The 144,179-nt window shown below is 31.6% G+C and overlaps 4 protein-coding genes across 6 annotated transcripts in view; 1 reads left to right on the forward strand and 3 right to left on the reverse strand.

Moving 5' to 3' along the window:
- Positions 1–6,831: 6,831 nt before the first annotated feature.
- LOC145333416 (uncharacterized) lies at positions 6,832–16,734 on the forward strand. Its single transcript, XM_080178534.1, has 17 exons — positions 6,832–6,960; positions 7,357–7,436; positions 7,802–7,881; positions 8,659–8,768; positions 9,088–9,181; positions 9,989–10,041; positions 10,692–10,770; positions 11,001–11,029; positions 11,223–11,302; positions 11,882–11,938; positions 12,359–12,427; positions 12,751–12,843; positions 13,175–13,249; positions 13,595–13,669; positions 14,066–14,170; positions 14,971–15,058; positions 16,376–16,734. Exons 1-17 carry the CDS (start codon positions 6,839–6,841, stop codon positions 16,458–16,460), a joined length of 1,374 nt encoding a protein of 457 aa, XP_080034660.1. The 5' UTR covers positions 6,832–6,838; the 3' UTR covers positions 16,461–16,734.
- Positions 16,735–17,601: 867 nt separating this feature from the next.
- On the reverse strand, positions 17,602–91,542 carry LOC145334686 (sodium- and chloride-dependent glycine transporter 1-like). Of its 3 annotated transcripts, XM_080180255.1 has the most exons (31): positions 91,441–91,542; positions 89,907–89,926; positions 88,826–88,917; positions 88,233–88,340; positions 78,498–78,608; positions 57,673–57,744; positions 56,851–56,920; positions 56,565–56,648; positions 55,819–55,950; positions 50,422–50,460; positions 46,377–46,481; positions 45,890–45,963; positions 44,723–44,805; positions 44,036–44,086; positions 43,359–43,440; positions 42,552–42,686; positions 41,157–41,260; positions 40,181–40,305; positions 27,294–27,336; positions 26,517–26,622; positions 26,134–26,168; positions 25,086–25,147; positions 24,587–24,660; positions 24,174–24,305; positions 22,993–23,026; positions 22,861–22,908; positions 22,045–22,130; positions 19,673–19,731; positions 19,121–19,227; positions 18,568–18,665; positions 17,602–18,162 (listed from the first exon to the last, which is right to left on the reverse strand). In XM_080180255.1, the coding sequence occupies exons 3-31, from the start codon at positions 88,865–88,867 to the stop codon at positions 18,082–18,084; spliced, it is 2,382 nt and encodes a 793-aa protein (XP_080036381.1). In that variant the 5' UTR covers positions 88,868–88,917; positions 89,907–89,926; positions 91,441–91,542; the 3' UTR covers positions 17,602–18,081. The 3 variants fall into 3 exon arrangements, with proteins under 3 accessions (XP_080036381.1, XP_080036382.1, XP_080036380.1); XM_080180256.1 differs by lacking the exon at positions 78,498–78,608; XM_080180254.1 differs by lacking the exons at positions 88,233–88,340; positions 88,826–88,917; positions 89,907–89,926; positions 91,441–91,542 and having other exon boundaries at positions 78,498–79,175.
- Positions 91,543–100,720: 9,178 nt separating this feature from the next.
- Positions 100,721–110,084, reverse strand: LOC145333293 (uncharacterized). The gene is made up of 7 exons (XM_080178421.1): positions 110,018–110,084; positions 104,474–104,530; positions 102,889–102,972; positions 102,059–102,113; positions 101,533–101,615; positions 101,156–101,219; positions 100,721–100,750 (listed from the first exon to the last, which is right to left on the reverse strand). The coding sequence occupies exons 2-7, from the start codon at positions 104,506–104,508 to the stop codon at positions 100,721–100,723; spliced, it is 351 nt and encodes a 116-aa protein (XP_080034547.1). The 5' UTR covers positions 104,509–104,530; positions 110,018–110,084.
- Positions 110,085–136,249: 26,165 nt separating this feature from the next.
- The window catches only part of LOC145333910 (uncharacterized), a 14,091-nt gene continuing 6,161 nt past the window's right edge, over positions 136,250–144,179 (reverse strand). The window contains exons 4-7 of the mRNA XM_080179173.1: positions 138,891–138,921; positions 138,360–138,467; positions 136,906–136,990; positions 136,250–136,410 (exon numbers count right to left, since the gene is read on the reverse strand). Of these exons, the coding sequence (XP_080035299.1) occupies positions 136,303–136,410; positions 136,906–136,990; positions 138,360–138,467; positions 138,891–138,921 (332 nt within the window). The 3' untranslated portion in view covers positions 136,250–136,302. The remainder of the gene's footprint in view (positions 136,411–136,905; positions 136,991–138,359; positions 138,468–138,890; positions 138,922–144,179) is intronic.

A 144,179-nucleotide genomic window follows, 5' to 3' on the forward strand; every position in this document is an offset into this window, starting at 1 on the left:
TATAAAATAGTATTAATCAATGGCATACAATAATCTTTATATAAAAGTAACATAATGTGTTTATGTCTATTTGTGATATAATCTGATAACATTTCCCTCCCCCCCCCCCTTAAAAAGATTTTCTATATATTTTCTTTAGATTAAAATCTAAGGTGGTTATAACTCCCCACCTCATCCCTTTGATTTTTAAAATATGCTATTTTTTGTTTTCTTTATTTTATAAATATATATGACTTTTTAATAAAAGCTAACATAAAAATAAGAAAAATGTCATATGGCTTACGGTGGCTTCGTATTAGTGAGACTGACGGGGGCTAGGACTGCGGCTGCGGCTAGGATGGCTTAGGCTAGGCGTGGTTTAAAGAGCAGCTGAATATGTGGTTATTTCTATCCAGGATCGAATCTAAAGTGATAAGACAATATCCGATAAATTGATGAACATCCCCTATATTGATGCGCAAAATTGATTTAAATTAGAGTCAAATTTGATAACCAAATCTATTATTTTAGATTTTTTTAAAAAGAATAAAAAAAAAATTTTGCCCCCCCCCCCTCATTTTTATTTTAGGTTCAAATTTTTTTTAGGGGAGTTATTTTTTTCTAGGAGCGATTTCTTTAGGGAGGGTGGTGGTACCCTCCTCCAAAATAGTTATAAACCTTCCCAGGACCTATGAGAAGCTATCCTGTGAAGGAGAGCCCGATCGGTTCAGCAGTTTGGTACACACAGACAAACAGACATCATGTTACTTTATTATAAGGATAGACATACATACAGACAAAGTTACTCTTAGAGGACATAAATACCAACATAAAGCAGAAACAATTATGCCTATTTAAACTAGCAACAGCATATGTAGCAAAATAGTTTGCTTTATCAAGTTCAAAATAAACACAACTATTTTGTTGGGAGCGTAGCTACTTTTTAATCCATTATAACATTAACAAGATTTTCGTCTTTTTGAATCAAAAATCACGTTAACCGCTGGACGTTTACGATGAAAATTCTTATCAGTCCCGTAACATTTATATCTATTTATTAAGGAGGGAACCTAAAACAATATTTTTTTCTTTCCATTTTAAACTTATAGTTAGATATCTTTTTTAAATTTTAAAATCCTTATAAAAATAAAAGGCTCCATTATTCAAACTTAATTATAAGATAGCTTCGCATATAAAATAGCTTCACATATAAAATTATTTAGAGTTAATCTAAATGAAAAATAGGTTTTTTAGTCTAGAAAAAATGCTATTAGCATATGTTATAAAAACTCACATACACCATAGTAAAAAGTTAATTTTATTCAGACACTCATATATATAAAACAAGGATTATACAATCCATAAAAGCGAAGCTCTAAATCGGCACAAACGAACATCAACACTCCTAGAGTGTCAGAACTGAAAATTTAGAATGTAAATGTATAAAAGGCAAAACAAATATGTAAGTAACGTTAAAACACATAAGAATGTTTAGGGACATACTTACATCTTTAGTGCTTGATTATAGAGATGCTTCGCTTATAAAATTAAACTTTGTTTTCCTAGGAAACAATATCAAAATATGATTCTTATTGATTTGAAAATTTTGTTTTAGTTAACCAATTTCAAACTATTGCAATAATTAGATGTTTTCTTGAGTTGCATAACCGAAAAGAGGCAAATTATTCTATTGATATAGTTCAACAGCTAACAAAAATAGTTGTTGAACCTATAAAGATATTTATGGATTAAATACACTGAATAAAGTTGTTGCATATTTTACAATTTCATGTTATAAAACAATAAACTTCTAAGGTTAATGAGTTTGAAATATTTCTAGCTTATTTAAAGTTATACGTATATATACTATACTGGTTTCATAATAGGTGTTTTAATGAACCTTGATTGGGTTGTACAAAATAGCAATGTTCAAGCATTTCTACTAATAGATTTGATATATATGATTCTAGTTTTGTTAATCATATCTCAATTTGTCATTAACTGTCTTATCCCTTTTGATCCCTGTATTAACATAATTTTTAATTCGCCCTAGCCTGAGAAACCTTTGAAAATCTCTATAAAGAATCTTTATTATACAATTCTAAATTCATATTCTACAACTGACTTTGGTTAAATTTCTTTTATACGACTTTAATTACGTTCATAAAACACAAGATATTTATTTAATTGGATTCATTTTCTAGCTAATATATAAAAAAATACGTTGAAGAAAAATTTTTTGTTGTTGACTTTGTTTTTACAAAATAGAAAGAAGTAACCTAAAATGATTGAAAACAAACAAACAAACGTTTACATAATTTTAATCTGTTGTGGGGATAATTTTGTTTATCATAATTGGGGTTGAGCATAAATCTGACGTCCATAAACCCCATAAAATCCCTACCGTAAATAAAATGATTTTAATAGTTTAATATAAACTGTTTATTATGCTTCATATTTAAGCAGTCATTCTTGTTTAATTGCCACTCCAAGGCAATAAAACGGTTATTTTATTTACATAAAAGGTTTTTTTAATGATTCAGACATAAAGAATTTATTTTTATTGCCATATAGACGGTCCTTTTATATACCTTCCTTATTATCATTGTGGCTTTTAACTCTATTTAAAGTTTTATATTATCACGTGAGACAGAGGGCCGCGATAATAGTTATAGCCGCATCGTATTATAAACAGCTTTCCGTGGATATAAAATGTACAATTATAAGATTAAAACCATTTTTTTTCCCGAGATGCCAAAGGCACGGACTAAAAAATCTGGTTGTAATCTTATGATTGTACATTTTTATATTCGTAGAAAACTGGATGTAATACGATGCTAGACATAGTTTTTTCGTATTGATGAGAACCGGTTCTAATCCACCAGTTTCGAATGAATACGAGAAAAATCATTCTTGGATTAAAGATTAGTAGTTTGATTTCAAGTACAATTTGGTTAAGCATAAATTTACTCCCGAATTATAATAAACAAAACTACCATTTTTATTGATTGAATTATTGGAGGAAAAGTTTAAACCATGTTACTTGCTTGTACAACCCAATCATGATGTAACTTAAATGTTGTTTAAATTCTGAATTACATAATTATTACCATAATTGTCCTTTCCCTCCATACAATAATATGTATACACCACAAATTTATAATAAATCAATTTTAAATACTGTTATGATAAGAATATGCTTTCTCTTCTACCCGTTAATTACTTAATTGTTTTTTAATCTTTCATAAGTAGAATGTAACAAGAAGGTAGCGAAGCACCAAAAAAATCATCGATGGACGAACAGACAAAGGGAGTTATAGAGCAGATATTCAATTTACAAAAAAAAGGAAAAAGAAATCGAATGAATATGCAAAAATATACAGGGAAAATCACGAAACCTTTATAACAAAATAAGTATTTATGTATTTTGAAGCATTAACGACAGGCAGACGGACAAAACAATGTATAGACTAATTGAGACAAGGTTACAAGAATCTTCACTGAAAAAAAAATATGATAATTAAGAACTAAGATAGACAGCTGAGAAAATCTGTCCATAGCGTTATGGACTGACTGACGGACAGACAAAGTGAATTAAATAGTATCTTCGCTATATATTTGAATGTTAAAGTTTTATAAACTCGGTCATTCATACGTTGGTATGGCTTTCTGTAGAGACATTTATTAAATCGGGCGTGTTCTATTTCTTCCACCAAGAATTATAATTCAACTGGGGGTGATTATTAATTTATCATCCGTTGTCTTATCCCTGCGCGCATAATTGACAACAAACACGCGAATTGTTATAAACTTGAAAAGGAGGCAAACAAATCTGAAAATTTCAACTGTTAATACAATATATACCATTTAATATACTAGAACCGACTGACGGATGAATACACTTTAGTTATATAGAAAAGCTGCGCTACAAAATATGTATGTATTCTAAATAAACATTGAAAACCAATGATGCTTGCAAAAAATGTAAACATATCTACAACCACAACTTTTTATAAACATCATTCTTATTTTTGCAATAAATTGACAACAAAAATTGCATATGTATTTTAGTGACGTAGCAATGACATAACTAGAGTATGTCCGTCCGTTATTTAGTCCTGGTAATTCAAAGGCATTTACTTTGTCTTGTACTAGTGGCTATGCCCCTAGAGGTAGGAATAGGGAGGTGGGGGGGGGGGGGGTTGATCCTTTTAATTTTAGTTTTAAATGAAAAAAATAAAAAAATATCTTTCTCTGGAGTTTATAGGAGAACCAGTTTATCAGTTTGTGAGATCCTTTCCAATGAAAGTGACAAACACACAGACAGACTGCCGGATACTTTTACATGAGTATGATTTTTTTTACTGACTTTAAAGATTTATAAATTGCTTTGTATAAGCTAGTTCGAATGTTGATTTGAGCGATACATTTTGAGATTTTACTGATTTACTTTTTAAAAATTTTAAATTACTAATTGTCCAATGTTTTCATACTCTTACAAATCTTATGGACATAATAGTCCTAGTTAAAACAAAAGTTAAGGAGATGGCGCAAAAAAGTTTGTTTTATCAATAATGATGTTATTAAGTTCTTAGAATAAATAGTGAAACAAGGATGAAAATTGCAAATAAAGTACCAGATTTTTGCACATTGTTACACTATTATTTGCATTTTTTCGCAGATGTTAAAATGAAAAATTGTAGGATTTAAAACAGTTGTCTGTGATACGATGCTATACATGATTTTCAGTATGTCTGACAACCGGCGGATTTCAAGTCATTTTGGATATAAATTAATATGTCATTTGAAAGCTTTTAAGTTAAGCTTGAAATAAATCAAATTGGAACAAAGCACATACAAAATACTAAGGAGAAGTTTTGATATTAAAATATTCAAAATAAAAAAAGAAAATTCTTATTTTTCAAATAATGATATCAACCCTAGTTGCATAGAAGGCGATGAACTAAAGAAATAATCATGAAATTATATAAAAATAAGAAGAGAAAATTTATCAGATGTTAATACAATTTAGTAAAATTGTTAGATATTCTAAATCCAACAAGAATATTTTTGCGCAGCAATAACAAGCTATTTTAATTGTATATATTTAGATTCAGAACAGCAAACTGTTAGAATATGTATAAAATGATTTTAAAAATATTCATGCAAGCCAAATTCATACAAATATCATTATCATATCTTTCAAAAGCCCAGATTTAAGGCTATTTTTCTGTCAACATCCATCCATCCAACAATGCAACAAATATTGGGCGCTTGTGATTTGTATTTTTGTTGACATACAATCCCAAATGTACTTTGATACAAGATAGAAACACTTAAATTTCCACTTGAAGTGCGCTATGCAAACAAAATATGTAAAGGATTTAGGGATTAAGGGATCAAAGATACAGACAATTTAAGTTTGTATTGCTATTTTTGTTTTCTATTCAAATAATTATATTTAGTTTCCTTCAAAGTGTCTGTTGAACAATGTACTCCCTTGCCTTATTAAAATAAATTAAAATTACGAAGGGGGGAGGGGGGGGAGGTGTAGTTTTACGTTTGTTTGTTTATTACATCCAAAAAATATTTTCCCTAAAAATAACATATTATTGTGCTATTTAAAAAAAACAGCAAATTTTGTCACGGAAGCTTTCATACAATTAAATAAGTAGCAAAAAACTTTAAGGAGTTGGGGATATATGCATAGACGTCCAAGCTTTTTTTTTGGGGGGGGGGTAATTCGTATTAAGGGGGGGGGGTTAAATTTAGTTTACCCCCGGGGTAAAATTTTTGGTGGGGTACATCCATTTCGGCACCCCCAGGGTAGGGGTAGATTTTAAATGGGGGGGGGGGGGTAATCGCCCCATTACCTCCCCCTAAGTGTAAATTCATAAATCCCTCTGTCCCTGACCTAAAATACTATAATAGTAAAACATATAAATATTTGAATTGTTCCAAACAATTAGCCACCAAGTTCATGGCAACACAACTTAAAGAAAGATTTTTTTTTGTTTTTCATTAACAAATAAAGTTTTGAATAATTGTTCAGGCAATCCTATTATATAAAGTAGTAAGCGTTTTTTGTCTGTCCCGAGGGATCTCACTAACCGCTGAACCGATATTGTTCTCCTTTACAGGGAAGCTTCTTATAGGTTCTGGGAAGGTTTTAAACTATTTTTTGAGAGGGTGTCTTCACCCCCCTCCCCCCAAAAAATATTTTTTTTTATTCTTTTGAAACTCAAATTTAATATGGGATGAAGCCGACTTTTCCCCCTCCTAAATTAAGTGCCCCTAGAGGCTTCTAGGGGCGTAGCCGCTAGTGATGAATAAAGGAAGGGTTATTTAAGGTTATGCAATGTTTACTTTATATTACAACTAGCGGATGCGCCATAGCATTTAGAGGCTCTGTATTCGTAGAGGTAGAGACAGGGGAGAAAATAGTCTGAAACCATCCTAAAGCTTATATGAAGCTTTCCTTAAAAGGGAAAACTCAGAGACAGCTTAAAGTGGAACCAAAAAACGACGTCATACAATAAAGTTGACCAATGAGAGGCCTGTTTACACTGTAACTGACCAATTGAAAATATATACTTGCCTGCCTCTCATTGGTTATTTCAACGTATGACGTCATTTTTTTGGTGCCACTTTGTCTCAAAATGTCATCGGTTCAGCAGTGATTGAAATCTTAAGCTTCAAACAAAAAAAAATCTTACTACTTTATATAAGAGGATAGGATTACGTTTTTCTTCGATAGAATAAAGACCACATACCGTTACTTTTTTATGCTTGTTTTTGGCTAGGTGTTGGGAGTCTAATGGCTATTTTGATAATAATTTTATTTTCAGATAATGACATAATGTTCCAGCAATCTTTCCTCACCTTTTCCTTGACCTTCCTGGCCACTCCGGTCATCCTGGCCACCCTCCTACCATCCTCCCTCGCCATCAACAACAATATCTACAATGACAGAGTTCTGAAGTATAACATTATTCATAAATTCTTTCAGTTAAAGAAAAATTGTCTTCAATTTTATTTGCTATTTCACCAGTCATTTATTAGTCAATTTATTATCCAGTAGGAATAAAGGGGATAGTGTAAAGGGGGGGGGGGAATCTCTTTTCAGGTGTCTAAAAAAATCAGCCATGTGACGTCATAAAGATGAGGGATGAGAGTAGAAGCGGGAAAGAAAACCCATAAAAGATGAATTATACCTCATTTTTATGACGATACATGGCTAATTTTTTAGACAATTTGTAAAGCTTCCTTTTCAGCCCGCTACAACTTTCATGTTATTGGAGAACATGAAAGTCTCTTGTAAGATCCAAGTAATAATAAATCAATTGTACACAGATTACATTATCATTTTTGTTTTAGATACAGATCCCTTTTGACTGGAGAAAATGTGATACTGAAGAAGCCCATCTTTAGAGAACTAGTTGATACTTCATGTTTAGGTAACGCTTTTGTTTGTGAGTCTTAAATACAATGGTTTGAGGTTTTTAGATTCTCTATCTTGTTTAGATACAAATAGTTTTCTTTTAAATATGGAGATTTTTAATTTCCCTGACACAAAATAGAAAGGTTTCGTGATTATATTTTGGCCATAGGGTTGTATTTCATAAGGCCTTCCTAATTCCAATTTAAAGGAAGGTGATGTAAGCCCTTGTCCCCCCCCCCCACTCTTCAAATTCTTTACGCTTAGGAGGCCGGTTAATACAACTAATGTTAAAACTGAAGAATGAACAATGTAGCAGATAAAAATCAAAATCAAAAGTTATTCTATTGTATTTGTAAAACTGTAATCTGATATTCTATTTAGCTGATGATGTTCACTGTGTACTTGAAAATGGAAACATCATCGATGCTTTCTTCTCAGTTATGTCTGCAGTAGATTGTCAGGTATGAAATAGAAGATGAAACAACTGTAGCTTGTCATATAGATTATTGGGAGGTGATACATGAGAATAAATAAATATTTGTGATGCTTTCTTCTAAGTTATGTATTCTGTAGATTGTCACGTGTTTTGTATATGTAGATAAGGTAAAATGTGAGAAGAAGAATAGTTATTTATCATATGACACATCGTATTATAGACAGCTTTCCATGGATGGTAAAAATTGAAAATTATAGAATTAAAACCAGTTTTGTTAACCCCGAGTGACCGAAGGTCCGGGCTAACAAAACTGATATTGATTTTATAATTTTTACTAAAATATTCGTGGAAAATTGTCAGTAATAGGATGCTATACATTTTTTATCTGTACGGCTAAGAACCGTTTCTAATCCAGCGGATATTTATCGGTTTCGAAGCCATACTAGCCAAAATATTATTTTCTTCTGTTATTTTCACTTTCTGTAAAGGATGTTAAAAAAAAATCTTAGGATCTATTATTTTTCTCGTATTCATTCGAAACCGATTCTAATTCGGTGGATTAGGACCGGTTATCATCAATACGAAAAAACTATGTCTAGCATTGTATTATATCCAGTTTTCTATGAATATAAAACCTAAAAAACTAGTTTTAATCTTATGATTGTACATTTTTATATCCGCGGAAAGCCGTTTATAATACGATGCAAGAAATAACTAGTATTGCCCTTTTTCTAGTGTAGATTGATAGGGAGCCATGAAATATTGCCCATTCAGATCCTTTTTGCCAAGCGCTCTTATTTAGTACACATGTGCGAACACAGTGCAGAATTGTCGGGCTTTCACATGGTTTGGAGACCAACATCCCATTTTCCCTAACTCATGCTTCCTGTTTACTGGATGCTCTAAAGTCAGGTATACATATTTTGTAATTCTTATGACGGCTACGCCCCTAGAGGTCTTTAGTGGCATTTTATCGATTGGTGATATCAAATTGTCAAAAATATAAGTTTATGAATAAAAAGTAAAATTAGTACAGCGGCTAGCGAAATTTTATATAGAAACAAATAGACATTCTACCTTATATGTAGGGAAATATTAATATACAAAATCTAGTAAATCTTTTTAAGGGGTTTCCTTTCCCATTTCTCCTCTCATCCGTCCCTTTAATACGTATTTTTATAACGTCACACATGACAATTCCGCATATCCAATATCAAATCTTTTTTTCAAGAAAATCTGAAGGCACAGTATCAGGACCTGTGACATGTAACTGTGGCTCCAAGTCAGCCTGTCAAGGTGTTAAAGGAAACTTTGTCAAATTTATGGTAAACTATTATCATTTTTACATAAATTAATTTATTTGGCCCTTAGCGTCAAAGTGCCTAATCAAGCACAAAATTTTGTTAAAAATTTAAATTAGGGGATAGTTTTCCTTTTGTTTCTTTTTTGTTTTTGTAGGAAATATAAAATATGCGAGAAAAAAATCATTTAAGTAGCAAAACTACTCTATGTAATATATTCTTTGTTGGACTTTAATCTGGTCTTCTTTTCATTTTTTTCCATAGTGCCTTCATCGATTTTAATAACTTTTCTCGTATTCATTTGAATCCGGTGGATAGGAACCGGTTCTCATGAATACGAAAAAACTATGTCTAGCATCGTATTATATCCAGTTTTCTACGAATATAGAAATGTACAATCATAAGATTAAAACTAGTTTATTTAGCCGGTGCCTTCGGCACCACGGGGCTAAAAAAAACTAGTTTTAATCTTATAATTGTACATTCTATATCCGCGGAAAGCCGTTTATAATACGATACGAGAAATAACTATTCAGTGTTTTCCCTTCAAATTTCCTTGTGAGCATAGAAATCCCTAAACCCTTAATTTTAAAACCCAATATAACCTAACTTAACCTTACCTGAATATAAACACAAACACATGGAAAACTACATCCTCTAATTTTACACTTTGAGGAAAACCTTCCACTTCTCACATTTAGCTTACTTTTCCCATAATTTAATGTTTCACAATGCTAATGTTTTACTTTGAATCATCCTTGTTAAAGTAGAAAATATGAAATAATATTTATATATATTTTTATCTAATTGCAAACCATTCTTTATATTTAGGAAAATGTAGGAGAGGAAGACACATGCAGAATGTCATGCAAAGATAGTACAAAGTAATTAGAGTTATTTATCGCTTTGTATTATAGACAGATTTCTGCAGATATTAAAATAAAAACAAATATTAGATTAAAACCAGTCTTAATAGCCTCGAAGGGTTAAAGGCCCGGGCTAACAAAACTGTTATAAATTTATTATTTTAATTTTAATATTCGTGGCAAATTGTCTATAATACGATATATAATTTTTCAGTAATGCAGAGAACCGGTTCTAATCCAGCGAATAGTAATCGGTTTTGAAGCCATACTGGAAAATACCATATTTTTATTACCAAACTAGGACAATAAATGTCCATATAAAGCACAGCTAATGTAATGGGAAAAATAATTAAAGTTTGGGGAGCAGAGCTAATAAAGAAAATAGGATATAATGATACACAACTGTCAATGGTAAAAAGGTCAATTTATCTAAAACTTTTTTTTGCAAAAAACTCTTTGCAAAAACAAGTTTCGGTAATATCCTCCGACAGAACTATAAACTCTGGCTGCAGCGCTCGGCTCCCTAGCCTATAACCTAACCTTACCTAAAATAGTTGTTCTCTGTCGGGAGGGGGGGGGGGGGGATGTTATTCAAATTTTAAAAATTGAAAAATAAATTTCTGAGAGGATAACGCCCAAATTTTAAAATAATTCTTATGAAATTTTAGATGTAAGTTTTACACCTGGTTTGGACCTGATAATAGAATATTTGCTGGTTACTGTTTCTTATTCAGCTCCTGTGATAAGGTAGGCAATTCCATAGTCCTTATATAAAAGTGGCAGGATGTGTGTGTTTGTCTGTTAGTTTGCTTCTATTTACTGGTGATCTTCTTATATGCCTAATGAAGGTTTTAAACCTAAAAAAAATCTCCACTCAAAATCTCATTTACTTTATCTTTTATTATTAACACTTTTTGGTGCTTTTGCTTTCATATAAAATAGTATTTTATATCATTTATATTAATAAATACTTTCAGAGTTCTTGTAACTGTAAAGACTGTCATAGGTAAGACTATTTTAACATTCTATTACAATTTTCATTTCCTTATTTTAAACTTTAGATGCTTTGTTCCAAGCCTCAAATGGCATCTCTCCTAAAGAAGTTTTAAAAGTTCTTTTAAAATATTTTGTAAATTACAAACATTTTAAAATACATTTATTTACATATCACAAATAATTTCAATCATTAATATTTTCAGTGGTCCTCCATCCTGTTTTGAATATGAGCTAATAGAAGATCCTGTAACAACCTCTGAAATACAAGAGGATGATATTCCAGGTATAAACTATATTAATACTAATAGAAGATCCTGTAACAACCTCTGAAATACAAGAGGATGATACTCCAGGTATAAACTATAGTAATAATAATAGAAAATCATGTAACAACCTCTGAAATACAAGAGGATGATATTCCAGGTATAAACTATAGTAATAATAATAGAAAATCCTGTAACAACCTCTGAAATACAAGAGGATGATATTCCAGGTATAAACTATATTAACACTAATAGAAGATCCTGTAGCAACCTCTGAAATACAAGAGGATGATACTTCAGGTATTAAGTAGTCATAATATGATAAATCTGACTATGAAAACCTTTTCCAATGGTGGGGGGGGGGAGTAAAAGGCTAAGAAAAGGTCTTCACCTTCCTTGGTTTTTTTGTTATTAAATTAGATGCCTGCACAAATATGTAAATTTTGATGAGAAAAAAATGGTTTTATTAATCCTGTACGTTTTTCAGCTATAATATATCCCTTGTCCAGTGAGGGGAGCTTCCCCTGCCCCATTATAAAGTGTGCTTATTAAATTGGCTAGAGTTCAATTACAAACATTGTATGACATTTTTATTTTAGGCGATAACTTGATTGATCCTGTTGATCCCTTGTTCCCCAATTTATCACCAACTCCAGGTATCAACTTATTATATGAAGCGGGTCAAGTGCTATTTATGGTGAAATATTGCTGGTGACAAATGCTTCCGGGTTCCTGGAGCCAGCAGCACAAATATTCCCTTAAATCCTAGGTTCCGGTATTAGTTCTTGTAATGCTAGATCCAGGAACATTGTAATAATCCTAAGAATCAGGAAGCAATATTTCACAATGAACTGCACATGATCAAGTTAAACTTCTCTATATGTAACATTGAGGCAACTTTAAGAATTTTTATTCAGAAGGTCTTAATTACAATGTAAATATCAGAATAATTTACATTTATAGAAACATATTGTTTTAAAGTAAAAACTTTGAATCAAATAATTTTATCATTTAGATTCAAAGAAAAATGGCAGATTCCAATTCATTGAAACCAATTTCATTATTTGATTTTGTAGGACCAGCCCCAGTTCTAATAGGTGGTTCTATACCAGAGATACCAGAAAGCATGCCAAGTGGAGACTTATCAGGGATGTTGCTCAAATATTTTAAACTAACGACTATGCCTTTAGAGGTCTCTAGGGGAACTTGAGGTGGAGTAGTAGAAGTCAACATTCCCCCATTTTTTAATTTTAGTTTTAAAATTAAAGTAAACAAAATTTGGGTGGGGGTTATTTTTTCTCCCGGGAGAGTGGTGGTACTCTTCCCTAAATTTCCCAGGACTTATGAATAGCTACCATGTAAAGGAGAACAATATAGGTTCAGCGGTTAGTGACCTCAATGGGTCAATTAAAGTAAATGGAAATGCTAATTTGTTAATTTTATTTTGTAAATTTGAGCTGGAACTTACCAGGAGGAGTTGATGCCATATCTGCTTCTTTAGAGGGTGGAAACAAGGATGAACTTATGCTTAACGTGGAGAGCTCACCTGTTGATGGCTCAGGTAAGAATACTTAAAGAAAAAATTTTTTATAAAAGAAATAATTTTCTATTTATTCCTTTTAAAATCTAGGTTTTTGTTAAACCTATTTTTTTTATAAATGTTTTTTTTTCAAAAGATGATTAAAATACTAATCCAAAAAATAACCTTAAAACATTTTAGAACATATAACATCTACTGTTTGTCTGTCTAGCGTTTGTGGCATCTACTGTTTGACGTTTCTAGGGTTTGACGTAGTACCAAGAAAACATTTAGTCCATTCAATCATATATCTTGATTGATTTATTGATTTTAAAAATGTCTCTGGCATAAAACTTTAAGTGATTTTATACAGGAAGCCTTCTAGGAGAAACAGGTATTCTGGGAGGAGGGGCCACAATCTCTGGGGGAGACAATAACATCCTTTCAGGTAATCTTTCATGTCCGCCAAAAAATTAAAACTACAAATAAATGTTTGGTGCTTTCCCTCAAACCCTTAAGGGAAAATTATACAATTCTTTCCCCAAGGGTCTTAACTGAAAAAAATAGACAGGGTCTTTTTTCACTGTCTATTTATTTACTTTAATTTTATGTGCACGAAACATTAAATTTACAGACAAATTGGTTTTTAGAGAAGCTTTGTTTCTGAATAGTTTTAAAGAGAGTTCCTTGTTATAATATACACTTTTTTCTTAATTTGTCAAACTTCTTACCTGATATTTAAAACATACAAAAACAAATCCTGCGGACATGATTGAAAATTTTTTTATTGAAGGCGGAACAAGTATCAGTGGTGATAGTACGCATGACATGATGCAAATGCTTGAAAATAATCTTGATGGGCTATCAGGTAAAATTCAGATTATTTATTAATTACATCGTATTATAGACAGCTTTTAGCGGATATTTAAAGGAAATATAATAAGATAAAAATCGAAGGCCCAGTCCAAAACAATTATTACTATTAATATTAATCTTATGGTTTTATTTTATTTTTGGAAAATTGTCTCTTATACGATGCTATACATAAGTTTTTAGTATGTCTAACAAGTTCTAATCCAGCGGATATTGATCGATTTTAAAGCCATACTTAAAAATCCCTTATGCTTTTAAAAGTAAATCTACATTTTTATTGATGTTTTCTTGGAAATAAACCTATATATGTATTCTTTTTATTTTTTTTCGGCTCACCGTGTATATGAACATCTACTTTTTATTTATCAAATCACTTATTATATCATCTTAGGTCAACTCTCCATTTTGCAACCTGGGGATGGGCTAACTTCGTCTATCAGCAGTTTATCACCAGATTTAAGTGAAATGGCTGGTGCTATTCTGGCTTTAAATCCAGGTATTTAATATTTTTTTTCTTGAAATATTTCCCACAAATAAAAAGCATCCAAAAAAAATAGTTTTATCTAAAGTTTATTTTATGACTTAATGTATGGATTTCTAAATGGGATTATTTCTTATGCTAAATGATTAATTAAGATGTAAGATTTACTTGTGAAGATTCACCTAACCATTAAGAATCTACTAAGACAGCTTTAAGTGCCTAATAAAAAATGACGTCATACAATAAAAATGACCAATGGCAGGCCAGTATACGTTTATATTGACCAATGGTAAAAATGTATACTACCAAAAAATTGGCCAATTGTATTGAATGACGACATTTCTTATTTGGCACTATGAGCTGCTTTGCATCTACTGTATCTACAGATGACCGTCAACCTGTTTTTTCCCTCTTTTGATAACGCTACTGTAAAAAAGCATCTATAATAATACATTCAAATGTAACATTACCCATCAAATTTTGTTTGTTTTCCAACTTTATACTTTACTGATATCCTTAAAATAAAGTAACAGGATCTCTGTCTGATTGTCTGTCTATCTGTGTGTACCGTAGAATTTCGCTATCCGCTGAATCGATATGGTTCTCTTTTAGCAGTGTAGCTTTTCATAGGTCCTGGAAAGGTTATAGCTATTATGGAGAAGGGTACCACCACCCTCCCAAGAGATATCGCAAAAAATATCTAATCCCATCTAACGGCGAAAAGTATTTTTGGTTAACATTTTACTTACCCTTAGAGGCCTCTAGGGCCGTAGCCGCTAGGGTAAAGATATTGTAATAATCTTTATTTTTTTTAGATGGAACATCAATGGATAAGTACCAAAGCGCTGTGGTGAACTACATGCCTGCTCTAAAATGGTTACTCGTTGTTATGGACCATCAAAGGCAGGACTATAAAGAATAACAATAACCCGCAACCGTGGCCTAACATATAGCGCATCCGCTCGTCGTCGGGGAGGTAATAGGTTCGAATATCGGCTTAACACCGCGTCATAACTAAAGACGTTAAAAATGGTTGCTATGTCAGGGGCACGACATTAATAGTTAGAGTAGAAGTGCCTTGGCCAATAAACAGGTGCAACTCATTACCATGCACAGTTAGAATTTCTCAGACAAAGGTCGTGCAATCAAAGGATTCGTTGCCCGTTGGATAATACTTTACCTAATATTATGTTATAATACTAAAGATCCTAAATTGGACCCTCAATAGATGCAGAAAATTTAGATGATCAACCCCTTAAAAGGATTCCAGGACAAAGGTAGGAGTCCCAAACGTCGGAGTGGACAAACACAGGAATGTCAAAATATTGATTTATTTAAGTATTTTTATAAAGGTTAGGTTAGGTTAAGATATGAATATACAAATAAGCCCCCCGCAGGGGTTAGGCATTTAAAAACCTATAAGATAGTTTCAAATAGGTTAGGTTAGGTTAAGTTTCTACTCCGACGTCTGCCCACTCCGACGTTTGGGACTCCTGCGTTTGTCCTAGGACCTTTAAAAGGACCAATAGGAACACAGTGTAGGAATAATCCTAACTAATTATTGGTACAAAACTTCAGTTATTTTTAATTGTATCCATTAAATTAGTCACCTTCAATTAGTTTAATTTACAGGATAAAGATTTGCTGAGGGTGTCCTATTCATCATCTAGGGTAACAAATCTAATGAACCCACTTAATGTATTGATAGCCACTAAAGTAGGGGTACATCAAAGGTCTTCTTTAGGTGTTCAAAATACATCTTGTTTTAACGTCTTACAGACAACTAAGCCTTCTAATGGGGGATTCACTATATTGAAATTAGACAAGCTAAAGTTTTTTTTCCAATATGACTTCCAAGCCAGACTTAAAAATTACCTGTCTTATCATAGTATAAATATTATTCCACGAAAAAAAATGAAAATCATAGAAATAATACCTGTTTTATTGGCCCGGGGCCGATGCTGTGAGTATTGGTGCAAAAAATGGGGACATGATTCCAGTGACGTCATACTTTTCTTTCCCGAAAAAGGGAAGGGGGGAAGAAAATCTCTTCAAAAGAGATGGGGAAAACCCCCTTTTCTCTCATCTCAATTTTTCTTCCCCCCTTCCCTTTTTCGGGAAAGAAAAATATGACGTCACTGGAATCATGTCCCCATTTTTTGCACCAATACTCACAGCATCCCCGGGGCCTACTAAATTATTCTTTATTCCTGTATAAAGAAAATTGGAAGAACAAGAACATACTGTGTCCAGATACAGAACTCCATTTAGACAAAACAAACATAATATCATCAAAAGGCATTAGTTAGATATTCTTTGTTGTATGTAACATAGTAAAATCTAAAATTAAGAATAAGATGAGTTTTAAGATATTTTTTTTATTAGCGGTTAAATGAAAGTAATTTAATCTTACTTCCAATACTTTTTTATTTTTCATTTTGAGGGAAGATAAATGTTTTTAACCAATTTTTTTGAAAATGCAATCAATCGAAAACTATACATACAGTATTTTAAAGTTAATGTTATTGTTATTTTTATTGTTAAATTTATATTTGTTAATAAATAAATTATATATTTTTCTTTGCTTTTGATTCTTTAACTAATGCTTTTTATTTTGGGTATGTCAGAATCATTTGCAAATTTTGTAAAAAAAAATTTGATTTAAAAGCTACTTCTGAATGCTGTCATCATTATTTTTTATTACAGAATTTTTTCAACATTTATTTGTATAATAATATATGAACATTAATGCAATATATAATAAAAGTAATATTTATGGATATAATATAGAATAATAATAAGTATACTCTTACAATATTTAAATAAATTTAAACAAAAAACTGTTTCAATAAACAAAATTAAAATTTTCTGCCATTCCACCCAATATTATGTCCCTATAATAGCGGAATAAAAATAGTCTGAAGTATAAATAAGAAAACTTTTATTGTCTGGAAAAAACTATTGAAATTAGGCCAAATCTTTACCCCTGAACAAAGTATTTATATAAAATTAAAGCCCTATAGTTTTATAAATCCATTAATTAGCGGGCTATTTGTAATTTTCCATGCTGTCATGTCATATCAACATAACTCGACTGGAATGTTCTATGACTTATTCAAAAAAAAATTCAACGTTATTTTTCATAAATTTTTTTTTATTAAATAATTCTATATTTAGGGTCTTTTGAAGCCAAATATTAAGTAGATTTCATCAAAAAAATATAAAATGCATAGTTAAATATTTATTTTTTGTATGGATTCTATTGCTTTTCGTGCATTATGAAAATAAGTGGAACTATTTAAATGTATACCTATGTGATCTTTGATAAGATAAGCATATTTTAAAGGAATCCAGCTGATATTAGTTTATACAACAGTATAAACTGGGTTCAAAAGTATTTTTTTTTAAATCAAAATACATCTTAAGCTCCTTATTTCCATTATTCCTTTTTGAGTATATCATTTGTGTTTATGTATAAGCAGCTAGAACCGTGAATGTACAAGAGAAGATATTATGCTCTACTAATCAACCAATATCCATTCACGTATCTAACTGTTTAAGTGTAAATAACATTTATAACTATACACTAAAAAACAGTATGTATATAACATTTAGTAAGAATTTCATCTACTTAAGAAGGTACTAGTCTTTTATTAATTTTCTATTGGAAAAATTCTACGTTTAATGAAAAATTTACTTGAGATTTATTAATTTTTAATAGCCAAAATATTAAAGGTTTGTATATAATTTGTATGTGATTTTTTTCCATTTAAATAAGCATTACCAAATGTGATTAAATATGTAATACAATCATGGTTCAAACCTAGTTAAAAATCAAAATTCTATTTCAACGGTAAAGGGCCTCAAAACCAAGAAGTATGTCCTTATTTTGTTGCACATTACCCTTCATTTAAAATAAAAGAAAATTAAAGTTTGTTTGATTTGTTAGATTTATTGGATTTTTTGCTTGGTTGTCTTCCAATTGCCTTTCCATCTTTCTTTTGGGTCTGAAATAAAATTATGTAAAGAATCTACTGCTAGCTCATGCGCATGTCAATCTTAAATGAGGGGCGAAATGTTTGGAGTTTGGAGATGTAAAAAATATGCTTCATCTACAAATATACCTTTAAATCCTGCATTTTTTCAATTTTGCAATGGCATTTAGAGATAATTTTGAACATTAAACTCCAACAAATTTACTATAAACAAAAACATTCTTTGTATTTTCAAAGAATTTTAACTACTGCAGCTATTGTAAAATCATAGATAGTGTTTATTTTTTGATACATCAATTAATTAGTATATACATACTAATAGAAATGTAATACTCCTATATCATCTAAAAAAACGTTAGTCTACTCTTACGCTGTCCTTCTTATGGAAATAATTGTCCTTGTATTAATGGTTCTTACCATCATATGAAGTCCATCATCATCAGAATTTTCAATATTCTCTTCTTCTTCCTCAAATACTTCGTTCAGTGGTTCAAGTTGACATGCTCCTTCGCGCTCTAGTAAATACATATATTATTCCTGCTCCCCTAATTAATAATTCCAATTGGACATTGTATTTCATTTTAAGAAGGGCAAATTAAAAGCTTCTCTTAAAAGATCATTATTACATTAACAGATCTATAGAATATACAGATAACTACACCCCCCTCCCCCACTTTTTCAATTACCTTTTTCGTCTGCTAGCAAATTATTTTCTGCTACATGGCTCTGTTAATATTCCCGTTACCATTGATTGATTTTCGAAGACCCAATTGAGAGTCGGCACAAGGTCATTGCGATAGGGAAATACATTTATTTCTGAATCTAGTGTTTTGCTCTAACAACAATTGCAATAGTAAAATGTGCATAAACAAAAAGTTTAAACAAATTTAATATAACATTTCACCAAGATAGTTTTTCTTGGAGTTCATTATCCCTGCTGATATTATAAACTTTGCACTTCGAAATTTACCTTGTAGTAGTGATGTAGTATTTGGAACAGATCCTACAGTGACAAGAGTCATGTTAGATCCATCTACACGAGTCAGGGGCATGTTGTAGGCCTCTCCGTTCAAACGTCTAAATAATATGCAAATCTTTAGATGACAGTACCAGAATGTATATGTCTTTGTGTATCAAAAATCTTAATAATAGGTGAACTGATATGATCCCCGTATTTCCCAGTAAAGCTTCTTACAGGTCTATAAAAGGTTATAATCATTAAGAGGGAAAGGTAACTTAAGCCTTTTTCTTTTAAAAACTAAAATTGAAAGTAAATTATCAACTTTTCAGCTAACTCAGCAGGGATCTACCGAACAAACACAGACAAAACTTTAGAAGACTGTTGTTTTGGAAGTCCAAAGGGGAATACAAATGGCGTTACAGAATTAATCTTTTAATTAATAGAAGAAGTACAAACTATATGTCTTTTTTTTTAAAAAAAAGGCATTTAAATGGATTTATAAATTAAAAGTTTTTTTTTTTTTTTTTTTTTTTTGGGGGGGGGGGGTAGATATATATTTACCTGTGAAGGGGTGATGCTGGTCCCCAGTCAAAGCTTGGTTGAGTCAACTTTCTGATTCTCTAAATAAATATACATAAATTTTTAGTCAAAAATTTGCATAATTATAAAAAAAAGATGTATCAATATGACAAAATAAACGCAAAGCTAGAAGTTGGTTAGGAAAACTTGTGTTACAAATGGATAAATTATTACTTGGATCTGATACCAGATAAAAGAAAAATGCATTCATATTTTAGATCTGGTTTAATCAAAAGATATTAAGTAACTAATTAGGAAAGGTGATATTAGGTGATTTATATTCAGCCAAATTAATTTTTCAACATATTTCAATAATCACAATAAACAACTTGGCTTTTATTTATTTGCAGTTTTGGTGGACAGTAAATTTGTACATAAAAAGAAGAATTTAAGGAAAAAAATAACAATTTCTTTGAAGAACCTCGTTTCATGTGAAAAATAGTTGTGAGATAGTTTCTATAATTGATACACTGTACATTGGTACAATACACCACACATATATTTGTTACTTTCCTTTTAGAAAAAGACAAGTACAAATAAAATCAAAAGTGACGAGTTCTTCTTTAAAATTCGATACCCAATCTTTGATTAGTAAATATATTTACAAAGAGGGAGGTAGGTTGTGCTAAAAATCCGTAAATGTGTGAGTTTTAAGGCTTAAAACAGTAGTAGAACAATAATATTCACTAAATATAAATATATAAAAAATTTTGTCTATGGTTCTATTCAATAAGGAATACACATATTCAGTAAATATTATCGTTCTACTACTGTTTTAAGCCTTAAAACTCACACCTTTACGGAATTTTAGCACAACCTACCTCCCCCTTTTTATTGTTTTGATTTGTTTGTAGCATTATTTAACAATGAATATCTATGCAAATTTATAAATTTGTAATTTTAAACTTTCAGATTTTTTTTTTAAATTCGTTCAGCTATGCATTAAATTTTATTTTGCTATTTGTTTTTGAGGAGTCTCCTTTGAATTGGGTAAGAGAACATACTGATATATAAACTACTAGAGTTGGCTCGATATAATTATCTCCCTATTGGCTAGTTTTCTATATGCATATCTATTTCTCAATAAATCTATTTTCCTCACCCGGCATTACTATCTAAAAGAAAATAAATATTTAATAATCTAAATGATTTTAAAAAGATTTTTTAAATTATATTTTTTTCTTTACATTACCATCACCAAAGGGTTAATGATGATGATTACAATTTTAGTTTAATATTTGAACACACAAAGTGTCGCCACAATCAAATTCTTTTAAAATAGAGTTTTCTTAAATTTATTATATTATAAATCTAAATTTTCTTTTTTATGATTAGAAATTAAATACATTGATATAAGGTAAATAGCAACATGAAATTAAAAAAAGGAATTTATTTTTAATAAAGTAGAATAATGGGTCTTATCGTTCTGGGCAATGAGAGTTTATTATGGATTATTGGAGCACTATGAGTTTTAAACAAATATTCCTTGGAAAACTTGAGCTCGTTTATAGACATTTATTTCCTATACAGATCTGACATGGATCTTGAAGCAATTAAGCAGGCCGTTTTGTACATGTTAAAAATTGGAAGATTTCATTAAATAAAAGTTATCGCAAATATACTTAGTAAATAATGTAGATGTGCTATCAAACAACATTATTTTCCTCAATATATGTAGATGCACAGTTCTAGAGGACAAGAGATTTTTTTTATTTTTCAAAATGCCCAGTCTTTTATCTCAGACATATTGCGATAGGTAAGTGACGGATAAATAAATTCTTAGTGCCTTTCTTCAAATTTATTGTATTGATTCTAAATATATTGACATAAAAATAGTCATTGTGGACATATAAGCAGCAAAAAAATTATTAATGTCTAACATCTTTATCACAACAATACTTTCATATTGCTATAATAAACACAAAAAGATTTACGTGGAATTCTATAAAGTTTCCATGCCACATTTTGAACTACTTAAATTTGGGTGTTTGTAAAGTTTTCTCCATTAACCCATCTGTTTATCCAAGATAGGATGTATTGTACAATAGAAAAATAACGAGGTAGCAATTAATCTAATTGGAGGATTTTGTCTATTTTTACCAAACACAAAAAAACTACGTGTTAATATTAAACACTTAGATTTCCTAAGTAAGTTTGAGCACTTACTATAACTTATTTCATAATAAAGTTTAAGTTATATTGGGCAAACGGTAGTCCCGAAGGGTTAGAGAACTACAGGTATAGACCCCGCCGAATTTTATGTTATGAAAAAGTAATTAAAGGGAATAAGTTTGATTACATGAAATAAATTTCTATAAAAGAAAGATTCTTTAAAAGGCATATTAAAAACTCACCGTCATCAAGGATCCTTTCTCCTGGGCAATCTTGAAGAAGGCGACAATAGGGATAAACATGACAGAGGAAAATGTAATCATCCATCCTAAAGAAAACAGTAATTATTGAATCTTTATTAAAAACTAGCGGATGCGCCTCCAGCTTCTAGGTGCTCTATATTCTAAGGGCATAAAAATAACCTAAGAACATACCATTATTTATCTATAAAAAATAACATAGCCTTAAACCATCTCAAGGCCTATAAGAAGCTTCCCTCTAGGGGAGAACCGTATCGGTTCAGCGGTAAGCGAGATTCTTCGCAACAGACAAAACGTACTTTATATAATAGGATACAATATAAAGGAATAGTTATTTGTTGCAACGTATAAAAAATTTGCCCCACTGATCGCTTAGTGGGGCAAAATCTTATGTTAATAACCCTTCTATGATTTTGTTTAATTTTTTGTAGATTTTTAATGTGATTTTGGTGGATTATTCACGAAAACAAGTTTGCCCCAATAAGCGATTAGTGGGGCAAATTTTTTTAAGAATCTACCTCTGGTATCAATTCTATGATTTTTAGTTTGATATTCGGGAAAATTGACTGTAATACGGTGATTTTCAGTATGATTGAGAACCGGTTCTAATCCAGAGGATATTAATCGGTTTCAAAGCCATACTGGAAAAAGAATTATCGCTAAATACCTAATTACCAGTTTTAAATTTATTAAAGTTACACTTTTTAAAAATTTTTCTATCATTATTTGAGATAAAGATACACAATAAACTGTTGTAAAGTATTTTAATTTGGTTTAATTTTCATAAACAAAACTTACCAATAGCATTAGCCCAAGTTGGGAATTTGTAGGTGCCATAGCTGTTTCCTAAAAAAATATATTTTTAAGATTCATATCTTTCAGTTAAAATTTTTTTGGAAAATAATTATACATATTAAAAAATTAAGTTACCTTCGTAGTTCAAAGCAGTCATACACAGAATGCACTAAAAAAAAAGGAAAAATGTTTATTTTATAAATTATATTTTTTTGTTAAAATCACTAAACCTTTCAAATTATTTCAGCGTCTAACCTTTGTATACATATAAAAAATTTTCAGCACTATCATTATACCAAAGTTATACATTACACTTAGAAACCAATATCTTCCTTTTTATAATAATACCATTTAGTCTTTATGCTTGATAAGGTCTCATATTGAAGAAGCTAAAACATATATCAGAAAAAAAATAAAAGAATCTAGCCGTCTCAACTTTTTCTTCTGCATTGTATATATTTTATTTAGCATATTACTTTCTTAAATATTTAGGAGGTGTCATCACTTCCACATAAAGTCTTTCAAATAGTCAAAGTTTACCAAAGTCTAAAATTTTATCTGCAAATAATTAGCTTGAAAAATTTGTTGGATAATATTTATTCTTCATTAAAAAAATCACAGTATAAGTATCCAACTTATTATAATTTTATCAAAAAAAGGGGTATTTAGTTTATCTTGATTGAGGGCAGCTAAGATTAATTTATCATCATCTGCTATTGGTAAATATCTTTAACTCCATGATTAGTCTAAACTATTACTAAAGCACAAACTTCCTATCCACTCTTGGCCTTGCTCTATTAAAAAATATCCCCATAAAATCATTTTATGAAGCACTTTCGCGGAAACTATGACACACCAATATTTTATCATTTGATGCAGATATCTTCAATCATTCAAGAATTCAAAACAATTCTAACTTTTTATGATTTTACCCTGTAAGACTATAGTTTTGTTATTATATCGACAAAAGTTAATGATTATAACTGCTTGTTGACAACTAATATTAATACCACATTGTTGACATAAACCATTGAAATGCCTTAAATGCTTTCAGTTTAAACAGTTTAAAAAAGCTACTTTTAATTCATCAATGGTTTATAAACCTTTTTCACCAAAACAATTCTCTTTTACAAAATTATTGAAATGTAGAAAAAAGTATGATAAATAGAAAACTTAAAACCATAATAAATGGAAACCTAAAACCATTTATTGAAAACAAACACTGCAAAATAAATATTTTATCTGAAAGTAAAGATAACAAGTACGTTTTATTGCATTTAAGCACAAAATTATTAAAATACCCCAAAAATACTTACAGTGACAATGGCAGGTGAGACAAGTTTCCAAGCCCATTTCCAGAAAATTCTTGGCCAGGGGTAGAACCCAAGCATATGTTTTAAATCCTCCAGATATCTATCCACTCCGTAACACCATGCCATAACGCTGATCTAATAAAAACAACATATTAAATAATTTTTTTTTATAAATGCGGTAATTAAATTTATAGAAATGTTCTAAACTATACTTTTAAAAATCTATTTAAACCTATATTTTTGACTTGCATTAAAAATTCCTCAGATTATTTTTTAAATTTTCTTTTCAATCTAAGTATTAAAGTTATAATGCGATCAATACCATACGCTTAATATACCATTAAAAGTTTAACATAAGGTAAATATAGGTGAAATATTATTTTGAAAGCTTTATAAGCTTAGTATGAATGTTTTACCTCCATGCAACCAAGAATAAGGGCAGAGTAAGTAGCAGAATGATTGTCGATCAATTGAAGCACATACACACCACCTATAAGCAAATAAAAAGTAAAAAGTTGGTTACAGACAGATATACATACATACAGGGAGAAATTATAGAATTGTTGTTCTCTAAAAGTTACTCCGCTAGAAGGCTTTATGGGCACTTGAGGGAGAGATACTGGTAAGTTTCAAGGGGATTCTTCTTGGTAGGGTGGTTGCTCCCTCCCCCAAAATAGTCATAAGCCTTCCTTAGACCGAAAAGAAACTTTTCTGTAAAGTAGAACCTTATCAGTCTAGCTGTCACAAGAAATCTCGTCGCTATACTTGCTTTATGAACGGATTAAAGAATTTCCACACAAAAAATTAAGTCATCTATCTTTCTTAGAAGCTGTGAAAGTGTCATTATTGAATACTATTTCCAGACAGTCGAATTAAAGGGTGCTTAGAATTATATAGAGAGTCAAACTTAATTACCTTCAGTAATCATCAATAAACCAGCAAAGAACATAAATCCACAAACTCCCAACAGCAACCATCTAAAATAATTGGATTGTATCAAACGCCTGCCTTAAGTCTAAACTACATTAGGTAATTAAATTGGATAGCTATAAAAAAATGAGGTAAAATTTTTTTTAGAAAAATATGAATAAATCAAAAAAGTTGACGACGTTTTTAATGCAGTAAAAGTCGTAACAAATTGTCAGACAAAATTGTTTGTTATCATATTCCCCAACTTTCAAACCCTGATGACTCTTTATAAAATTATTCCGCTACAAAAATTATATTGCATTGGAAAATTCCTACTTAGTTCTTTAATAATTTGATTTTCTAATTTTCATCAAATTGTACTAGAAGGAATATTGAAAAATTATTAGCAGTGTAGCGTCAATATAGTTATGGTACGGTATGTGCGTTAGTCCGTCATTAACTCAAGATATTTAATCGAGGATGAGTTTTAAATCTAAACATTCATTTTAAAAAAAAAACATCCATCGAAGATATCATAATTATTTGACTACTAACAACACATGCAAAACGTCTTATAAACGCTTCAGTAACTTTAAAAATTTATTGATTTTGTAATAGCTACGCTACTTATGGCCATAATTGTAAATGATATATTTATATTCCATATATATTTCAGAAACTTCAAATACGAAAAACGTGGAGTAATTTTATTTTTGATTACTTTTCAATTTATATTTATTGAATTTTGATAAAGAATATTTCCAAAATAATATTCCTTGTAGTAAAACAAGTACAATGAAGTAATTAGGTATCGCAACATTAATAAACTGACACTTTTATGATTGAGTTTTTGATAGTAGATACCTAAATATAATATTTTCATGAGAGAGGACATTTAGTTTCAAGCAGCTTAGGTTTTTTAAATTTTAAGATACGCCAATAAAAATCTAATTATAGATGGATATACACTAATTGTATGGTAGCTTCACTATTGATAAAATCTGAGCTAAAAGTCATCAACAAGTTTAATTAATTAAATTAATATTATAATTACCTCCGATTTTTTCCTCTAAGGTCGGGAAATTCATCCTAAAAATATAATAAAGTTACATTTTTTGTCCAGACTTTAAGGTTATTTGTCTGTGAAAAAAGGATGAATAAAAATGATAGCTATAATTTGGTTATTTATAGTTATTTTCGGTTTTGAAGCAACTAATTAGATCTGCCTCTCATTTATCTTATACTTATTTGAAAAACAAATTTGCCTCTAAAATGTAATTATTATAAAGTATTTCAGAAATTCTGTAGTAGCATCCATTATCTTACTATGTTTGTATGTAAACAGCGCTTCTTGGGCTAAGTTTGTACGTCTTTTGTTATGGCACAGTTTAGTCTTAGACAACTAACGAACGAACACAAAAGCTAAATCACAATAACCTGCAGAATAGTGACAACAGTTTCGGTGGTAGAAAATTGAGTTCCAAAACCCAGGGAAACCAACATCAAGAAGAACAGGATGGACCAGAGCGGTGAAATTGGCATTCTAAAATATAATATTTTCAGTCAATTGTTAAAAACTAATTGTATTCTATTTTATTTCTAATTATTTACCACCCCTCTGCTGAATTGCTATTCAAGCCACTAGTTCCAATGATTAAATTGACCATTGTAGACCAAACTGGCTACAGAAAAACGGATAGATGCAAGGACTGGTCCAAATTGTAATATAGCGACGCAATTAATGAAACAAAGGATGATTTGTTAAACTTTTGACAGGGCAATCCAGTGTTGTCAAAGACAGTAAAAAAACGCAGTGTAAAGTTTAGCAATTTCTTTAACAAATGAAATAGAGTTTGACAATGTTTCTTTAGTATTGCAGGCGGATGACGTTACTAGATTGAGGCGCTATTGAAACTTAGGGAATATCTTAAGTTGACAATATACTCTATAAGTCACAATTGTGTGTTGGTCCATTAGAGTAAAACACTAGAGGGGGATGGGGATAAATACTTGTATGTCACCATCCCAAGGACCTTGTGCCGACTATCAACGGGGTCTTTAAAAATCAACCAATAGTGTCGGGTATATTACCACAGCCAAGTAGCAGAAAACAATTTACTAGCAGACGAAAAAGGTCCTTTTCAGCGAAATCTTCTTGAACATGACAGAGAGACATCTTGCCTATTTTATCTAAATAAGAATAAGAAAAACTACCTAGAAACAGCTTCAGGATATGCGATGAAGGCCAAACCAGCACCTAGAAATAATAAGAAGGATTAATGAAGACTTATTTTTCTCGTATTCATTCGAATCCGGTGGATAGGAACCGGTTCTCATCCATACGAAAAAACTATGTATAGCATCGTATTATATCCAGCTTTCTACGAATATAAAAATGTACAATCATAAGATTAAAACAATTTTTTAGCCCATGCTTTCGGCACCTCGGGGCTAAAAAAACTTGTTTTAATCTTATAACTGTACATTATATATCCGCAGAAACCGGTTTATAATACGATGAAAGAAATAACTATTACCCACTTCATTTCTATAACATTATGAGTATAAGAGAGTTTTTTTTCTAAAGAAATTACAAAGTTTTGGGAATAAGAGGCCTAACAACTTCTACTTAATAATAATCCAATCATTAGGTGGAAAAATACAAATGAAGAAAATATGTTTTGTAACTAATTATATTTAATATAAGGTTCTTGGAGAAAATAGTTATTAGGTTTTCAAGGATATCCAAATGTAAAAAAGAACATTTCATTAAATCTAATTTTTTTAAAATCAGAGATTGTTTCAGAAAGTAGGCTAAGATTTTCACGACCACGATAGGTTGTGGAGAGCAGAGGGTGGGTTTTGGCCTGGCAATAAGAAGCAATATGGAAGCAATTCAAACAAACCGAACCACAGTCTTCAAGCTTTAAAAATTCATTAAATTCTATATATATTGAGACTGCTACCCTATCCACAGGTTCTGTAAATGAAAGGGAATGGAATAGCATAAAACTATCCAAAAAATTGAAATTAAAACTGCTTTAAATCATCCTTGGACCTAAGTAAAGCTTTTTAATGTGAACAGCTTAATCGGATAAGAGCAAACAAACAAAACTACTTTGATGAAGAATAGGATAAGATTTAATGTTTTATAACAAATATTTACTTAATTACTTAAATTATGATCAAGATTTACTAAGAGAAAGTAATTAATTATATAACTTTATTTGCATTTAATATTTAGTAATTAGTGGAAGTTTGTTTTAGTTGAAATACCAGATTTTACTTGGTTTTTTGGTTTTAAATATTTACATGATATTCAAATATGATCATAATGTGTCCTAAAAATAAAGTAACAGGATGTCTAATCTCATTAACCACTGAAAAGACACTGTTCTTCGTTACAGGGTACCATCTCATAGGTTCTGGGAAGGTTTGTAACTATTTTTGTGGAGGGAAGGTACTTCCATTTACACATTTACAACTTTAATCATAAATATTGCCTTCTAATATAGTTACAATTAATTAAGTGATCAGTTTACCCATTTGAATAATAGGTACGAATATTTTGATACTAAGTACACTTGTTTGGAGAATAGGTATATAGCAGAAATCTTAAAGGTTATGCCATTGGCTGATAAATTTATGTACATGCCCAATGATAATACACAAAATTACCTTTTCCGTAGATTATAATTAGTGTTTGAAACGTTTGGACACTCAACTTAAACAATCTAAATTAAAAAAAAGTCCCCAAAGTTGTAGATCCAATTAATAAGAAAACGTTTTTAAGTAAGTTTGGGGACTGATGTAATAAACAGCCCCTTTTCCCCTTTCTGCCTGGGTATATAGTGTATACACAACTCATATTATCCTAAACCTTAAATGGGGCCATGATAGAAATTAAAGTAGTTTTCCCTTGTTATATCAATAAATATAATTATAATTGCAAATATTTTATACTAACTCAGGGATGGATATGACAAATGATATAAAACTAATCTTTAATCCATTCTATACCCCAAATTTATAGACAACCAAATGCATAATCATATTGACTAGGTGTTGGTAAGATTATGCAATCTTCCATTTATATATCACTGTATCCCTGATTATAAATTGTCGGCAATTTTATGATAATAGAGGCCACTTTCACTATTAACTTTTTCTTTACTAGACTTTGCAAATTGTTTATTAACAAGAATGAAACAATCCAGAAAAGCAAAATAAAAATTCTATTGTTTGTGATATCATTATAGGGATGATATTTGTACAAACATGGAAGGGACAAAAAAGTCCACATTTTTTTCTATTATTCTATAAATCCTAATATACAGTGTGTTTTTTTTATAAGAACTTTTTGAAAACAATTTCACCCCACTTATAGTTATCAGAATTTAATGATTATTTGCTTATTTTCTTTGCTTTTTATAACCATTTATAGAACATCAAAAAAATATTTCAGTTTTTATTTAAAAAGTACAGTAAAATCAAAAATTCCAAACTTAGGTGTCAATATCTAAAAATGGTTTTAGCGCATTTTTCTCATGCTTAAATCTTCTACCCTATGCAAGAATGGCTGCAAAACGCTTCAAAGTTGAGATACAGAGTTAAAAATTTATACATATACTTTTGGGGACATGTGCTAGAACATTTCAAAGTTTGAAGGCCATATCTCAACCAGGGAGGGAGTACTGGCCCCCCAAAGTAGACTACTGAAAATCTTGCAAAGGGTAGAAGATTTGAGCTTAAGAAAAATGCGCTAAAACCTTTTTTTAGATGTTGACACCTAAGTTTGGAATTTTTGATTTTACTGTACCTTTTTAATAAAAACTGAAATATTTTTTTGATGTTTTATAAATGGTTATAAAAAACGAAGAAAATAAGCCATTAATCATTAAATTCTGATAACTATAAGTGGGGTAAAATTGCTTTCAAAAAGATTCTCATAAAAAAAACACACTGTATAAAGAAGTAAGCTATTTTTGTCTGTAGTGAAGGATCTTGAAAACTGCTAATTCGATATGGTTCTTTTTTTACAGTAAAACTTCTTATAGGTACAGGGAAGGTTTATAAGGTTTTGGGCGAGGGTATCTCCACCCTTTAAAGTTAAATCAACCATAGAAATAATATAAAAAAAGTATTTTTTACCCCACCACCTTCAATTTCTCTAGAGGTTTCTAGGGGCGTAGCCGCTAATGATAGAAATATATATCATCTAAACACTATAATACATACTTTTAATATGAATATCAAATTCATAAAATAAAATAATTTCATAAAAAGTCTTCCATATTAATTTGATGTATAGAGTTTTGACACAAGTATAGCTGCCCAATTACCTAATCGTACAGTTGACTTGAAAAATTTCGTGCCTGAAAAAAATTCAATGTCACAGAAATTAATCCATTTTCTTTGCTAATATTTGCATTTGTATGCCTTATATAAATGTTCTGTGGCGAAGCTCCTCTTTAACTATCCTATGTCCGTACTTCCATAAGTGACAGATTGATGTTACATTCTCGTATTTATTCGAACCGGTTCTCATCCATACGAAAAAGCTATGTCTAGCATCGTATTATATCCAGCTTTCTACGAATATAAAAATGTACAATCATAAGATTAAAACCAGTTTTCTAGCCCGTGCCTTCGGCACCTCGGGGCTAAGAAAACTGGTTTAAATCTCATAATTGTACATTCTAAAGGGTGTTAAAATAAAAACCAATCGCTTCACTTTTTTCAATATAAACCTTAGAGTTTTGGTCCAAATCTAATAAAAAATACTACAATTCATACCCAAGCAATGACAATGAGAAAACATATTGAATTTTGAATCTACTCACCCTTCCAGAGCCCTAGAGCTTAAGACCTAGCCCTTGAAGAGAAATTTGCCTTACGCCGAAAGTTCATATTTTATTACAAACTTGTCTTTTTAAAAACCAATCGCTCACAATTTGAACCACCATAAATACTTAAAATCTTGGAGATAGACCCCATAATGTTTGGAGTTTTAGATGGGGCATGTAAAAACCTTTCTCTAGACACCTTAATAAGGTTTCTAACACAATCTTAGCCAATTTGGCATCAAAAAGAAAGACCTGGCAATCATCAAGAACTAGACAGAGCCGTCATCCCTCAAAGTTGGATGGGAATGTCTTTTTTATGTCAAATTGGCATAGATTGAGTTAGAAACTTTGTTAAGGTGTCTAAAGAAAGGTCTTTACATGCCCCATCAAAAACTCTAAACATTATGGGGTCTATCTCCAAGATTTGAAGTACTTATGGTGGTTCAAATTGTGAGCGATCGGTTATTTTTTTAACACCATTTGTATCCGCAGAAAGCTGTTTATAATACGATGCGAGAAATAACTATTTTTGTATTCAATTAAACTTCCCATTGCACTAAGATATTATTTTTCGTCTTGCTAACCACAACACCGAATGGGTCCTCCATTTTTCGAAGCTTTGCATAGCTCTCGGGGGGGGGGGGGGGGATGGCTTCCTCAATCTTCTAGTACAGAGCCCCTAGAATCTAGGGGCAAAGCCAGTTCTAAATATTCAAATATATCATAAGATATTTCTTTAGTTTTTCTAACCATATTATTACTGTATATGAGAAAACTAGTTATTTAAAAATTGTTTGTTACATAAATGTCCTTGTGTATTTAATTTTTAGAAAATATTTGAAAGAGAAAGTAAAGATAAAAATGTATCCTATAAATTTTTTATTTGATACACTCAAAAAAGAAATTTTATACAGGAACAAATATATTTTACATGAAAAGTACTGTAAAATTTGCTTCTTTTAATAGTATTAGATCCCATTATATACCCCAAAAGTTTAAAGTTTTTTTCTCCTAAGGGGTTGCTGTATCTCTACTACAAATAGACCAATAATAAACTTTCCAGATGATAGTAAAACAATCGGTGCAGTCGTTTGAGAGATCTTAGCAGAAATACATACATCCTGTTACTTTAGTATATAAAATATCATGTATACTTTTATGCCGTAATAGATGGAAGTTAGATAATCCTTTATTTACTGTTCCTCTGCGTTTTTAAAAGTAAAGCTTTTCTATAATTAGGGTCGGTTCGTCCGTTCTAGACGGATAGCTTTTTAAGCGAAGCAACTCTGTAATCAAGTCCTAAAAATGTAAGTATGTCCATAAACATTATCCTGTATCAAGCAGTTTTCAACAAATTTACTTACAATTTTGCTTCGACTCTTATACATTTCTATTCTAATTATTCAGTTCTGACTCTATACAAGTGTTAATGTCCATTTGTCCTACCGTTTCAGTGCTTCGCTTTTGTGGATGTTGTCATCCTTGTTATTGTTTATTTAAAATAAATATTTGGACAAAACATTCTTTTCTTCTCCGTTTCAAAATGCCTAGGAAGTTGGGAACTTGATCAAATTAGTGTAAACTAAAGCGGCAAAAGCATGAAGAGAGGGGAACATGGGCTGTTTATTACACAATACACTAGTCCCCGAAGTTTTATGACAACGTTTCCTTTTTCGTTAGCTTAACAACTTTGGGAACTAAATTTTCATTGGTTGGTTAATTAAATTGAGTGTTCAAACGTTTCAACCAATAATTGTATCTACAGACGTGTAATATAGTGTATCGTCATTGGGAATATACATTAATTCATCAGCCATTGTCTCTCTAGATCCCTGGGCAGAAGAAATCCTACTTAAATTAACAATAAACAATCTAAATTAAATGTTGTAAACTCAAAGTACAATTTGAAAATTTTAGAGAAAAAAACACTTTAATATAAAGTAATGCATTATAATGCTTTACTATTAAACTTGAAATACAATGTAATTATGTAACTTTACAAAATATTTAAGAGTGTAACTTAATATGTAATAAAAACTAATAAGAATCTTATACAAAAAATTACTCCTAATATAATAAATAAGTAAAAGAGAAAAATTTCCTATCTTTAATAAAATTATCAAATCATCAGAACCTGAATTATTATAACAACACAAACAACAGTATGATGTTTATGCATTATATACTATAATGTCCGAGAATTGATGCTTTCCTTGATCCAGTATATAATTTCTTTAAAAGTCAACATACCAAAAAGGTCCAAAATAATCATTCTTATTCATTTATTATTTTTTACAAGCGAAGTTTTTCTATGATTAGTGTCGGTCCGTCCTTACGTCACGGACAGTTAGCTCTTTTCATTAATCTAAACAGGTTAGAATTGTCCTATCGATTCCAAATTTTAATAGTTACGATTAAGAAATCGTAACATCTCTGTAATCGTTAATAGAATGTCAGTGCGTCCATTTTAAACATGTTGATTTTTAACTTTTTTAACAAAAAAAATTTTATGTGATAAGATTATCCGATTGATCTGATTTTTAAAATACTGATTCCTAGGACAACAAAGTTGTCTCAACCATGACACTTTGGTTGAGCTTGGACTTCCGAATTAGCGGGAGGTTCACGAGATCAGTTGGCGAACATACAAACCCCCAATACCAGGAACCATCAAGTTTCAACAGCAGGTTTGAATATAGATTTATTGATGAAATTATTTCAAAGACCTGAAATTACAAGATCAATTAATAAACAGAATAAAATATTATTCGTTATCTTAAAACTTTGAGCACTAAAAAAAATCTTTTTCTTTTCTTATGGTTAAAGAATCTTTGGAAACTTTGGCTTTAAAGGAAAATTATTTGGTTTAATAAATCATTGTTAAATGCAACAATAAGGCACATAAAAATTACTAAAACATATATTAAACATAATTAAGTTTCATGCTTAGCTGGCTAAAGCCTTTTTTTAAAACTACATATAATCGTCCTATACACCATTCTTCTTAGTCAAATTAACAAATTCTACCTGAAGCTCTTATGGTTTCAAATCCCTGATATACTAGGGTCGTTCACACTCAATGAGACCAATGATAGGCCCAATTTTGTTCTCCGAAATCTTCACACTCTCATATCTCATTCAAAAGTGAAAAACGTGGGCGCATATAAACAATCCATGCTGCGTCACTTTATGAAGGAAAGTCAAAAAAGACGACATTTGCGCTTAATTCTTGGTTAATGGTAAGGAATTAATTTTGCACTTGATAAACACAAAGCTTCCTCGAAAAGAGGTTAAGACACACCCCCCGTTTGAAAGTCAAATTAACTTCCTTAACGAGATTCAAGGTTTTTTTTGCGCTGAGCACTAGCAACATTTCTCACTAAACTCAACTCACCATAATCACATGAGAATGGCCACATCCCGAAAACGTGACAATTTTGCTCCTAACTAAATGAAACCCCGTGAAATGCATACACAATATTATACTCCTCACTAGGACTCATAATACCTCACATTTTAGGATAGAAGGATGGGGATTGGTTTGTACCATACAACATTCCATGCACATGACAATCACAATATCACATACACAATCCTAAAATGGATAATCCTATTAATCATGATGTTGTAAATATAACAACTTATACTAAATAATAATCATTTCATAATCAATAGGTAATAAATCATTATTAATAAATCAATAAGTACCTACGAAATCAGGTTGAAATGTAAATGTAAACAATAATGGTAAAAAATAAAACGAAATAAATCTTAGACAAGAAAATTAAGATTTATAGGTACTTAAAACTAAATTTGTTAAGCATCAAAAAGAGTAGTAAGAAAAAATGTTTCAAAATCCTTGGGCAGAAAGTTTTTCAAACTTAATGAATAAGAACTGTAATATCTTAATCAACAATAAAACTTTTTAATACTTAAAGAATAGCAAAATAATAATATCTTCGTTAGAATTTTCATTGAAATTATGAAAAAAAATACCAATTTTTCTTTGTAAAAGAATATGAGACTTTAAATATGAATTTTCAATCATTCCTTGATCTGAATAAAAATGTTTTACTTGATTGAAATTCATATATAATTCAAAAAAAATCTGCTAAAAAATACTTGATTTTTTTTCTTAGAATAAATATCGAATCACGCAACCTCGACACATTTATTCCTTTTTGGTAAACTTTTCAGGTAAGTTTTTAATGAATGGTACTTTTGAAAAGAAATTAAACTCAATAAAATTAAATTTGAGTATATGAAATAGAATAAAAATTAGTCGCATTTCATTTGATTCTTATTTTAGGCATAAAAATAGGCATATGAAAAATGTGGCTTTTTACTAAAAAAAAATCAATTTCCATAAAATAAGAATCAATTATTAATCATAATTTTTAATAACCGCTTTTATTTTAATATCTGCGATAAAAATGAAGGAAAGGTTAATTTAAAATATGCATAGTTTATCTTAAATTAATTCTGTGATATTCATATAAATAATAATCAATATTTTAATAATATCATACATCGTGTTCATTATTATAAATGCTTATCTCATAGAAATAGAGTTTATGTTTAAACATGAACGAAAATATATGTACCTAGGAAAATAATTGCTATAAAATACTTCTCAAGGTTTAAAATTGCCCTGTCCGAAATTGCTAGGTACATATATTACTACGAATCTCTGCTCTCGGAATGAAGAAAAATCTTTACGCGTGGATTATTAGGAATCCTTGCCTCCGGAGTGAAAGAAAAAACTTTATTTGCTTACAAATTAAAACAAATATCTTGATTTTTTGCGATAATCTTTTTAAAATAATAATAAGAAATATTTTAAACATTATCATAATAATTTTACATGTTGTGTTCTTTACTTTAATGCATTATCTCATACGAGAATCTGAGAAATAACATTTTTTAAGCAACCGTGAACCATGAAAAAAATACCTCGAAAAATAATTCTTAAAATCTATTTTTCTCAATCTAAAAAAAATCTGCAAAATCATTTGGTAGTTAATACACACAAACTTTTGCTTTTCAAATCATACTTAAAGAAACGAAATCTTTTAAAATCTGCTTTAAAAGTCTAAACAATTTTGTAGAATTTTTGTGCTTAAATATGAACAATAAAATTAGTTGAATAATGAATACTTTCTTTGCAGAACCTTTTTAGGTTCCCTTCACAAGCTTAATATATAACTTGTAATATTTTTTCTTTAAAGATCATTTTCACATAAATAGTTTATGTTGTAGATTAGATATGTGTGTTGGTAGACTTTCAATAACTTTCTGGCGGCAACACCCGCCATATTGCAGGCCCTTTACCCTGTGTCGGGCGGCCAGCTTGGCAGCAGCCAGGTCGATTCTTGATTCATGACAGCACCAGGGCAAGTAATAAAAGTGTGACTGTCACAAAACTTAGAATCATCTACCGGCTTTTGTCCGGCCGGAACCGAAACTCCCGTCGGCTCTTGTCCGGCCAGAACCGAATTTCCTATTGGCTCTTGCCCAGCTGGAACCGAAACTCCCGTCGGCTCTTGTCCAGCTGGAACCAAAACTCTGATCGGCTCTTGTCCAGCCGGAACCAAAACTCTGATCGGCTCTTGTCCAGCCGGAACCGAAACTCCCGTCGGCTCTTGTCCGGCTGGAACCGAATCATTCAGCGGCTCAATACCCGCCGTAACAATATCCTCAACGGCTACAGTAACGTTACCAATATCATCAGGAATAACTGCAGCACAACTAACATCATTATCAATAGCAGCTACGGCAGACCCAACCGGCTCATTATCAACAGCTACGGCAGTACCAACCGGCTCATTATCAATAACTACGGCAGTACCAACCGGTTCATTATCAACAGCTACGGTAGTACCAACCGGTTCATTATCCACCGCTACGGCAGCTTTATATGCAGATTTCTGCTGACCAGCTCCATAGTCAGCACTTGTACAGATAAAACCGCTACCAAAAATGGTTCGCCACAACATAGACTGGCCCACTTTCTGGTAGGTTGATGGAAACACGTCAGGATGTGTATTTCCAATGATGATATCTAAGCCTCCACTAATATATGTAAATCTTTCTGGCGGCATCTTAAATATTTTGGCGGCGGTTTCCGGATGGACCGAGCGCATCTCGTTGCCACCTCCGAGGTTAGGCATAACAGCTGCCTCAAATTCTCTCAAGTTACCATCCCTGTCCTTCAGATAGAACACCACATTGCGGCAGGATGATTCACTACCGTCAGCAACAGAAATGTTTGTATAACTGCCGGTAGATTTCAGCTTCAACTTGTGGGACATCTTCTCAGATATAAGTGGTAGACTCGCACCAGTATCAAACATGACGGCGGCATGGCAGGCGCCGCCGCCAGGTGCTACAACTGGAACTATTTGCAGCAGGAAGGTACAGGTGCTAGGCGCAGAACTTGATTTGTAGACTGTATTCACACTAGCACTAGCCTCATGCAACATACGACTATGATAACCGTCGCAATTATTGGTGCCACAGACACCAAGCTTATCCGATTTATTACAATTGTCAGCAGCATGACCATCACACAAGCAGAGTTCACACAACTTATTCTGCTGGACAACTTTTTTTCGGTCAACAACATCCATCTTCTTAAATGTGGGACAACGGAAAATAGGATGTTTATCCTCGCAATTTTCAACAGGACATGCACTGTTCCACTTGGAAGCCTTGTCCTTTCCAGCCTTTCCATTCTCATTGTCACTGCGGCCAGACACTTGCGCGGCGGCAGCTCTATCACGATTTCTCTTGCCGGCGCCATTGTCGTAGGACATATCACCGGCCAACATGGCACCCCTGGTCCTCTCCAGCAGTTCTACAATCTTCTGGATGTTTGGTTGGTTCATGCTACCTAGCTCCATCATAATTTTGTCTCTCAAATTTTCAGGGCACTTGTCTTTAAAAATATGAATAAGAGTTAGGTGATTGTAATCCTTAGCTGCAGAACCAACGATGGCTTCTACCTCCTGCATCATGCTCTTGAAGGTAGCAATTGCGCTAACCACGTCCACAGGTTTATCCACAGGTTTCATCTTGTTCAACTTAGTTAAAATCCTCATGAACCGGCGAGTGTTTGATAAAAACATCTGATCAAGAAACGCCCATTGTTCATTATGATCTCTAATCGCTGACACTTGCTTGCGTAGTTCCGGGTTGGTTATCACCTTCTCCATACACAACATCAGACTTAACCTCTGGTCAGCAAATCCATAACCAGAGCATAGATCCTTAAAGACCTGTTTAAAGTTTGGGTAATCCGTGTCAGTACCGTCGAACGACGGCAACAAACTGTTGTCCCAGCGCCCATACTGCGGGTTGGAACTCCGAATATCCACGGCAGACATACTTCTGGAGAGCATGGCAGGTGTCCCACTCTCATCCAGGTTAGATGAACGACGTTCCATCTCTCTAAGCCTTCGGTACATATCACGTACTTCTTGGCGCAACTCCATGGAAATTTTAAGCACTCCCATGTCCATCTTCACCTTCTCAATGACGTCGAGGTTCCTGGCGACAGTGCTTGACCTCGCGTCGTCTGAATCATTGTCAAGCCAGTACAGAATTTTTGTACACTGCTCCAACGACGCATAAACTTTATCTGCAACAGTTTTCTGCTCACTAGCTTCATCCAAATCACGCTTGAACTCGCGCAGCTCACTAGTATCCACGGCAGGTTTTAGACTTTTTATTAGGTCAGATTGGTCCTTGACCTCACTAAAAATGTCACGAATTGATTTTAAATTCACATTTTCACATGCACTAAAACTTTGGCAGGCTTTTAGATTTTCATAAAACACTTTTATCTGTTCGTCAAACACTTCTAGCCTTTCATTGCCAATAGCGATAGCTCGCTCAATTTTCTGCTTTTTAGTGAGCACCATATTGATTCACTAGGTAATTATTTCACAGAAAAATTGTCAATGTCTATTCTTCAGAACCATTTGAAATTGCTTGTGCAGCGCCTTCAACCATCAGGTTATTTGAAATTTGCTAATGCCTAAACTTCAACCTTCACTTCTTTGAAATTCGCTTGTGCAGCTCCTTCAAACTCCAATCATTTGAAATTGCTTGTGCAGCTCCTCCAAACTTCAACACTTTGAAATTGCTTGTGCAGCTCTTTCTTTTTTGCATCAATAATCTAGATGCTATTGATCTCTTGATGAATGCTAACGCCTATTCATCAGATACTTTGAAATTTGCTAACGCCTAAACTTCAAGTCCTTTGAAATTGTCTCAACCATGACACTTTGGTTGAGCTTGGACTTCCGAATTAGCGGGAGGTTCACGAGATCAGTTGGCGAACATACAAACCCCCAATACCAGGAACCATCAAGTTTCAACAGCAGGTTTGAATATAGATTTATTGATGAAATTATTTCAAAGACCTGAAATTACAAGATCAATTAATAAACAGAATAAAATATTATTCGTTATCTTAAAACTTTGAGCACTAAAAAAAATCTTTTTCTTTTCTTATGGTTAAAGAATCTTTGGAAACTTTGGCTTTAAAGGAAAATTATTTGGTTTAATAAATCATTGTTAAATGCAACAATAAGGCACATAAAAATTACTAAAACATATATTAAACATAATTAAGTTTCATGCTTAGCTGGCTAAAGCCTTTTTTTAAAACTACATATAATCGTCCTATACACCATTCTTCTTAGTCAAATTAACAAATTCTACCTGAAGCTCTTATGGTTTCAAATCCCTGATATACTAGGGTCGTTCACACTCAATGAGACCAATGATAGGCCCAATTTTGTTCTCCGAAATCTTCACACTCTCATATCTCATTCAAAAGTGAAAAACGTGGGCGCATATAAACAATCCATGCTGCGTCACTTTATGAAGGAAAGTCAAAAAAGACGACATTTGCGCTTAATTCTTGGTTAATGGTAAGGAATTAATTTTGCACTTGATAAACACAAAGCTTCCTCGAAAAGAGGTTAAGACAAAAGTACACTGTTATAAGCGAAGCATCTCTATAATCAAGATCTAAAAATGTATGTCCGTAAACAGTATCCTGTATTTAAGCAGTTTTTCATCAAATTTACTTACAATTTGTTTCAACTGATATACATTTATATTCTGGTAATTCAGTTCTGACACTATACAAGTATTGTCTTACCGTTTCAGAGGTAAGCTTGTTTTGATGTTGTCATCCTTGTTAATAAATTACCTCTAGAACCATCAAATCATTTGTTTACATACCTTCGTCAGCAACTTCTTCCACCTTGACTCCAAGTTCATGTGCCATGAATCCAATAATGCCAAAGATGACAAAACCCGCGAAAAAGCTGGTCAAGCAGTTGCCAACACCGACTAGTACAGCGTCCCTAAAAAATTACAATTTGAAAGATAAAATGCCGCGTTTTTTCGACATTTTTAGACATTGATTGGTTGAACGAAGACGATAGAATTTCAACTTAAGAATTCAAAATTTTAAAATTATTATTTAAGCCATTTGTATAATGTCTAATACAGCTCTAAAATGATGCATTAATTAATATGCAGCAAAAATGGATTGAAGGTAATTTGTTTTTCTTCTACGAGGGCCGTACTAACAAAAGCGAAATAATTAAATAAATAGTTGTATACTCTGCTTAAATTTGGCGAATTAAAAAAACGTGGCATTCATCTTTCAAAAACCCATCTCAGGGAAGACGGGGGCAATGGTTTGTAAATTAAAATTGTACAAAAAGTTTTAGTTTAGTTTCCTTATTCATGATCATTTGCTTTAAACTTTGGGTACTTTTATTTGCTGTTTTAAACCAAAAGTATCCATACTTTCCAACCAATACTTTCAATATTAAGAAGTTTTAATTTTGTTTATCGTAAATAATTTTAAATTGAATTGATTGGCAGGGATTCGGTTTCAAAAAGAATATACGGATTGCTGGTTGTCGGAAGGGTTTAAGGTAGGCTTAAATCACAGTATAACTAATCAAGCTAACTACATTTATACTGTTGCTGGTATGGCAGGTACGTGTCATTAGTAGTAATTAAAGAGGTATTGTATCGGCGATTAACAAACACAACCTTTTACTAGGACTTCTGGATCATGGTCGCATAATCAAAGAGTCAGCTATCTGTAATCAGATCTATAAATTTCAAATTAACTAAGAATTTATGATATTTAGTGTATTTTGGATCGAGTGGGATAGAGGTGTAGATTAATGAAAGTTACCTGTAGACATTATTCCTGAACTTGTTATAGCTCGCCAGTGTCACCATACCACCCCATGTCACGCCCAGAGAAAAGAAAATCTGGATACTAGCATCGGCCCAAACCTTAAATATTTTTTATATGTTAACAAACAATAGTTCGATTCAAAAAAGCAATATTTTAACAAAGTTTATAGAGAATGAAATTATTATACAAATTTAAAATTCTGCGAACTTTATATATTATTCTAAGATAATTTGGGGTTAAACATTTTACATGCTTCATGAAGGCAGGTATCTAAAGTTCAACTACGTGAACAAATCAATCGTTATTATAAGACTTTGGGGACTAGTGTATTAAAATGTTTCCTTTCTCCCTGTCAAGGAGGACTAATAAATTAGTTTATTAAAAATTATGTAACCTTATAAAATCTAATGTACTTTATTGAATTAAATTTTGTTTAAATATGTTAATGAAAAAGTATCAACATTATGAATATTTACAGTAAGAAGAAATATTTGCAAATGTACTTTTAATATATTGACAACAAATTTCTTGTGAAATTTTATGATGCAAAAAATGCTTCTAATACATTTTTAAGATTTACTGAAGGATAAATATTGTATATTAGCAGTGTAGCTATTATATAACTAGGGTTTTTTTGTCCGCATGTCATACTCTTCTGAGAAACGAAGGGAACATCGGACCACGAATTTCAGGCACCCAAAGTTTTATAACCTTTTTTTTCTTAATTGTTGGCTCAAATTATTTAGATATTTGTCAAGAATTTGAATTAGTTGGTTCAAAACTTTTCAATCAATTTAAACTACACAAGAGGAAACTTTGTTTATGGTCATTGGGGGTTGTAAACTAAATTACATTACAGTCCATTGTCTAATACCTTAAGAACCCTGCATTCTTCTGCATTGTTCTTGTTATTTATGAGCAAGGTGTGAAAGAACGTTGATGTTGTTAATAAAATATGTATTTTTATCAAAAACAAAAGTTGAAATTTTTAAATTTTCTCATTTGCGTCATAAGGAAAGTCCAAAATACAAAATATATTGTTTTAAAAGAAAAAATAGTCGGGCATTTTTAAATAGGATATTTTTCTTAAATTCAATTTTGTTTAAAATAAGACTTTTGGTAAAGGTGAAGAAAAGGTAACACATCATTTTTAAGGGGAAAAGTACCCAAGGAAAATAATTTGCTTTTTACTTTTTTTCATTAACCAAAACTACTTGTTTTTAGAGATATACTTTAATGATTTTCCTTGGTAATAGTAGAAGGATGTAAATGTAAATTTCTATACCTCCAAAAAAAGAATTTCCTATGAATAAAGATTTTTTCTCAGATTAAGAAAAATCAATGATTTGTCAATTGTTTGTTTTTTTTCAATTTTGAAACATTTTTTACCTGAATATCCTTTAGTCTCTCCCACTTTGGTGTGAGGTAGAACTGGATACCATCCATGTATCCAGGTAGAGTGACAGCTCTGGCCAGCAGAATTATCAGGATCAGGTACGGGAACAGGGCGGTGAAGTACACCAGCTAATAAAAAAGAAATGAATCGTCAGAAAAATCTTCCAAAACTTTTTTTAAAATCTTCTAAATTAAAAATGAAAGCATTTTTCAAGTATGCACCTTAAAAAAATGGTTTATAACCTATCCTAATAAAAGATTTAACACTTAACCCCCTCCCCCCCCCCCAACCCCTTTATTTTTAAGTTATCTTATAATAGGGATAGGTATTATCTTATCTATTTTCGCTAACCAATTTGAGGAAAACAACCATAAAACCTTCTTTTTCGTGTTTAAATGAAAATTATTGCATGATTTTAAAGTAGATTCAAGTGTTATAAGTTCAACTAGATATCTACAACATTTGGCATTTAAAGGTTATCTAAAATATTTTCCATCAGATTTTGTTCATAAAAATTTTTCTTGAATTATCAATTTTGAACGTAACGCCGTATGGATAGACAATATAATGATTATGATCACTTTGTGAAGACAATATAGTTTCAAAATATAGCACCGCCAACATGTAAAACATTAGAAGAAAAGATTAAAGTTTTTTGTACTTTCAGTTACATGTAATTAGTTTAAATCCCTATTTAATTCTTCAAATTAGCAAAAGAAAAGAGAAAAAACATTAGTTTTTTGAATCTGATAGTTTTTTTTGTGTTGGTATAATAACACAAAAGTTTAACAAGGATGTACCTTTCCAAAAGATTTGATTCCTTTCCAGAGAGCAGAGTAGACAATAAACCAAGCAAGAAACAGGCACAGAGCTAATTCCCACCTATAAACAAAAAAGTTTTAAAAGACACAGCCCAAATTGTGTTAAAATTGTGTCAAAAATGATCCATGTGACGTAATAAAAATGAGGGATTATCCATCTCTTTTTTAGGGGGTTTTCTTTCCCACTTCTTCTCTCATCTCCCTCATTTTATTACGTCACGTGGATAATTTTTGACACAATTTTAACACAATTTGGGCTTTGTCGTTTTAAAATATTTTCCAGGTTCGGTTGAAAAAAAAAGTAGGACCTGTAAAGCAAATGGGTGTTAACCCCTCAAAACATCCCCAAACAATTTTAGAAATATTCCCCAAAGGAAAATTAGATAACAACTTTTCTCAGAAGATTTGTTTTGTGGAGGGTTTTCTAAGATCTTAGTATTTATGTCGTATTTTTAAGAATAAGTAAATAAGTATCTTAATTAGACTTCTTAATACCAGTTTCTTGGAAGCTACATATGAATTTTTAATCATCTGTACACTAAATATGATAAGGTGCTAGTCGTATATTTTCTCTTCATGCCTTTAATAGTTGACTGGTCGAAAAGTAGAGTGAAAAAACATTTCTTCAAGTATCATTACTTTAAAAAGCATCTTACCTGATATAGCCAATGCTATGGATACCATCTGATATTTGAAGCATGTTGTTACTAAAATTAAAACATCAATTAGTCGATGAATGAAATTGAAAATTGGTATGCTAAAACTAATTTAAATTTGAATTAGATGGCGTGCCATCAGAGCTGCAAATTTTAATTACATCATTACAATTTCTCTCCATATGGATGTCTCTAATCATCTACTAGCGGCTTCACCCCCTAGAGGCCTCTAGTGGCACTTGAGGTGGAGGGGGGTGGAAAGGAGAACCATATTGGTTCAGCGGTTTGCGAGATCCTTCGGTACAGACAGACACACACAGACCCCGTTACTTTTATATGATGATAGAACTTATTTACCATTGTTTTTCTTTCGCGAATATAAAATATATTTTACAGAAATGACAATATGTAAATGTGATGACTAACTATTAGATTTTCATTTTATATATATAAAATAGATGTATATTTTTTTTGGGAATCAAATACAGTATTCGTCAAAGCGAAGCTACACAATAAAAAAGGTTCCGTCTGTCCGTACGTCTGGTACGTACGTCTGCTACACTTGTTCATTTATAAAGTAAAAAAACATAAGTTAAATAATTGCAATTCCAATCAATGTTATTTTTTCTCACGTTAGCAGACGACGAAAATTTAAAGTGTCAAAATGTTGTCAATTTAAAAACTTACTGGAAAAATTCATCGGATGGCATTTTGGAGAAGTTTGAATAATGTTTGAGACTTGACCATTCATCTGTACTTACATCTGTCTCCTAAAATAAATTAGTTTTAGAGTAGCTACGCTAGTGAAAAAGAATAGAAGACGTTGCTTTTCCTCAAAGTGCCTGTCGAGCACTGAACTCCCTCATATTTTTTCAAATAATGTGAAAATAGGGGTTGATTATTTTTTTGTTTGCATAACCCCTATGAGAGGCCCTAACCCTGCGGGGCCTGTAGCTACGATTTCCAAACAATGCGGGGCTTCCCAGTACCCAATTAAACCTAAGCTAACCTAAGGAAGAGGATTACAGGCTTTTTGCTCGCTAGGTAGAGAGGGAAAGGGTTAAATAACTGTATCTCCCCATCCATCGCAACCACCTTGTGCAACCTTTCTATTGGGTCATTGAAAATCAACCAATAGTATCGCTTATATTAACACAGCTAAGTATCTGAAAATAATTTTGAAGCTGGCGAATAAGAGAGGTAAGGAAGAGAGGTAGTTGACTGTATATACATCTATTGAAATTATTATTTTATATCTTATATATAAATATTGAATAATAAATATCAATGTACTTTTTGTGTCAAAGACCCTGCCAATTTATTTGAAAATCAATTGAGACGAAATATTACACCTTCTTATATATAGTGTGTCAATAACCTATTCTGAAACACAATCTTATTTAAATTTAATAAATGATGTGGAAAATTAATCCATAAAAATCTCGAAGAGAAGGCTGGACAGCTTATGAAAAAAAGGGTACTCCCCCCCCCCTCATTTAAAAGCTTAAATGTAAAATACAATCAATTCGGACCAGCAATTTCATAGATATTAAGTTTTATCTATGAATTATTAATACCTTATGGTATTTTATAATTGCAACGAAAAAAAAAATAAAAAAAACTGCCTAAACCCCATTCTAGAAATATGAATATATTTTTCATAATAAACAAGTGCTTGGGGAATCAAATCGTCCAAAATTTGTTCAAATGTATTATTATGGGATAGAATCAGTGTGACTAACGATAAACAAAAATCTTTGGTTGCCCTAGATTTGGACTTTTAAAGTTGGACGGATTATTGTGTCTGATTGACCATCTAGAGTGCTAAATCCATTGTAAATGCTAATTTTTTACCTGGATGCAGCTGCCAGATTTATCCACCAGACCTCCATGACCGGTGCAGTTCAGATCATTAAACTTCCGACAGGCTATAATAGAAAAATTTTTAACTGATAGTTTTGCCTGTCTGTTAAAATTTCTGTGCAGTATTCAGTGCATTTGCAGTTTCTATTACTTAACAATTTTAGAATACCAAAAACCTCTGATTAGGTCATTCCAAATTAATACACCGTGAGAAAGCCAAACAAGAAGCTTATTTCAGCTCTAATTAGGGTAGTCCAGATTAATTGTCCTAGGGTATTCCAAACATTATCATAAGAATATCTTTAAATCTCTCATTAGGGTATTCCAAAGTAACTGACCTAGGGCATTCCAAACATTTTCACAAGAAGATCTTTGAAGCTCTAATTAGGGTATTTCAAAATAACTGACCTAGGGTATTCCAAACATTAATACAAGAAGACCTTTAAATCTCTAATTAGGGTATTTCATAGTAACTGACCTAGGGTATTCCAAACATTATCACAAGAAGACCAGGGAAGTTCGCTGCTGAATGAAGAGAAGATGTAATAGAAGGCCCAGGAGAGAATGATGTTGTAGTAGGTACCTGAAGAATAAACAATCAACATTTTCTAACATGTAGTTTTCACAATCTAGTGCCAAATGAATATGGTTTTACTTTTGAAAGTGTCCTTTAGAGGCTCCATTATATACAACTGTATCTATTCTACATATAATACATAATAGTTAATTGTTCTATTTCTTATAGGACATATGTTTTGTTATGCTAATTTTTTGATAAAATTGTTTTTTCCCTATTTTATTTAAGTTATGTAATGATAAATTGGTTATGTACGTCTTTAGTAACGAAGCTACTCTATAATTCAAATTGTCTGTATGTTCGTCAGTCAGTCCGTACCGGTATGGGGGATTTTGATTTTCTCTGCTGTAATAAAAAAAAGACAGAATTGTCAGATAAGATTCCAATTTATACAATGTTTTGTTCGTTTGTCTGTTGGTCATACTTCAAAAGATATATACGTTATTTTTTAAGGGCTTCGTGATTTTCTTGTAGCTTTGCATGCTTTTTCTTTTTTTCATAGTTATGAGAACTGATCATCTGCTCTGAAACTTACTTTGTCTGTTTGTCCATTTATTGTTTTTGTGTGTGTGTTTCGCTTCTTATGGATGTTGTCATCCTTGGTTTTCACAGAATTAATTTTCATTGATCATTTTACACGAGGAAAAAGAAAGAAAAATTTAAGTCCTCAAAACTTGTAATCTTCAAGATCTTTTTTTTCGCTGGGATGAAATCTTATATGTAATCTTATAATCTTATTACGATCAAAGTTCTTTTTTCAGATATTTCAAGATTCTTTTATCTAACTCTGATACAATCAGATGTTATCTAATAAATGCACTATAAACAAACAAGAGATAATTTTAAAAGTAAAGCATTTTTTCATTAAGGGTGGGCCTTTCAGTCATAATCCTAAAGATAAGAAACTCTAATTTCTAAAAGTTGATTCTAGTTAAGAATGATAAAAATGGTGATTTTGAGAAGATAAGGCACAATATTACAACCACAGCCTTTTTCTAAGTGTAAATCTAAAAATGTAAGTACGTTCATTTATAGCACAATGTATTTCTTGGGCGTTGCATTTTAAAATGTTATCATCCTTATAAAATAAAGTGACTCCATTGTTTGATGAAATTAAACAACAGCTTGAGCCATTTTTGAGTTTCAGGGAGGTAGAGGACATTAAACTGTAAATTACACTGGTACCAAAAGATTTTCATTTGTTTTTGGAATAGTCCCTTTCGTGGCTACGCCCCTTAAGAAGCGATTCGTCGTATTTTTAAAATGGCTTTTTATAGGTTATTTTAGGTTAAACATAGTGTGAAAAATACGAAGAATCGCCCCTTAACCCTTAACGGTCGGGGGGGGGGGGGCGTTGAACGTCCCCCCATCTGGTTTTTTCTATCTCATTTTCTGTGTGTGAAAGATAAAGAGCCCAAACTGCGTGACTTTTTAAGTTTGGGTATGACACATAACCGAGAGTTGAAATTTTTTGAATATATCCATCCTGGCGGGCACAGGATGCCAGCAAACCTGGCAGGGTCATCCAGGTAAAGAGCAAAAATATTTTTTTGACTTAAAAAAAGCATTTTATCTTACCAAAATACTAAAATATCCTCTAGTACTACATCCTCATATTAAATACAGGTGTACAAGTCAATTTCAGGTTCCAGGTATGATCCTGCAGGTCCAGATCCTCCAGGTCTCAAGAAATCTTTAAATGGCTCCTGTGGCCGCAATTTTTGACTTAGAGACTTCAAATTTTAAACTTAAGCTTTTCTTACATGTCTACATAACGTATTAAAATTTCATAAAGATCCGCCGCCGTTTTCCCGCCGACTGCGGCGGCTGGCAGCTGCCAAGTACAGCTGCGGCCGCTGAAATTTATATTTTGATATTTGAAATATAAAATTCACATAAAGATTAACATTTTCTGCAAATAAAATTTTATTCTAGCTTCAAAAATAAAAAAATTACAGCTGTTTGAAATTTTTAGGTAAAAAAGGACCTAAAAACAAAGGTTGTTAAATAAAAGTGTGAAGGAAGCGAAAATTGACCTTGACTTACTTAAGGTCGGAAATTCATCATAACACAGGGGACTTACACAAAAAATTTTAGCCTTCTAGCTCTAATAGGAACTGAGATAACATGGGGGGGCGTTGAACGCCCCCCCCCCCCCCCCGACTGATTAAGGTGCGGCAAGGGGCCCGACTGTAAGGGGTCCTTAAGGTGCATTGCCACGAAAGAGACTATACCCGTGTCCTAACTTATAAACTAATAAATTGAATCTAAAGAAGGAGTAATTGTGTCTATCATCCAAATTGTTCTTACGTCCTCCAGGTTAAATTAAATTACATTAAAATTAGGTGTACTCGTAATTTAGTTTAAGGTTTAATGAAATAAGTAAAGCAATTTCGTCTTTATTTATGCGGTATTTAGCTGTTTTTGCTACTACTAGGTCAAATGGCTAAATAATGTTTCTGTGATAAAGAGCAGGAAGAAAAAAAAACATAATAAAGTTAACTAAACTTTATAAAACATGCTTTGTATGATTGTAAAGAAATAAATTAATCCAGCAATTTTGTCGATATAAGATAAAAAAATAACAAATATACGTATAACGATTCATCATTTCTGAAATTTCAAATTGCAAATTTTAAATTTCTATGACGTTTTTCTTTCAATCTGAACTTGAGTAAATGCAAAAATATGAATTATTTATTAGCTAACTTGCAAAATCCTTTCATTCTTTCTTTGTTTGTTTAAAACATATAAATATGTATATGAATGCTATCGGCTACGCCCAAAAAAGGCCTTTTGGGGCATTTTACATCTCGGGGGGAGTGGTTGGAGGGGGTCGACAATCAAACTTTCAATCTTATTTCAAACAAGAAAATATTTTTAAAATTCCTGCAAGTGTATTGTTTAAGCAGAGTGCAATAGATACTACAGTTTCGATATTTAAGCTTCATCCGGATAGACAGACAGTCAAACATCATTCTACTTTGAATTAGGAATTTAAGAAAAGCTTTATGTTTTTTGTGTGTTTGTCAGGCGAACAAACCTTAATCATAGATTCGCTTCCTAACAATGTTCGGGTATAGTCCCTTTTGTAACATCGCACCTTATGGGGCGATTCTTCGTATTTTTCACAGTAGCTTTTCTCCTATTTCTAGCCCCTGCGGGGGGGGGGGCTCTAACCCTGCGAGGCCAATTACCTATCCCTGTGGGGCAATCACCTAACCCAATATAACCTAACCTAACCTAACCTATAAAAAGCAATTTAAAAAATACGACGAATCGCCCCTTATGGGGCGATGTTACGAAAGGGACTATTCCCCAATATTCTTTTTGTGGACAGATATGTTTTATATGTCAAATATGTCAATATTTATGAATAAAAGGATTATCAAATTTATTTGCAAAAATGCATTCTTGTTTACTTTTAAATTGAAAAAGAATATATTTTATAATCTGATTGTTAACACAGGGTGATTACTGGTACCCAAAGTTGTTAAAAGACAATCTCTTAGAATCATAATCAGGATTAATTTTGTTTATCATCATTTGGGCATGTTTATTAGTTTATCGTTCATTGTCTTATCCCTCGTGATCCTTATTACAATAAACAAAGAAAATATATATAAAATCTTGAATATCTATAATACTCCTATTTTTCTTACGAAGTAACACGTGAATTTTTATGATTATATTTTTTGTCTGGTATTTATAAGCAAAAATCTGTAAATTAGTCTATATTAATTAATTATAAAATAGATTTATACATTGATCAGCTCGTGTTATGGACTCTTATAGGAAAATGCATAATGATAGGATTAATTTCTATTTTGATGGCCCGTGCTAATATAAAAAGGAATTTAACTTTTATTTTTTTTTTCATTTTTGTGTAGATTTGTCTATATTCTATGTCTGAAGTGAATTCACTTGTAAAAAAAATATGACTTACCAATGTACAAAGAGACACAGCACATGCCGTAACCAATGCCTGAAAAATAGAAATATTAATAGATTAGCATAAAGCATGACAGGCGGCAGATACTAATTAAAGATTGTATGTACTACTTTTTTATTATTATTTTTAAGTTATTCTAGAAAAGTTTATATATTTAAAATAGCAAGTACAAGTATGTTCATAAGTAGGGCAACAATAATAAGCCTATATGTATTAATTAGAAGTAAAAAGAACAGTAGAGTTTAGAAATAAAGTAAGAATTTTTTAAAATCCATAGTTGAAAGAAGGATTTTAATTTATAAATTTTAATTTATGTCACTTAATGTAAATGAATAAATGTATTTCAAACATTCATTCTATAGTCTAATCAATCTGAGTTTTAAAATTTTAGGAAACGTCAATAAACATGGAAGATCGTAGCATTACACATATTATGCGACAAAAGAGGACTTCAAACAAAGGTTTGATAAAATCTAAAAGCTTATAGGATTACGATTATAGTTAATAACAATAAGATAAAATAGAAGAGTAGAAGAGACACTTAACTATACTGTAAACTACTCACTAGAATAGGTCCAGGGAAAGTTTTTAACTATTTTAGGGGAGTGTACATCAACCTTAAATGCCTCTAGACCCTAGAGGCTTCTAGGGGGCGTAACCGCTAGTAATAAGATAAAATAGAATGGTAGAAGAGACACTTAACTAAACTGAATTATAACTGTATATGCGCCACTATAATAGGCACTAGACAATAAACTACTCACATACTCTACTGAAATAGACCCACAACTTTTCGTAAGATTAAAACTTTTCTAGTATAATGATATAATCTAACTTTTAGGTTTAAACTAAGATGAAGTAGTAACTGGTTTAATACAGGGACAAAGGGGATGGGACACTGGACGGAAATTAATTTTCCCTTAATATTATAGTATAGAAGTTCTTAGAAAAAAAGAAGGATGTAATGAAATCAAATAAATCAAATTTTTCACTATTTCTGTAAGCTACATAAGGATAAGGTTACAAGGTATCAGGGGATGGCAAATTTCTCATCCATTGTCCTATCCCTGGATGCCTGGATTTGCAAGAAGTTGCATTCCAACATAAGGAAAACAAAAGGATATATAGATATCTGAATTTAAGCCCTGCCAAATGTTAATTAAATACGGAAAATACGAAAACGGAAATAATAAGTCAAAAGAAAATTATTTCACCCCTAAATTTACTCAAGTCAATGAATGTTTTTTTAATTGGCGGAAACGTCGGTGGAAATTTTGAGGAATTTTCTTAATAATATTCTTTTCTAAGCTACATGATAAAAATTACTTCAATGTCCTTGTTTTTAGGTGCCTTTCTAGAAATTTTAGCAATCACTGGACCAATTTGGCCTTTCCAGTTAAATTCTGGTTCGATGTCTTGAGAGGAAAGCGACAAACCAGTTAGATTTTGTAGATGTATAAAACATAAAATAAAACTATCGGTATTATCCTCTTAGAATTTTTTTGTTCAGCTTTGAAAATTTGAGTACCCCCCCCCCCCCCCCCCGAAAGCGAACTATGACCTCTGGCCGCAGCACTCGTCCCCCTCGGCTCCCTAGCCTAAAACCTAACCTAACCTAAAATAGTTGTTAGTCGTTGTCCTGGGGGGGGGGGGGTACTCAAATTTTCAAAATAAAACAAAAGATTTCTAAGAGGATAACGCCAAACTATCAATAATATATTCTTTTAAAAAGATAGCATGTACGAACAGGCCAAATTGCATTGAAGTAAAATTGTTTAGAAATAACAGAAAAAATGTTTACATAGTTTAATGCAATATCTAAAGTGTCTAGTAATGTTTTTAATAGCGTCGCTACTCTATAGTTAACTTTATCTATAGGAGACTTGGAGGAAAGCATCAAAATTATAATATATGTTCGTTTTTGAGTTATTAAGAAAAATTATTAACTATTGTTAGAGCATTTTTACATTTTATACAACACGAAATGTAGCTTATTGCTCTATGAATGTATTAAAGTTATTCCACATATGGATATTAGCATCTTTGTTTTCAAATTATTCCCTCACAGTGTGTGTGTGACCTTGAGCTTAGCATTCCTATGTATTAAATATTCACAAAAATATGCTAAAAATATTTTTTAAAATCCGCATTCATAGCATTGCAGTTAGTTTTCTGTTTTCACAAAGTTTTGCTTTTGAAGAATCTTGGGTTAAATTTAAATATTAAGAAAACATTGTAATAATTATGATATCTAATACAGAGAGAAAGGGGACAATGGGCTCTTTATTACACTAGTCCCCAAAGTTTCATAATAACGTTTTCTTATTCGTTGACTTAAAAACATTGGGGACTTTAGTAAATTTTGATTGGTTGGTTAATTAAGTTGAGTGTTCAAACTTTTCAACCACTAATTGTAATCTACAGAAGGAGTGTTTAAGATTTTGTGTATCATCTTTGGGGATGTACATCAATTTTTAGGCCATTGTCATATCCCTGTACAATTAGTGTTTGTTTGACTTTAGAAAGGTGTTTGATAGGTTTTAAAATCACTCATTTTGTTACGAGTTGAGGGAAAAGCAACACCTTTAGCTTTTTTTAACATGGTTTGATTAGATTTTATTATCATTGATTTATTGAGTTCCAAAGAAAACAAAATCGTGTTATCTCTTATCCCGTTTCTTTTTCAAGTACTTTATTTTTCTTGGTATGTATTTCTAAGAAGAATAAATATTTTTTTTTACAGTAAAGTTAATGATGAATCAAATCATAATAACGCCAATTATTTCAAGTCTCAGCAACAACGCATAAGGAAAAACTTTATTGTACTGCCGTTGTTATTCTTTATTTTTCTTCGGAAAATTCCATGATAAAATAGTCAACCAAAAAATAATCAAAACAAAATTATGTCTGGTTCAATTTATAATTTAATTGTTATATAACTTTTTCAATAGTTATATAATAAGCCACTGCATGGTGTTATCTAACAAAGTCTTGAGTTAAGTCAATAAGCCACCCTACTATGCTTATTTATATTCTAAGCAGCTAAAATAGCGGTTAAAACATTTATTTCTCTAGACTTTTCCATAGAAAAATATCCATTTGTAATTTTATAGTTCTAGACATTGCCTGACTTTTTATATGATTACATAATTATTTTATCATAACAGTTTCTGTACAATTGTACTATTATGCAGGAAGAAAGGAGACAATGGTCCCAAAATTTTATGAGACATTTTTTATTCGTTGGTTTTATAACATTGGAGACTTTTATTAAATTTTGATTAGTTGGTTTATTAGGTTGAGTGTTCAAAAGTTTCAACCACAAAGTGTAATCAACAGAGGAGATATTTTTGTGTATCATTATTTGGTGATCAAAATATCGACCATTGATCCCTTTAGAATTTTGATTGGTTGGTTCATTAGGTTGAGTGTCCAAAAGTTTCAACCATTAATTGTAATCAACAAAAGAGATATTTTTGTGTATCATTATTGGTGATGTACATCAAAATATCGGCCAATAATCCCTTTATATCCCTGACTATTATGTGCGCCCCTGGTTTCCTGTTGATCTTATCTGTGGAAAAAAAAAACAGATAAAAGCTTCTCAGAAAAGTAGAACCTTTTGCTGTAAAGACACTTCATACAAGATTAAGAAACTAATTTGTATAAGAATTATATCAGAATTAATAAGATGTCTTTTCTTGTGCAGTGATAAAACAAGGATTACAACATCAATAAGTAGCGAAGCACAAAATCTATTATGAAATAGACAAACGGAAAAGTGAGTTATCTGTGATCATAACAAAAAAAAGCAAGAGAGAGGGAATACTTAAAATCACGAAACCTAAAATAAAATAAAGCTAATGTCTTTAAAAGTTGTAAAAAGAAAACAGCTAAAAAGCTGATTATAAGCAGGCAGACCGATGTGGATATTTTATACTTAATCATCCTCACATTTCCCCAAAAACATTTCAGTTAGACATTCATACATACAGACGGACATTTAAAATTATAGAGTAGATTCGCTACTAAAAAACTAAGACACATAATCATGTGTTACATGAGTGCAGATTTGTAGAGGTCAACATTTAAAGGATAATTCAACTAAATGATTGACCACACATGTATTGAATTCTAAAAATTTCTTATTGGCCAATAAATCAAGTATTTAATCAGTACCGAATACGGAATTCATATTTCTTGGGTGTTGAAAGAAATGTATTACATTACCTAGATTTCGGAAGAGATCAGAGATATATGTACTTTTTTAATAATCAAATTTGATCATTTTAAAGGAAATAAGGCTTTTAGGCATTTAATTTCCAGAAAAATTACTCCTTGCAAAAATTTACGGAACCATTTAACATAGGAAATTATCCATTTAAAAAATCCCCCTTGCCCTCCTCTAAAGTGGATTAGGCAATTGACCTTGAAAAAAAAATCTACTATTTTTCCTTGACAACAAGACTAGATACATATCTAGGTCAAAATATCTCAATATAGGCTTGAATCAAACTCATTTTTTACTCAATAGGATTAAAGATTGCTCTTTTTTCATAATAATCAGGGTAAATTTACACATTTCTTAGAAGGAACGATTATTATTATATTTCTCCCAACCTCCTTGAAATATTTTTTTTATGACTGTAATTTTGATAATAGCTTATAAAGTTAATTTCTTTGGAATTCGACAAATAAATTTTTCCCATGGATAGAGGGGATATCTAAAAGTAAATTACACTGGGACCCAAAGTTTGAAACCACATACATATATCTCACTGGCTGGTTAAAAACGTTGGGTACTTTTATTATTTTTCTTGTCATAACTTTCCACTAATATTCTTATCTGCTGAAGGGGCATTTTGTTTTTCGTAATAAGGGTAAACATTTTTTTTATCATCTATTGCCTTATAAGATCCTTACATTTTTCTACGAGATAATAGTCCATGCAGTTTAACTGAAAACCCTGTACATAACCTAATTCAATTCCAAATCTCTTTCTGATAATTTAGTTTATTAGATATCCAATCAAGTATTTTTTTCCACAATTTATCTAATTTATTTCAACAATGGCTATAGAAATCTTCTAATTGCTGTTTTAAAATGAAATTAGGATATGGAAAAATCTTTAGAAATGCGTAATGAACAAAAATTATTTGAAAGTCAGATGGAATAGTTACTTAGCCACAAGCAAAGATTTACAATTTAAAAGACATCTAAGAAGTAGCTTATAGTGCCTATAAGAAAATGACACCATACAATACAAATTACCAATGATAGGAAATTATATATTTTTTTAATTGACTAATGGTACAATGTAAACTGGCCTATCATTGGTCATTTGTATTGTTTGGCGTCATTTTTATGGGCAATATAAGCTGCTTATAGTACCTGTAAAAAGCGGGCAGATCTTCCAAACGGCAACAGGACCCTCAGAGCTGTACTGGCCGGCTGACATCTCGTACAGGAACACGGGTAAACCCATGAAGATCAGAGATGTCACATAAGGTATCAAAAATGCTCCTAAAAATAAAATTATTTTAGTTGAGGTTGAACAAATCTTGTCTAAAAGTAAAAAAAGGTTAGTTTGACTGTCTGTTTGTAAAAAAACCGGTTTTTTGGGATTATCTAAAAATAACAAAAGATTAAGGTTGGCTTATCGTTAAGTTACAATTAATTATAATGTACTTGACAGAAATAAATGTTTTCTGTTAATTTTACAGAGGAGTATGATCACATGAATGTTTACACATTACATATATTTTGCCAAATTTCATAATTTCATAAAGACGGACATTAGAACAACTAAAATTGTTTTTACGAATCCTCAAACAGCAAACCTGGAACACAGTAAAAGTGTCGGACTCATTATGACGTAACAAAAAAAATTAGCCAATGAGAGACCACTATAAATTTTACTATTGGTCAATAATGGCCTCTCATTGGCTAATTTTGTTTGTTACGTCATAATCAGTCCGATACTTTTACTGTGTTCGCAAACCTGTTGTAAAGGCCAACTGTGAATGACATAAAATACACATAAATAGACAGATAGATAGACACACAGACAGGCTGAAAGACTTACTGACAGACATATAGACCTACAGATGAACGGATAGATTATATATAATCCTTACCTCCTCCATTCCTATAGCATAGGTATGGAAACCTCCAAATGTTGCCAAGTCCAACAGCAAAGGACAGACAAGACAACAGAAACTCTGATTAATCATTTTTCAAGCATTTTAAAAGACTTTGCATTCAGAATTGATAACTAAAGCTAATTATTTGACATGTATTCAAAACATAATGTTTTTTTTAATCTCCGAATTTGACAAAATAAAAAATTCGCGGATTTTCAAGAAAATTTTGGAAGATTTTAAAATTGCAAAATAATTGTTTATCAATGCTTGGATATAATTCCTATAGGATTATCCCAAGAGCCACGGCCGCCAGAATCTTCAGAAGCCGTATCGTCAGATGAATTATACTCCTGTACAGCCATTTAGTTAGTAAAAGGCAAAATAGATTTATTCATATGCTTTATCGCTTACTGCAAAATCTTGTGAATTTAAAAACGGTATGTGATAAAAATGAGATTAACTTTAATGGGTACATACTATTCTACACCGCCCCCTCAAAAATAGGATAGAATGATTTAAGTGGGCGGAGTTTACCTTTTGTCATAAAATTCTACACAGGATATGAGGGGAAAAAATAAAAATGATTAGTTCCTGTTGAGCAATTATAACTTCTGTCGCTCGTTTTTTTAAAAAGGAAAGGGGTGTTAGCAAGGACGTCCAAGGGGTGGGGGGTTATGGGTTTTTACCCCCCCCCCCTCCTCTCCAAATCAAAAAGCTTGTAATGTAAAAAACAAACAAATAAATAACTACGCCTCCAATTATTTCCAATTAATCATAATTAAGTAACAGGATGTCTATCTGGTATCAACGATAGAACAGGGGGGTTAACTGCTCAACAAGGTACTTTATGTGAAAGTGAAAGAGGAACTTACTAAAATAAAATTTGCTATCTTCTGAATGTTTTATTTATAGTGGTATAAAAAATAGTTGCATTAGTCTAATGATCATTTTTATAACCATATTTTTTTTGTGAAAATAATCTGTATTTTAGGAAAGTTTATAGTTACACCACTTAAAGTTTTTTTTATTAATATATAAATTGGAAAACAGTGATAATTAAATGAAAGATGAATAAATTCTATCAAATAAATGGCTGCCCTGCCTCGGACAGGAATGATTCGTTCTTGTGCAGACCACTGCCATCGTCCCCAGATTCAAGGTAGAAATTCTGGTCCTAAATAAAAATATATCAATTAGTTTTTTTTCATTTACAGGTTTGTAGATATTTGATTCTTAAAAAATTCTCAAAGATCTGAAATAATGTATCAGAGCTTATTAGCATATCTTTATTTTACAATAAATAACAAGCAATTAGACATCACTAAATTAGTCATCATGCCGTTTTTGTGAAAATAAGCCAGCTATTATATATAAATTGAATATATCACAAGAATGTGATTTTAAAGTCTTGATATTTTCAAAACTACATGGTAGAAATTTAAAATTCTTTCAAATATATGACCTAGAAATATAATTTAAACCATTGAACAGGAATAGTTATTTCTCGTATCGTATTATAAACGGCTTTCCGCGGATATAGAATGTACAATTATAAGATTAAAACTAGTTTTAATCTTATGATTGTACATTTCTATATTCGTAGAAAACTGGATATAATACGATGCTAGACATAGTTTTTTCGTATTCATGAGAACCGGTTCCTATCCACCGGATTCAAATGAATACGAGAAAATATATTAAGTTCACCAAGTTCAATTTAAATGCACTTCGTGTAACCATCCCTTTAAAATTTTTATTAGCATATATATTCGTATTACCCCAAAGTTATAACAACAGTTAGAACATCAGAACAATTAACTATTTTAGTATTAGACTAATTAGGTATTTCTTATTTTATAATAAAAAGAAGAGTATTAATTTTCACATATATAACCATTAAATTTACTGGCTACCCTAGGCTGGATTTTACAATATGACTTTATAAATGAGATTTATTAATCTTCCATTGTCCTATCCAAGAAAACCTGTTAATTTAGACCTTTAAACAGTCAACAAAGTTTAAGATATTCAGTTTCTGACCCATAGTATAACTGTGGTAGGATGCCGGTTCGAACCCTACTTTAACGGCGTAAGGTCTGATAATTCCGCGGGCTTAATTGGCGGCCGGATTGAAACTGCAGATGTTGATTCAAATGTGGTTTTTTCAGAACTAACTTTTAATACAAAACAGATTGTTATAAATAGTAAAATTGTACAAGTTATAGATAGATAACAGAGGGCGTGGTGGTCAAAAGTAGCCTGGCCATTTGTGCATTCGTTCGTTCGTTCGTCCGTTCATGAGACGTAAGCAAAATACTTAAAAACTTCCTTGATTTTGATGAAATTCAAAAAGAGTTATCTAGTAGATTTACTACTGAAAGAAGTTGTCTAAATGAAATATTTTGTCATACAAAAAATATTGTTCTGTTAATTAATGAATAACTCTTCTATTTTGTATACAGCAAAAATAAACAAGCGAAAATGTCAGTAGCCAATAAATAATTGTCCAAAATTTGCGCGCATTTTGCGTCATAGAGATAATATATATTCTATACAAGAAGGTAATGGGACATTGAACTAGTACCAAAATATTTTGCTCTAAAATTTTGAAAACATCTATTGAATTTTAAGTGTCCAAACTTTTCAACAAATAATTTTGATTTTTTATAGGGGTAACAGAGATCTTAAGCTACAGACATCCTATTACTTTTATGCAAGAACCCATTCATGACATGTTTCTTATGATTATATCTTTAAATGCCAGGAAGTCGACATAAACAATTAACATTATTAGTCAGCAACAGCTTTCAGGGTGAACAGGACTGACCAAGGAGTTTTCTAGAACAAGAAAGCATTGTTTTTTTTATAAGGCAGACAATAAAAAGGACAAGGCTTGAAACATTGAGGAAAAATGGAGGTTAAAATGTAGTAATCTCACAGACACAGAAAAAGATGTGTGACATACCCCAAAAAATTATATCTTAGGGAAGAACAAAGGGTTATAGATTAGTTTTACAGTCATTGTATTGTATATATATACCCCTTTCTTTTAGGTTTATATAACTGAATACAAATTTTCATAGAAGAGGAGCACATTCAAGAAAATAAGCAAATTTAAAAGATAAAAAAATGCTTTAACAAATCCATATGAGGATTTTTTCATATCTTGACAAAGTTACTTTGTAAATATCTTAATTAAATTGATACAAAACACTTTTTGGATATACTTATATAGTATTCAGTTATAGAGAAGTTGCGCTGCTAAATTATATAGGCCTGGACGAATAGTAAACATTCAATAACAAAAACAGAGCAAGGAGTTAAGAAAAGGGGGTATTGATAGATAGGCCTACTCAGAGAGAGAGAGAGAGAGAGAGAGAGAGAGAGAGAAAAAAAAAGGGAGAAAATAAAAATAACAGAAAGTAAAAAGGAGAAAAAATGAGAGTTAGGCCTCCTTTGCTCTTGACCTAGGCTTTATAAGGCCTCTCATGATGTTTTTAGTAGCGAAGCTACTCTAATTTTTACTTGGATAGTGCGACGAAGCCCAATCTGTACCACTTTTAATTCCCGTGACGTCATATAATGAGGGAGATGAGAGGAGAAGTGGGAAAGAAAACCCCTAAAAAGAGGTGGAGAATCCCTCATTTTTATTACGTCACAGGAATTAGATGTTTTTATAGTCCTTTCTAATCATGTATATAATGCACGAAAAATAATTACTGCGTCACTTTTGAGGATAATTATCCTTGTTTAAATACATATATTTGTATATTTTAAGCCCACTAAAATATACATATTATATGTATGTGTGTTACTGTGTTTCTCTTTAAAAAGTAAAGCTTCTATATAATTTCACAACTATAGTTCTTTCCCTATAGCCCTAAGGCTATAATAACGATCCCTCCATCCATATCCCATTTTAATCCTTCCTACTTGATGAACCAACTGACCGATTAGTGATGTCCATGTTAGCAACCTAATTTGACGACAATTTTCCAATGTCATAATATCCTGTCCACGTGTGTTCTAAATCCATTTAGACCAGTTTTTTTGAGATCTTTGCCAAAAGACGATAAAAACTTATTTTTAAAAATACTCAGTTGCTTATAGTTTGATGATTTTCTAAAGTCATTTCTAAATTTTAACGGAAAACTACATTCTTGTTTGAGAGGCAAATTTATTTATATTGAGTTAAATATAATCAAAAATAACCTGCAATATCTGGAATTATTTCAAGCAGGGAAATGGTATTGGCGAGCAAATTAATCTACATTGAATTTGAGCTAATGAATAAAAGGGAAAGATGATTGATTGTTTAGTATTGTACTATTCCTGTATAATCATTATATTTTAATTCAAACATTTAGCAAAAATGTATGTATAGAATCCATAGAAAAACGTTTTTGCCTCCTACATTTTACTAGCCAAAGAATATGTCTTATATGGAAAAACAATAACTGTGAAAATATTGATAGAAATGTAACTTTAACTATAATTGAAATGAGGATTCCTACGATGTTATTAAGAAATTAAGCAATGATTCTATATAGCTGTATTAATATACAAAATATTCCCTATAAAATATTTTATTATGCTTCGCTTTTAAGAATTGTATCATCCTTGTTTATTTAGGTATCTAACAAAATTACCAGCAGACGACTTTAAAACATTTATTATTGTTTTGTTTCTATAGAACTTAACATTCATTCTGTGACGTCAATTGGGAAGGGATATATTATCTAAATGAAATCTATATCTTCCACTGAAAACTGTAAAACCGTCCTATTTTCTGTATTGACAAAAGATATAGCATAATATTTTATCTATAATACAAATTAGAATGATGTATGTCTGTCCGTCCGTCTGTCTGTCCGTCCCTTAAGATCTCGGTAACCACTGAACCGATAGGATTCTACTCTTCAGGGAATATACCTACTGGTCCTGTGGTGGTTTTAGGCTATTTTCTTGGGGGTTGGGACACCCCCAACCCCCCAAAAAACAAAAAATCCCCCCCCCCATTTTTTTGTGGGGGATTTCCTTGATCCTTTTACGTATTTCGCCAAAAAAAAAATGTATCACCTCTTGGGGCAAAGCCCCTAGAGGCTAGGGGCGACCCGCTAGTGTTAATATACAGAAAAACAATATATCATAATACGATTTTTTTAGTATTTGGTATTTTAATGACGGCATACCTATAGTAAGGCAGCAGTGGCCTTTTTTATTTGATTTGATATAGTAGAAATTTCAGTATGATGATAATACATTAATTAGGGCCACTTTTAAAAAATGAAATAATAGTTGACATCATTAATATCATTAGAATGTATGTCAATAATATTTAAAATTACATTCGATCATTACTAAAAAAAAGTCCAAATTATGTTTTCAGTAGTTACAGAAAAAAATTTCTTCATATTGAATATCTCTCCCTGAAGGCAGGTGAATACCTATGAAGCAAAAGCATGAAGGCTTTATACACTAATTTTAGGGTTAAAAAAGAAAACTAGTTTTTTTTGGAGGCGGTGCAGTTACTTTGTTATATGTTCATCTGTCCGTCCGACCGTTCTCGTCAAGTTAAGATTTTGTTAGCTTTTAGATATATTCTTTTTTTGTGTAGATTCACGTCTTAAGAGACATAATGAGCTGGACTGCCATCTCATTGATTTTTAGCCGTTTTTATTCCTTTTATTTTTTCTTAGCTTGTATCATGATAGCCACCAAGTGAGTCAATCTTTTTGACCAGGAGTTAGTTTAATTTGATGCTTAAAGTAAGACAATTTAATGATATAAAGATATGTAAAGATTTTCAAGTAATCATGTAGTAGCTTCAGTTTAAGAACAAATTAACGTTCGACTGTAAACTTGAATTTTACGTCAAATCTTTTGGGTTAATTTTCGGGGAAAACTACAAAGAATGAATTTATTGAGATATGTACGTCATAACGGAATAATATGGCACCCTAAGGAAATCTATTTGGCCGGAAAATTTTCTTGCATTGATAGAATTATTACTGAGCAAAAAGGGATTTTTTCCTGCATACTGCACAAAAATGATATAATAATCAAAAGCTAGTCAGCTCGGTGATAAAAAGGCAGTACCTCGTGTGCCTTCAAATAACTTTTGTCTCTAAAAGTTAGGTCTATGTATTTAGTAGAAATGACAGAAATTGTAGGTCATCGATATTGTTCTCCTTTACAGTGAAGCTTCTTATAGGTCCTGGGAAGGTTTTAAACTATTTTTGGAGAGGGTGTCTTCACCCCCCTCCCCCTCTTCATGGTATATACCTATTGGTCTTGTGGTGGTTTTAAGCTTTTTTCTTGGGGGGTGGGACAACCCCCCCCAAAAAAAAAATTCAGGTGCTGCCCAAATTTTTTTTTTAAATTACCTCATGGGGGAAGCCGCTAGTATAATAATTATATTAAATTGTTGAAATTAAAACTTATTTAGTGTCCAAATATTTCTTTCAATAATCTAAATCAGAGAATAATAACCTTAATTAAATTGTTCATTAAGTTATCGTCCATAGTCTTATCTATTGCATTTATATGGTATATAATTGAAAGAATTTCAATTTTCTACCACGTAGTTTTTAAAATATCAAGACTTGAAAATTGTCTTTTTAAATTGCACATATCACAAAAAGACGATTTTCAAGTCTTGATATTTTCAAAACGAAAATTGAAATTCTTTCAAATATATGCCATATAAATATAGTTTAACCCATTAACTAGCAAAAACTATGCGGTTCACTAAATTAAGTTCAAATGCATTTCGTGAAACTTGTTATTTAACAAATATGATTTTCAAATCAGAAGCCATAAAAAATGAAGGGGAAATACAAGATATAAGATGCTTTTGTGACGTGTGGGATTAAAAAATATTATCAGATTATATATGTATGAATTTGTAATAAACATTTTATTTTATTTCTCTTTTTTATCTTATTATATAAAGTAGTAAGGTTGTTTTTGTCTAAACAGTAAGATCTCAATAACTATTGAATTGATTGGGTTCTCTATTTTAGGTAAGCTTCACAGGGGGTCATATGATGGTTTTAGGCTATTTAATTTTTTTGATTTAAGTATTGAGATAGTTTTAAGCTGTTTTTTATCCTTTTTCTGCTCATTTATAGAGCCCTTAGACGCTAGTACACGAATATTTCACTTGTTTTTTAAGAACCGTATTATCAGACTGGGGATCAGGAAGTAAAGTATTATACAGTAAAATATTACAGTTAGTTTTCATTTTAAAGGAGAAACCAAATCATAATAGAATAAGTCTTGCGTGTTCTACACTAAACGTGGACATCATTATACATGTACAAATTCTTTCTATATCATGTTTGTTTTGAGTGATGTACAGACTTTTATCAAACAAATATTCCGGCCGGCTACTTTTTCTCACACGTTGGTAAAAAAGATTTTTTGGGGGAACAAAATTAATTTTGGTTCAATACTCGTGAAAACAAAATGCATTAAGACATCCAACTGATTTTTAATGATGCTTATAAAAGAACATTTAAAGGCCTATTAGCGGCTGCCAAACACATTTTATTGTTTTTTTTAAAGTGTTATCTTATTTTAACAAAGAAAGATCGATGTGGAACAGCTTTAATGAACACGAATAAGTATAATCAAAAATATTTAGTACAAATATTATGTACATTCAGTTTTAGAATGTTGTACCTTTTTATCTGTAAAAGTCTTACCTTAATATTTTTTCCAGAGATTTTAAGTGTAAGAAATTTGCTGTTTAATATTTGGCTGTAATCATTAATAATTTTAAAATATCTCTAAGTGATAATAAATTATTAAACACTTAACTCTTATATTTACCCAGGCCTCTAAAAACTAAGCATTTGAAATATTTCAACTGTCTAAGACGCAGTTGTTCTTAATTTGTATTCTTTGACCCTTTTCATAGGTATTTAGGTAATTAGGATGAATTATATATTTCTACATAACTTAAAATAGTATTATAATAGCTTACTTTAATACATCTTGAGCAAGTATAACGACATTTCATTATTCATAGACAACTTAAACTCAGGGAAGTCGAAAGTTAATATCTTAGCAATGCAAGAAATATGGCACTCGGTAGACCTAACATTTAACGGATATCAATATTTTAAGAAAAATAGGACGTTAGGTAGTGGAGGAGGAGTAGGCTTTTTAATAAGTAAGGGCATAGCTGTTACAGTAATGAACGATGAAGAATTTTTTAGTGACCGAATATATGAATGCATAACCTTAAACATCACTATAAGTAATCAGAAATTTATATTACTCAATATTTACCGTCCCCCAAATACCCCAGGCATAACTAGGAATGCAGCCATTAACGATTTTTTGGAAATACTTGAAGCACATTTAGATTTTTTGAGTAATCTTAACATTCCAATAATTATATTTTCGGATTTTAATATAAACCTTTTTAAATTAAACCAACCTAATTCCGAAGCCAGTTCATTATTTAATAGCTTAATATCAAATGCATTTATCCCAACAATAAGTAAGGCCACTAGGGTAACAAATAATACCTTTTCATTAATTGATAATATAGCCTGCAAAGACATCATAGGAAAAGTAGATTTATGCGGAATAATACCAACCAATATTTCAGATCACTACATGTTAGTAAACCTAATCCAACTAAAAAACCCTCCAAAGAATTCGCATAAATCTTCTTCTCACTCTAAAAGAACTTTCAATGCTGAAAATCTAGAAAAATTTAGGACAGAGCTAGCGATTACCGACTGGAGAGAAGTGATGAATGAAAAGACAGACGTAGACAGAGCATACACAATATTTATTGAAAAATTTTTGAGTATTATGAATAAAAACATTCCTTTAAAACCGGTTAACAACAGAGAGCGCAACACACCGATAAACCAACATATGGACAAAGAGTTAAGAAAATGTAGGTTGAAAAAAAGACAATTATTTTTAGCAAGTAAAAATTCATTAGAGGACGCAGAAAGATATAGAAGTTATAGGAACAATTTTAACAGGGCTAATAGGAAGGCAAAAAAGTTACACTATAGAGAAAGAATACTCGATGCGGGTGGAAATTCTAAAAAGCTTTGGGACGTATTAAAGGATACAATGGGGACCAGTAAGAAGGATACACGGATAGAATACATTGAAACCGAGGGTACTAAAATTTATAAGGACATTGAAATAGCAAACAAGTTTAATGAATACCTAGCGAATATTGGTCGTAATCTCACTCCACTGCTACCCAAAATTAATAGTAGCACTTTCCATAACTACCTACCTCCCCCGGCGGAAAATAGTTTTTTTATAAGACCAATAACCGAAAGGTTTTTATTAGAACTAATAGGAAACATGAAGCATAAAAAAAGCTCTGATGACAACGATGTCAGTATATATCTAGTCAACTTTGTAAGAATAACTATAATTAGACCGCTTTTACATATAATAAACCTTAGCTTTGAAACAGGCAAGATGCCTGATAAGCAAAAGGTCACAAGGACTATATTAATCCATAAGAGCGGACCATTTTTCTTACTCGATAATTATTGAGGTGTCTCATTAATAAATAGTTTTTCAAAAATTCAAGAAAAATGTGTATATATACAATTAATGGACTTTCTACAACAGCAAAGATTCTTTAATAAATTACAGTATGGATTCCGACCAGGCAGGTCAACTTATCATGCCATTTTACATCTAGTCAACAAAATTACAGCGTGTCTTGCATCTGGGAGAATTGCCATGGTGGTTCTTCTAGATGTAAGAAAATGTTTTGATATGTTAGATCGTAGTATTCTTTTAAAAAAACTTGAAAATCTGGGGGTTAGAGGACATGCACTAAAATGGTTCGAGAGCTACTTTAAGGACAGACGCCAAAAAGTCTTTTACAAAGGAATAAATTCAAATAACACTGTAACGATTGATTGGGGAGTTTTACAGGGGTCAATATTGGGCGTTTTGCTTTTCTTAATTTATATAAACGATATTAATGCATGCTCGGAAACATTATTAAGCTATTTATTTGCAGATGATAATTGTGCATTTTTAGAAAGCGATAATTTAACGAATCTTATTAATTTAGCGAACACAGAATTACCTAAATTATTAGCTTGGTACAGTAATAATAAACTCCTCCTCCACCCGAAAAAAACTAAAATATTAATCTTTGGACTTCCCAGAAATGATCGTTTTTTAACTAACATAGATTTAGGACTTTTGAATGAATTCCCGGTTTATTTTGATATGAATGATGAAGGGCAAAATTCCCCTGAGAAAATTACCAAATTAACGCTAACCCCGAATGAAAAGGAAAAATTTTGCAGACACCTTGGAATTTTAATTGATAATAAGCTGACTTATAAATATCATCTTGACAACTTAAGGATAAGGATAAGTAAAATTATATTCTCAATGAAAATGATGAAAAATTTATTACACAAACGCCATTTAATTTTAATATATAACGCATACTTGAAATCTTTATTAGACTACTGTTCCCCATTATTTGTAGGAATTCCAGAAAGTTACATTAAACCTATTATGAATCTACAAAAAAAGGCAGTAAGAATAATATGCAGAAAAGAGAATAGGGCTCATACTAAGGATTTATTTATTGACTTGCAAATACTCCCCTTCAAGAAATTAATACTATATAACACTGCCAGATTCATGTACCTTTATAAAAACAAAAAGGTACCAGTAACTTTTGACAATACCTGGAAACTAAATAGAGACATCAGAAATAGAGAGTTAAGGAATGATAACGATTATCATGTTCAATTTACAAACCGTTCCTATTTGAAAGCATTACCGCTCTACCGATTTCCAGTAATCTGGAATAATTTACCAGCCGAAATTAAATCCGTAGAGAACAAGAACGAATTTAACAGGAAAGTGTTCTTGCATTTATTATTAAGATAGGAAAATGGCTGCGCAATTTTATCATATATAATGCTTCATTTTAATTTTAATTTCAATTGTAAATTATAATTACAAGGTCAAGCAAAGCATTGTATGGAAAATTAACTGACATCATAGAGTAGATGCACACGATATAGATATGTGTGTACTTTTTCTTTTTTCTTTAATTTAAATTAAATTCACACAGTGAAAATTAACGCAATCGCAATTACCTCATATATCACGAAGTTTATTTAAACTCTTAGTCAGCAGTTCATAAATTGCTTACGGCAGCGACACCTTTACCAATTAAAACTTAAATAGTTGTTTACGCAAACACTTTATATTTCGTCGAACAGATTACGTAATGACAAATCTTTCTCAGCCGATTTAAATACTTATTAACAGCAAACAAAAATTTCCTCTTCTTTTTTCAAACGAACAAGTTTAATTATAGAGCAGCTTTGGATCTATCTATCCAACAAGTTAAGTTCAACAATTTCATTTAGTCGCAAACGTAAACAATCTATATTTTAATTATTAAATCGAATCTTTCATGGTGCTAAAACACTTAATATCAGTGGACTAAGTATAATTATAGAATAGCTTTGGATCTATCTAACCAAAAAAGATAAATATTGTGGAATGACTAGTTTTTAGCCGAATGAGTCTTTATTAATATCATTGTTCGTTTTATTATTCATATAGGAGTATTCAAATTAGTTAATCATTCTTGTACATAATAGGATGGTGAATATATATATTTATTTGTTTTTATATGTTAAATAAACTAATCCAGAATTTCAACGCTTGGCTCGCGTCGCTCCTCGTGTTCTGACTCGGAATCCTCTTCGAAGGTGGGGCCGTCGGAGATCTCGGATTCAGCACGGGAGGCGGCGTCGTCTCCAGCGGCATCGTCTCCAGCTTCGCCTACATCGGACCTAGCTCCGGCAGATCCAGCCTCTGACTCGGAATCCATGGACCAGTCATCATAGACCTGGCCATCTAGGCCGGGCTCGCTGTCACTGATCTCAATGGTCAACTCGAGGTCCAGCACAATATCATACGCAGAGGTAGCCATTAAGACTGCCTCCTTGTAATCATTGCACTGAGCCTCGAGGACCGACAACTCATGTATGTTGTCCTCACGCGAGCGGTCGACAGTAGGCATTGCATCGCCTAACAGGCGGTGCAGCCGAATGCCTTCGTCGACAAGTCTGAGTGACTCGCGGTTGGGAATCTCTTGCAGACCTGCGCGAAAAGCTAGCCTACACGCATCGCGGAAGCTAGTGCGCAGGCCCTTCCCAAAATAATACCAGTCAGCAATTTCACTCGAGTAAACTATCGGCGGAGCTGGCAGAGGATCTGGAACCGCAAAGGGAACGGGGCCGCCAACCTCGGGTTCGGGAGAGGGAGCCAAGACCTCCTCTACAGCGTCGATCAATAGCCGCAGGTTGCTATGATCAACCATGACAGAAAAACTTATTATTTAACTTAACGGCAGATTTAAAAGTATACGTAACTTGATGGTAATCGTATGAGCACCGGAAGAGCAATGATTAGTAAACAAGAAAGTCGCAATTAAATAGAATTAATCATGTCACGTGACATGTCCCGGCAAGCCTTTACAAATAGGTCTAATTTACCCCCATTTTTCATATTAAATAATAATAAACAAAGACAAAAACCGGCCGGGTCAAAGATCAAAATTGCGCAAAGGCAGCTTCCTCCCCCAATGTCAGTCTTTTTCTCCACCCCCTTTTATTATTACCACCCGGGTCAACCATTTTTCAAGACGACACTTTCGGCTTCTTTGACCTCACTGACACCTCTAGTGAATATTTAGTTTTTGCTGTCAAAGGGATAAAGGGGAAGGGATGCTAGGGACGGATTTCCCGGGAACCTAGCAACAACAACAACGCACGCCTATAACATATGGGTCGTATGCTTGTCAAATACATTGTTGTATGAAAAACGAATGCGTGTGTTTATGTTTATGTGTATGTTTCTGTGTTTGTGTGTAGACAATAGCCTCACTGGCCACCCAAAGCTCCTTAGCCTCCCCAATTTGCACGTTTCCTGCTCTACCCCAATATTAATATTAATATCATCATACTACCCAAAAATATTCTAAATTCCTGGAAATGTTAAAGGTTACATTGAAATTCAGCGAATTTTTCTACACATATTTTCCAATTTTTAAATATCTTTTACAAAATCTAGCCCAAGGTCAATTTTTTCTTCACTCTTTGCTTTAGTCTCCACAAAAACTTCAATATTCTAATAATCTTAAAAATGTCTTAACGATGCCTTGAATTTAGAGATCGAATCACCACTACACAATTTACAATTTAATTAAATTAATTTTAGTCGACACTGTGGGTCATGACTCGGTCATTTCTACATGACCGAGCCAAATATAACCAACGATTTCACTAGGAACCCCACCTCCAAACCCCCCCCCCCCCCGTCAACCCACCAATGGGAAACCAACGGTCATATGGTCACACCGTGTTCTTTGACGCTTGGATCTGGTGCAAGTCGCCTTTTTCAGGATAAGGACAACACGGTGTGTGGACTAACAAAATGGCATGTCGGTCCTATGGACCATAATCACAGCAGTGATTGGTGTGATATTGATATATTATCACAACCACGACATCCCCTATAGGCAACCAGTAGATGCATGATATATGGATGCAATTATACTTTAAATATAACTTATAAACTTAACTGTAAATTGTAATAGTATTTTTGTAAACGGATAGACTAACAACACGCACAGTGTTTTTACTCGATCCGTATAGCCACATGGCTATTTACCATTGTAATCATTGTATTCTTCTGTTTTTCCAAAATAAATTATTATTATAAGTGGACAATTTACAATCAGTTTGCTTTTTTAAACTAAAAAAACGTCTTTAGGAAGTCGATCATAAATATGATACCATACATACAAGAATAGTTATTTCTCGCATCGTATTATAAACGGCTTTCCGCGGATATAGAATGTACAATTATAAGATTAAAACTAGTTTTTTAAGCCCCGAGGTGCCAAGGGCTCCGGCTAAAAAAACTGGTTTTAATCTTATCATTGTACATTTTTATATTCGTAGAAAGCTGGATATAATACGATGCTAGACATGGTTTTTTCGTATGGATAAGAACCGGTTCCCATCCACCTGATTCGAATGAATACGAGAAAAAAATTTAAAAGTAAAGATAAACCATAATCAAGATTACTTGTATATGATTATATTAATTCCTAAAGAATAGCTTAGAATTTAATGGTCGTAATTTTGAATAAACAAAGCCCCAGATCATGTGATTTCAGGATGCCATCTATTGAAAATTTGATGTACAGATCTTAAATTTTGCTTTGTAAAATGAGATTTGGTATTTCTGAATCTTAATCCATTGGAATCCTATACCACAAAATTACCAATTTACATCCTTCGGAATAAAGAAAAGTATTTTTGGTCTGTCATACGAACCGATTAAGTTCTCCATTTCAGGGATTAACAAATATTTAGTGTTTTAGCTCGCAAAGCATTTTACTTAAATCTTAAATTCCCTATATCTTGGTTTCCTTTTTTATTTTCCCTTTTTCAAGGGCAATGATCTTAAAGGATAAGATAATGCACGATGAATTGAAAAATCTCTTCTGTTGGAAAAAAAAACATTGAAAAAAATCAAAAATCGTCGAATGGGATTACCATTACAAAATTAAGTCATAGAAAAGAATCAAAAATAAAGTCTTGCTTTAATGCAAATTTGTCTAGCTTTTAGATTTATATTTTAGTGACGGGCGGTGTTTTTCTCTTTAGAAATAAAAACAATTCATGCTAATTGCAATGGAATAATTTGAACGAAAAACCATGGGAGCTTGGAAGCTCGTGAAATCAAATGGGTTGTTTCCTACTTTTTGTGCATTTGTTAGATTTAATATGTAAAGGTTTTATCTTTCATTAAACTACCAATTATCATATCTAAAAATATTTTTGGACCAAGCCGAAATAAGTACAACCCTTTCAGCTATTAAAGTTTGTTGAGCTTTAATTTCAAGGATTTGGAGGATTTTTATTTACTGATAGAAATTACCTAATAAACTAGTATGATGACTATCGTCCTTTGTTGATATAATAGAAGCATAACAGATTAAGAGGGATTATAAAATGCATCAACAGACAATGGTAGTACACATTTCTTGGTATACTGGAATATTCCAGAAAACTATTCCAGGTTTAAACAGACAAGCTTTGAGCAGGAAAAAACATTCATTCCTATCCTTATATTACAGTAACAGGATGTCCATGTTTGTGTGTCTGTCAGTAACGAAGGTTCTTGATATCTGATCAACCGATATAGTTCTCCCTTACAATGCAGTTCTTCATAGGTCTTTGGAAGGTCTTTAACAATTTTTGGAGAAAGTACACCCCCCCCCCCTATCCTACCTCTCTAGAGAAATCGCCCCTGAAAGAAAATTGCCATTCCAAAACAATAATTTATTGTTTGTTTTTATTTTTAAAATAAAAATTAAACGAAGGGGAAAATCCCCCCTCTCCCTTCCCATCTTAAGTGCCCCTAAATGTCTCTGGGCCGTAACAGCTAATATGTACTAAAGTAGTTAAACCACTATGTCTGCAATGCAATAATATCTCTTAAACGGAAGGACGTATAGATAGTTAATGTAACATTATTTTTTTAAATTTCAGTTTAAATTAAAAACATAATCGCTTTATCTGTGAGGAGTAACTCCCCGAATTTATGCATGCTTGGCTTAAGCTATTCCAGTACTATTATTTATGGACCCAATGGAAAGTTACAAAATTTTAAGAACGAAACAAGGATGAAAACATCCATAAATCAGACAGGCAAATTAAATCAACAAATATAAAGCAGCAGCGCAAATTTCGTATAGATCTTTCTCAAGACTGCTTAATACGGACAACTTTAATTTTAAGACTAAATTATAGAGATGCTTCGATTATAACATAGTGCCTTATCGTACTCGAGATCATCGTTCCAAAAGTCAGATAGACAATTATTATAGACTAAAAAACTAATATCAAAAAAGTAAAAAAATCCGCATATTGTAAATGGGCCTACGAGATTTCTGACATCGATAGACATAGATGTTACACCTAACTGTTACAGGAATTATCATCTAAATTTTAAATTGTTAGAACTATTTTTAAATTTTACATATTAAATAAATATCTGAAACTTATCCATTGATTTTAGTGATGTAATAAAATGATGAAACAAGTGCAAAAGTTTATAATTCATCCATTCAAGCAGGAAGGTTTAATCAGGAGCATGGATTCATTTTTTGTTTTGAATATAACAATATATTATAAGATAAAAAATAACGTTTCAAATTAATCTATTACAAGTTATTTAATCTAAAAATTTTAATAAATAGATAGAAAATTCCTACATAGTTTTAAGATGATGCATAACAAAAAGTTTATAAAGTGCTACAATTTAAATTGTGTTAAATTATTATTCTTAAATATTTGATAAATGTATGCTTCTCTATTCAGGATTGTATTACAATAAACAAATCAATATGTTGTAAGATATCCTGAATATGTTAATTAATGCATGTTTAACTTTAGCAAAGCATGTGATTAATCTGGGAATTTGACAAGTATGTAAATATAAGGATACGAGATCGTTTCTTCATTAAATATAATTTAATTTAAAATACTAAAGTATTCAATGTCTAATTATCTGTATGTTCAATAATATCATTAAACGAAAGTAACGAAAAATGCAAGTAATTTTAAATTGTGATTTAGTCTTTGAAAAAAATTTAAAATGATGTCAGAAAAATAAATGAGTCAGTTAAAAGTTCACAGAAGCTTTTTTACAAACAGGATGTGTCCAATAGTTTGTCATTGAAACACAATAAAGAATTTCATATTTAGCTATTTACATTGTTTCTTGTAACACCATGGGTCGTAGTAACTCTATAATCATTAAAATAATCTAAAAATATATCCATAAAAAGGATAGTATGTCCATGTTAGGAATTTCGGTATAAAAATATTTTTAAAAACATAAACTTCAGAATTTTCTTCTAATTTTGCTTCTTGTAAATGTTGTGCTTAAAATAAGGCTCATTTATAATCGTTAAAGTTCGTTTATTCTCTGCTTTTATTAATGTTGTCATCCTTGTTATGTTAATAATTCTTTTGAAATGCAATCTGCTGTAGGGCATATCATGTGGATACAGAATGATATCTGGACCAATAGAATATATACACTACAGGGATTGATCATGAAATACGAAGGTTTTGCCTAGGTAGGGAGGTTTATTTCTTAAAGAGATGAAAAAAGGGGAAGGCAGGCCTTTAAAGTTTAATTTCTATTTTTATGACGTCACGTGTTTGATTTTTGAGTAACAATCTCCCCTTACTTTTTAATAAAAATGCGCTAACTTGAGCTGTGTTAACAGCCATTTGGCCGTAAGTAGACCTGAAATTAGCCCTAGAAAAATGCCCTCATTTGCATATCTGACTTGATTCTAAATACTGAATTCAATATGTATACACATAAACAAAATTTACAATATATGCAATACCTATTCTTTTTCCTCGTATGGGGAATAAAAAACCTGTTAGATGCATGTGTTTCATCCAATTAAAATAAATCCTCGTTTTCAGAAACGGTCAAGTTTCAAAATTATTTTAAATATCTTAAATATTAATCGATAGGTTTATCTTTTTATAAATCAAATTAAAACGGTATTTGTCACTGTTAGAATATCATTTGATTTTATTTAGCTCATCGTATTATAGACACCTTTCAGCTGATATTAAAATGAACAATTTTTTGATAAAAACATTTTTGTAGCCCTGAGGGACAAAAGGACAGAGGTGGGTTCTTAAAAAAACTAAAATCATTTTGGAACATTATAATCAGTTGGGCAAATAAAAAATATGGTAATATTGATTCTTACAAAATTTTTGCCCCACTCGTTATAATGTTCCAAAATGATTTTTTGAGTGGGGATAAATTATCCTCATTGGAACACTATTTTAAAATTTGGAAGATTTTTTTTTGTCTTTGTTCATATTTGTTTTTTTAGACATACTTTTTATGCTTAATTAAAATATTTGAAAATTTGAAAAATCTCTAAAGAAGTTGTATCAACTTTTTTGCTTTTTATTTAAGATAGCTAGCCGGTTCTTTCAGTAAGTAGTAGATGTAAAATTTTTCATAGAATTCAGATATGCAATCGGTTTTTTTGTAGACCTCTTATTTTTTAAGTAATTTAAGTTTTTAAAAAAAATAATTAAGTCGGTTTAAAGGTACTAAAACGAAACAAAATAAAAGAAGAAAATAGCCAGTATGAACAAAAATAGTAAGATCTTTAATTTGACACCTTACTTTTAAAATTCTGTTGAGTAATTGTTGAAAAAATCTATTTTTTTAACTTCGGTTTAATCAAAACATTAAACCTAAATATTTTCTCATACAGACATAAAAAATATGGGTTCATATATACCATTAGAATGAGAAAAATAATATGAATCCATTCTAAGCAAAATTGAAAAAGTTTTAAAAAATTGTAATAAAAAATAGAAAAAATAAAAAGTTTATTTTAAGAATTGTAACTACTAAACTAGCCAATCACAAATCGCAAAAAATGATGAATCGGGAAGCTTAACCTATAAGATTAACCTATAGAATTGCCAGAAAAAAAAGAGAACGTTCATACAATATATACAATAGATACTACAATAAATATAGTGATATTAAAGAACATGTAAAGAATGAAAAATTATGAACAAATATGCATCAGTCTGTTTATAAACTTCAAAACAATACAAAAATACATTATTGTTTCTTGTGTTTAAAAAATATCTGCTACATTGCATTGTCTTTTGTTTAGGTTTTGTTCAGGTTTGGTTCAAAGCCGAAAAATATGATTCTTAAAATAAACTTATTTTTTTTATTATAGTTTTATAAAACTTTTTCAATTTTGCTTAGAATAGATTCGTAATATTTTTCTGATTCTAAAGGTATATATGAACCCATGTTTTTATGTCTGTTTGAGAAAATATTTAGGTCTAAAGTTTTTATTAAACAGAGGTTAAAAAAAATGATTTTTTCAATAATTACTCAACAGAATTTTAAAAGTAAGTTGTCAAATTAAAGATCTTACTATTTTTGTTCATACTGGCCATTTTCTTCTTTTATTTTGTTGCGTTTTAGTACCTTAAAACCGACTTAATTATTTTTTTAAAAAACTTAAATTACTTAAAAAATAAGAGGTCTACAAAAAAAAACCAATTGCATATCTGAATTCTATGAAAATTTTTACATCTACTACTTACTGAAAGAACCGGCTAGCTATCTTAAATAAAAAGCAAAAAAGTTGATACACCTTCTTTAAAAAAAAATCTTCCAAATTTAATTGTGGCTACCCCCCTCGAATTTTTGGAACATTAATTTGGCCCACTATTTTTCTCAATTGATTTTTTTTAAAGAATGACAATCGCATTTACCCCATTTGATGTTCCAAAGAAATGGGAAAACAAGGGAGCAATTGAGTGTTCCAAACGAGTGTCCCAAAGTTCAATGGGGTAAGGTTTTTTAAGAACCCACCATAGGGGTAACAAAACTGGTATTAATTTTTATTTCTTTTCATTTCAATAATCGTAGAAAATTTTCTGTAATAGGATCATAGACGTCCAATGGGGGGGGGGGGTAAAAAGGGGATTACCCCGCCCCCATTTAAAATTTACCCCTACCCATTTAGGAGGGGGTATTTACCCCCCCCCCACCCCCAAACAATTTTGAAGGGTTAAATACCCACCCTAAAATTAAAAATCTCTAACAAAAAAAAAGCTTGGCCGCCCCTGAATAGGATGCTATACATTATTTTTCAGTTGAGAACCAACTCTAATCAAACGGATATTAAACAGTTTGGAGGACGTGCCGGAAATGCGGTTACAAGATTCTCAGGGCCAACAAAACTAAAATTAATCATAGAATTCCTCACTATATGCGGAAAACTGTTTTTTTACCAGTTATAACAAGAAAACCTAATTGATAAAATCATTAATTGCTAATTGGGCAATAAATATCTTGAACATTTTTATATCATCACGTTTTCGTTCACAAAATGACCATTAGAATAAATGAGTATTCTTTTTTTAGAAGTTTAGGTACATAAAAAATGTCGTTTCATTTGAAGATTTTTAGTAGCCTTAAATTCAGATACTTATCCTAATATGCATTTATTGCGGGGCCCTAATCTTGCGGGGCTACCCAGTATCAAATATAACCTAACCTAACCTGATCTAAAGTAATACACAAAGAAATAAAAATCACTTTTTCTCCATATTTTTAATTCCTTTCATATTTTACTATGTTATATGGATCCTAAAGGGAAACTAATTTTAATATAACATACACGGCCTCGAATCAGATTGATATCCGCTGGATAAGAACCGGTTCTCAGCAATACGGACAAATCATGTGTAGTATCATAATACATACAATTCTCAACGGATATTAAATTAAAAGAACATAAACTTAATGAAAGTTTCATTGGACCGGGACCCCGGCCCCAGGGGGCTATGGAAACTATTTTTAATCCTTTAATATTTCATATGAATATCCGCAGAATGCTGTCTATAATACAATGCGATAAATAACTACTCCTGTTATTCCTTTTTTTATAAATGAGCTTCAATTTTATTAAAATTTGATACCTGTTTGTCCACAGAACCTAACATTGTAAAAAAGCTGAGATGGGGTTTTATAAAAAATGCCGCGTTATTTGACATTTTTTTAGACATGTAGAACAAGCGAGGCATTCGCGAAATCTATACAGAGTATACAAATATTTATTTAATTATTTCACTTTTGTTGGTACAGCCTTCATAAAAGAAAAACAAATTGTCTTAAATCCATTTTTGCTGCATATTAATTAATACATCTTTTTAGAGCTGTATTAGACATTATACAAATGGCTAAAATAATAATTCAAAAATTTTGAATTCTTAAGTTGTATACTCTGTTGAAATCCTATCGTCTTCGTTCAATCAATCTATGTATAAAAAATGTCAAAAACTGCGGCATTTTTTATAAAACCCCATCTCAGAAATGTATTTTGCCGGAGTAGAAAATCTTATTTTATTTTATTTTTATTTCCTCTGTGGAAGTCAAAATATCAAATATCCAAACATTGAACATGTCTTTAAAATAATAAAAAAAGAAAATTGGGTTGAATATTTGTTTCTAAGTTTATTATTTCTATTCCAGTAAAATACACAACATTAATTTTAATGTAAGAGACATTGCTGAAAACTTCATATTACCTTTTCGTTTCGTTTATATTTTTAAGAGCGAAGCTTTTTCATAATTAGGGTAAGTCCACCCGTCCGAACGTAGCTTTTTTCGTTAATCTATGCAAGTTAGAATTGGCCTATCGATTTCAAACTTTGCATGATAATTCCTGCAGATGTTAGGTACGGTTTAGAAAGCATAGCAACTCTATAATCGTTACCATAATGTCCGTACGTCCAATTAAACATGTTGATTTTTAACTTTTTAACAACAATTTTTTTTATTTGATATAATCATCCGATTGATCTGATTTTTGGATTACTGATTCCTAATACAATAAGGTACAATATTACAAGCGAAGCATCTTTATAATCAAGTCCTAAAAACATCAGTATGTCCTTAAACAGAATTCTGTATTTAAGAAGTTTTGCAACAAATATATGTTCGTTTGTCATACCGTTTCGGAGCTTCGCTTTTATGGATGTTGTCATCCTTGTTTAAATATAAAATTAGGAAGGGATGCAATACATAATAAATTAACATTTTCAACGTAAAGAAATACTAAGTTTTCAGAGATGTCTATTAAACGGCGGGGAACAAAAATAGGTGGAATCACATGTAAATAATTCTACACTAGATTGGTATATCTAATGTTTATATGTGATGCCACCTATTTGCCAGAATTATTGACAGCACCCACCTGCACACCCCCTATTTTATCACCTTTATCAGTTGAGCCGAACTGGCGTTGGAGCTGCACTCGCTCTCGCCCCTCAGTCGCCGTCCAACGCCGCCGCTTCCATTTCCACGGCCGCCGAGTCCGGACACCACCGCCTTAGTAGACATAGTCGTGCTGGTTATCATACCCGTTCTTGCGCCGCCGTTATTGGCACAGACTTCGATTGAAACACCGCCATTACCGCCGCCGGTTGCATTACCAGTAGCGGTGTTTCTCTTGTCATCTTTAAATACACGTGAGCTAACATAATCTCTGAACTGTTTAGTCTTACTTTTCATACTGTCACTATGGTCTATAACCATTTTGAAGCTATCTTTTTTAAGTATTTGGTCTTGTAAAAATAATATTTAAACAGCTAGCCAATATATTTGCTTATTTTCAGCCCTTTTGAAGCTGCAGCAAGCTTTCTTATATCAACAGGTTGTGATCTGTTTACGGCTCGGTATGTCTATGTACAACGTTTATAAACATACAAAACAAAATTTTAATCTTAGCTTTCAATGGAAAATAACACTATTAGATCATAAACTTTTTTTTTATTTTGAAGAAAATAAATAGTTGTATGTCTAGGTGGATGGAAAGGTGGGTTGATAGTGATTTAGAAAATGAAAGAGTGAGAGAGAGCTTTTGAAAGCTGCCCCTGAATTACTTTCACACAGACTGAACTATATTTCTTTAAGGATACACAACACACACACAAACACACACACAATTAGACATTTGCAAAGAGAAAATAGAGAAATTTATGGAGAGGATAGGCTATGATTAGCATCTAAAATGGAAGGAAAAGGTGCATTGAACCTGGAAAAAAGGGGGATGGGGGGAAAAGGACATAAATACTCTGTAAGAGCAAAGTTAGTAAAAGGGAATTGAGATAGGGCGAATAAAATATAAGAGGTCTAGCTAAGGAAATACACAAATTTTGTTCGATAAAATAAAAAGAGAGAGAAAAATAGAGATAATAAACATAAAATAGAGAAATGAACAAAAAATAGATTATAAGATTGAGATAGATGAAAAGGAAGAAAATTTAAACGTTTAAAATAAGAATATTGTATAGAGAAAAGCATTTAAAATAAATATTAATTAAATACAAAATATGTTTAGATAAAAAAAGAGAAATTATATTTAACAAAAAATATTTCCTATGGAAAATATTTGAGAGAGTAATATACTATATCAAATATATCAAAGAATTTGAGAGAGGATTCTTGTTCTTATTTTTCAGAATGAAATCTAAGATATTTTAGATAGGAATACCTAATAAGGAGATATGTTTAACTTTTTATAATTACAAACCAGCTAATACGGCCTTAAAGCCATTAGACCCGTCAATTTATTGTAGTTTAGAATCTTAAAAATATTCTTAATGCTATATGGTGGTATATATAAAAGATAGTATTTTGCATCATACGCTTGATTTAGTAGCTTAACTACCTCATAATTATGGCATTAACGTATGTCTAATCTTGTGATGTCCGTTTGGACACACAATTAAATTGAAACTAAACTTCTATGTCTATGTTCTTTGATTGATTTTCTAAAATCAAAACAAAAAAATCCAAATATTAAATTAGTTATAAGTGGAATCTCGATAACATCAGAACAGATATGGTTCTCCTTTACAGTGTAGCTTCTCATAAGACCTGGGAAGGTTTATATCTATTTTGGGGGAGGATACCCCCACCCTCCCAAGAGAAATCACCATAAATTCAAAAAATTTAGATGTTTTTTTTTTGGTAAACAGCTGATATTAACATAGATTAAAATGAAAACATTTGATGTGCCCCTAAAGGCCTTTAGGGATGTTGCCGCTAGTATGTAAATAAGGTAAATATAGTAATAATTGATGTAAAATACTTTTTTTCCGAAAAAAAGTGCAATATCTATTTATTGCTGCGCTGCTTGTGGACTTCTTATTTTTGTAATGAAACTTCTTTAATGTGGAGGATTATTTGCGTCCGTGATCCCCCATATATTTTTCACCCCTTGCTGTCAGACGAACAGAGACAGAAAACAGATGATTGACTAGCAGGCTAAAATAAATGTTAAGGACAAGTAGCCGTAATAATTATGCCGGCAAGCCAAAGTATTTTCTGGTAAAGAGCAGTTACTTGACCTCTCATGACTATTATTTCCTGTTAAACCCAGAGGTATTTTACTGGTAGTGGTTTAATTCGACTTTTTTAATGTTATAAAAAGTGAATCTATAGTAACATTAATGTAAACCCATTTTTTTCAAGGGGGGGGGGGGTAATTTTTTAGCAGACAATTATCTTGGGAGTGCCCTCCCCCTAAATAGTTATAAACCTTCCCTTGAGAAACATACCGGTCTAGTGGTTAACAGTTAAGTTGCACATTCTAAGATACACATTCAACATACAGACAGACAAATATGCTGGTACTTTTTTTACAGTTAGCCTTATATTGAAATAATAGTAGCAAAACATTTCAACAGGGTTGATTACTTTTAGAATGTTGCCCATGACAAGTTACTAGTAGTTGCTAGTCTTTATCTAGATATCTACAAACTATATTATCCCCCTAATCCAGTAGCTACCAGTTTCTATCTAGGACCTGTAGCAAGTTAGATATTTAGGAATTTTCCCCTCCATTTTACTTTTCTTTTCTTTTAACTTTGCAACAGAATTTGCAAGAATGGACGGATAGGGAAGTCAGGATTGATTTAGTATTTTCTGGTTATAGCCCCATTGATGTGAAAATATTCTGTTTATTCACATGTGAAAAGTTGCGCAATAATTGGCAAAGAAACGTGGCATTTTGCATCAGAAGAATAGATTATTAATATGTGTACCTTATGTACTCAGAAAGTTATGTTTTGAATTTGTGTAGCATTTGATAAAATTAGTTTTCATGAAAATGTATGGAATACAGAGTTCACTAGTAAAATAGTCGTTATTGAGACAAAATGTATAATTTTTTGCAATTCAGTTAAAAATATTGCTACCAAAAAAATTATACAATCGATTTTTTTGATAGGTACTTCGAGCACAGAACCTCACCCCTCTCTTATTTTTAAAACAAATTGAATTAAGACAGAGGAGTCAGTTATTTTCCTTGATGCATAGTCCCTTCGCGACTGCTCTGTTCACAATATAACCTAATCTAATCTAAGATAAAACATTACCACTCGAAAAACTGCTGACCCCTTTATTTTGGATTTATTTTTAAAAATGGAGGGAGGGGGGGGTAGCGGTTACTTCTGACAGGAAAACAAAATAAAGGAAAAACAGGTATCCTAAAACAAAAATGGGCTCTTTAATAATTGTTTTGTATGCCATTGACATTCCCTGTGTCCCTGCATGCTTGTGGTCTACAACTTGAAAGGGATATTCATGTTTGCTAATTGATATACCCTGGAAAGCATGTCTACTTCTAATGTATCAAAATTTCAGCGGTTTCCCTCAAAGTGCTTAGTTGAACGTTAAAATTTATATTAGGTTGTTGTTGTTGTAGTTGTAGCCATGATTCTCTGAAGTTAGGACTCAGATGCACACGGAGACTGGAATTTGGCCAATCTTAGATTGGTAAGCTTCGCGCACAGATGATTGTATTCTATGTTACATTACAAGCTGACCCGCAATTCTCGTGGAAGCTACTCAATTATTATATCACCCTGGCCTAGAGTTTTGGCAGGTGTTCCATATTAAGCCACCCTAATTCATGGCACTCCCATACGAGGAGCATGGATGAGGGAAAGCATAGTTAGAGCTGCTTGATTTGTAGAATCCTAACTTCCTACAAATCTCCACCCTTACAACCCTAGGGCATCTTAGGGAAGGTTTATATTAGGTAAATAGTGACCCCGAATGGATTTTGGTTATCCTGTGATAATAGTTAAGATTTTTTTTACTTACTAAACTTTTAAAGGGAAAGCACCTTCCCTTTTTAAAATCAATTCATAATGGACCATTAAATTCAAATTAAAGATGTTTAAAGTTTTAGTTTGTCGAAATACCCTATAAAATCATAAGTCAACATAATCCTACCTACCTAGTTTAACTGCCGCTTTCAGATAATTGTTGTGTGGCTGCCGCGCCCTGATTTAAACTCCTAAAGGCTTTTAATTCAAAAAATGAAGCTACACCTTCTAAACTTTATATAAAAGCTTTAAATTATTTTTTTCCTCAAAATAATACAACAGTTTTATATGTTTCTTTTTTTAATTTTTAAGATATCACTGTCCTCTAAACCGATTAAATTTAACAGTTTAGTGATACTTCTAATAGATTCCGCAAGGGTTTAGGCTGTTGATTTTAAATTTCCAACCATCCCCACCGAAAATTTACTTCTATTTGAATTTAAAGCCTCTATTTTCTAGTTGCGCTGCCGCTCTTATATATACAAATAACAAAGTTTTAGAAAGAACACAGTAATAGTGTCTGACTGATTATGACGTAACCAAAACAATAGCCAATGAGAGGCCGATATTGACCAATGGTAAAATTTATAGTGGCCTCTCATTGGCTATTTTTTTTTTGTTACGTCATAATCAGTCAGACACTATTACTGTTTTCTTTTAGAAAGATGCTTATATAAGATATTAAACAAAAAACGAAGAGAAAATGAACAGAGCCTTGTAGAGGGGCCTGGCAATATGTCCAGATAATACAGCAAACAAAGTTTAATTGAAAGCACAAAAAATACTCTCTTATAATGTTAGACAAGTTGTGTGTAAAAATATTGTATATATAAATATTTAATCCCTTAATAACAAAATAAGTTGTAAAATATTGCATTACTAAACTTTTTTTTACTATTTACTTTTTTTGCTACATTCTATGTGCACCCAGATAAGCGCCTGAGGGCTAGCCTTACCGGTATGCTAGGCTAGCCTACAGCGCGCAACATTTTATACATTCTCCAAGACCTCCAAAGCTAAGCACAGTGATGAACAATAATGGATATTGTAGATATGTACTTTAAAACCTCTAATTCTATTCATAATATTTAAGAATTGCCTTTCACAATATAATAGAAAGGCAAATACTGATGACTTATGAATAACTATTTATAAACTTATCATGCAAAAAGTATGTCAGCCATTCACACTTTCACGAAATATTATAAAGTTGAAGAAATTATAAGCAGGCACAATACTCGTTTTCATTAGAATATTGCTTATAAGTTGGCCAAAAGGGACACAACAAAATTCTTCGCAAATGTTTTAGTCATAAATAAGTACAGTACATATTGTACTAAATAATCTTTAAATTTCTTTATTTATAATGTTTAAGGCGAAGTATGAGGTCAAAAGCTCATCTTATGCAAACTTATATTTAAGCTGAGCTTCGCGTTTAAGAATTTGTCATTCTTGTATTATCAATACGCACTAACTGAGCAATTTATAAACTTCAGTTATTTTCAAAAAAGGTAAAAGATTTCTAAAAATGCAAGTTTTAGATAAAATTGTTTCAGCTTTCTTAAAAAAAAGAGTCAATTATTCTAATTATTTCAAAAATATAATCTTTAAAGTATTTAGAAAAATTTAAACGTATTTAACATGACGTTGAGAAAAATACGGATTTGTGTGGAAATATTGAAGAATTGACAATAAGACCTTAATTTTAAAGAGTTTATTAGCTTTAGAATTAAGTAATATCTATTATTTGAAAAGTCTTAGACTTTTGACTTTTATTCAGTCATTTTGGCGCCACAAAGTCGCGAATAATGCAGTTTTATCATAGACGAAGAAGTAAAGAGTTGCACAATGGGCTTATATCAATCAAAATTAGAGTACTATAAATAACTGGCTGGTTTGCAAGATATATCTAATTAGGTACTTTTTTAATAAATAGTATATATCTATATATGCAAGGACTACCATGGGGGGGGGGGGGTTAAAGCGGTGCCACCCACCCCCCATATTTTCTATGCATAATGAAGATTTTTTAAAGTTAATTAGATAGACTTATTATCCCATAAAAAATATCTCTATGGTCTACACTATATCTTTATCTTGGTCCATTTGTTTGTGCCAAGGTAAATGAAAATAAAAATATGGTAAACTTATGTGCTATGTAATGAAGTAATCATAACTTTCTTGTGAATATTCCTATAAATTATAATGATTTATTCTACAATTCTAAATGTAAGTATAAAATGAAAGTATGAAAATCAAACATATAAACTAAACTTTCAAAAGACATTCAGTTGACCTCTTTCTTTTATCTTTAAAACAAAGTAGCTTTATGTCTGTCCGTCCATCTATCTTAAGCTTAAGATCTTGGGCAAAGCCACTAGAGTCTCTATATTTTAATTGCTAATTTCATACTTTAACAGAAAATAATATTCAATATTGAGTTTTTTTAAAGTTCAAAACCTTATCTTGTTTGTTCAGCCAATGTAAAATTTGTCAAAATGGCGCTGCTTATTACATAATTAAGATAAAAGAAAGAAAAAATTGGTCAGAGCAAACACAATGATATGCTTATAGCAAGTATTACATAATTCAACTATTTTATGTGACATTCTATATTCTTTCAGAGCATCAAATTAAATTGACACACTATATCATTTTTGTCAAAAATTGGTTGAACTTTCCAGTTTTTCCTTATCTAATCAAATGTTTATTCATATTTTGCTGTTATTTCAAATTATTTATAATTGGGGTCAATTTAGGATTCAATGCTTGCTAACTTTTACGTTAATATTTAAATTTTTTAACATTATAGTTTGGAAAGAAATATTTTTAAATACTTGTGCAATAAAAAAAGGTGTGTCAAAAAAAGTAATAGTACATTTAGTGAGTAATGGAGACTTTAAGGTACAACATAAAAAAAATGAAAATAACTGGAAATAATTCCTTTAGAACTATTTCACTTTTTCCTGAGAGTATAATTACGTATTCTAAGAAGATATAGAGCTGTGTGTTTGTGTTTTTCCGTCAAGGCCAAAGAATTTATTTGAACAACACTTTGACTTGTTATTTTCCTAAGTATTATATTATATAAGATTCTAGACACTTTTAATGTACTAGATTTTCTTATAAACATTTTCTTCACATACATTTATATTGTTTTCTTCACTATACAGAGTTATAATTAAATTTGTTTGCCTGAACCAAAACAAATCTACCAAAAAAAATTTCATGTCAATTAAATTTCAGGTTGTAAATACAATTTTCAAAATATATTCTTTAATTTTATTATTAAACAGATATTTAAACTTTTAAGTATATTTTTTTTAAATCTAGCTTTGACAAGACATCAAATTAAAGCATCAAAATATGAAATATCTACGGCCTATTTGATTCCAAATAGGCATGCAATTTTCCTTAACTGTGCCAAATAGCTTGTTTGTACAGTACAACATATGCAGAAAAAATCTCCTTTGCAGACATTGGGCTAAATTTTATTGAGTTCTGAACTTTTTTTCATTTTATGATAGAAGAAAAATGTTAAAATTTAAAATTCAGGACAGGAAACAGGTTGTTCCACTTATGAAATTAGGAATTTTGCTAGATATTGTTTACCTGTGCATTTCATTTTGCAACAAAAATAGGAATGCGCACATTCTGCCTTTAGAGCTAATTTAAGATTAGCCTAAGGGGAAGACAGTTTTTCTCTTTCTATTTCCTTACTCATGGGGATAAACTCACCCTACTTGTAACGTCACATCTATTTAGTGACTAAATTCTATATGTAAAACTAGTTGGTCTGATGTTAATGCTTTTTCTTTCTTAGTTTGATTACAGATGGAAGTATAGACCAATTGCAATTATCTAGTAACTTTGCGAATTAATCATCAATTTAAATTCAAATGCATTAAAACCGGGGAACAATATTGGACTGTAAATTATACTGGTACCCAAAGTCTTAAAATTACGATCTCTCAATCGTATGCATACCTACGAAGCATCAATTCTTTTCCATCCACAATTTTAATCTATGCATATAAAGGGTAATTTGTTTCTCTATAACTTTAATACATCAATTAATCGTGCATTGTCTTATCCCTTCAGTCACTAATTTCTGTGTTAGTCTAAAATATTTTGCTGTCGATATTTTGTGTGCAAACGATTGTATAATCTAGTGGTAAAGATTATCGATAAAGATTTTCTAGAGGATTAGAAAACAATGTAAAAAGGTCAGGGAGGAAGGGGATATTGGAATAAAAATTAACTTGGTTGGTACACAAAGTTTTATGACCACGTTATCTCCTTTCTTTGCTTACAACTTTGGGTTTTTGATTGTTTAGATTCAAACTGGTAGTGTCAAACTTTTCAACCCATAATTTTAATTTTAAGAAAAGGTAATCTTGTTAAATATCATTGAGGATGGATATAAATTATTCTATCTCTTATATCCCTGGTATAAAAGTAATTTAGATTTATACTGGCGTCTAAGCTTAGGAGGGTGTGACTTTTACAATTTATATAATTTATTTATCTTTTTTCTTAAATCCAGAGCTGGATCTTTAAATCATTTCAATGGTGCGCCAAATCGGGGTGAGCCAACTTTCCACCAATGAGAGCACAGCATTTTACGAAATGCTACGCTGTGATTGGCTGAAATTCGGCGCACCCCAATTTGGCGCACCATTAAAATGATTTAAAGATCCAGCTCTGGTGAACTTGGGTTGGAACAGGTTGTGAGATTTTACCAGTGAGTTAGAGAACATTGAACTGTAAAATATGTTGGTTCTTGATTTTTTTTATAAATATACTCGCTAATTTGGCTACACCGACAAACCTCCAAATGCGACAAACATCCTAATGCGACAAACCTCCTATTAGAACATTTGTCGCATTAGGTCGTTTGTCGCATTAGGACGTTTGTCGGTGTACCGCTACTTTGTTAAGTGAAAGTTTTTGAGTCTTCTATTAAATCTTAATTGGTTGGCACAAATTAACAGTGTCCAAACTTTCCCCCCAATTATATACAGTAAAGGTACTTTTTTTCAAAGGTGATTCAGAATTACGATTAAGAAATATCCTAATCATTGAAAATTTATAGTGTAAAGACAAAAATTCCTAATTTAACATTTAATTTTAGCTTTTTTGTTAAAATTCCAGTTAAATACCAATTGTGCTTAAACTTTTAAAGGGCCAAATTAACACACAACGTGACAACTTTGTTGCTTTTAAATAATCATTACCATGTGGAATACAATTTTGTTTACAATAAGTTTACCTTAGGCGGTTCCCTTGTAAGCCTTTAGAAGAAAATCGTATTTGATTGGGTTAGATTTCATAAAGGTTTGAAAAATACTCGCAGTGTTAATACCCAAATTTTTCTTAATGTATTTATGGATTAGTAAAGGGCTTTATATTTTACAATGAAAGGCAATAACTAAATGAGTCAATATTAAGCAACATTAATTAACAATAATTTTACTAAGAAATATTTTTCTCATGTCCTTTAACCATGGACAGACAGACAGTCAAACTACCAAAATACATGGTTCCAGGACAAACGCAGGAGTCCCAAACGTCGGAGTGGACAAACGCAGGAGTGTTAAAATATTAATTTAATTAAGTATTTCTATGCAGATTAGGTTAGGTTAAGATATGAATGTACAAATAAGCCCCTGCAGGGGTTAGGCATTTAAAAAACCTATAATATGGTCTAAAATAGGTTAGGTTAGGTTAAGTGTCCACTCCTACGTTTGTCCACTCTGACGTTTTGGACTCCTGCGTTTGTCCACTAAGACGTTTGGGACTCCTGCGTTTGTCATAGGACCAAATACATTCTTACCCTATTGATAGTTTCATCTGAAGAGTTAGGCATGACAGTATAGTCATAGGCCCGGCCATCCGGGAGTTGAACCCGTCCCCCCTGGCTTCGAACACCAGGTACAGTTAACTAAAATATTAAAACCAATGGAGATACAGAAAGTCTCATGTGTGACGTCATAAAACTACGTCGAAATCAACCCCTTTTTTACGGGGTTTCCTTTAACGATTCTCCTCTCATCCTTCCTTTTAGACGTATTTTTATGACGTCGTACATGATACTTTCCGTATTTCAAAACTAACTACATCTGTGTTTTGGGTGAAATATTTTCTTCAATTTTAAGAAAAATAACTAATGAATGTTTGTTAAACTTTTTTTTCATTTTGCCGTCTTATTAATAAACGAACTGACAATGATTAATAATAAAGAATCAATAAGCTAAACGTTTCTTTAAAAATATTAAATAATTTGCAAATGGTATTTCCAATGGCTCCACATACAAAATCTGGAGAACCTTTGATTCACCGGGTTTTCAAATGTTTTGAATGTATTTCGAATGACCTAGAAACATAATCAAGATATAGAGCAGCTTCGCTGTAAAAAACTATACACACCCGGTTCGCAGTTTGCATGGCTTTATTGTTCAATCGCTCCATTTGTTGGCGTTGGCGGTTATCTTTTTGAAGTCTAGCACCTCAATAACACACTGAAGATGACACACACCATTGTCAGATTTTTTTATCTATGGCGTCCATGCGTAGGTGTAAAGGGGTGTTAAATTTTGAAACGTCATTTTACCCTGATTTTCCTCATCAACTTTTTAAACCTCTCATTCACCCTTCTCAAAATAAAAAGCTTTGACTTCCAGAAGAGTTAATAATATTTCTGTGACCTATACAGAACTTGAAAAAAAAATCCTGGAAATCAGAGCTTGATCTTTAAATCGTTTTTATGCCGCGCTGAATCGGGGCGATTCAGAGGTAAACCGTAGGCGCGCTGGTGGTAAGCCACAGCGCACCTGATTTTTAAAAGATTTTCGGTGCGGTGTTGTTAAATCGCTTGCCCACTCACTAAAATATCGATCCGCGCCAGTACAACTTTATTACTTAAGCAGTGTCAGTAAGGTATTTTATATAAAATACCGTGTCAGTATAGTATTTTATATAAAACATTAATATATAATTTATTTTAAAAATAACTATAAAAATGTTTTCACGATAGTTTTGCAATAAAATATTAAAGTAATTAAAAAAAATATTTATTTATTAAATAAATCACCCCGATTTAAACCGCCAATGCCACTCGGTGAGTGGCATTGGCGCGCCGGGCCCGCGCCACTGCCCGATTCAAATCACCCATGCAAATTCGATTTAAAGATTGATATTAATAATTTGATGGTGCGCCAAATGAATCGCCCCGGTTTAAATCACCTATAAACGATTTAAAGATTGAGCTCAGTCCAACAAAGCAGGGATAGACAGTTAGTCTCCCTCTTTCTTTCATAATATCTAATGTCTAACTGCTTACTGACTTCAACCAAATTGTTGAGAAAAAAAATTTTGTTTGATTTTAAATGTTGAATTTTACTTCATAAAGTTTATATAGTTAAATAAATTTTTCAGCTATACTTTTTATTATTCAAGTTACCCTTCTCAAAATATTTACATTATATTATTTTTTAAATTCTGACATTTCCTTAAATAATAACATTCAACCTGAAATTATTAAAAATTAAAAAAAAACGTCCCTAAAAGAGCTAATTAATTTATCCTCATCTAAAAGTAACAGAATGTTTGTTAGCCTTTCTGTCTGACCGTTTGTACCCAAGGATCTCGCTAACCGCTGAACCCATATAGTTCTTTTTTACAATGTAACTTCTCATAGTACCTTGGAAGGTCAAGGTATATCCCTTTGAGGGAGGGTACCACCAACCTTCCAAAATAAATTGCAAAATCCCCTACAAAATTTTTTGAATTGAAATAAAAAGGTTTAACTTTTCGAACCACACCCCCTTCCCTCCTCAAGTGCCCCTAGAGGCATTTTAGGCTTTTAGTTTAGCATAAAGGAAAAAATCTAGAAACTGTACAAGAAAATTGAGAGAAACCTAATTACTTCTTGATAAAATTGCAAAGCAGAGCCAGGCCTCCACCTTCAATTCTTGGGTTTTAAAAAGTTCTAGAATGTATTTGCAATTGGCGCTAAAAAACAGTACACATTTTTTAATGGCGTCAAAAAGCCACCCTTTCTTTTTAAAAATCTGGTATAAAATAAAAAAGTACTGTCAAAAAATTAATATGACAAAGTACAATTTTGAGTCTAAGAACTAAGAAAGAAGGGTCCAGGTGTGGAGACTTTCTAAGGTTAAGAGAAGCTTTGCTACTAAAAATAATTTTTGAATCTTGATTTTTTTTCCTGAAGATTTTTACAAATTATCCTATTTTGTTTCAATCTCTAACCAATAATGAATAATCCTTTCCACTTTTATCAAACAATTTTTTCAGTTTCATGGTGAAAAAAAATTATCAAATATAAAAACTAAACAAGACACTAATACAATACTTAGTTTAATTAACTAGTTGCATTGCTTATTGCCTCTAGGTGAGTACTTTGGAGGTCAGGAAAATACCCTAAAACAACAAAAAGACATATCTAAAGCTTCCAAGAAAAGCAAAACCCATTAGTGACAGAAATTTCTAAATCTTTATACAAAAAACTTTACTACTTTATATTATAGGATGAATAGTTAATTATTTTCCGTTAACTAATCCTATTTCCATATTTTCCCAAAAATTTTTATATTAAGGAGGAAGGATTTATCCCCCCCCCAAAAAAAAAAAAAAAAATAATTCCTATAAAAAAAACTTTGGCGCGCTTCGCACGCATTTTTAATACTAAATATTTCATAATTAGGCAGGTACCCCCCAGAGGTAATTTTTTTTTTTTTTTTTTTTGGGGGGGGGGAATTTGCGGCGCTCTTCGCGTGCCATTTTAACCCCCCCCCCAAAAAAAAAAAAAATTACCTCCCCTTAAAAAAATTTTAACCCCCCCTCAAATAAAAAAGCTTGGACGCCCCTGGCAAGACCGTTCAGGGTCTGCTTTTCAGAGCACAACCCCCTGAAATAAAAGACCCTCCCAACAATTTTCTACTAAAACAATTTACTCCTTTTTATTTAAAAAACGACAGATATGTTTCTAAAATAATTTTTAGATATAATGAAATTAAGCTTACCCTTTTGGCTACAATATGAAGTTTTGCCAAAGGTCGTGAGTTCACTTCCCTGGCCTCGTGTGGCTATGCAGAACACTTTATACTCTAGGTATTCACTGACTGAATAGAATAGGAGAATGCATGAAATCTCGGATGTATATGTATGGGGTGACCAATAAAATTTACATTCCATATCTCAGACAAAGGAATACAGTTTGTACTATATAAAATTAAAGAGGAAGGACTAAGCAATAAAAAGGGTGCCCATAATAAAGTCTATAAAGCAATGTTTTTTCTTTATCTCGTAGCACTATAGGGCTTTATTAACCGTCTTATTAGGTGGAGCTGCCCTTTATCTAGCAGCTTACTGATTTTTGAAAATAACCTACCGTTGAATATAATTGTCCTTTTTAAAATTAAAGAAAGATGTCTAAAATTTCTTTCTAAGCTTTCTAGGTTAATAATATGACGTACTTTTTTGTTGGACACCTTGTCTATATGCTTATATACATAATACATACGTATCTTGTATGTATATTGCTCTACATAAGTCAGCCTTTTTCGCAAGCCTTGTGTGCATGAGCGCGTTTTTGTGTGCGTGTTCCTTTTTGTTGTTTTCATGGCGAGGTTGGGTGACATTCACAAAAAATGCACTAAAGTAAAACAACTTGTTTTAATTTTTCCCATACGACATGTTTTGGTCGGTTAAGTATGTAATCAATATCATAATCTTTATTATAAAGTAATAGGATATCTATTTGTCTGTACCGAAGGATCTTGCTAACCGCTGAACCGATCGGGTAGATTAGTTGGCTAAAATTTTGGGCACTTTAATATAAGATTGAGTGTTTAAACGTTTCAATCACTATTCTTAATCTACAGAAGGGGTAATTTTGCGGATCATCATTGGAGATGTACAGAAATTTATCGGCCATTCCCTTATAATCCCTGCTTTTGCATGGATTTTTAAACAGTATTTTGAAAAGTGCACAAAATAAGTTGTGCTACTTAAAATCAGCTGGATGGACGGAGTCTAGGCAAACTTCTAGCGGTCAGTCGGGGACAGGGATGTGGCAACAGAACATAAAATATTTATTTCCCGCCAGGCATGAAATTCAGTATACATTATTACTCAATATGGTGATACGATTATGATTAGAAATTTCAATAGGAAGAAAAAACATATTTTTTTAAGATGGTAAATCTGAACGACTTTTATCAGCTTTAATACACTGTATTTTCCCCTTTCTATTATTTCAGGCATATTTCTCCAAAACTCTCTTTTTTAAGGCAACACTCTTCTTTATTGTCCAATCATGTATCTTTCCGTTTGTATGACATAAGCAATAGCTTTTAATAGTAAATTTATGCATATTATAAACATCATGTCCATTAAAATCTATTTTGGAAGATCTTGGAAACATATCAGAGCTATGTCATGCGACAGAATTGTCTTTCCTTTTGTTTGGTTTGTGTATGTTTTGAATGATGTCATCCTTGTTATTTTATCCATATTCTTATCATTGTTTCTTTTATCCTCAAATATTTGAAATATTTTTCCATTCTTTTCTTAATTAAAACAATGTCTTCCTTTATCTCAGTCAGACGCGTGCACTGGATTTTACAGGTGATGTGGTGAGGGGGGGGGGGTACTTCACAACCCCCTTAAAGTAAATAGGCAAGGGTTTAATACTTTTCACCTTGCGCGAAGTGCATCGATTTTGTAATTGACTCCCCTTTAGATTATTTACTCCTTTAGAGTATGTACAAAACAATCATTTTTATAACGGACTGTAAAAAAACCATAACACCCCCCACCTGAACGCCCTTAGATCTTAGTGGAGAAAAAGCTTCAGATTAGGAATGTTTGTTAGTTTTAACTCATTTTATAGGTTTTCTAACTCTTATCTTATGCCCTAAAGAAAAGAAAAATTAAATATCATAGGATATTACCTTTTTTCTTTACCATCGGGAGCTTAGTAGAAAAGATCGATATGTTCAATTAGATCTTTTGAGAAGTGTTCATGTCTAGTTTTTTTTTATTAATTCTACAGTATAACAATACTAGCGGCTACGCCCCCTAGAAGCCTTTAAGTCGACCTCATCCCATATTAAATTTGAATTTCAAAAGAATAAAAAAAAAATGGGGGGGGGGAGGGGGGTGAAGACACCCTCCTCAAAAATAGTTTAAAACCTTTCCAGGACCTATAAGAAGCTTCACTGTAAAGGAGAACAACATCGGTTCAGCGGTTAGCGAGATCCTTCGGGACAGACAAAAAATTACTACTTTATAAAATAGGATATCTATAATACAAAGTAGAACGATGTCTGTCTGTCTGTTTGTTTGTAGCGAAGGATCTCGCTTACCGCTGAACCGATCGGGTTCTCCTTAACAGGGTAGCTTCTCATAAGTCCCGGGAAGGTTTATAACTATTTAGGGGGAGGGTACCACCACCCTATCAGGAGAAATCGCCCCTAGAAAAAAAATTACCCCTCCCGAAAAAGAGACTCCAACGAAACATAAACCAATTATTTCTGTAATTAGATATTTTAAATAAAAAAAAACATTCAAAGTGCCACTAGAGACCTCTAGGGGCGTAGCCGCTAGTCTATAATACAAAGTAGAACGATGTCTGTCTGTCCGTCTGACCGTCTGTCCTTCTGTCTGTCCGTCCCTTAAGATCTCGGTAACCACTGAACCGATCGGATTCTACTCTTCAGGGTATCTACCTATCGGTCCTGTGGTGGTTTTAAGCTATTTTCTTGGGGGGTGGGACACCCCCAACCCCCCAAAAAATGAAAATTTACCCCCCCCCAAAAAATTTTTTTTCTTTTCTTGAGAACACATTAGACTGCACCAGTAGTAATTTTCTTGAGAACACATTAGACTATTTTTTTACGAATTTTGCGAATTCGTTATTTAATCGAGAAAATGTTTTCCTGCTGTGTAGGTGCGAAAATTTGCGATCCGTTCTGCTGGGTAAGTAATAGAAGATGTAATTATACCTCTTGGGGCAAAGCCCCTAGAGGCTAGGGGCGAAGCCGCTATCCTATTATATAAAGTAATAGGTTTTTTTTGTTTGTAGCAAAGGATTTCACTAACCGCTGAACCGATATGGTTCTAATTTAGATTGAAGCTTCTTATAGGTCCTGGGATGTTTTAAGCTATTTCATTTATATAAAAAAGTTGTTGTGTGGTTTTAAGCTATTTTTCTCCCCTTTCATATCCTTTCGAATATACCTAGATATTAGGTACGCAGCTGCTAGTATTATATAAAGTAGTAAGCGTTTTTTTTGTCTGTCCCGAAGGATATCGCTAACCGCTGAACCGATATTGTTCTCCTTTACAGTGAAGCTTCTTATAGGTCCTGGAAAGGTTTTAAACTATTTTTGGTGAGGGTGTCTTCAACCCCCTCCACCCCAAAAAATATTTTTTTATTCTTTTGAAACTCAAATTTAATATGGGATGAGATCGACTTTTCCCCCTCCTAACTTAACTGCCCCTAGAGGCTTCTAGGGGGCGTAGCCGCTAGTAGGATATCATTACTTTTAAATATCCACTAATGAAAGTAATGTATCGACTAACAAACAAAAAACATGGATCAACTGCAGTTCACGGTAAAATATTCCTGGTAACGAATATTACCAAAAATCTATGAATTTGAAAGCCTGCTAGCTGCCAACGGCTGAACGTACAGATCATACCCGCACACTGTTTTAAGCGGCATAAGAAGGCCAACAAATAATCTGGAATAGCCATAAATCAATAATGCATAATTATCTCGCAGTGCAGAGAAATGCGCGAAAAAGACGTATTTTACGCGTTTCTTTCAGTTAAGCTTTCCCTGTGCATTATTGGATTATAACTATTCATTATTTGTAGAACTTCATATGCTGCTTAAATTGGTGTATGAGCTGTACGTTCAGCCGTTTGGTAACTATCAGCCTTTAAAATTAATAGATTTTTAGAAATATTCGTTACCAGGAATATTTTACCGTGAACTGCAGTTGATCCAAAAACATTGCTACATTAAACCCAAGTTTTTGAATGATATATCAATGTTTTCAAAAACAATGAGAGAAAAAGTCTTCGAAATTAAAAAAAATGTTTTGAAAATTCTCAATTGAAACATACGAAAATGATGATACTAAATATTTCTAGTGGTCCGTGTAAAATGAACAATATTTGGATAGAAGAAAAATGCTTTAGAAGGTCGTCTTAATTTGTTTTTCATCTAAATAATTGTAATGTAAACAAAAGCTTTATTAAATTGTTGTCATGATATTTTCTGCATCTTGTATTCTGGTTCTTTTTCATTTATCTTTAATTAAGGTAAACCCAAAAATTAATTTAAAAATGATGACAAACATCTTAAGGAGTCAAATCAAACGAAAAACAACCATAAAAATTTTTAAAAACGTATTACGTATATGTCAATAAATTGTCAATCTATGATTTATTGTACAATTGTCCTAGAAATCAATGTTTCAAATATAAAGTCAATAATATAATTATATCATGTAATATTTGTTAACCAAATTTTCTATATGATGTTTTTATTAGATATACAGATTTTCTGTCAATGATTATCATAGATCTACTAAAATAAAAAGAAATAAAAAAAAGAAATGGTGTTTGATCACATCAACGTATTATCAAATCTGCTCAGTAGATCTTTTCATGAAAATACTCTTTTTCGAATTTTAGTCTTCTGCTAACCTAAAAAGTTACTTTAGGAGCCTAGAAATACATGTACAAAATTTCAGCTCTCTATCTCTACTGGCGACCTAGCGCCAGGCATGTAAAATATCAACAGATAACGGTAGCACGGCGGTTTTAACAATATCACAAAATGTGCAGGTTTTAAGCTCTTCTGCATATTTCAATTTAAACACATAAGGGCAAAGATATATTATCCCAAAAATCTTTTGTCAAAGTCTACTCTACACCTAGCGTCAGTCAGTTTTCTAAAATCATGCCTTTTAAACCTGTGAAAATAGAAATCGCCAGCGCTAGGTGTAGAGTAGACTTTGACAAAAGATTTTTGGGATATTATATCTTTGGCCTTATGTGTTTAAATTGAAATATGCAGAAGAGCTTCCAAGCCATTCTCTAGGCATTTTAATTTTTTTTTATGAAATAACCGGATTTCAAAACTGCCCTTTGAAAAGGCCTAAAAAATATATTTTTTTGTCACTTTTTTCATTGCTTATAGTTACAACTTATTAAGATATTATGTTCAGTTAAAAAAAATCGGCGCCTCCAGCACCAAAACCGGCAAAAACTGGCAGTTAAACTTCTGTGCCCCTACTTGCCCCCCTCTTCGGTAAACAGTAGTTATCTCAAGAAGTAAAAGAGATATCAATACACAGAGAGAAAACTTTTTAAATAAAACTGAACTAAGTAACCATTACACATTCAATTTTGGGACTTTCCTTCTAGGGGCTTGTGGAGCAAAAGACCCACCAAAACACTAATAATATGAGTTCTGAGCTTATTTTTATAGATATCAACCTGATTTTTAAAAAATCTTTTGTTACCATAATTGAACTCAGTAACATTTACAGATTTCATTTTGGGACTTTCCTTCTAGGGGCTTGTTTGGCAAAAGACCCCCAAAAACTAAAAATGTGAGTTCTGGACTTATTTTTAAAGATATCAACCTAATTTTTTTTTAGCAAACTTTTTTCACATAACCAAACTCAGCAACCTATACATATTTCATTTTGGGACTTTCCTTCCAGGTGCTAGTGGAGCAAAAGACCCCCCAAAACACAAAAATATGAGTTCTGAGCTTATTTTTAAAGATATCAACCTGATTTTTTTATAGAATTTTTTTTAAATAAAACAGAACTCAGTAATGGTTACACATTTCATTTTTGGACTTTCCTTTAAGGGGCTTGTGGAGCAAAAGATTCCCCAAAACACAAAAATATGAGTTCTGAGTTGATATTTAAAGATATCAACCTGATTTTTTTAAAGGAAACTTTTTTAACATAACCAAACTCAGCAGGGGCGTCAAAGCTTTTTTTTTGGGGTGGGGGCACCCCCAAATTCGTTTTGGGGTGGGGGGTAATCCCCACTTTACCCCCCCCCCTCTTGGACGTCTATTAAACTCAGTAATGTTTACAGATTTCATTTTAGGACTTTCCTTCCAGGTGCTAGTGTAGCAAAAGACCCCCAAAACTAAAAATATGAGTTCTGAGCTTATTTTTAAAGATATCAACCTGATTTTTTTAAAGAAAATTTTTAAAATAAAACAGAACTCAGTAATGATTACACATTTCATTTTGGGACTTTCCTTTGAGGGGCTTGTGGAGCAAAAGACCCCCCGAAACACAAAAAATATGAGTTCTGAGCTGATATTTAAAGATATCAAACTGATTTTTTTAAAGAAAACTTTTTTAACATAACCAAACTCAGCAGGGGCGTCCAAGCTTTTTTTTGGGGGGGTAAAATTTGCTTGGAGGGGGGGGGGTAATTACCCCCCCTGAAATCTGTTGGTAAACAAAATTTGACCCCAGGGTAAAATTTTTTTTTTGGGGGGGTAATTTAAATTTTATTTAATATTTGGTATTTTTTAAATTGAAATCAATGGGAAAACGATTTTTTGCACTTTTCTCGGCTTTTAAAGATTGATTCTGATAAATTAACAATTTTTTAAGGGATTCATTAATTATTATGAAATATATTATAAGGTAGAAATTAATGAATTAAAAAAAAGAAATATTAGAAAAAAAGAACCCGTATCACTTTAGAGGACAGCTGTTGACCTCCATCCTATGGATGTAGCTAAATACATTTTAAAGATAAAATTACCTTTAAAAGTATACAAAAAGTTCAGTTTTTACGCGGCCTTTTAATAGATGCAACCACTCTCATTCGCTTGGGCAAAGCTTCAACTGTTTATGTCAAACAAGGATGAAAACACCCATAAAAGCAAAGCTCAAAAATCAAACAGTCATACATGCAAAAAAAAACTAATACAGAGTAACAACGCATTTAGTATTCAATGATATTTAGAAGTCAGCACGAAATTTACATAATTATATCCCCAAATATAGATTAATATGGACATTCCTTTATTGAAGTAATAACGTACGGATAGACGGACATGCTTTTATTATTAGGTAGCTACCCTATCAAAATAACTGAAACAATAACAAGGAGGACAACATCTATAAAAGCTCTAAAATCAGAAGGAAGAACAAACGAGCGTATAGTGTCAGAACTTATAAGCAGAACAATAATTTGTAAGTACAAACAAAATCATACATAAATTTGTTGCAAAATAGGCTTAATACAGTATAAAGACATACTTTCTTTTTAAGGATTTAATTATAGAGATGCTTCGGTTATTATATTAACCTGGTTGTTCTAGGAATCATAAATCCAAAAGTCAGATGAATGGGTTTTTGATATCATACAAAAAAAATTATCAACAAAGTTAATTTCTACATGTTTTAAATGAACGTGCGGTCTTTCTAGTAACGATTAAAGAACTGCTTTGCTTCCTTATTAGTACCTAACTGTTGTATGAATCATCATTCAAAGTTGAAAATGAAAATTGGTCGTACAATTCTAACAAGTATAAACAAGAGCAATCCGTCATCAACGGACGAACTGGCCGATCGACTCTCATTATAGAAAATTGTTTTCAAAAAAGATTTTTAAAATCATGTTAAAAATGAACATACGGAATTTGAAGAAATGTTAACTGTACCTAACTGTGATAGGAATCAGGCTAAGTTGGAAATCAATAGAACAATGGTAACAAGTCTGAATCAAAGGCAGGTATTTTCATTAAATCCTCGAAATTTTTTAAATCGGGTATAAACAATGACGACCCATTCATTTTGCGTGGAGGTAAGATGCTTTGAAGTAATATCGAACGGATAGACGGATATGTTTTATTATTATGTGGCTACCCAATCAAAATAATTGAGAAAAAACAACAAGGACGTCGACAACTAAAAAAGCGAAACTCTTAAATCAGAATGAAGAACAAATGGACATTAATTGTTGTAAAGTGTCAAAACATTATAATAAGAACATTAATTTAAAAGTCTAAACAAAATTATGCATAAATTCGTTGCAAAATTGCGTAAATGTAGGATACTGTAAAGACATACTTTTTTTAATTATAGAGCTGCTTCTCTTAATATTTTGGACCTTGTTGTTCTAGGAATTATTATTCCAAAATATCAGCTGAATAGGATAATTATTTAGAACAAAAAAATTGGTTGTTAAAAAGTTAAAAATCTGTATGTTTGAAATTGATTAGACAATTCTAAGTAAATGAAAAGAGCTATCCGTTACGGACGAAGGTGCAGACGGGCGGAATTTAATTATAGAAATGCTTTGCTTTTAAGAATAACAGGGATACAAATTTTACTGTTTTATTTCAGCTGCATATATTCAGAGTAAACAGTACAAATATAACAAAAATGTAAAAAAATATAAATAAATTTAAATATTAAAAATTAACTATATTGGATACAAAAATAAAATACTATGAGGTAAATAGTTGCTTCAGTCTATGTGTTCATTTTATAGGCAAGAATTAATTACATATTTGGAATTCATTATTTTTACCCTGCAATGGTGAATGTTGGGATAGATAGGACAACTGAAATAATTTATCATGTCCACATATTTTATTGGGAATGATTATTTGTATGGACAGTCCTATCCCAGTGTATCCTGGCAGAAAAAACAGTAAGGACAGTCCAAGGATATTTTTGGGACTGTCTTTTTCTGTGAGATATTTTTTTTGTGGCGTATAAGAATGATAACATACAAACAGCAAAAAAAAACCTGCTTCAAAAATAGAATGAGTAGTCTCTTGGAAGCAGTGTTACTACAGCAAATGTGCACGCCAATATGGTTGGAATATAATTTCAACATGATGACAGTTAAAAAAAATCAGCTTATAGTGCCTATAAAGAAATGACGTCATACAAGACAAATGACCAATGATAGGCCAGTATACATATTGATTGACAATTTGTAAAATGTCTACTGGCCTATCATTGGTCATTTGTATTGTTTGACGTAATATTTTTACAGGCACAATACGCTGCTTCCTGTTAAAGAGCTATTTTTTTCAGATATGGCCAAGATCGAGTATTCTTATCCATAATTCTTATACTGTCTTAAAAATACTTTTTTTGTTGATGAAATAACAGCACCATGGGATATTATACAGGTTTTTATGAAGAATAGAAAAAAATGCTCATTGTGTTATTTCTTTTGGCTGCAGACTTGCTGTGTTTTGTAGTATGTTGATCATCTGGAACCTTAGATTCCAGCCACGTAACGGGCGCAGTCCTAAATTTATAAATTAATAGGATATCATAAATAAGTTAATATTTTAAAGCATAATGTCTTTTACGTGTTATTAGACAGAATATTTTCTTGTAATTTATCTTAATTTCAAAATTAGTCTTTGCTTTTTTTTAGCCTTTTAGCCTCCAAAAAACAAGGATAGTTATTTATCACATAATATTATAGACAGCTTGCCGCGATTATTAAAATGAATAAGGCTTAAGTCTCGGGCGAACAAAATTGGTATTTATTTTATGATTTTTATTAGTGGATATTGTCTTAACATGATTTTTCAATATAGCTTATAACCTATTCTAATCTTACGGATATAAATCGATTTCGAAGCCATACTAGAAAAAAGATTATTAGCACAGCTACTCTTTCATAAGGTATCCTATAAAATCCTGCCTGGACGTGGCTGAAGACGTCTCTCTGGATGTTGTCCAGGTGAGGACGCTCGTGTTCATAGAGCCTGATACAGTTATACAGCTCAAATCTTCTTGATCATGCATTTTTAGCTACTTTTTTTAATTACATAACTTTTAAAGCCATTTCTGTTTTAAAAAACAATGAAAATGATCTTTCCCATTTTTAACCACCCCCCCCCCTCTTCAATAAAAAGCCTCGAGAAAACATATTACCAAAAATGTTAGTTTTTTAACGCAAGATAAAACATTTTAAAAGGGGCCATTTTTACCTCTTCCCCCCCCCCCTTTCAAAATTTAAAGATTTCCCTACTTTAGCCATCACGTATTATTATGTACTTGCTTATAAAAATGTTGTACTTAAAATATGTTGTATTTAAATAATGCTGTACTTTTAAAAAGAAGATTTTAGCTACATTCCTTTCTCTCATTGGCTCAACATACTAAAAAAGAAAAAAATATTTTATTAGAAACACAAGAAAAATAACATTCAATTCAAAATCAACAAATTTTGACAGATAGTGTAGAAAATCGGCCATCTTGTAAGAATTATTTCATACAGTACAATGCGATGATATGATAAAAGAAATAGACATTATTTTTCTTATTTAAAAATGTTATATGTATAAAGGGTTGTTTATTTATTAGCGCGTAAAGCACCCAATAAGTACTTAGTAGTTATTTATAGATATAAAATCAACCAATTCTATAGATTACAATTAGTAATTGAAACAATTTGACATTCTATTCAATGAACCAACCAATCAAACTTCCATAAAAGTTCCCAAAGTTGTTAAGCCAACGAAAAAGAAAACTTTATTATGAAACTTTGGGGACCAGTGTAAATATATAGCCCCATGTCCCTTCCTTCCTTAGTAGGTATTACCTTGAGGTTAGTCTCGACCCTGCCGTGTTTATACAACAGCAACGTAATTTCTCGTCTAAAACATAATAGTTATTTCTCGCATCGTATTATAAACAGCTTTCCGTGGATATAAAATTTAAATTATAAGACTAAACCAGTTTTTTTAGACCCATGCCGAAGGCACGGGATAAAAAAAACTTGGTTTAATCTAATGATTGTACATTTTTATAATAGAAGAAAATTGGTTATACTACAATGCTAGACATAGTTTTTTTCGTATTGATGAGAATCGGCTTAAATCCACTGGATTTTAATCGGCTTTGAATGAATACGAGAAACAAAACAATTTATCAGGGCTCGGCAGCCGCTCGTCAGCCTTAAGTTTAAACCAGCTTGTATAGAAGTAAATTTCGAAAAAGAAGTATTGTATGTTTAGAAACAGGTTTAGACATCCAGCTGAATTTTAAAGTTAGAAGTTAGAGGCTTACAGCGGCTGCCGATCCATAAAATTTATCTTTCATCGAAAAGAAGGGATGACTGCCCCTCTCCACTCAAGTACCCATAGAAGAGTTCCAAAGTTATTATATAAAGACAACCAACCCTTTGATTGCACGACTTTTGTCTTAAAAGTCCTAATTGTGCATGGCAGTGAGTTACGTCTGTTTATATGCCAAGGCATTCCCCCTACTCTTATTATTTATGTCGTGCACCTGACATAGCAGCAGTGGAACCTTTTTAACATCTTTAGTTATGACGCAGTGTCGGCCCGAGATTCGAATCTACCACCTCCCCAACGACAAGCGGATGCGCTACGTGTTGAACCACGATCTCGGGTCAAGGAATTTTCTTACTTTTCATCCAAGTGTTGGCTCCTCCTTGCTGCGATATACAGGGAGCTCTTTAGTCTTTCCAATTGCGTCATCAGCGCATCCCATCTAAATAGAAATAAGAATGAGAGTCAGACACACACAAACAATATTATATGTACAGCAGAAGCGCTGTTTAAATTGAAAACAATGATGACAACATCTATAAGAAGCGAAGCTAAAAAATTATGAATGGATGTCAGGAAAAAATTTACTCTAGAGCAGTGTCATACAATAAACATTTAACATGATAAAATAGGTAAAACAGGAACCTTTAAAATCACGAGAACTTAAAAATCTAGGAATCGATCTGGCACCCCAATTAATAGACAAGTCTTAATGAAACTTGATGGAAATATAATTAATATGAGCATATTCAATTCCTGATAATTTCAGCCATCAATCCTGAATAGAAATCAAGAAAATCAAGAAAACCTAAAAATCTAGGAATCGATCTAGCACCCTAATTAATAGACAAATCTTATCAAAACTTTGTGAAAATAAGTAGAATCTAAAATTAATTAATCCCTGAAATTTTTAGCCCTCTATCTTGAAAAGCAATTGAGAAAATCATAAAAACTTGAAAATCTAGGAATCAATCTACCACTCCAAATAACAGACATATGGACAAAACAATTTATAGATTAGATGAACATATGTCATAGGAATCTTTTTTCATTTTATATCCGCAGAAAGATGTCTCTACTACGATGCGGTAAATAACTATTCTAAACACAACTTTAGAGTTACTATGCTTTTAACTTTATTCCTATTCGTGACAGGATTCCCCTTAAAAAAAATCGAGTCATAAGGAGAATTATTCGTATAAAAATGTAGAATTTACCAATTTTCAAATTGACGTACGGAAACATAAATACTGAAAGTATGTATTACCAACCAGAGCTGTTTTAAAAAAGAAAAAGAAGATTTTTTGGAGAGGGTCATGTTTTTCTAGAGGCTACATCTTGGGAGGGTGGTGGTACACTCGCCTTAAATGATTATGAACCTTGCCAGGAAGCTACAGTGTAAAGGAGAACTATATCGGTACAGTGGTTAGCGAGATCCTTCACTACAGACAAAAACACCTTACTACTTTATATTATAGGACTAGCGCGGCGGCCAAGGACGTCCAGGGAGGGGGGGTAAAGTGTTGATTACCCCCCCTCCCCATTTTAAATTTACCCCTACCCTGGTCACTCCTAACCATTTAGGAGCAAGCAAATTTACCCCCCGCGGGGTAAAAAAAAATTTTTTTGGAGTAAAAAAAAATTTATCCCCCCTAAACCAAATTACCCCCCTTCAAAAATTTTTACCCCCGCAAATAAAAAAAGCTTGGACGCCCCTGCTAGCGGCTAGGGGTTCTATATTCGAAGGAATATGGAAGGGCAGAAAAAAAACCTAAATCAATACCAAGACATTTTCTTATAAAAATATATTAGCCTAAAACCATCCCGAGACCTATAAGAAGCTTTACTGTTGAGCGGTTATCGAGATCTTTAACTACAGACAAAAACACCTTACTACTTTATAATATAGGATAGAAAATCTTTGCAATTAAAAATGAACTTACTCGTCATGTAGCTCACGATACATTTGAGGGTCCATCCTGAGCAGAGAAACTACAATCCTAAATATAACAAGAATAATAATATTGGTAAGGGTACATCCTGGGCAGAGAAACTATAATCCTAAATATAACAAGAATAATAATATTGGTAAGGATCTATCCTGGGCAGAGAAACTATAATCCTAAATATAACAAGAATTATAATATTGGTAAGGATCCATACTGAGCAGAGAAACTATAATCCTAAATATAACAAGAATAATGATATTGGTAAGGGTACATCCTGAGCAGAGAAACTATAATCCTAAATATAACAAGAATAATAATATTGGTAAGGGTCCATCCTGGGCAGAGAAACTATAATCCTAAATATAACAAGAATAACAATATTGGTAAGGGTACATCCTGAGCAGAGAAACTATAATCCTAAATATAACAAGAATAATAATATTGGTAAGGATCCATCCTGGGCAGAGAAACTATAATCCTAAATATAACAAGAATAATAATATTGGTAAGGGTACATCATGAGCAGAGAAACTATAATCCTAAATATAACAAGAATAATAATATTGGTAAGGGTACATCATGAGCAGAGAAACTATAATCCTAAATATAACAAGAATAACAATATTGGTAAGGGTACATCCTGAGCAGATAAACTATAATCCTAAATATAACAAGAATAATAATATTGGTAAGGGTACATCCTGAGCAGAGAAACTATAATCCTAAATATAACAAGAATTATAATATTGGTAAGGGTACATCCTGGGCAGAGAAACTATAATCCTAAATATAACAAGAATAATAATATTGGTAAGGGTCCATCCTGAGCAGAGAAACTATAATCCTAAATATAACAAGAATAATAGTATTGATAAGAGTACATCCTGAGCAGAGAAACTATAATCCTAAATATAACAAGAATAATAATATTGGTAAGGATCCATCCTGGGCAGAGAAACTATAATCCTAAATATAACAAGAATAATAATATTGGTAAGGATCTATCCTGGGCAGAGAAACTATAATCCTAAATATAACAAGAATTATAATATTGGTAAGGATCCATACTGAGCAGAGAAACTATAATCCTAAATATAACAAGAATAATAATATTGGTAAGGGTACATCCTGAGCAGAGAAACTATAATCCTAAATATAACAAGAATTATAATATTGGTAAGGGTACATCCTGAGCAGAGAAACTATAATCCTAAATATAACAAGAATAATAATATTGGTAAGGATCCATACTGAGCAGAGAAACTATAATCCTAAATATAACAAGAATAATAATATTGGTAAGGGTACATCCTGAGCAGAGAAACTATAATCCTAAATATAACAAGAATTATAATATTGGTAAGGGTACATCCTGGGCAGAGAAACTATAATCCTAAATATAACAAGAATTATAATATTGGTAAGGATCCATACTGAGCAGAGAAACTATAATCCTAAATATAACAAGAATAATAATATTGGTAAGGGTACATCCTGAGCAGAGAAACTATAATCCTAAATATAACAAGAATAATAATATTGGTAAGGATCCATACTGAGCAGAGAAACTATAATCCTAAATATAACAAGAATAATAATATTGGTAAGGGTACATCCTGAGCAGAGAAACTATAATCCTAAATATAACAAGAATTATAATATTGGTAAGGGTACATCCTGGGCAGAGAAACTATAATCCTAAATATAACAAGAATAATAATATTGGTAAGGATCCATCCTGGGCAGAGAAACTATAATCCTAAATATAACAAGAATAATAATATTGGTAAGAGTACATCCTGGGCAGAGAAACTATAATCCTAAATATAACAAGAATAATAATATTGGTAAGGGTACATCCTGAGCAGAGAAACTATAATCCTAAATATAACAAGAATAATAATATTGGTAAGGGTACATCCTGAGCAGAGAAACTATAATCCTAAATATAACAAGAATAATAATATTGGTAAGGGTACATCCTGAGCAGAGAAACTATAATCCTAAATATAACAAGAATAATAATATTGGTAAGAGTACATCCTGGGCAGAGAAACTATAATCCTAAATATAACAAGAATAATAATATTGGTAAGGGTACATCCTGAGCAGAGAAACTATAATCCTAAATATAACAAGAATAATAATATTGGTAAGGGTACATCCTGAGCAGAGAAACTATAATCCTAAATATAACAAGAATAATAATATTGGTAAGGGTCCATCCTGGGCAGAGAAACTATAATCCTAAATATAACAAGAATAACAATATTGGTAAGGGTACATCCTGAGCAGAGAAACTATAATCCTAAATATAACAAGAATAATAATATTGGTAAGGGTCCATCCTGGGCAGAGAAACTATAATCCTAAATATAACAAGAATAATAATATTGGTAAGGATCCATCCTGGGCAGAGAAACTATAATCCTAAATATAACAAGAATAATAATATTGGTAAGGGTACATCCTGAGCAGAGAAACTATAATCCTAAATATAACAAGAATAATAATATTGGTAAGGGTCCATCCTGGGCAGAGAAACTATAATCCTAAATATAACAAGAATAACAATATTGGTAAGAGTACATCCTGGAAAGAGAAACTATAATTCTAAATATAACAAGAATAATAATATTGGTAAGGGTCCATCCTAGGCAGAGAAACTATAATCCTAAATATAACAAGAATAACAATATTGGTAAGAGTACATCATGAGCAGAGAAACTATAATCCTAAATATAACAAGAATAATAATATTGGTAAGGGTACATCCTGGGCAGAGAAACTATAATCCTAAATATAACAAGAATAATAATATAAAGAAAAATATGACGTCACTGGAATCGTGTTCCATCAAAAATTATACAAAATCGGGAAAGATTGGGTTGTGTCACTCAAAGTTGTTAAGTCAACGAATAAGAAAATGTTATTATAAATTTTTGGGGACTAGTGTAATAAACAGTCCATTGTCCCCTCTCTCTGATATGCTATAGATAATCATGAAAAACTTTAACATGTATTTTGTAGTATGATCAACTGACGGATTAAATGAGGATGATCTTCACAAAAAATCATATATCTTTAATAGCGGTTACGGACTGACAGACAAATTAAATTATAATTCTAAAATCAAATATAACAAAAACAAAATTTTCAAAATTTTAAACTTCAGACAAAAAAAAATATATTCTATTAAATAAAGCTTTTTTGCCTGTAGCAAATAATCTTGCTAACCGCTGAACCGATATGGTTCTCCTTTACAATGAAGCTTCTAATAGGTCCAGGGAAAGGTTTAACTATTTTTTTAAAACACAAACTGAAAATAGGAGGTTGACTTTTCCCCCACTAGAAATCTATAATACAAAGTGGTACGATGTCTGTCTGTCTGTCCGTCTGTCTGTCTGAAGCTTAAGATCTCAGTAACCACTGAACCGATTGGGCTCTACTCTTCAGGGAATATACCTACTGGTCCTATGATGGTTTTAAGCTATTTATGGATTATATGTAATGGACACCCCCAATCCAAAAATGAAAAAATATAAAAGGGTATGACAAATATTTCCAAAGAATTATTAGTGTTATTAGTGTATTTTTTTATCTTACATGTCCGATGGAAAAAGTTGAACTAATCAAATCCTTTTTGGAACACAAAAAAATAACTGCATCTAAATGTACTATTATGTTGCACCAGACATATCTTGAACTTCGTTTGAGTTTATAAGAAACATTTAATTTGTCACATTATTTCGAAAATGTTAAAAAAACATCGCGTCATTTATATTAGTGCAACACTACTCTATGATATCCAATATTTGACTGTTACCTTCTTACATTTATAGGTTTTAACAACTTGGTTAAAATACTTTTATATGATTTTATATTATCATGATGAAATAAATTATATATTTAATAAATGTGTTAAAATTTAAAAAAAATAAGATTTTTTTTATATTAGTGCAACACTACTCTATGATATCCAATATTTCTCTGTTACCTTCTTATGAAAAGTTTAGAATTTTTGTTGTGTAGATTGATTTTACTATTATTAATAGTTATAAGTTTCAATAACTTGGTCAAAATATTTATAATTAATATTAATTTAAAAGTAGGTGTTTTTTTGTCATCAAAACTGTGAATTTGACAGCATACTTGAATTTCATGGGTGTGAACTTGACAGTAAAACTGTGTTTATGACAGCTGAAAGATGTAATTTTGACAGTGGATAAAAAAATATTGCCAAAAATACAGCTAAAAACGAAATTGACAAAAACACACCCAATTTTTGTCAAAAACACAGTGGCTGTATTTTTGCTAGTGGTAAAAGTGGCAGCACCCCATTTGATATATTCATGTATACGTTTCTAACAACAACATCCATTAATCAAAGCTCTAAAGCTCTATAATCTAGTTGTCAAAAGGTTAAAAATTAGCATGTTAAAAGGTCTTTCCGGTTACGATTTTAGAGTTGCTACGTTTCCTAACTTTCACCTGCAACTGTCAAAGGAATCATCTTGCGAAGTTTTAAATCGAGAGGAAAATCAAATCAATAAAATCAATCCGGATGGACGTACGGACCGACTCTTATCATAGAAAAGCTTCGCTTTTGAATAGTGCACCTAAATGTATTGTTGTGCACCAGACGTATCTTAAACTTCGTCTGAGTTTATAAAAAAAAATTTTATCACGTTATTTCGAAAATGTTAAGAAATACATCGCATCATATATAAAATTATGTACAGTATAGTATATTTGATATATTCATGTATATGTTTCTAACAACAACATCCATAAAGCAAAGCTCTAAAGCTGAGTCTACAATCTAGGAATCATCATGCAAGGTTTAAAATTGATTGGACAATTCTAACATACTAAAATTAACAAATAGAGACGGACGGACGGACCGAACCTAATTGTAGAAAAGCTTCACTTTTATAAAGTGTCTCTGATTGTATTCTTAGTTTGAGTTTAAAAATACTTAAAATGTATGACGTTAAAAGATGGTAAAAATATAAATATGACATCTTAAACCATCCCTAGACCTATGTAAAGCTTCCCCAAAAAGGAGAACTCAACCAGTTAAGTTATTCTTAAGATTCAGACAAAAAATCTCATTACTTTATTTATATAACTAGTGGCTACGCCCCTAGAGGCCTCTAGGGGCACTTGAGGAGGAGAGAGTCGAAATTAATAATTCAATTTCTTTTTTTAGATTTAAAAAAAAATAAAAAAAATTTGGGGGGGGGGCGAAAAAAAAATTTAAAAATTTTTAATTTTAGTTAAAAAAATTTGAAATTTTTTTTTTTGGGGGGGGGGATTTTTCATTTTTTGGGGGGTTGGGGGTGTCCCACCCCCCAAGAAAATAGTTATAAACCTTCCCGGGACCTATGAGAAGCTACCCTGTTAAGGAGAACCCGATCGGTTCAGCGGTTACCGAGATCCTTCGCTACAAACAAACAGATAGACAGACAGAAAGACATCGTTCTACTTTGTATTATAGATAGGATATTTGTTAAGCTAATTTATAGAAAGTTTTACCTTAAGATACAAACAAAAACCAAGCTTTTTTTACAGCTTTTAGTGTTTCTCAGCCAACAGCCAGCTAGAATCTGATGTCTTTAATCCATTCCTTTTCCTTATATACACAAACAAAACTTTTGGTATTAGTCATATTATTTTTAAACCCACAATCTCTAGACCTCTGACAGACATGCATCAAATGTCAAAAACTCTTTTTGTCTGGGGGAGGGGAGAATGGGGAGGGGGTTAGTCCAATTTTTTTTTCTTTTCCACAGAATTTTGAATTTTCTCCCGCACTGCCGCTAAATTTTGGGTGCAGGGACATGGAAAAGATCGCATAAAAAGATTGAAACTCTTCTAAAATATATTGTTTATGCTTCGCGGCTCGGTTTTTGGTATTGGTTCTTAAAATCCAGGTAAATTTGGAAACTATATTTTAGGGTACTAATTGTCCCTACCTCCTCTCCCCCCCGAGAAAATTTTACATCCGGGGTAAAAATTATAGTGGGGATATAAAACAACTTTTGTCAATTTTATCTCTCTCCTCCCAATTAAAAAGCTTGGACATCCTATAAACCAATAAATCTATGTTAGATTTTTATTTGTGTTTCTTTATCCGTGTTGCGTGTATAATCTGTGTATAACAACAATTGGGCTTTACCATAGAGTAAATATTCAAAAGTTGCAAAGTTTTCCAAAATTTAAATTCAAATTGACCGTGTAACTTTATGAAAAATATAGATATTATTAGTGCATAAGAAAAATATTGTTTAAATAAATTTTATACTTAAATCCAAACTTTTCTCGGAATTAATGTGACTTACATTTCTATTGATAATTTTTGCCCCAACTCAGATTCTAGTTTTATTCTAATGGGGAATGCCAGACATGCATCAAATGTCATTTTGTCTGGGGGAGGGGGATTGAGGGAGGGGGGGGGGGGTCTGTGTGGTGGTACGCGCAAACGGGGGTAGGATTTTTTGGTTTCTCCAATTTTTTTTCTTTCAATGCCAAATTCGAAAGTTGGTCGGTAGCTGTAGGTAATTGAAATAGGAGAGAGTAGAGAGAGATGTAGATGGGGGAGGGGGGGGGGGGGGGTAGGGTTATTTCTGGAAGCACAAGGGCACAAGGGAAGCACAAGAAAAAAATCCCACTAATTTACTTCGGATCTTCATTCTCCTTCAGGGGTTCTTTAATTTTGTTTTTTTTTTGGTTGGTTAAGAACCCACACTATGGCTGAAAAAGCATTTTAAAGTAGAAATAAAAAAAATCTAAACTTTCTTTGTTTTTAAGGTTATTAAAGTTTTAATAATTTTGAATTCTTAACAGCTATCTATTATACAGAAGTCCTCCGTCAGTTAAAATGAAGCTAAAAATCTCACCAATCGCAGGGTTTACCTTTAGGGGATACAAATACTGCTTATAGGATGGTTTATTTTTTGGGTATTTCTCCCCAACTCCGAGAAAATAAGAAGGGCCAATACAATAATTAAACAAAAATTAATTATGGAGAGTTGACTCTTATCCTATTATATAAAGTAGTAAACATTTTTTGTCTGTCCCAAAGGATCTCGCTAACCACTGAACTGATATTGTTCTCCTTTAAAGTAAAGCTTCTTATAGGTCCTGGAAAGGTTTAAAATATTTTTATTCTCTTTAGAAACTAAAATTTAAGATGGGATGAATTTGACTTTCTCCCTCCTACCTTAAGTGCCTTAAGAGGCTTCTAGAGGCGTAGCCGCTAGTTTTAAACAAAGTGGAAGGTTGGGTGTTGAGACACATATCAACTAAAAAGATATTACCACCCGAGAAGTAAAAGGACAATTGAGATAGAAGGGAAAATGTGCAAGGGGGTGGTAGGGGGGGGGGGGAAGTGGGTAAAATCTTGTTTTTTTTTAACAATGGCCCTAGAAACAAGGATTAATTAAGACAATGTTTTCATAAAATCTATCTTAAATAACTTAGACTGTTGATTACACTAGTACTCAAAATTTTTTAATATAGTTTTTATATTTGTTGGCTTAAAAATTCAGGTATGTTGTGAAATTTAGATTTGTTTATTACCTCTGAGGATGTACATTCATTTATCGTCTATTGTCTTATCCCTTTAGATTCCTGATAATATCAGACTCCTAGAATGGTTGCATTCTGCTTAATCAACCATATCAATATTGCCAGGGTCATATATTATAGATAAGAGATGTACATGCCAACTAACCAAACTATAGAATAGAATATAAATATTACTAGAACCATATATTATAGATAAGAGATGTACATGCCAACTAACCAAACTATAGAATAGAATATAAATATTACTAAAACCATATATTATAGATAAGAGATGTACATACCAACTAACCAAACTATAGAATAGAATATAAATATTACTAGAACCATATATTATAGATAAGAGATGTACATACCAACTAACCAAACTATAGAATAGAACATAAATATTACTAGAACCATATATTATAGATAAGAGATGTACATGCAAACTAACCAAACTATAGAATAGAATATAAATATTACTAAAACCATATATTATAGATAAGAGATGTACATACCAACTAACCAAACTATAGAATAGAATATAAATATTACTAGAACCATATATTATAGATAAGAGATGTACATACCAACTAACCAAACTATAGAATATATAAATATTACTAAAACCATATGTTATAGATAAGAGATGTACATACCAACTAACCAAACTATAGAATTTATAAATATTACTAAAACCATATATTATAGATAAGAGATGTACATACCAACTAACCAAACTATAGAATAGAATATAAATATTACTAAAACCATATATTATAGATAAGAGATGTACATGCCAACTAACCAAACTATAGAATAGAATATAAATATTACTAAAACCATATATTATAGATAAGAGATGTACATGCAGACTAACCAAACTATAGAATAGAATATAAATATTACTAGAACCATATATTATAGATAAGAGATGTACATACCAACTAACCAAACTATAGAATATATAAATATTACTAGAACCATATATTATAGATAAGAGATGTACATACCAACTAACCAAACTATAGAATAGAATATAAATATTACTAGAACCATATATTATAGATAAGAGATGTACATACCAACTAACCAAACTATAGAATATATAAATATTACTAAAACCAAATATTATAGATAAGAGATGTACATACCAACTAACCAAACTATAGAATATATAAATATTACTAAAACCATATATTATAGATAAGAGATGTACATACCAACTAACCAAACTATAGAATATATAAATATTACTAGAACCATATATTATAGACTAGAGTTGGCTCGATATAATTATCTCCCTATTGGCTAGTTTTCTATATGCATATCTATTTCTCAATAAATCTATTTTCCTAACCTGGCATTACTATCTAAAAGAAAGTAAATATTTAATAATTTAAATGATTTTAAAAAGATTTTTTAAATTATATTTTTTTCTTTACATTACCATCACCAAAGGGTTAATAATGATGATTACAATTTTAGTTTAATATTTGAACACACAAAATGTCGCCACAATCGAATTCTTTTAAAACAGAGTTTTTTTAAATTTATTATATTATAAGTTAAAATTTTCTTTTTTATTATTAGAAATTAAATACATCAATATAAGGTAAATAGCAACATGAAATTAAAAAAAGGAATTTATTTTTAATAAAGTAAAATAATGGGTCTTATCGTTCTGGGCAATGAGAGTTTATTATGGATTATTGGAGCACTATGAGTTTTAAACAAATATTCCTTGGAAAATTTGAGCTCGTTTATAGACATTTATTTCCTATATAGATCTAACATGGATCTTGAAGCAATTAAGCAGGCCGTTTTGTACATGTTAAAAATTGGAAGATTTCATTAAATAAAAGTTATCGCAAATATACTTAGTAAATAAGAGATGTACATACCAACTAACCAAACTATAGAATAGAATATAAATATTACTAAAACCATATATTATAGATAAGAGATGTACATACCAACTAACCAAACTAAAGAATATATAAATATTACTAAAACCATATATTATAGATAAGAGATGTACATACCAACTAACCAAACTATAGAATATATAAATATTACTAGAACCATATATTATAGATAAGAGATGTACATACCAACTAACCAAACTATAGAATAGAATATAAATATTACTAGAACCATATATTATAGATAAGAGATGTACATACCAACTAACCAAACTATAGAATATATAAATATTACTAAAACCATATATTATAGATAAGAGATGTACATACCAACTAACCAAACTATAGAATATATAAATATTACTAGAACCATATATTATAGATAAGAGATGTACATACCAACTAACCAAACTATAGAATAGAATATAAATATTACTAGAACCATATATTATAGATTAGAGATGTACATACCAACTAACCAAACTATAGAATATATAAATATTACTAGAACCATATATTATAGATAAGAGATGTACATACCAAATAATCAAACTATAGAATATATAAATATTACTAAAACCATATATTATAGATAAGAGATGTACATGCCAACTAACCAAACTATAGAATAGAATATAAATATTACTAAAACCATATATTATAGATAAGAGATGTACATGCCAACTAACCAAACTATAGAATAGAATATAAATATTACTAGAACCATATATTATAGATAAGAGATGTACATACCAACTAACCATACTATAGAATATATAAATATTACTAGAACCATATATTATAGATAAGAGATGTACATACCAACTAACCAAACTATAGAATAGAATATAAATATTACTAGAACCATATATTATAGATAAGAGATGTACATACCAACTAACCAAACTATAGAATATATAAATATTACAAGCACAAGGGCACAAGGGAAGCACAAGAAAAAAATCCCACTAATTTACTTCGGATCTTCATTCTCCTTCAGGGGTTCTTTAATTTTGTTTTTTTTTGGTTGGTTAAGAACCCACACTATGGCTGAAAAAGCATTTTAAAGTAGAAATAAAAAAAATCTAAACTTTCTTTGTTTTTAAGGTTATTAAAGTTTTAATAATTTTGAATTCTTAACAGCTATCTATTATACAGAAGTCCTCCGTCAGTCAAAATGAAGCTAAAAATCTCACCAATCGCAGGGTTTACCTTTAGGGGATACAAATACTGCTTATAGGATGGTTTATTTTTGGGGTATTTCTCCCCAACTCCGAGAAAATAAGAAGGGCCAATACAATTATTAAACAAAAATTAATTATGAAGAGTTGACTCTTATCCTATTATATAAAGTAGTAAACATTTTTTGTCTGTCCCAAAGGATCTCGCTAACCACTGAACTGATATTGTTCTCCTTTAAAGTAAAGCTTCTTATAGGTCCTGGAAAGGTTTAAAATATTTTTATACTCTTTAGAAACTAAAATTTAAGATGGGATGAATTTGACTTTCTCCCTCCTACCTTAAGTGCCTTAAGAGGCTTCTAGAGGCGTAGCCGCTAGTTTTAAACAAAGTGGAAAGTTGGGTGTTGAGACACATATCAACTAAAAAGATATTACCACCCGAGAAGTAAAAGGACAATTAAGATAGAAGGGAAAATGTGCAAGGGGGTGGTAGGGGGGGGGGGGAAGTGGGTAAAATCTTGTTTTTTTTTAACAATGGCCCTAGAAACAAAGATTAATTAAGACAATGTTTTCATAAAATCTATCTTAAATAACTTAGACTGTTGATTACACTAGTACTCAAAATTTTTTAATATAGTTTTTATATTTGTTGGCTTAAAAAATTCAGGTATGTTGTGAAATTTAGATTTGTTTATTACCTCTGAGGATGTACATTCATTTATCGTCTATTGTCTTATCCCTTTAGATTCCTGATAATATCAGACTCCTAGAATGGTTGCATTCTGCTTAATCAACCATATCAATATTGCCAGGGTCATATATTATAGATAAGAGATGTACATGCCAACTAACCAAACTATAGAATAGAATATAAATATTACTAGAACCATATATTATAGATAAGAGATGTACATGCCAACTAACCAAACTATAGAATAGAATATAAATATTACTAGAACCATATATTATAGATAAGAGATGTACATACCAACTAACCAAACTATAGAATAGAATATAAATACTACTAGAACCATATATTATAGATAAGAGATGTACATACCAACTAACCAAACTATAGAATAGAATATAAATATTACTAGAACCATATATTATAGATAAGAGATGTACATGCCAACTAACCAAACTATAGAATAGAATATAAATATTACTAAAACCATATATTATAGATAAGAGATGTTCATACCAACTAACCAAACTATAGAATAGAATATAAATATTACTAAAACCATATATTATAGATAAGATATGTACATACCAACTAACCAAACTATAGAATATATAAATATTACTAAAACCATATATTATAGATAAGAGATGTACATACCAACTAACCAAACTATAGAATATATAAATATTACTAAAACCATATATTATAGATAAGAGATGTACATACCAACTAACCAAACTATAGAATAGAATATAAATATTACTAAAACCATATATTATAGATAAGAGATGTACATACCAACTAACCAAACTATAGAATAGAATATAAATATTACTAAAACCATATATTATAGATAAGAGATGTACATGCCAACTAACCAAACTATAGAATAGAATATAAATATTACTAGAACCATATATTATAGATAAGAGATGTACATACCAACTAACCAAACTATAGAATATATAAATATTACTAAAACCATATATTATAGATAAGAGATGTACATACCAACTAACCAAACTATAGAATAGAATATAAATATTACTAAAACCATATATTATAGATAAGAGATGTACATACCAACTAACCAAACTATAGAATAGAATATAAATATTACTAGAACCATATATATTATAGATAAGAGATGTACATACCAACTAACCAAACTATAGAATATATAAATATTACTAGAACCATATATTATAGACTAGAGTTGGCTCGATATAATTATCTCCCTATTGGCTAGTTTTCTATATGCATATCTATTTCTCAATAAATCTATTTTCCTCACCCGGCATTACTATCTAAAAGAAAGTAAATATTTAATAATTTAAATGATTTTAAAAAGATTTTTTAAATTATATTTTTTCTTTACATTACCATCACCAAAGGGTTAATAATGATGATTACAATTTTAGTTTAATATTTGAACACACAAAATGTCGCCACAATCGAATTCTTTTAAAACAGAGTTTTCTTAAATTTATTATATTATAAGTTAAAATTTTCTTTTTTATTATTAGAAATTAAATACATCAATATAAGGTAAATAGCAACATGAAATTAAAAAAAGGAATTTATTTTTAATAAAGTAAAATAATGGGTCTTATCGTTCTGGGCAATGAGAGTTTATTATGGATTATTGGAGCACTATGAGTTTTAAACAAATATTCCTTGGAAAATTTTAGCTCGTTTATAGACATTTATTTCCTATATAGATCTAACATGGATCTTGAAGCAATTAAGCAGGCCGTTTTGTACATGTTAAAAATTGGAAGATTTCATTAAATAAAAGTTATCGCAAATATACTTAGTAAATAAGAGATGTACATACCAACTAACCAAACTATAGAATATATAAATGTTACTAAAACCATATATTATAGATAAGAGATGTACATACCAACTAACCAAACTATAGAATAGAATATAAATATTACTAGAACCATATATTATAGATAAGAGATGTACATACCAACTAACCAAACTATAGAATATATAAATATTACTAGAACCATATATTATAGATAAGAGATGTACATACCAACTAACCAAACTATAGAATAGAATATAAATATTACTAGAACCATATATTATAGATAAGAGATGTACATACCAACTAACCAAACTATAGAATATATAAATATTACTAGAACCATATATTATAGATAAGAGATGTACATACCAACTAATCAAACTATAGAATATATAAATATTACTAAAACCATATATTATAGATAAGAGATGTACATGCCAACTAACCAAACTATAGAATAGAATATAAATATTACTAAAACCATATATTATAGATAAGAGATGTACATGCCAACTAAACAAACTATAGAATAGAATAAAAATATTACTAGAACCATATATTATAGATAAGAGATGTACATACCAACTAACCAAACTATAGAATATATAAATATTACTAAAACCATATATTATAGATAAGTGATGTACATGCCAACTAATCAAACTATAGAATAGAATATAAATATTACTAGAACCATATATTATAGATAGGAGATGTACATGCCAACTAACCAAACTATAGAATAGAATATAAATATTACTAGAACCATATATTATAGATAAGAGATGTACATACCAAGTAACCAAACTATAGAATATATAAATATTACTAGAACCATATATTATAGATAAGAGATGTACATACCAACTAACCAAACTATAGAATAGAATATAAATATTACTAAAACCATATATTATAGATAAGAGATGTACATACCAACTAACCAAACTATAGAATAGAATATAAATATTACTAGAACCATATATTATAGATAAGAGATGTACATACCAACTAACCAAACTATAGGATATATAAATATTACTAAAACCAAATATTATAGATAAGAGATGTACATACCAACTAACCAAACTATAGAATATATAAATATTACTAAAACCATATATTATAGATAAGAGATGTACATACCAACTAACCAAACTATAGAATATATAAATATTACTAGAACCATATATTATAGATAAGAGATGTACATACCAACTAAGCAAACTATAGAATAGAATATAAATATTACTAAAACCATATATTATAGATAAGAGATGTACATACCAACTAACCAAACTATAGAATAGAATATAAATATTACTAGAACCATATATTATAGATAAGAGATGTACATACCAACTAACCAAACTATAGAATATATAAATATTACTAGAACCATATATTATAGATAAGAGATGTACATACCAACTAACCAAACTATAGAATAGAATATAAATATTACTAAAACCATATATTATAGATAAGAGATGTACATACCAACTAACCAAACTATAGAATATATAAATATTACTAAAACCATATAATATAGATAAGAGATGTACATAACAACTAACCAAACTATAGAATAGAATATAAATATTACTAAAACCATATATTATAGATAAGAGATGTACATACCAACTAACCAAACTATAGAATAGAATATAAATATTACTAAAATCATATATTATAGATAAGAGATGTACATACCAACTAACCAAACTATAGAATATATAAATATTACTAAAACCATGTATTATAGATAAGAGATGTACATACCAACTAACCAAACTATAGAATATATAAATATTACTAAAACCATATATTATAGATAAGAGATGTACATACCAACAAACTAAACTATAGAATATATAAATATTACTAAAACCATATATTATAGATAAGAGATGTACATACCAACTAACCAAACTATAGAATAGAATATAAATATTACTAGAACCATATATTATAGATAAGAGATGTACATACCAACTAACCAAACTATAGAATATATAAATATTACTAGAACCATATATTATAGATAAGAGATGTACATACCAACTAACCAAACTATAGAATATATAAATATTACTAAAACCATATATTATAGATAAGAGATGTACATACCAACTAACCAAACTATAGAATAGAATATAAATATTACTAAAACCATATATTATAGATAAGAGATGTACATACCAACTAACCAAACTATAGAATAGAATATAAATATTACTAAAACCATATATTATAGATAAGAGATGTACATACCAACTAACCAAACTATAGAATAGAATATAAATATTACTAGAACCATATATTATAGATAAGAGATGTACATGCCAACTAACCAAACTATAGAATAGAATATAAATATTACTAAAACCATATATTATAGATAAGAGATGTTCATACCAACTAACCAAACTATAGAATAGAATATAAATATTACTAAAACCATATATTATAGATAAGATATGTACATACCAACTAACCAAACTATAGAATATATAAATATTACTAAAACCATATATTATAGATAAGAGATGTACATACCAACTAACCAAACTATAGAATATATAAATATTACTAAAACCATATATTATAGATAAGAGATGTACATACCAACTAACCAAACTATAGAATAGAATATAAATATTACTAAAACCATATATTATAGATAAGAGATGTACATACCAACTAACCAAACTATAGAATAGAATATAAATATTACTAAAACCATATATTATAGATAAGAGATGTACATGCCAACTAACCAAACTATAGAATAGAATATAAATATTACTAGAACCATATATTATAGATAAGAGATGTACATACCAACTAACCAAACTATAGAATATATAAATATTACTAAAACCATATATTATAGATAAGAGATGTACATACCAACTAACCAAACTATAGAATAGAATATAAATATTACTAAAACCATATATTATAGATAAGAGATGTACATACCAACTAACCAAACTATAGAATAGAATATAAATATTACTAGAACCATATATATTATAGATAAGAGATGTACATACCAACTAACCAAACTATAGAATATATAAATATTACTAAAACCAAATATTAAAGATAAGAGATGTACATACCAACTAACCAAACTATAGAATATATAAATATTACTAAAACCATATATTATAGATAAGAGATGTACATACCAACTAACCAAACTATAGAATATATAAATATTACTAGAACCATATATTATAGACTAGAGTTGGCTCGATATAATTATCTCCCTATTGGCTAGTTTTCTATATGCATATCTATTTCTCAATAAATCTATTTTCCTCACCCGGCATTACTATCTAAAAGAAAGTAAATATTTAATAATTTAAATGATTTTAAAAAGATTTTTTAAATTATATTTTTTCTTTACATTACCATCACCAAAGGGTTAATAATGATGATTACAATTTTAGTTTAATATTTGAACACACAAAATGTCGCCACAATCGAATTCTTTTAAAACAGAGTTTTCTTAAATTTATTATATTATAAGTTAAAATTTTCTTTTTTATTATTAGAAATTAAATACATCAATATAAGGTAAATAGCAACATGAAATTAAAAAAAGGAATTTATTTTTAATAAAGTAAAATAATGGGTCTTATCGTTCTGGGCAATGAGAGTTTATTATGGATTATTGGAGCACTATGAGTTTTAAACAAATATTCCTTGGAAAATTTTAGCTCGTTTATAGACATTTATTTCCTATATAGATCTAACATGGATCTTGAAGCAATTAAGCAGGCCGTTTTGTACATGTTAAAAATTGGAAGATTTCATTAAATAAAAGTTATCGCAAATATACTTAGTAAATAAGAGATGTACATACCAACTAACCAAACTATAGAATAGAATATAAATATTACTAAAACCATATATTATAGATAAGAGATGTACATACCAACTAACCAAACTATAGAATATATAAATGTTACTAAAACCATATATTATAGATAAGAGATGTACATACCAACTAACCAAACTATAGAATAGAATATAAATATTACTAGAACCATATATTATAGATAAGAGATGTACATACCAACTAACCAAACTATAGAATAGAATATAAATATTACTAGAACCATATATTATAGATAAGAGATGTACATACCAACTAACCAAACTATAGAATAGAATATAAATATTACTAGAACCATATATTATAGATAAGAGATGTACATACCAACTAACCAAACTATAGAATATATAAATATTACTAGAACCATATATTATAGATAAGAGATGTACATACCAACTAATCAAACTATAGAATATATAAATATTACTAAAACCATATATTATAGATAAGAGATGTACATGCCAACTAACCAAACTATAGAATAGAATATAAATATTACTAAAACCATATATTATAGATAAGAGATGTACATGCCAACTAAACAAACTATAGAATAGAATATAAATATTACTAGAACCATATATTACAGATAAGAGATGTACATACCAACTAACCAAACTATAGAATATATAAATATTACTAAAACCATATATTATAGATAAGTGATGTACATGCCAACTAATCAAACTATAGAATAGAATATAAATATTACTAGAACCATATATTATAGATAGGAGATGTACATGCCAACTAACCAAACTATAGAATAGAATATAAATATTACTAGAACCATATATTATAGATAAGAGATGTACATACCAAGTAACCAAACTATAGAATATATAAATATTACTAGAACCATATATTATAGATAAGAGATGTACATACCAACTAACCAAACTATAGAATAGAATATAAATATTACTAAAACCATATATTATAGATAAGAGATGTACATACCAACTAACCAAACTATAGAATAGAATATAAATATTACTAGAACCATATATTATAGATAAGAGATGTACATACCAACTAACCAAACTATAGGATATATAAATATTACTAAAACCAAATATTATAGATAAGAGATGTACATACCAACTAACCAAACTATAGAATATATAAATATTACTAAAACCATATATTATAGATAAGAGATGTACATACCAACTAACCAAACTATAGAATATATAAATATTACTAGAACCATATATTATAGATAAGAGATGTACATACCAACTAAGCAAACTATAGAATAGAATATAAATATTACTAAAACCATATATTATAGATAAGAGATGTACATACCAACTAACCAAACTATAGAATAGAATATAAATATTACTAGAACCAAATATTATAGATAAGAGATGTACATACCAACTAACCAAACTATAGAATATATAAATATTACTAGAACCATATATTATAGATAAGAGATGTACATACCAACTAACCAAACTATAGAATAGAATATAAATATTACTAAAACCATATATTATAGATAAGAGATGTACATACCAACTAACCAAACTATAGAATATATAAATATTACTAAAACCATATAATATAGATAAGAGATGTACATAACAACTAACCAAACTATAGAATAGAATATAAATATTACTAAAACCATATATTATAGATAAGAGATGTACATACCAACTAACCAAACTATAGAATAGAATATAAATATTACTAAAATCATATATTATAGATAAGAGATGTACATACCAACTAACCAAACTATAGAATATATAAATATTACTAAAACCATGTATTATAGATAAGAGATGTACATACCAACTAACCAAACTATAGAATATATAAATATTACTAAAACCATATATTATAGATAAGAGATGTACATACCAACAAACTAAACTATAGAATATATAAATATTACTAAAACCATATATTATAGATAAGAGATGTACATACCAACTAACCAAACTATAGAATAGAATATAAATATTACTAGAACCATATATTATAGATAAGAGATGTACATACCAACTAACCAAACTATAGAATATATAAATATTACTAGAACCATATATTATAGATAAGAGATGTACATACCAACTAACCAAACTATAGAATATATAAATATTACTAAAACCATATATTATAGATAAGAGATGTACATACCAACTAACCAAACTATAGAATAGAATATAAATATTACTAAAACCATATATTTTAGATAAGAGATGTACATACCAACTAACCAAACTATAGAATAGAATATAAATATTACTAAAACCATATATTATAGATAAGAGATGTACATACCAACTAACCAAACTATAGAATACATAAATATTACTAAAACCATATATTATAGATAAGAGATGTACATACCAACTAACCAAACTATAGAATATATAAATATTACTAAAACCATATATTATAGATAAGAGATGTACATACCAACAAACTAAACTATAGAATAAATAAATATTACTAAAACCATATATTATAGATAAGAGATGTACATACCAACTAACCAAACTATAGAATAGAATATAAATATTACTAGAACCATATATTATAGATAAGAGATGTACATACCAACTAACCAAACTATAGAATATATAAATATTACTAGAACCATATATTATAGATAAGAGATGTACATACCAACTAACCAAACTATAGAATATATAAATATTACTAAAACCATATATTATAGATAAGAGATGTACATACCAACTAACCAAACTATAGAATAGAATATAAATATTACTAGAACCATATATTATAGATAAGAGATGTACATACCAACTAACCAAACTATAGAATATATAAATATTACTAAAACCATATATTATAGATAAGAGATGTACATACCAACTAACCAAACTATAGAATAGAATATAAATATTACTAAAACCATATATTATAGATAAGAGATGTACATACCAACTAACCAAACTATAGAATATATAAATATTACTAAAACCATATAATATAGATAAGAGATGTACATAACAACTAACCAAACTATAGAATAGAATATAAATATTAATTAATATATAAAGATTTCATTAAATAAAAGTTATCGCAAATATACTTAGTAAATAAGAGATGTACATACCAACTAACCAAACTATAGAATAGAACATAAATATTACTAGAACCATATATTATAGATAAGAGATGTACATACCAACTAACCAAACTATAGAATAGAATATAAATATTACTAAAACCATATATTATAGATAAGAGATGTACATACAAACTAACCAAACTATAGAATATATTTAAATATTACTAAAACCATATAATATAGATAAGAGATGTACATAACAACTAACCAAACTATAGAATAAAATATAAATATTACTAAAACCATATATTATAGATAAGAGATGTACATACCAACTAACCAAACTATAAAATAGAATATAAATATTACTAAAACCATATATTATAGATAAGAGATGTACATATCAACTAACCAAACTATAGAATATATAAATATTACTAAAACCATGTATTATAGATAAGAGATGTACATACCAACTAACCAAACTATAGAATATATAAATATTACTAAAACCATATATTATAGATAAGAGATGTACATACCAACAAACTAAACTATAGAATATATAAATATTACTAAAACCATATATTATAGATAAGAGATGTACATACCAACTAACCAAACTATAGAATAGAATATAAATATTACTAGAACCATATATTATAGATAAGAGATGTACATACCAACTAACTAAACTATAGAATATATAAATATTACTAGAACCATATATTATAGATAAGAGATGTACATACCAACTAACCAAACTATAGAATATATAAATATTACTAAAACCATATATTATAGATAAGAGATGTACATACCAACTAACCAAACTGTAGAATAGAATATAAATATTACTAAAACCATATATTATAGATAAGAGATGTACATACCAACTAACCAAACTATAGAATAGAATATAAATATTACTAGAACCATATATTATAGATAAGAGATGTACATACCAACTAACCAAACTAAAGAATATAAATATTACTAGAACCATATATTATAGATAAGAGATGTACATACCAACTAACCAAACTATAGAATATATAAATGTTACTAAAACCATATATTATAGATAAGAGATGTACATACCAACTAACCAAACTATAGAATAGAATATAAATTTTACTAAAACCATATATTATAGATAAGAGATGTACATACCAACTAACCAAACTATAGAATATATAAATATTACTAAAACCATATAATATAGATAAGAGATGTACATACCAACTAACCAAACTATAGAATAGAATATAAATATTACTAAAACCATATATTATAGATAAGAGATGTACATACCAACTAACCAAACTATAGAATAGAATATAAATATTACTAAAACCATATATTATAGATAAGAGATGTACATACCAACTAACCAAACTATAGAATACATAAATATTACTAAAACCATATATTATAGATAAGAGATGTACATACCAACTAACCAAACTATAGAATATATAAATATTACTAAAACCATATATTATAGATAAGAGATGTACATACCAACAAACTAAACTATAGAATATATAAATATTACTAAAACAATATATTATAGATAAGAGATGTACATACCAACTAACCAAACTATAGAATAGAATATAAATATTACTAGAACCATATATTATAGATAAGAGATGTACATACCAACTAACCAAACTATAGAATACATAAATATTACTAGAACCATATATTATAGATAAGAGATGTACATACCAACTAACCAAACTATAGAATATATAAATATTACTAAAACCATATATTATAGATAAGAGATGTACATACCAACTAACCAAACTATAGAATAGAATATAAATATTACTAAAACTATATATTATAGATAAGAGATGTACATACCAACTAACCAAACTATAGAATAGAATATCAATATTACTAGAACCATATATTATAGATAAGAGATGTACATACCAACTAACCAAACTATAGAATATATAAATATTACTAGAACCATATATTATAGATAAGAGATGTACATACCAACTAACCAAACTATAGAATATATAAATATTACTAAAACCATATATTATAGATAAGAGATGTACATACCAACTAACCAAACTATAGAATAGAATATAAATATTACTAAAACCATATATTATAGATAAGAGATGTACATACCAACTAACCAAACTATAGAATAGAATATAAATATTACTAAAACCATATATTATAGATAAGAGATGTACATACCAACTAACCAAACTATAGAATAGAATATAAATATTACTAAAACCATATATTATAGATAAGAGATGTACATACCAACTAACCAAACTATAGAATATATAAATATTATTAAAACCATATATTATAGATAAGAGATGTACATACCAACTAACCAAACTATAGAATAGAATATAAATATTACTAAAACCATATATTATAGATAAGAGATGTACATACAAACTAACCAAACTATAGAATAGAATATAAATATTACTAAAACCATATATTATAGATAAGAGATGTACATACCAACTAACCAAACTATAGAATATATAAATATTACTAAAACCATATATTATAGATAAGAGATGTACATACCAACTAACCAAACTATATAATATATAAATATTACTAAAACCATATATTATAGATAAGAGATGTACATACCAACACACTAAACTATAGAATATATAAATATTACTAGAACCATATATTATAGATAAGAGATGTACATACCAACTAACCAAACTATAGAATATATAAATATTACTAAAACCATATATTATAGATAAGAGATGTACATACCAACTAACCAAACTATAGAATATATAAATATTACTAAAACCATATATTATAGATAAGAGATGTACATACCAACTAACCAAACTATAGAATATATAAATATTACTAAAACCATATATTATAGATAACAGATGTACATACCAACTAACCAAACTATAGAATATATAAATATTACTAAAACCATATATTATAGATAAGAGATGTACATACCAACACACTAAACTATAGAATGGTATAAAAATTTTGACCTAAATTTGACCATTTAGTCAAATTTTCCTTATAATATGATTAAAATTGCATATACAAAATATAATAGCATGGATAGGGCTTTGCAATGGGTTGTGACACCCCCCAAAAGATTTTGTGAGATTCAGAGGTTGGAATACAGACAACATGAGCATGAGGAGTGTAATTTTATTGTCATGAGGGTATAAACCCCCCTAGATGTCCACCCTCTTACTAATCAACATAATCAAAAGGCAAATAATCGTCATTTAATTAGAGTAAGTCCGTCCGTCCGTCAGTCCGTAACGGATAGCCCTTTTAGTTAATTTAGGCATGTTAAAATTGCCCTATCGATTTCAAATTCCTTATTTATTTTATATTTCATTCAATTGTGAAATATAAAATATTTCATTTAAATGTGAAATATAGTATATTTCCAGAAAGTAGCCAATCTGAGCAAGATTGGGATTTTGTTAGATTTGTTTTATGACATTAGCATTCAAAATCTATTTGGTTTTTTAAATAAAAAAAATAAGTAAGAACACATCCATAAGTAGCGCAGAACAAAATAATTCTATACAGTTTTTGTTCAGTGAAAACGGCAAAAGATTTTTTTAATTAGCTGAATTGATTACTTTAAATAATGCATGTCGGCCTGTCTGTCCGTCCCAGTATGTTTGTTAATACAACTTTCAAATGTAACTTCGTTGTTTCTCTATAATTCCAAATATCCGTCTGTTCGCCTGTCCATATGACAAGAAGTGTTATTGCAGTATGAAATTTGCTTCTGACATTATTTCAGACAATTCCTCTTATTTATTAGAATCCAACCTATATGTTACTTTGTTTTTCTGTTTGTTTTCTAAACATCTTTTATTAGTGCTTCGCTCCTTATTGGTGTTGTCATCCTTGTTTTAAAATATTCCAACTTTAAAAGAATATCTATGTTCTTATTGACTGATCACGCCAGGCTACAATTGAATCATGATAAAAGTGAGTGCCGAGCTCAGGGACCTATGTATGGTGAAATTAGACATAAAATCATAATGATTCCAGGTAAAACCAAAATATTTCAGTGGGATCTTTTTGAGAAAATTAGATTTGAAAATTTCAAGTTCAATTTTTGAATAAGTTTGCTTTTATTAAATTCTTCGTAAAACCACTCCTGAAGGGAGTTAATTAATGGCCATTTTTATCAGTTGCTTTGCTAAGGTCACGGAAATTCAGCCTTAAATAAATCATATATAGAGAGGTTTTATGAAAGACTTTGTAGTGTCTTTAAGATCATCATCCCCAAAATTAAGATTTAGATTAAAAATTTTTGTTTAATTTTTTGGCTAATTATTGCTAACAAGTATTTAACTACATCCTGTCAACTGGAGGTTGGCAGCTGTCCTCTGAAGTGATAGAGGTCGAATTTCTTATTTTCAAAATTTTCTTTCTTTGAAATACATTGATTTCTGTCCAATATTATGTTTCAGTATAATCAATGCATAAATAATCATTTTAAGAATAGTTAATTTAACAGAATCAAACTTTAAAAATGACAGAAAAGTAAAAATAAGTATTTTTTCTGTTGATTTTATGGTATCTGTGCATATAAAAGGTAACACCCAAATTTGCTGTTTTTTAGTATTTTCATAAATTTTTCTTGAAATATAAAGATATCTTAAATCTGATTGATTGGGCTTGAAAAGGAACCATTTGAGTATCTTTGGTCGAAAAAGGTCTAATTTGTGAGCATTTTTTACCAAGTTGTGGCCAAATAATAATAAAACATAAAACAAGGATAACAACATCCATAAGTAGCGAAGCTCAAAAATTAAGATTGTATATCAGGAAAAAAAATACTATAAAGCAGTGTCATATAAATATTAATATTGGTAAAATAGGGAAATCATCACACCTTTAAAATCACGCAACCTTATAATCATGAAAAATAAAAAATCTAGGAATCGATCTAACCGCAAGTAATAGACAAATCTTAACCCTTTACAGTCGGGCCCCTTGCCGCACCTTAATCGGTCGGGGGGGGGGCGTTCAACGCCCCCCCTAATTATCTCAGTTCCTATTAGAGCTAGAGGGCTAAATTTTTTTGTGCAAGTCCCCTGTTTGATAATGAATTTCCGACCTTTTATAAGTCTAAGTCAATTTTCGCTTCCTTCACCCTTTTATTTAACAACCTTTGTTTTTAGGTCTTTTTTTACTTAAAAATTTCAAACGGCTGTAATTTTTTTATTTTTGAAGCTAGAAGAAAATTTTTTTCCCAGAAAATGTTTATCTTTATGTAAATTTTACATTAGAAATATCAAAATATAAATTTCAGCGGCCGCAGCTGTACTTGGCAGCTGCCAGCCGCCGCAGTCGGCGGTCGGCGGAAAAACGGCGGCGGATCTTCATGAAATTTTAATACGTTATGTAGACATGTAAGAAAAGCTTAAGTTTAAAATTTGAAGTCTCTAAGTCAAAAATTGCGGCCACAGGAGCCATTTAAAGATTTCTGGAGACCTGGAGGATCAGGACCTGCAGGATCATACCTGGAACCTGAAAGTGACTTGAACACCTGTATTTTATATAAGGATGTACTACTAGAGAATTTTTTAGTATTTTGGTATGGTAAAATGCTTTGTTTTAGTCAAAAAAATATTTTTGCTCTTTACCTGGATGGCCCTGCCAGGTTTGCTGGCATCCTGTGCCCGCCAGGATGGAGATATTCAAAAAATTCCAACTCTCAGTTATGTGTCATACCCATACTTAAAAAGTCAAGCAGTTTGGGCTCTTTATCTTTCACACACAGAAAATGAGATAGAAAAAACCGAAGGGGGGGGCGTTCAACGCCCCCCCCCCCGACCGTTAAGGGTTAATGAAACTTGATGGAAATATGTAGAACATGAGCATACTCAATCCCTGATAATTTCAACCGTCAATCCTAAATAGGAATTGAGAAAGCCATGAATACCTAAAAAATCTAGGAATCGATCTAGCACCACAATTAATAAAAAAAATATTAATAAAACTTGGTGAAAATATGTAGAATATAATATTAATTAATCCCTGAAAATTTCATCCCTTTATCTTGGATAAGAGTTGAGAAAATCACGAAAACGTAAAAATCTAGGAATCGATCTAGCACCCCAGATAACAAACAGACGGACAAAACAATGTATATCTTAGATGGGCATATATAGTGGGAATCTACTCTAAAAATTTCAGCTGCCTATCTTGAATAGGAGCCGAGAAAATCACGTTTCCCCAAACAGACGGACGGACGGACGGACGGACGGACGGACATTGTGAATTATAGAGTAGCTTCGCTACTAAAAAGGTAACACACTTTATATATCTTCAATTTTCAAGACAATTGAACGTTTGCTTGATACATCCGTAATGGTAAGCTCTTTTCGTTCATTTAGACATGTTAGATCGATTTTAAACTTTTCATGATGATTCCTATGACAACTAGATTCGATTCAGAATGCGTAGCTACTCTATAATCGTTACCAGAAAGTATGTGCGTCCATTAACCCTTAACGGTCGGAGGGGGGGGGGGGCGTTGAACGCCCCCCTATCCGGTTTTTTCTATCTCATTTTCTGTGTGTAAAAGATAAAGAGCCCAAACTGCTTGACATTTTAAGTGTGGGTATGAGACATAACTAAAAGTTGAAATTTTTGAATATCTCCATCCTGGCGGGCACAGGATGCCAGCAAACCTGGCAGGGTCATCCAGGTAAAGAGCAAAAATATTTTTTTGACTTAAACAAAGCATTTTAACTTACCAAAATACTAAAATATCCTCTAGTAGTACATCCTCATATTAAATACAGGTGTTCAAGTCAATTTTAGGTTCCAGGTATGATCCTGCAGGTCCTGATCCTCCAGGTCTCCAGAAACCTTTAGAAGGCTCCTGTGGCCGCAATTTTTGACTTAGAGACTTCAAATTTTAAACTTAAGCTTTTCTTACATGTCTACATAATGTATTAAAATTTCATAAAGATCCTCCGCCGTTTTCCCGCCGACCGCCGACAGCGGCGGCTGGCAGGTGCCAAGTACAGCTGCGGCCGCTGAAATTATATTTTGATATTTCAAATATAAAATTTACATAAAGATAAACATTTTCTGCAAAAAAATTTTTATTCTAGCTTCAAAAATAAAAAAATTACAGCCGTTTGAAATTTATATGTAAAAAAGGACCTAAAAACAAAGGTTGCAAAATAAAAGGGTGAAGGAAGCGCAAATTGACCTTGACTTACTAAAGGTCGGAAATTCATCATAACACAGGGGACTTGCACAAAATTTTTTAGCCCTCTAGCTCTAACAGGAACTGAGATAATAGGGGGGGGCGTTCAACGCCCCCCCCCCCCCGACTGATTAAGGTGCGGCAAGGGGCCCGACTGTAAGGGGTTAAGGACATACTGATTTTTTAACTTTTTACAACAACTTTTTGTATGATATAATTATAGCAAGACATCTCTTTATACTGTATCCTGTTTTTTCTCAATTTAGCAACAAATTTATATACAACTTTGTTCAGACTTACAAGTCAATGTTCTTCTTATTAAGCTATTACACTCGATTGTCATTCCTTCTGATTTTTAAAAGCGAAGCTTTTCTATAATTAGGGTCGGTCCGTCCTTACGTCCGTCCGTCCTTCCGTCCGTAACGTATAGCTTTTTTCGTTAATTTAGGCATGTTAGAATTGTCCTATTGATTTCAAACTTTGCATGGTGATTTAGTAATTAGGTACGATATTGAAAACGTTGCCACTCTATAATCACTACCAGAATGTCCGTCCGTCCATTTTAAACATGTTGATTTTTTTACTTTTTAACAACAAACTTTTATGTGATCTAATTATCCGATTGATCTAATTTTTGGTATACTGATTCCTGGGACAACAAAGTACAATATCAAAAGCAACTCCAGAATCAAGTCCTAAAAATGTAAGTATGTCCATAAACATTATCCTGTATAAAGCCGTTTTTCAACAAATTTACCTAAATTTTTGCTTCGACTCTTACATTTATATTCTTATTATTCAGTTCAGACTATACAAGCGTTAATGTCCATTTGTCCTTCCATTTCAGTGCTTCGCTTTTATGGATGTTGTCATCCTTGTTTAAAAATAGCTTCAAGTCAGAATTTATCAAACAGGCTCTATGATATTTGAACAACGATTATAATTTTTTACTACTCCTGGCTAGAGGCGTGCTATATATAACTACTAGCGGCTACGCCCCTAGAGGCCTCTAGGGGCACTTGAGGAGGAGAGAGTCGAATTTAGTAATTCAATTTCTTATTTTAGATTTTAAAAGAAAAAGTAAAAAAATTTACGTTTGATGTTTGTTTTTCGTTGAACTCTCTTTCTAAAATTGAGAAATTTAAAAAAAATTTAATTTCTCTAGGGAGGGTGGTGGTACCCTCCCCCAAAATAGTTATAAACCTTCCAGGGACATATGAGAATCTACCCTGTTAAGGAGAACCCGATCGGTTCAGTGGTTAGCGAGATCCTTCGCTACAAACAGACAGACAGACAAACAAACAAACAGACAGACATCGTTCTACTTTGTATTATAGATAACGGATTGATGTCCCCCCAATGAAGAGCAGCTTCGCTGTTAATTCTAGATGTCGCATTTTTTAATCTTGTGAACCCGTGAATTGATGATCATTTCATTGATCTAATATTTCAAAGAGCAGAAATTTCTACATGCGCTTTGAATTTGATGTTTCCTCATTATAAAAGATTTTACTAATTATATTTATAAAAAAAATTATGTTAATAATAAAAGAGGCAGCCAACCGTTATTTATCTTTTTTAAGCATTAATAAAACGATTTAATTTTTTTAATATAAGTATAAATATTATGTTTTTTTAAAATAAAACTCAGCGCTCTTTAATTTTCTTAGTTACACTTAAATATAATTAAGTGCTTTTTTTACCATACCCCCCCTGCAACATTTAAATAATTTTATCATCATCATCAATTTTTAATTTTGGATACAGAAAAAACTTTTGGATCAGGTTTGGCTTGTAAAACATGTTATAATTCTCTGAACCAATCACAACAATTGGCGGCAAATTATTCAAGAATTTTCTTGAATATAAAGTAAATGCGTTTCCAATATTTTGTGAACTTTCTTTGCAAGGGTTATTTACTATAGTATTTGAAAATGAGATGATTTAATAAGATTAGTTATTTCTCGCATCGCATTATAAACAGCTTTCCACGGATATAGAATGTACTATTATAAGATTAAAACAATTTTTTTATTCCCGAGGTGCCGAAGGCACAGGCCAAAAAACTGGATTTAATCTAATGATTGTACATTTTTATATTCGTAGAAAACTGGATATAATACGATGCTATACATATTTTTTTGTATGGATGAGAACAGGTTCCTATCCATCGGATTCGAATGAATATGAGAAAAACACTTCTAACCATAACAAATTAAAATCGGCAGTTTCCCTCTAAATACATTGTTGAGCCCTGCATACCTCCCTCTTAAAAAAAACTGTTTTTGTTTGTTTGATAAGGTTAGGTTTTGTTGGTATCCCCGCAGAGTTAGAGACTCTCGCAGGGGTTCGGCATAAGAAAAAAAAATACCCTCTCCCATTATTAGCAATTTATTAAAAAATAAGGCGGTGGGGTTACATATGTATTTTCTATATCTGCGGAAAGCTGTTTGTAATATGATGCGAGAAATAACTATTCTCGTATTCATTTGAATGCAGTTAGGAACCAGTTCTCATCCATACTAAAAATGTAAGTATGTCCATAAACATTATCCTGAATCAAGCAGTTTTTTCAACAAATTTACTTACAATTTTGCTTTGACCCTTATACATTTATATTATGATTATTCAGTTCTGGCACTATACAAGTGTTAATGTCCGTTTGTTCTACCGTTTCAGTGCTTCGCTTTTATGGATGTTGTCATACTTGTTTAAATGGGGGGAAGAGGGAATGATCATCTAGAATGTTTAGGGCTACTTATGGTTAGGGGAAAGGTCAAATTTTATTTGAGATAATATTGCAAATCAAGTTTTTGAGCCAAACCAACAAATTTAAAAATAAAGCATCACTTTTGTTTATGAAATAAAGAAATTGGTAATATGCTAAAATAAATATTTTAGTGTGATATAGAAGATGTTAATAAGAATATTCCTTTTGACGTGAAGCCCCTAGAGGCTAGGGAGGAGAAAACATGTCCTTTTCTTTAAATTGATTGAGTTGTACAGATATTGTAAATGGCTGTACCTTTCTATATATATTTTTCAGGGAAGCTTACCTCCCCCCCCCCCCTGTACGACGTACGTGAAGAAAGTCGCTCAAAAAATCAGCATATGACGTCATAAAAATGAGGGATTATCCATCTCTTTTTTAGGGGTTTTCTTTCCCACTCCTCATCTCCTCAACTTTCATTTTTATGACGTCAGAATTTTTTTGAGTGACTTTCTTCACGTACCTCCCCCCCCCCCCCCCTAACTCTATGGATGAAGAATTATACTACAATGCCGGTTCTTATAATGTCTGGAGTAAGTCTTTGTGATCCACCGTTTGACCACCAGCTGCTTTGAAAGTTAACTAAGGCATATTTTTCTTGTGGATTAGTCTTATATTCACTAAAATCAGCCTGCTATGTATTACCTTGTAGATTTTTTTCTGTTATCTTTGCGGATTTTTCATCACTATATCATTAAATGGTCAGTAGTAGGCTGCCAAATACTTTTTATTTTACTAAGCTAGCTCAAATATTAAGGGAGTAATAAGTGTTTTTAAAAAAAAAACAGTTTATGAGGGACACCCTGTATTTATAAAACAATGTTGTTCTTTTTAATATCATCAGTTGAGATGTACTACATTATTGGGAATAATAATGTCCAAAATTAAGTATCACATAGGAAAGAAGGGACATTTGACTGTATACTATACTGTAAGGGTTCCCAAAGCAAATAAAAGCCTGTTATTTCTTTGGTTTTAATAAAAATACTTTTGGTACATTAAATTGAAGATATAAGAAATCTCTAAAATTGATAAGACATACTTACAGACATACAATAGTTATAGTGTAGCTTCACATTAATCTCAATATAATAAGATATATCATTTGGCAAAACAAATCCAAATTTGTCAGTGACATTTGCATAAAAAGGTGATAGTGGACAATTTACTGCCACGTCTCGCGGTCGTAGCGGTCATGCGTCATATTTGAAGGGTGACGCAAATTTCAGATCTTGTTTTTCGCTGATTTTCCTTCATAAGATAAAAGCGATGCTTGCAAGATTATTTAATTCGCGAAATCATGGATCTGAAATTTGCGTCAATCAAGTAATCCCAGCCCCTTAAAACGACCTTATTTAAAATAGGTAGATATTATCAAAATGCCCCCCCCCCCCTATAGCTAAAAGTTTAAAATGCCCCACCCTAGACAAAGTGCTTTGCACGCCACTGTACCTAACTCCTATAAGAATCATCATGCAAAGTTTGAAATCGATAGGACAATTTTACATCCCTAAATTAACGAAAAGAGCTATCCGTTACGTAAGGACGGACAGACAGACGCTTTTAAAAAGTAAACTAAAGAATGTTAGATTGCGTGATTTAAAAAAATATATTTAGAGATAATTTTTACAGCATAAAAAAACTACTTTATCTAATTCCATTGAATAAGAATGAGCAAATACGTGATGGTGGTTGATACCAGGGCTGTTATGGTTGATATATTCACTTCAAAAAATCCAAGCGCTGTAAATCCAGTCTCCTTTAAGAAAAGAATAATTTTTATAGGATTAAAATTCCTTTTTTTGTTTTACAATAACTTTTAGTATATATCATTTTTCTGTAAAAATATTTGGTGGTATGATTAATTTTATTATTTTTCCTTCTGTCTTATCTGTTTGTGTATATGTCATTTTGCCTATTTAATTATATACTTTTAAAACTTTATTCCAGCCGATATGCTATTATGTAAGACTATAACTATTTTTCTGTCAATCAATATATATCTTCATAATCTCTCTTTGATTTTATATCTATCTATCCAATTGTCCATTTTTTTATCTTTTTATTTTTTTATCTTATTTGTCTATCTAACTATTCATCTTTCTATCTATCTACTGATTCAGTTATGTATCTATCTATCTCACCATCATGCATATATTTGACTATTAAAATATCCATCTAACAATCCATCTATTTACACATCTATCTTAACCATCTATCTATCTATTTATCTGTCTGCAATGTATAATCTCACCTGTTCCATAGCATAAATGACATCATTAACAAGATCAACATTGTGCCAAACTTCATATTCTTTCACCTCTTTTCTTTCAAATTCTCTAATAGTAATTTATACATTATAGCATTGTATTGTCAGTGGATAATGAAATTAAATTTTTAGATTAAAATAAGTTTTGTTTACCCTGAGGTGCCCGAATACTCGTGCAAAAGTGCCTGTAATACAATGATATACATGATTTGTTAGTATGGATGAAAACCGGTTCTAATCCAAAGGATATTAATCGGTTTCAAAGCCATACTGAAAATATCATTGTTCAAAAGGGAAGAATAAAATATGTTAGGGGGTCGTGATTTTCATTTTTTGAATCGGTTAAAATTAATGAATAATCTAAACAAATAGTGATATTCATTGATTTATTGTCAATAAATGGGCTAAATACAATAAAATTATGTATAAACAGTTACTTCTTTAAAAATCTTTGGAGTACTCTAATAGATATAGTAAATGATAGCTCACTCCCATATAAAATTTTTTTCAAAATAACCTTCTAAAAATTGTTTTTTAACCATCAATAATAATGTATAAACAACTTGACCTCTAAATACTAATTTTATTCTACAGTATCTATGCAGCATAACCTAATTCTAAATACTTTATCAATAAAAGTAAACTTTAATTTTGAATGATAATTTAATAAAAAAGAAAAGAGTTTTTTTCATATAAAAATGTTAAATAATAAAATTCATGTATATTAATGTATTTTTTAAACACCCCCCCCCCCCCTGCTGATTATTTTCTCCTGCTAAAAAAATTCCTTTCAGTTTACTTTTAACATCCAACTAAACTCAAGGTTGATCATATTATTTTCTTCTTTTTTTAGCAACATTTTCTGCCTTTATATTTCTACAAATTTCTTTATTTTTACCTATCTTTTAATATGTAAATTAAATTAATATGATTTATGTCATTTAGACTGAAGAGGGTGCAATGTCCACCGAAATATATTTCAATAAATAGCTGGGAAGTATCAAAGACTTTTTCACTCAGTGAATTTATCAGATTTAGATAACTTTGTAAGGCTTGGAAAACCCTAACGCATATACAAACTTAAAGCCAAAGAGAAGTATTTATTTTTTTTCTGTTGGCTTTTAGAAGAAAGTTTAGCAGTTTCCCTGAAAGTGGTCAGTCGAGCACAGAACCCTTTATTTGAAACTAATTGAAAATAAGGGGAGGGAAAGTACTTTTGTTGTTGTTTATTACTTTAGGTCAGGTTGGGTTAGGTTATATTGGCTGATGGGTAGCAGGACTAGGGCCCTCCGCAGTGCTGTGAAAAAAATACCCTCCCCCCCCTTGATTGTTTTCAATTAGGTAGAAAATTAAGTGGGGAAGGGGTTCCAAAGTGCTCGATAGGCACTTTAGGGGAAGGCACCGGAAAGATATGGCAAGTTTTAATAATTGTGTTTTACCTTAGGTCCATAATGAAAGATTTGAAAGCAGAATGAGTTTTCTCAGCAACAATGGCTATGTAGAACAGGTATAGGAAGGACAGGGTTAATTCTAGAGCATCCGGGAGACTACAATTTAATAGGAATATTGTATCTGAAGAACACGTTTTATGCTTTTAAATATTTTCTGTTAGTCAATAACAATTAAGCTATATATTGTTTTGGCAATAAATGTACAAGTATAGATGTACATATATAACCCCAGACAACTACCAGGTTCCATTGGTTCTTATGTTAATAGCCCTTCTATGATTTGAATTAATTTTTGAAAAATTCTATGTGATTTTGGAGGATTTTTCACAAAAATAATTTTGGTAAGGCAGCGATGCAGGGAACCAAATATTTTTTTTTTAAGAATCCACCTCAGGATATATTAAACAGCTCTGAATTAAACAAGCACCCTTTTTTTATAAACATTTTAAATTATACTAGTGGTTTCGCTCTTAGCCTTAACGGAAGTATAGTTTTTCTACAGTTGTAATATCCTCTTTCCTGTGGTTTATTGATAAGTTGTAGGAAGTGGCTGTTTTAGTTTGAAAGCAAGAAAATATTATAAAAGCTCAGATATTGTACACTTATTTTCTTTTGTCCTTGCAATGCAACGGTAGATTTGACTATTAAATTGTTATAAAACAAGGATGACAACATCCATAAAAGCGAAGCACTGAAACAGAAGGACATGAACACTTATATAGTGTCAGAACTGAATAACTAGAATATAAATGTATAAGAGTCGAAGCAAAATTGTAAGGAAATTTGTTGAAAAACTGCTTTATACAGGATAATGTTTATGGACATACTTACATATTTAGGACTTGATTATAGAGTTGCTTCGCTTATAGCATTATACTTTGTTGTCCCAGAAATTACCAAAAATACCAAAAATCAGATCAATCGGATGATTAGATCACATAAAAATTTGTTGTTAAAAAAGTAAAAAAATCAACATATTTAAAATGGACGTACGGAAATTTTGGTAATGATTATAGAGTTGCTACGCTTTCTAAATCGTACCTAACTACTAAAGGAATCACCCTGCAAAATCTAAAATTGATAGGACAATTCTAACATGCCTAAATTAACGAACAAGGCTATCCGTTACGGACGGACGAACGGACCGACCCTAATTATAGAAAAGCTTCGTTTTTAACAAGTTAAATAAATATTTAATTTTTATTCCACAAAAGAAATATAAATTTTTTAATGACAAAAAATAAGACTGATTCAACCGGTTATTTGCCTTCTTTACTGATCAGTGATCATCCTTATTCAGAAATAAGGTATAGCAAACAAGCGAAATAAGTTTAAAATAATATTTTATTTTTTTTTAAATTAATTTTGTTGTTGGTATAAGCTGACCTTTATTAACCATAAGGATGAATTAGGATAGTTGCTCGGCTCACTTTGTGATAGGTCATTCATTTGGCAAGTGGTTTATTATGCTTTGCAAAATGAAATAATCATTTTATTGAAATTTTATTTTGTTGATATCATTTATATAATTAAAGTTATTATTATGAAACAAAAACATTTTTCTTGTTATACTTATAATTATTTATTTGGTTGTTTTATCTAAAAAAAAAAACAAGTTTTCTGAATAAGTAAGTAAAAATCTTTCAGCTTTGCGCGGATAGTAAAAAGAAAAATTAATAGATTATTTTTAGCTTTGTTGGGCCCTAGAGACCAGTAAAAACAGGAATCAATTCAACAATTTTTATTTATTATTAGCGGAAAATTAATTGGATAGGATACATGATTTTCAGTATGGCCAAGAACTGCAGTTCTAATCCAGTTGATATTAATCGGTTTCGAAGCCATACTTTAAATGACTATTATAGCTCGCTACTATGCATATAGCATATGATTGTTTTAAATGTTTTACTTTTAATTGAATGAAATTCTGGTAAGCCGAGCGTTCTCGGCCCACGGGGTAACGAGTTCGGATTCAACGAGCCCTAGCCTTTAATTATTCTACCAAACAAACAAGCAGGATTCAATCATACAGAAATTATATATTTAAACTGAATAATATTTACAAGTTATGTTTACTATATATATACAACAAAATATGACAATGGTTAGGTTTGAAGGGGGTGTGGGGCGCTAGGGCTTAGCTCCCGACGGTAGACAGGCTGTGGGGGCAGCGGTGGTAAAAGGGGAGGCAACGCCTCCCGATTATATAAGCGCGTGAGGGACTCGTGATAGTTGCATGTTTGAGTCCCCTCCCCACATTTAGGCAGGCTAGTTTGACCGCTGGGTGCGGGGTCAACAGCGGTCATGAGATAGATGGTGATATAATAGGATTAGTGCAGGGGGTTTGTTATCATAAGTCACAGCGAAGCAACTCTGTAAACGGCCTGTCCGTCTGGGTGTCGTATTACCACAACCTCCCCTTCAAGGGTTGCGTGGCTCCTGAGCCACCAGGCCTTGAACCTGGGGATACGACAGCCTATGCCTGCGCCGGACAGGCAGTTCTTGGGGCACAGCTCGATGGAGGACAGCTCGGGCTACACAGGCTCCCTGGGACACTCGTTGCTCAGTCTGACTGTGGTTGGTGATCAGCATTGTCAGCTCCTGGTTGGCTTCTAGGCGTGGGTTGGCGACGGCCAAGCCTCGCCGCTGGAAATTTTGCCTGGTCTGCAGGATCAGTTCTGTCGCGGCTGGTAGCTGGACACGGAGGCCTAGGCAGACTCTGGTGGTTCCTAAGGGTGGAATGGTGATGGCAAAGGGTGCATAGAACTCCATGGGGGCGCCTGCTTGATTCAGGTTGCTTGGTCTCCTAGCTCCTACCCGGATGGGGATGGCTGTCATCAGCAGGGGGCACATGGCTTCTTCTTCTTCTTCTGGGGCGGCCTCTTCCATCGCAGTGGCTGGCTCTTCTCCTACAGGCTCGCTGCTGGCTGGCAGGTTCTCCATGTCCGCGTCAGGGTTCCAGATGGCATCTCTGAGTGGCTCTGGAGCGGGCGGCGGCGGCGGTGGTTCGTTGGGCTGCTCCTGCAGGTTCTCCTCTACTGGGTCACGATCTTGGCCGCTAGGCTGTGGGGCGGCTGCGGCTGGCTGGTGCACTGGGAGCTCTCCTGGGTTGCTAGCTGCAGGCGCCGCCGCTCCAACTGGCAGCTCGGTGGCATCCTCGTCGCCGTCCATGTCAACTTGGATGTCTGCTGGGATCTGGTGGGCAGTCACATCTCCAGTGTATTTGCGCAGTCGGCCTACATGCGCGGTAACTTCTGAGATCCTGGCTACTGGAGAGGCAGGTTTAATGACATAATGGACTTCTGTAGCTTTCCTCACTACTTTCCAGGGGCCAGTCCATCTCTTGGTAATCTTGGCTGCCTTCCCTGGCACCAGGCGGGGGGCCAGGTACCAGACCAAGTCTCCAACCTCATACTTGGCCGTGCCTTCGTAAGCTGCCGCGCTCCTCCTGATGGCTCCCTCCTCCTTCTGCTGGATGGCATCATACACTGCATAGTAGCGCTGCAAGAGAGCTTGGACGTTGGCTGGAACTGAAGCATATTCGGTCTCTGGCAGCCGTAGTACCATGTCCACCGGAAGTTTGGCCTCTCTCCCAAAGAAGGCCAGGAACGGGGTCACACCAGTGGATCTGCAGGCCTTGGTGTTGTAGGCAAAGGCGATGGCAGGCAGGTGTGGCTCCCAGTTGTTATCGTCTCTGTCTAGGAACAGGCGCATGCCTGTGTTGAGCGTCCTATGAAACCTCTCCACTCGGTTGGACTGCGGGTTGTAGGGTGGTGGATGTGTCAGGCCAATCTCAAGCCTGGAGGCCAGTTCCTGGAATACCTGGCCGGTAAATTCCATTCCATTGTCGGAATGGATCTTCAGGGGGCATCCGAACGTGGCCAGGTGGCGGTGCAACAGGGCTTCAGCCACCGTGAGGGTGCGCTTGTTGGGGATGGCGTAGAGGCTGACAAACCGGCTGAATCCATCTTGGCAGGTGAGGATGTAGCGGTTCCCAGCTGGGGTCTCTGGCAGTGGCCCCACCAGGTGGATGAATAGGACTTGCTGTGGATACCCCTGGCGGGAGGGCACGTGGATCCCCTGCTTCAGCCTCTCCTTGGTAACTTTCTGGACACACTCAGGGCAGGTTTGTACCATCAGGCGGACGTCACGGGCCAGGTTGGGCCACCAGAAGTGCATGGCAACGCGGGCGATAGTTGCGTCCATCCCAAAGTGCCCAGCCATGGGGGTCCCATGGGCTAGAAAGAACGCGTCCTGCTGGAGGGCCGAAGGCAGCAGGTATCTTGTCCTCTCTCCTGTCAGAGTCTGGTCAGTGGTGGTGAGGCAGCCATGCTCGTCAAGCCCCAGGGCTGGGAAGCGGCTGGCGTACTGCTGCTCGTCTCGTTCCTTGCCACGCAGCTCAGCCTTGGTTGGGGCTTTGCCATCAGCCACCCATTGGCGGACACGGAGCAGGAGGGGGTCCTGTGTCTGGGCCTCCAATACTCTAGCTGGATCCAGTCGGGCAGCAGGAGGCCGGCTAGCTGCGGACTCCCCTAGCTGGCAAAGGTTGTGGATATACTCAGCCTGCTCTGCTAATTCTTCGGCGCTAGCCGTTGGCATGTTGACATCTTCCCGGCGGCTGAGGGCGTCGGCGTTGGTATTCTGGGTGCCAGGCCTGTGGCAGACGGTAAAGTCTAAGGCCGCTAGCTCCTCCTGCCAGCGGGCCACCATCCCTGTGGATGTGTTCAGTGATTTCATCTGTAGCAAGGCAGAGGAATCAGTGTTGATCTGGAAGCTGCGGTAGGACAAGATGCCGTGGAATTTTCGGATCCCATACATAATGGCGGCCATCTCTCCCTTCCAGGACGGGTAGCACGTCTCAGGGTCGGTTGTCTTGCGCCCCACGGCGGCAATCAGCCTCTCCTTGCCCTCCTGGCATTGACTCAGTATGGCAGAGATGGCACGGCTGCTGAAATCTGTGGTGAGCTGGAACACCGCTGGCAAATCAAACCTGGGCGGCGCTCGGATGGGGGCCTTGCGGAACTTGTCCTTGAGTTGCAGCAGCTGGGCTTCCATCTCAGGCGTCCAGGTTAGGGCCTTGGCCGTCTTCTGCCGATTCATCTCGTAGGTGAGGTCTGCATACTCTGGGATGAACAGGCGGTAGTATCCAAAGAACCCCAGCAACGCCAGCAAATCCTTGGGGGTGCTAGGGGCTGGCCAGTCCAAGATACGGTCAATATAGTCCTCTTGCATGGCTATCCCCTCACGGCTGAGGGTGTGGCCCAGATAATCCACCTTGGATCGGAACAGCTTGGTCTTGGCTGGCTTGAGGCGGATCCCTCCCCTGCGGTGGGCTTCCAAGACCTCTCGGAGCCTGGCCAGGTGGGCCCAGGTATCCTGGTGGAAGGTCAGGACGTCGTCAAGGTACGACTGGAGGTTGGCTGTGCCTAGTGGGTTTAGGACCCCTGCAATAAACCTGGAATAGACAGACGGTGCCGTAGCCAGGCCAAAGGCATCCTTTTCCATTGATACAAGCCCCTGGGGGTGGTGAAGGCGGTGCAGGGCTGGCTGTCCTCGGACACACGGATGGTGTAGTATGCGGCCACCGCGTCTAGAGCACTGTAGACACGGTGCCCGCCAGCTCGTTCCACCAACTGCTGGATCCAGACACTTGTTGAGGGCTCTGTAGTCGACGGCCCAGCGGGTGCTCCCGTCCTTCTTCTTGATGGGCACCAGGGGGCTGCTCCAGGCGGAGTCTGACGGCTCTATAACTCCCTCCTGTAGCCAGGTGTCCAGTTGTTTCTCCAGTTCAGCCTCTTGCCGCGGGTT

The sequence above is a fragment of the Acartia tonsa genome, chromosome 12 (genome assembly GCF_053477335.1).
Source record: "Acartia tonsa isolate MP-2025a chromosome 12, ASM5347733v1, whole genome shotgun sequence".
Lineage (NCBI taxonomy): Eukaryota > Metazoa > Arthropoda > Copepoda > Calanoida > Acartiidae > Acartia > Acartia tonsa.

Excerpts from the sequence above, each read along its gene's own strand:
- LOC145333416 (XM_080178534.1), top strand. The coding sequence starts at position 6,839 with ATGTTCCAGCAATCTTTCCTCACCTTTTCCTTGACCTTCCTGGCCACT. Across the intron at positions 10,042-10,691 it reads TCATGCAAAGATAGTACAAA|ATGTAAGTTTTACACCTGGT; the intron begins GTAATTAGAGTT and ends ATGAAATTTTAG. Across the intron at positions 15,059-16,375 it reads GTTGTTATGGACCATCAAAG|AAAATTGGAAGAACAAGAAC; the intron begins GCAGGACTATAA and ends TCCTGTATAAAG.
- LOC145334686 (XM_080180254.1), bottom strand. The coding sequence starts at position 78,815 with ATGGTTATAGACCATAGTGACAGTATGAAAAGTAAGACTAAACAGTTC. Across the intron at positions 41,261-42,551 it reads AGAGACTAAAGGATATTCAG|GTTTGGGCCGATGCTAGTAT; the intron begins GTAAAAAATGTT and ends AAAATATTTAAG. Across the intron at positions 18,666-19,120 it reads TACTACATCACTACTACAAG|AGCGCGAAGGAGCATGTCAA; the intron begins GTAAATTTCGAA and ends TGTATTTACTAG.
- LOC145333293 (XM_080178421.1), bottom strand. The coding sequence starts at position 104,508 with ATGGACCCTCAAATGTATCGTGAGCTACATGACGA. Across the intron at positions 102,973-104,473 it reads TATCGTGAGCTACATGACGA|ATGGGATGCGCTGATGACGC; the intron begins GTAAGTTCATTT and ends ATTTCTATTTAG. Across the intron at positions 101,616-102,058 it reads GGGTCGAGACTAACCTCAAG|TATGTTGAGCCAATGAGAGA; the intron begins GTAATACCTACT and ends TTTCTTTTTTAG.